General features: G+C 41.4%; 1 protein-coding gene across 2 annotated transcripts; it reads left to right on the top strand.

The window, feature by feature from the left end:
- The first annotated feature begins 35,753 nt into the window (after nt 1-35,753).
- On the top strand, nt 35,754-94,544 carry LOC126336484 (sialin-like). Of its 2 annotated transcripts, XM_050000226.1 has the most exons (10): nt 35,754-35,815; nt 51,090-51,319; nt 58,357-58,587; nt 63,349-63,433; nt 67,336-67,556; nt 73,259-73,405; nt 75,385-75,517; nt 76,246-76,401; nt 86,083-86,168; nt 94,162-94,544. In XM_050000226.1, the coding sequence occupies exons 1-10, from the start codon at nt 35,794-35,796 to the stop codon at nt 94,402-94,404; spliced, it is 1,554 nt and encodes a 517-aa protein (XP_049856183.1). In that variant the 5' UTR covers nt 35,754-35,793; the 3' UTR covers nt 94,405-94,544. The 2 variants fall into 2 exon arrangements, with proteins under 2 accessions (XP_049856183.1, XP_049856184.1); XM_050000227.1 differs by lacking the exon at nt 86,083-86,168 and having other exon boundaries at nt 94,162-94,539.
- The last annotated feature ends 49,635 nt before the right edge of the window (nt 94,545-144,179 follow it).

Here is a 144,179-nt window from a genome sequence, read left to right as displayed (position 1 = left end):
ACACCTTCACAACCAGGAAAGTAATCGCCCCGTTGTTTTCGTTTCTATCTTTAGTTGTGTGTCCTTGTGTAATCTGTTGAGTTGATCGTGAAATCTGTGTAATTCTTCTTCCCGTGCGACCACGTGACGAACTTGTAGTCCATGTACCTCAACCAGCACCGGCGGCTCAGTCGCATGGAACTTAGAGCTATCTGTTCAAAGGCTTCCATGAATGTGTTTGTTGCTACAGACGAAAGGGGCGAGCCCATTGCCATTCCGTCTGCTGCCATAAAAATTTCCCTCCCTTCCAAAATACGTTGAAGACAAGCATAATTGCATCAAGTCATAAATGTCCGGCGGTATTTGCTCCTGTAGATGTTGATGGTTTCACGTACTGTGACGTACGTAAACAAAGATGTTATCGGCAAAGGTAAACATAACATCCGTAGTTAGTATTAGCTGTTACGATATATGCTGCATGAGATGTGTGGATTCCTTCGCATAAGACTCCGTGTGGCAAACCACAGTGCTGTGTACCCTCAAAGATAGATCGTAAGGTCAGTACAGCCTAACGTATTTCCGTATTTCTGAGAAATCCAGACATCTTCCTCATCGACCTTTCCCAAAAATCTTCCCATTTTACTGTAAGTAATACATTTTCATATTTTGTACCCCTGACTTACTTTACACGGCTCGGTAATATTCGCTCCTGTCTGTACGTGCTTTCTTTGGAATTTGGATTATTACATTCTTCCAAAAATATGAGAATCATTTTCCTGACTCAAACTACTTAGGAAAATTACTGCACGTTCTCCCGAGGACTTAAACAATTCAGTGTGAATCTCGCGCACAACAGGTGACTTGTATCGACTCAGGTGTTTCTGTCGAATTTTTCTCGCATTATTACATCCACCATCTCTTCTCTACGTATTAGGTCTTCCCTTTCTGTCACATATGCGATAGCTGCAGATATGCCGCTTACTTGTCGAGCAAATGATCTGCTTTCCGCTGCATGCACGTAATCAAATACACTGAACCGTGACTTATCATCAAAGAATATTCTTAAGAATTCATTTTATTTACTACCGATTCATCAAGAACATTAACACATTTAATCACACTATATAAGCATGGAAGTCGTTGCCAGGGAGTAACTGATGAAATCATAACCAAATTCCTTTTAACAAATGGGAATTTTATAAAATTATAATAAGAAAGCACGCTCTAAATATCAAAGTTACAATTTATTAAGAGGCAAAAAGAAACAAGTTTTGACTGTAAGAGCTTTCGGACAGAGAACCTTGCGCTTCCTTTTGACACGGCCGTAGTTACGACCGCTCACAACAGCCTCTGGAAGACTATACTGGTGCAAATCTGCAACACACCAGATAACTTTAAACTAAGAGTTTTAACAATTTACAATAAAAGCCCATGAAATACAATCTTATATAAAATTCTACAAGGTTGGCCAAACAATAGTTAAAATGCTCTTCAGTACACAGATACCGCCTCTCAAGATCATAGGCAATAATATCAAAGTTTCCAAAGATCCAAACATATTTCAGGTATTAGTCCGTTACACTCCAAGCAATAAATTCGTTAACATACCAAATCCGACAAACATGACAGAGGCAGCTACTAACGTACGGTAGGTTGATAGGGAGATTACCGAACAACCCAAACCGCAGGTGGCTCTAGCCCGCCCCTACTCCACAAGGGAAAAACGTACCATCCAGTTTATAAACAACAACCTTCCCGTGGGTGGGCAAACGGAGAAGAATGGTGGGACGACCCCAAAGCAAACGGCTGGTGACCTAACCAAGAAAACAAGCAGAATTTAACAAATCAAACAACATATCACCAATCACTTAACTTCTAATAAACTGCGATTTCTCGAGAAGACTTGGCGAGGCACCACGAAATCGCTCTCCCGAACCGTACGCTTCCAGCTGCTTCAACTGATGCAGGAAGGCGCGCCGATCTCCCGTCTCACGGCGTCGCAGCTCGCACCGGCCAGACTGATGTCGTGGGGTGACTCCTGTTGTTCTCATGTCGACCGCGAAGTCACTACCCCTCGCTATACGCCGCGGCCCACTGGACTCATGTGGCGATCTGACAGGGGCCGACGCTCAAGACGGACCAGTAATCTTGTGTCTCAGTGCGCGACTCACCAACCGATGAATCCAACCGCCAATGACCATTGCCTGAGCAAACTCGATCATACTGGCGGCCTAACGCGCAGACTCAGATGCAGGAACTAAGCCCCGACCGGGCGAACACTCGCTGAGTTCTCTTACTGGCGGAGTTGAAAAACTCTCATTTTTCTGGCTTTAAAGGTTGATCTGAACGACAGACATACTAGCACTCCGAACGACAGACAGACACTAACTGCCTAAAAAATGCGGACGAGGGACAGATTAGCAAGCTGGGAGGATAGACTGGCCCAGACTGATCCACTGGCGAGCTCATAGCGCCCCTTAAATGCACGTGAACTGGCAACCTTTCTCCTTTCCCACCAGAGGGAGTCACCAAACCTGCGACTGCCACAGCGGCTCCACCGCCAGAAACGAAGGCCGACTGCTCCACACTACGCGCTGCGGCACGCTCTTCGAAACAGCAATTTTTTTACCACGGCTCAGTTACATTCACTTTAGCTGGTTTTTCGTATTATTGTCTCGAATAAATTAACGGAGAATTGAAACGAAATTGTTCTCTAATATTTCAGAGTTTGACCTACACATTCGTAAGTACTCCTTTGTTTGTGAAGCAAAGGGTAATTCCCACCAATTTCTCCCTCCTAGGTTTCCCACTGTTCCTCTACAAACCAGCCTGGTATTTTGACAAACAGTTCCTGCCTCCATAATGAGTCATTTAGAAGAAGAGCCTGTTATATATAGAGAATGAAGAGTGTACAAACGAAGACAGTGTCCATGATGTGATCATAAATGTTCTTCCTTTTTGCAGTCCTGGTCAATATTTCTGTCTCCGTTCAGGATTCCCTTTTTTGCTTAGCACTGCCTGCCACAGAAACAATTTTGCGCAACTCACAGCGTTGATCAAACTATTTCATATGAAGTTAGATTTGCTTCGATCTTACTGTCTTAAATATTATAATTGGTATTTTTAATAAATTTAATTTTATAAGGTATGAAATTCATTTTTGATTTATTATTACTTCTGTTTCTTGGGCTTTGGCTTGTTTTGCTTCTGAAGTACCGTACATTAATGTACATTTTGTATTTCACAGTGACGACGTAGGATATGAATAACATCGAACGGCTGCAGTGAGGTAATGCTGCATGTTGAGTAAAATTTTACTCCTCTGTTCGTCACCAAGGCCCAGAAAGCAGTAGGAACAGCCGCGTAATTAGATACCGTGGACATTTACTTTCGGAGGCTTTTGATACAGTTCCGCACTACCACCTAATGAACAACATCGGAGTAAGGAATACCACACCAACTAAGTGACTCAATTGATGCTTTTCTAGGAAACAGAACACAGGTGTGTGTCATTCTGAATGAAGACTATTCTTCCGGCATAAATGCAGCTTCGTGTAAGGGAGCGTTACAATATAGTACCACCACTTTTCACAATATATACAAGTTAAGCAGTAGACAGGATCGGAAGTTCCATGAGGCTTTTGGCCGAAGATGCTGTGGTACGTAGAGAAGTCGCGACGCCAGAGAACTTCAGCGAAATGCAGGAAGACCTGCCACACGCTTCGTGAAGAGAGTGGTAGTTGGACCTCAACATAAACAAACGTAACGTACTGAATATAAATAGGCAGGCACACCCTTCTATATACGACTGCATAATTGCAGGTGCAGGACGAGTATGCGTTCGGAGCGATTTGAAGTGGTGCGGCGGCATAAATTTAACCACGAGTAAGTCAGATGCCAGACTGAGTTTCATTGGATGAATACTCGGAAAATGTAGTCCATCAACAAAGACAGTATCTTACAAAAAATTCGTTTGACCATTACTTGAATATTGCTCGACGGTATGGGATCCGTACCAGAACTATAGATAGAGGAAATGGAGAAGATCAAAATAACAGCAGCACATTTCGCTACAGGTTCATTCAAAAAGTGCCACAGCTTCACAGAGATGTTGAACCATCTCCAGTGACAGACGCTGCAGAGGCATTCTGCATCACGGTACGATCTGTATGATCTACTGTTAAAGTTGCAAGAGCGTACTTTCCTAGAAGAGTCAACCAATATATCGCTTCCTACCACGTATACCTCACGAAAAGGCTATTAAGATAAAACTAGAGAGTTTCTAACCTCCCCTTTCCCAATAGACCTACTGGATTGCAATATAACTGACAGTGATTTCATATGCGTAAAGGAATTTTACAGTTAGTAAGGCTATCGTTACCGGTTAGTTGGAGGAAAGTGTACAAGAGACACTTCTGTAGGAAGAATCTATTCTAAAATTAAGGCAAATACTAACGATAATTTTGAAAAGGGTGAAATATAGCGCAATCGCTCACGAACCACACAGGGGCAAATAGGGTATCACGTAATATTTACACAAAAAATACTCATAACCCAAATAAACCTTTATTAATTGAAAAGAAGGGATAAATAAACGGTCGCCATCCCGCAAGGGAAATGAACCTCCACAATCTTGAGAAAGGTAACGGCAAATAATTTTATGCTAATGATCAGTGGTGTGGCCTCAGAAGGTTGTCGCGCTTTTCCACAGGACAACAGTTCACGAGAAAGCACTGAGTTTGCAGTTACTCATTCCGAATCATTAAATTTTGGACATAACCTTAATTGAAATTACTGGTTAAATTAATGACTAGCTTAACTTAAATTTCATACACAAAAAATAACTTTCAATACCCTCAGTATAACGTAAAGCAAAATTTAGAAAAAGGCAAGCAATTTATTTTTGATTATTGAGAGACTGAAATGAATTTACTTTAAGTAAATGAGCAATGGGTTTTACTTAAAAAAAATACATAACAAGCCAGTCGCTAAGCTACATACAGAGTAAATGAAATTGTGCACTCTTAATTTGTGGTGTATCTTTAGTTATTAGTTTCACCAGTGATATTTTACTTTAAGTAGCCTCGGTTACGCAAAACAAGAATGAATAGTTAGCGTGCGAGGTTCCGGGGTGGAGAAGAGTTTGTACCTCTGTAATTCTGACGAATTGTGCATGAGGACGAGACATGCACTCGACCCCCTCCTTACCTACCACTTAATTAATTGTGCGCACAATGGTAACGAAAGGAAATGATTGTGAATCCTGGTAGTTGGTAAAATAAATAGTGCACACTAACAATAATTTAATAAAAATCGTATCTACTCAGAGAAGAAAAAAGAAAACTTTATCATAATAAACGAGAGGAAATGGGATTCAACTTATATCTAAGAAATGATATGTGGATTAAATATTACTTAACATAAAGCACATTACTATCGTCACAAACAGTAGGTTAAAGGATAGGGTATACTGAACTATTTTGAGAATAACAGTTGGCTCGAGAACTCTCTGTGATGCAATAGATGGACAATAATGACTGGAGGTCCTAATGAATCAAATATTACTCTCCAACTATACTCCAGTATCGCGGTTAGTGGTGAAAGCTCCAATGGGATCACATGGAGACACAAGCAAGGGGGACTTGCAACAAAGCGAGCGCGAGTGCTGCTGTGGGATACAATATAAAGTGATAGATCCCACAATGCCGAATCCGCAAAACACTGTACCAGACATGAAATTTGCACTACATCGTGTGTAGGCAGCTTTCTGATGATGTAGGCGCCGACTTCTGCTATGCTGAAACTCTGTTTCAACCCCTGGCCTCGAAAGCTGTCCAAGAATTCTAAGTTCTGTCTAAGAAATGCGACTAAGTCGCAAGACCGTATGACTCTGACGAAGATCAGATCCCGAAAGCCCTGCGCCCGTGCAACACAAGAGTGAAGCCAACATTGCTCAACTCCCTACTATCCTCGAAATCCTCGAATCAGCATTCAGTGCTGATTCCAAAATTCCTCCACACTATCTCAGAACATCATTCGCGCCAATTGCGACCGTTCCCTCCAATTTCGATCATGGATTTTGGAAGTCAACTGGCCTCAGTTTAAGTTGACCAAGCATGTCTCCGCTATTGAGCTGAGGGCACTGAACTTGCCGTTTGACCAGCTACGAAAATAACATGCCTAGACACCACCGACCATCTGGCGCTAGACAGTGGCGCCAAGCAGGGCATGGTCCACAAGTGTTGTCAGAATCATGAGGACAAAGCAGTCAGTCGGTGCCAGCAGTCTTCATTCCACACTCGACGGAATGGTAAACACATAAGCTACGGTGACACTCAGACGTCTCACAGGTCGTTTCGCCGTGCATACAATAGGCGAAACTCGACTGACGTCTGTCGTTCCGCCAGGCGCTTAACTATACTGATGTGTGACCATCTCAGTATTCACAGAAGTGCAGTCCCGTACCGGAAACGCAGTGTGACGCGACCTCTGTCGTTTGCCTCTTACAGGCCACCCAGGGAAGTAACCCAGCATACATAGTAAAGTATTTTGATCTTTCAGTACAAATTCTCTCCTTAAAATAACGTTATTTGGCCTGTTACCATCGTGCAATGACATACAACATTAATAAAATTGATGAAAATGAGAGGTGATATGCAAAAGGGGTATGAAACCTCTCATTTTCCCCCAGTCACTTCAGATTATTTTTGATAGTGGTTGACTCACTCTTCAGATGTAGTGTGTCAATCACCCAAAGATGCTCTGTCCAAACAGTTTCCAAAATTTCACAACAAACTGCCAGATGAAATTGGAAATTGATGGTAAAATGAAAGGTAGAATTTTTCTTATGACTCTGCCAACATCTTACTCACATTGACGAATAAGTCACAACCAACACAGATTCTCCCTCAGGAAACCCACTGTCATTCATGGTCATACTTGCACAGTGATACAAACGTTGAACACATGCCAGAAGGCGAAGTTCGAAGCTGCAATAAAATGTTGATCTATTCTACATCTACATCCATACTCCGCAAGCCACCTGACGGTGTGTGGGAGAGGGTACCCTGAGTACCTCTATCGGTTCTCCCTTCTATTCCAGTCTCGTATTGTACGTGGAAAGAAGGATTGTCGGTATGCTTCTGTGTGGGCTCTAATCTCTCTGATTTTATCCTCATGGTCTCTTCGCGAGATATGCATAGGAGGGAGCAATATACTGCTTGACTCTTCGGTGAAGGTATGATCTTGGAGCTTTAACAAAAGCCCGTACCGAGCTACTGAGCGTCTCTCCTGCAGAGTCTTCCACTGGAGTTTATCTATCATCTCCGTAACGCTTTCGCGATTACTAAATGATCCTGTAACGAAGCGCGCTGCTCTCCGTTGGATCTTCTCTATCTCTTCTATCAACCCTACCTGGTGCGGATCCCACACTGCTGAGCAGTATTCAAGCAGTGGGCGAACAAGCGTACTGTAACCTACTTCCTTTGTTGTCGGATTGCATTTCCTTAAGATTCTTCCAATGAATCTCAGTCTGGCATCTGCTTTACCGACGATCAACTTTATATAATCATTCCATTTTAAATCACTCCTAATGCGTACTTCCAGATAATTTATTGAATTAACTGCTTCCAGTTGCTGACCTGCTATTTTGCAGCTAAATGATTAGGGACCTATCTTTCTATGTATTCGCATCACATTACACTTGTCTACATTGAGATTCAATTGCCATTCCGTGCACCATGCGTCAATTCGCTGCAGATCCTCCTGCATTTCAGTACAATTTTCCATTGTTGCAACCTCTCGATACACCACAGCAAAATCTGCAAAAAGCCTCAGTGAACTTCCGATGTCATCCACCAGGTCATTTATGTATATTGTGAACAGCAACGGTCCTATGACACTCCCCTGCGGCACACCTGAAATCACTCTTACTTTGGAAGACTTCTCTCCATTGAGAATAACATGCTGCGTTCTGTTATCTAGGAACTCCTCAATCCAATCACACAATTGATCTGATAGCCCGCTTCTCGTGGTCGTGCGGTAGCGTTCTCGCTTCTCACGCCCGGGTTCCCGGGTTCGATTCCCGGCGGGGTCAGGGATTTTCTCCACCTCGTGATGGCTGGGTGTTGTGTGTTGTCCTTAGGTTAGTTAGGTTTAAGTAGTTCTAAGTTCTAGGGGACTGATGACCATAGATGTTAAATCCCATAGTGCTCAGAGCCATTTGAACTGACCTGACCTGATCTGATAGTCCGTATGCTCTTACTTTGTTCATTAAACGACTGTGGGGAATTATGTCAAACGCCTTGTGGGGAATTATGTCAAGAAACACGCCTGTGGGGAATTATGTCAAGAAACACGGCATCTACCTGTGAACCCGTGTCTATGGCCCTCTGAGTCTCGTGGACGAATAGCGCGAGCTGGGTTTCACACGACCGTCTTTTTCGAAACCCATGCTGATTCCTACAGAGTAGATTTCTAGTCTCCAGAAAAGACATTATACTCGAACATAATACGTGTTCCAAAATTCTACAACTGATCGACGTTAGAGATATAGGTCTATAGTTCTGCACATCTGTTCGACGTCCCTTCTTGAAAACGGGGATGACCTGTGCCCTTTTCCAATCCCTTGGAACGCTTCGCTCTTCTAGAGACCTACGGGCAAGTTCCTTCGCGTACTCTGTGTAAAATCGAACTGGTATCCCATCAGGACCAGCGGCCTTTCTTCTTTTGAGCGATTTTAATTGTTTCTCTATCCCTCTGTCGTCTATTTCGATATCTACCATTTTGTCAACTGTGCGACAATCTAGAGAAGGAAGCACAGTGCAGTCTTCCTCTGTGAAACAGCTTTGAAAGAAGACATTTAGTATTTCGGCCTTTAGTCTGTCATCCTCTGTTTCAGTACCATTTTGGTCACAGAGTGTCTGGACGTTTTGTTTTGATCCACCTACCGCTTTGACATAGGACCAAAATTTCTTAGGATTTTCTGCCAAGTCAGTACATAGAACTTTACTTTCGAATTCATTGAAAGCCTCTCGCGTAGCCCTCCTCACACTACATTTCGCTTCGCGTAATTTTTGTTTGTGTGCAAGGCTTTGGCTATGTTTATGTTTGCTGTGAAGTTCCCTTTGCTTCCGCAGCAGTTTTCTAACTCGGTTGTTGTACCATGGTGGCTCTTTTCCATCTCTTACGATCTTGCTTGGCACATACTCAACTAACGCATATTGTACTATTGGATCTGCAAGCTTCTCATTAAGGTAACATTTAGGAATTAGCTACTGGTACCCAACATAAACACATACATACTTCTGCCTGAAGCCAAAAGGACAAACAGTATTTCTATGCTTCATGGCTGAAACATTTAACCACACTCACGCTGTTTCCCTGAACAGAAAGGATGATAATTTTCCACAGTGACTGATTGATTGATGGTCCATTCACCTCTAACCAGAGGTGTAACCACAGACATCCCACTTGCATACACAAATAAAAATACTCTCGTGTTACTGTGGCGTAGTATTGTGTATAACATTTCGTAACTATTGCCATATACACAAGAAATTTGTATCCACAGTGACAATTGACAGACATCAACGTACGTGAGATAGAGAGACATAGTGTACACAAAAAAGACAGAAATTTTGTAAGTATACCTGTGTTATCGAAGACTATGTAACATAGTATGCATCACAAAGAAGAACTTGTTGCAAACTGACATGGCGATGGGGAACCAGGATATCTTGAACATAAACATTTGTATAAAAGAAAAGAAGACTGAAAGCTATAAAACAATATACGAGGGCTATCCACAAAGTACATTACGTTTTCGTTTCTGTCCGTTAGGGGCGGGGCTAGCGCGGTCATCTCGGTGTCATGGCATTCCGCCGCTCAGTCGGCATCCTGCCGTGCTAGTGAGAGGTTCGTGCTGTACTCCGTTGAGTTACTGTGACAGTTTGAAATGTCAGCTTTAATTGAAATTGCCGCGAAGTGTGAAGTGCGTGCTGTAATAAGGTTCCTGAGTGCAAAAAACTGTACACCGATAGAAATCTATCGGCAGCTTTGTGAAGTGTATGGGGACAACACAATCACTGAAGGTGGAGTGCGTCAATGGGTGATAAAATTTAAAAATGGCCGAACTAACGTTCACGATGATGAACGAAGTGGAAGACCTAGCATAGTGACTGCCGAACTTGTCGAAAAAGTCGATGCCGCGGTCCGTGAAAACCGTAATTTCACAATAACGGAACTCTCTCTGAGTTTTCCACAAATTTCACGAAGTTTGTGGCACGAAATCATTACCGAAAAGCTTGGTTACCACAAGTTTTGTGCAAGATGGATACCAAAGATCTCGACAGAGATTCACAAAAATCAGCAAATGGCTGCAGCGTCAACGTTTTTGGACGCTTACGAGAAATATGGCGACTCATAACTTGATCGCATCGTTACTGGTGACGAAAAATGGGTTAAGCATGTGAACTGCGAGACAAAATTGCAGTCAATGCAGTGGAGGCACACAAATTTCCCCTAAAAACCCAAGAAATGCATGCAGACAATGTCGGCAGGGAAGGTGATGGCGACTGTCTTTTGGGACAGAAAAGGTGTGATTTTTGTGGATTTCCTGAAAAGAGATACTACAATAAATTCTCAAAGGTATTGCCAAACTCTGCACAACCTCAGAATAGAAAGCAATACAAAACAAGAGCAGGGGAAAGTTGGGCTCAAAGATCTTGCTGATTCATGACAACGCCAGGGCCCACACAGCAAATGCCACTCGAGAAGTTCTCCATTCTTTTAAGTGGGAGTTGTCTCCTCATCCGTCGTACAGTCCCGACCTGGCACCGAGCGACTTCCACTTATTTCCAGCACTGAAGAAGTGGTTGGCTATGCAGCGTTTTGATGACGACGCACAGCTTCAAGAAGAGGTAAGCACGTGGTTGAAGGCGCGGGCAGCCGAACTTTACGACGAAGGAATTTCCAAGCTCGTCCATCGCTACGATAAGTGCCTTAATTTAAATGCAACTATGTAGAAAAGTAGTATTTAAGTGTGGCTTTCATCTGTATTTAATAAAAACAATTTCCAACACTTTATTTATTTTTAATTCCAAAACGTAATGTACTTTGTGGATAGCTCTCGTACATGTAGCTGACATTGTGTTTCCAGTTTCTAGTCTCTGAAATAAAGTTAGAGGGCAAAAAAAATATATTTTCTCTAGGGGGCACGAATTTTACTGTGTTCACGCAGTATTCTGAGCGAAAGAAAAGTTGACCACACCATCCTTCACATGCTAACAACACACAACAAATCACTCAACACACGGACATTGCCGCTCTTGTATGTGAAGTGGGGTTGTGGTTCCTGGCATGGAGAAAGGGTCGCCCACAGGGAAGAGTGCAACTAGTGGTGTGGGTCACCAATCTAATGGTTCTGAGAATGAGGAGCTGAAATGGCATCCGGAAATATCTCCAGGCATCCATCCCACTTTGTAGGGGCGTTGTCAGTCGACAGGAAGCTGGTAGGGTGGCCGTACAGCCTGCTGTTGATTTGCAGTACTGTGCAGTACGATGGTAAGCACATATACACGCTCTGATTGTCAGTGAGGACTGCAAGATTCGGGGCAGATCCATAGTACAGGTAGTTGGCTGCCAAAGACAGTAACACTTGGTCTTTTCTAGACCGAAAAATTGCAATACAGGATGTTACTGCTACAGTGACTCCAGCAGTTGTGGAGTTATCTGATGGAAGTGGAAACAAGGATAGCAGATCGATCAACGTGGCCGATTACTCGGAACTGCTCTCTGTAAGAGAGCAGACAATCACAAGAAACTGTATTCCAGTAATACCCAGCACGCATTGCTTTGGGCATACAGTCCGGCCTATTATAGTGAGCTATGCGAAGTCATGCAGGAACTGTAAACGGCGTTCGTCACAAGTGCGACTCAAGAGATCTTCTCTTCAAATCTTCGTGCCGCCGTTATTAGAGCACCCCTTCGTTGTCCGGCAGTGGAATCCCCATTTCTACGTCACCGCTGAGCGGCGCCGTGCTGTCTCCTCGGCCAGCCGCTGACAGCCTCGCCCAACCCGGTGGGATTCCGAAGGCTGTGTCCGCCCTCAGCTGACTCAGAGCTGACCGCCGCCTTCCTGCGCTGAACAGGTAGGCGGCACGTGCCGGTCAGCCCTCTGGTGGAGGGGGTATGCGTCGTGACTGACAGCTGCCTCCCTCAGGCTTATCTCTGCCCCTCGGGCCCATTTACTCCACACCCACCACCCTGTAGCGGCAATTCTCGTCCATCATTCACTCGCTGTTCCCAGTACCTGCTTCACACTTAAATCCTTTTATAAAGTGTACCTCCCAAAACTTTTTACAAATACAGCATTAAGAATTACTTTCAATCGTCTCAGATGCTATTTTGTATATTCAAGAAAAATTAATAGAAAGGAATATTTACATGAATAGAACTGTAACACTAATCCCATATTAAATATCTTTCACTCTGCTACGAGACATTATAATTAATATAATTGTAAAGAGCAGTGCCTTAACATATGGGCCCATTGTTAATACCAGGGTATGTGTAATTATTGATTCATTAACATGAAGAAAAGCTTAAGCACGCTACTCACAGCCCTAAAATACTATATGTAATCCTAAATATGGCCTACCCGTCACTGGAGCATACTCACAACTACTGATGACTATTTAACTACAATAACTACACTAAGCTATCTACAGGCGTTACTGCCCGTCCCTCGCCATCTCTAATCCCAGAGGCCGCGATAGATCCCTGAAACTGCTGAAGAAATGGCGGCCGCACACAAATACACAATGAACACATATTAGACGAGATAAAATTAGCTGCAATTGCCTTAGTAATGGAAATTAATAAAAATGCTTTATCTAACTTGTTGGCTGCACCCGTTTATCATACATATGCCCTTTTCGAACCCCGCTGAGCCAACTCTATGGATGTTGCTGTCTCTGGCGTGGCTGCTGCCCTGAGTCAGTCGCTGCTCATCTGAGACGGAACTGCATGTACTGAAATTTACGGCAGAAAATTTACACATACAAAAAAAGGTGGCCTTCGCAACTTACAATGCAAAGACTCTACCTGTGTAAACAAGTTCTTCTAAATATCATCCTTTCGGACTTGTCTCGTGTGCTAGGTCTGACACCGAGACACCAATTACTGGACTTGTTGAGGAATTCGGTACCTCCTTCATTACACCGCTCATACGATAAATCCCGACGACCGCACGCGTTCAGAGACGCAACGTACCATCCTACGAGAAACCTGCCACACTCCAGAAAGTTTACGCCCAGCAGCAGCGGCTTGCGTGGGCACAATGGCCACCTTTGTATATCCGCCTCCAAACCCTAAGAGTATGGTGCAACGCGCTGTGGCGTACCCAACACGCCAACGAGAAGAAACCTCACTGAAAATAGATGCAACACTGCAATACTGTTCCCATAACACCAGAACATTGTCTATTTGCTTCCAGTAGGTCTTCCTCAACAACGACATAGTAATCAGTATGGTGTGAAGACAAAACACACATGAAGATCAAGTCTATGTTAGCACTGACTCGGAAGAGTGGTGGTTCCACCATATGATGAAAAGTCCGGAAAAGAGAGTACCACCGACACTTCGCTTTCAGAACTAACCTAGATGGTGCACGATCATATGTCGCTTCGTACCCCTAGAAGTTACACATGTACATTCTAAAGAATATAAATAAAAATAAAGTTTGGGACTTAACACCTGAGTCATCTGTCCCCTAGACTTAGAACTATTTAAACCTAACTAACCTAAGGACATCACACACATCCATGCCCGAGGCAGGATTCGAACCTGCGGCAGTAGCAGCAGCGCGGTTCCGGGCTGAAGCGCCTAGAACCGCTCGGGCATAGGTGTGTGTGCTGATGTTTGCAAAAGTTAGTTTAAGTAGTGTGTGAGTCTGGGGACCGATGACCTCAGCAGTTTCGTCCCTCGGGTATTCACACACATTTAAACATTTATAAGAGTTTTCCGTTTAATTTTATGTATTTACGCACGTTTATCTCACTACTGATTACAATATAGTATACGCTTTAGACATATGGGTATAGTCCTATTGGGAAATTCCTTATAGTAAAAATAATTGGAAATATATTCGACTATCGTCCTACACATTAGTTACAAAATAGATTAATAAAATTTCCTTCACCCAATTCTGGCATGTGTTACTAACTATCAAATGAACCGTGCAAGTACACGATTCTGTCCTCCCGTCCTTCTGCAAAAGTGCACTTAAGAATTAATGTACTCGCTTTTCTTTGAGTTGTGGTTCCTGCACTGGGCAGGGTGGGTGTCACCGGCGTGTAGTTTTGTAACTTGCAGACCAGAGACACCACAGATTATCAAGCGACCAGCCAAGGGCAGAACATCGGTGGAGGCGGATTTCCGGAACCGCCAAGGACACTTAACAGTCCTCCCGAAGGGAAGCCAGCAGAGGCTGCGCAGCAAATACTGCCGCAGGAGAGACAAGGAGAAGAGCGTCTCAGTCCAAAATTACGTACAATCAAAGGTTAAAAAGTAATAGCAAAAGTAAACATAACCGGAGAGGGTGGTGGGAAAAGGGCAGCCTTTAATTGGCTGGCGCCTCTTAAGAAGTACTGACCTAACAGAACGTGCAACGTGTAATGTGCACATGATTCTCGCTCACTTCTCTACCGGCGGTGGTGAAGGTCACTTCTAGTGGAGACTTTGTGGTACTGATGTCTCATGCAGACTTGCTTTGCTGAAAGGCGAGTGGTACGCCGTCTTGTGAGTCGGCAGCTGAAACTTGCTTCTATCCATAGATCATTAAACCCATTTATGTTTGTGTTATACTTGTGGTGTACTTGTGGAGAGAATTACTACGTGCCACACATGTTAAAAGCATCGTCGTATTAGATGTCTTAGCATTTGCAGTGTTATGTTGATGTCTCTGTAAGGACTTTAATGACGTATATGTAATATACTTGATGTACTTAATCACGCATTTTACGTAAGTGCTTACACTCCCAGGGATCACATAAATATGTATTGGAATGTAATTTTCATTTTTTCAGCCATCTTTCTCTCGTCGCCTGTCGGTCGTTGACTATAGGTCCAACGTAGGTACAAGCAGATAAAATAAGGCTATTCTCACGCAAGTAAAGTTTGTTTAGGAACTAACAGGACTTTATTTCCAAACTCGCCAAAAAGCCCCGTACTTAATTCTGAATAATCGTCTGCTTTACTTGAAATACATCACCTTTACGGAAATTTGTTGATTGTGTAGCAAAAACAGTAGCGTTGGTATCTTCCCCTATATGTGAGCTTCGTCACACCCATGAAAAAGTGTATCGGGAACCAGTTACGACTATGTGACGGAAGCAATCGTTACAGTGCGGAATATACTGGTGTGTATGAAAAGGTGGCGCCGGGAGGGAGTTTTGTCTTTGTGTTGGTTCCTATTTCACCTAGGAACATAAAGTAAAAAGTTTATGGTTTCGCCATAATCAGCAGCTATTTTTATGGTCATTCGAACTTCTGCCTTACTATAACTACATTAGGGTATTTAAGCTAGGTTTCAACGAGGAACTGAAGCTAGCGCAAAATTGTGCGAATCGGTTAATTCCTTTTGCAAAAGATTTTAATTCTTCTGAAATTAAAGTTGAACTAATGGCCCCATTTGTATGTTCGGATAAGAGTCGAGGGGCATGAAAGGGAAACATTGCTTGAGGGAGTGAGACAGGGTTGTAACCGATGTGCGATGTTATTCAGTCTGCATATTGAGCAAGTAGTCAAGTAGTAAAGAAAACAAAAAAAAAATGGTGTAGGAATTTAAATCCATGGAGAATAAACAAACAGTTTGAGGTTTATATAATTGCGTAAGCTTCCGCGGCCAGAGTCAGTCGACATAAAAGTTATCTGGGTTTGGTACGGCGTCATAATGTAAAAAACTACTGCTGCTATAGAAAAGCCTACGTTTCGGCCACGATTGCAGCGGCCTTCTTCTGGGTCTAATGGTGCGTTCTAGCTATGCAGTGTCCGTTATATTTTGTTGTTAGTGTTCACTGCGCATGCCATTACGTCATAATTTTAAAAAGGTTGTTGGTTTGCTGGTCACTTAAGGAAGAAGGAGAGCGATCTTTATTTTAATAGGTTATTGCGGTGGAGGGAGAACGTGACCCCTGTTGTCCATTGGCACTTGTGTTATGTGCCATGATTGGTTCGCTTCTGTTTACCAACTGCTGGACGTCGGCCGCGCGCCGGCCGCTACTCGGCGGTGGTGCTCGTGCCTCGTGTTGGCAGTGCGGTCTGTTGGGCTCTGACTGCTGGCAGCCAAGATGGGGCAAGCCTGAGTCCATCCTCCATGTTCATGTTCTTAGGGTGTTTAAGTATTTCGATGGCCTCTCTGATTTTGCGTTTCGTCATAATTGGCTGCTTAGCCAACACACAGGCTTCGCTGAATTTTATTTCTTTTCGGCGGTCATGGTGATGTTCTGCGACTGCGGATTTGTTGTGTTGCCATAGACGAATGTAACGCTTGTGCTCCCGAATGCGCGTTGCTATTGTCCTACCAGCCTCGCCGATGTATGCCTCTCCACATTCGCACTCCACCAGAGTTTGAGGTTTGTCGACGACATTGTAATTCTGTCAAAGAAAGCAAAGGACTTGGAAGAGCAATTGAACGGAATGGACAGTGTCTTGAAAGGATGATATAAGATGAACATCAACAAAAGCAAAACGAGGATAATCAAATGTAGTCGAATTAAATCAGGTGATGCCGAGGAAATAAGTTTAGGAAATGAGACACTTAAAGTAGTAGACGTGTTTTGCTATTTGGAGAGCAAAGTAATTGATGGTGATCGAAGTAGAGAGGATACAAAATGCAGACGCAATGGTAAGGAAAGCGTCTCTGAAGAAGAGAAATTTTGGTGACTTCCAGTATAGATTCAAGTGACAGGAAGTCTTTTCTGAAAGTATTTGTATTGAGTGTAGCCATGTATGGAAGTGAAACATAGACGATAAATAGTTTACACAAGAAGAGAAAAGAATTTTTCGAAATGTAGTGCTAGAGAAGAAAGCTGAAGATTAGATGGGTTGAGAACCTAACTAATGAGGAGGTGCCGAACAGATTTAGGAAGAGGAGGAATTTGTGGCACAACTTCACTAGAAGGGATCGGTTGGTAGGACATTTTCTGAGGCATCAAGGGATCACCAATTTATTCCCGGAGGTTAGCGTGAAGGTTAAAATTGTAGAGAGAGACAGAGATGAATAACCCAAGCAAATTCAGAAGGATGTAGGGACTAGTAGTTATTTGGAGATGGAGATGCTTGTACAGGATAGAGTAGCGTGAAGGCTGCATGAACTCAGTATCTGGACTGAAGACCACAACAAAAACTGTTCGGATTTTAAGCGTAAAAATAGTTACCATTAATAAAAATGGTTCAATTGTCTCTGAGCACTATGGGACTTAACTTCCAAGGTCATCAGTCAGCTATAACTTAGAACTACTTAAACCTGACTAACCTAAGGACATTACACACATCCATGCCCGAGGCAGGATTCAATCCTGCGATTGTAGCGGTCGCGCTGTTCCAGAATATAGCGCCTAGAACCGCTCGGTCATCCCGGTCGGCTACCATTAATAACTCAGTAATGAATCGTGAGTGATGAATTTCGGCCCACAGGTGTACCAGACCTTGCCTTATGATAAACGTTTACCGTTTAAAAAGCTATTGCTTCTTATGCATTTTACGTGCAAAAAAAAAAACTTTTTTCTGAAAGGTTTTTGGGCACTCCAGTTCTATACTTTACATATTTAGGAATCAGTTCAAGCTTTCCACGAATGTAGATAAATCAATGAAGTCAAAACATTTCTTTTTTATGCACTTATCTCGGTCCCTTGTCGTGATACGATAGTTCAAAGTCGAGCTATACGTAGCTCGTCAACTACGTTATTGTGTGACTTGAGTGCGCGGAAACGGTTGAAAGTGAATCAAAGAAGGCAGTCTTACGATAAAATTAAGAACTGTCTTTCAAAAATCTAGATTTTTTCAGATTTTATGTGCAGAAAGCACTTTCTTGTGAGTTTTTACGCAAGCCAATTCTGTGTTTCTAGCTTGGGTGAATCGGTGCAAATTTTATAAGTTACACATACACATGTAACCAACAACGGCTACGATATAGCTGTCTGAAGTTGAAAGGCACATAAAATCCTGTTCCACGAGAATTCCACGTGCCGAGACGATTTAAAATGACTTACAATTAAATAAGAAAAATGTATTCTCACCATAAGCATAAGAACCTATTGCAAATACCTTTGATAGTTCGTGTTTCACTTGGGAAAGAAAAGCACGTTTCATAGAAATACATTTCTTTTAATCTCTGCGTTTGGGTGTAATTTAAGAAACTGTTTATTACAGTTGATTATAATTTCGTTGTTTATATGTTAAAGATTTTATGCAGCAGTGGCTTAAAGTCATCGAAAAATATTAGGACATGCAAAACAACGCATGTACCAAACCAGAACTATGGCCAGCCCTGCTTCAGTCGAAGCACTTCAGTGGCGTTCTGCTTGCTTAGTTACCGGTGTGTTCTAACAACACGTGAGTAATACGGGAATACTGCATAAACACAAATCGGACTCTCTGAAGGGAAAGCGTTGTTGTTTCTGAGGAACGCTATGTAGAGTATTTAGAGAATTTGTATTTCAAGTTGACTGCAGATCGATTCAACTGACACCAATATACACTTCGCGACGGACCGCGAAGAGAAGATACGAGAAATTGGGGCGCAAACGGAGGAGTATAGGCAGTGGACTTCCTCTCGCTCTATTTGTGAGAGGGGTATGAAACGAACTGACCAGTAGTGGTATGGGTTAGCTACCCTCTGCCGCGCACCACGCGGTGGCTTGCGGGTAGGTATGCAGATGTAGGTACTATTTGGTCGAGCATTTACGGCTTCATCGATGACCACGCAGAAAATTAACCTCACACCAGAATCGCTGTAAAAAATAATTTTCACAAGAAAGGTCAACTTATTTTAATTGTCACAAACAATTCAACAGCCAAGTTTGCATAAAATATTTATTTATTTATTTAAGACAACCGGTTTCAACAGACTTTTATGGCACCTGCAGGTCTTAAAAGTCTTTTTGTTCCAAAACTTATTTGTTTTACTCTGAACCTCACCCACAAGATGTCAAATGGATAAAAAATCTTGTGTGTGAGTTTCGGCGTGGAATGAACACGTTTTACAACAAAAACATTTTTAGAGCTGAAGATGAGAGCAAAGTCTGTTAAAACCGGTTGTCTTAAATAAAGAAATATTTTATGCTGTCTGGGCTTTTGAACGATTTTCAAGAATTAAAACAGTTCGGCATTCAGTACTCTTATAATTAGGAAATTCAAACTTATTTCCAATTAACAAAAATTGTTTTACTGCATGTATTTTTTAAAAAAAACTGCTATGCTGTCTTGTAGAACATCTATTTTCGTGCAAAATAGCATGAAGTTCGAAAATTTTCGTACAAGATTGGAAAATGTCGTGCGTACATTGTTTCGCAATTCTTCTGCTTACTTCAGCCCGTCTCACTGAACTTCGATTCGTTATTGCATAATTTCGTGTCAAAATAGTTTTTCTAACACCGCTTACTTAATTATAAATTTTTATTTTTGCATTCTTTAAATAGGTAAAGACAAGAGTTTTAAGGTGGGAGATATTAAGAGGATGGGCACTTTTTGATAGTTTATTATTTGTTGCGCGAATCTTTCACCGTTCACCTAGTCTATGGTTCAATACACGGCCACCTTTTCTCCTGTTTCATTTCAGATGCAACATTCCATTTACCACATCACTCAGAAAATTGTCAATTTTTGAATCGACAGGTAAGTTAGATTTAACCACTGATCGGTTGAGTTCTCTGAAAGAAGGGCAAGTTTTGAGCCATCAGTTTGTTGGTCAAGAGATTGAAACCTCAACTAGTTAAATGATCAAATGAATATGTCAGTTATCAAATTAATTAAAATGTCAATTGGTTCCATTTTTGTCTTAGACAATTCTGCCTGCTGAACGCCAGATCTTCGTATGTTGAAGAGTCAGCCTACCCTAGCGCATTGTTGCATGAAATTCGTGATTCATTATAAAGATGCTTTCGCATTTTATAATAGCGGAATGAAAATTTGTCTTTCTATTATTTCATACTATTTCATCACGTGGTTGGTCACCTGGCTCTTATGGGTTACTTTGCAACTTCTTTTAAGAAGCACAATAATTATACATGTATAACATGAATGTTTGACCATTACCTGTTTTTATTTAAACCCAATCAACAACCGGTTTCAGTTTTCGACCATCCTTGCGGATACTATCCCAAGGTACAAATAATTTTATGTAGTATACAGGAAATGTTAATAGTTCTTCTTCAAAGAAGTGCAAAATAACATCAACAGGTACAGAATTAAAATGTTTTAAGCCACCACATTACATTTGTTATTACTTAAATAATGTGTAGAGCTTGTCATGAACATCAACATACGACACTGGACTGTTCCTATATTGGTATTCGTGACATGCTTTACACATTATTTAAGTAATAACAAATGTAACGTGGTGGCTTAAACCATTTTATTTCAGTAAGTATTCAAGTAATTTTGCACTTCTTTGAAAAAGAACTGTTAACATTTCCTTTATATTACATACAATTTTTTTATCTTTCGATAGTATTGTTCAAGACTGAAACCGGTTGAAACTTGGGTTTAAAATAAAAACAGCTGATGGACAGGCATGCATTTTATACACTACACTATGGCTGTTGATATTCACCTTCTACAAGTGTTTATTTATACAGTGTCATGTTGCTGCTAAATTGGCGAAAGTCTTATGCCGTCCAAACACCATTTGACGAATAGCTTTTTGTTGCTAACAGTAGTGTGTCGATACGGAGAGTTTCGCACAATTTCCTAAATTTCGAAGATGCTGCTTAATATGAACCAAGTGGCAACATCTTTTTCTTGATTAACCATCCTTTTTTTTTCATCGTCTGTTTACGTATGTAATACAGTCGTGTCGTAAGTTTATCCACGCAACATAAACTATTTACGTACATTTTTACCATAAATTTCACGCAATAAAAATACTTCATTGGGACTCGTACTTATGTTTGCTGCTATTTTGTGCACTGTTCTGGAAATCTATGTTTGTTTTTCGCATATCTGTGTATGCAGCCTCTTAAATAAGAATAAAATGTGTGTAAATTTGAAACAAAAATAAGAAACCATGAAATAAAAAATTAAAAGTATGTAACAAAATTATAAATACACCAAAAAACAAGAAAATGAAAAGAAATTTTAAAAAATAAGGAACTAAACAAAACGCTTCAAACGTGTATGCGTCCTTGACGTGGTTGGGAGGCTTGTGTGGTCAGAAGACGCAGCAGGATATATGAGACAGATAGAAACACGCCAAACAGTTAACCAAAGAGGAGCAACACTAACATTGCCCATCTCAAGCAACGTAGTTCGATAGACAACAAAAAAACCTATACCGGATCAATCGTCTCCAAATCAACAAATATCTACATCGGTTATCAAGCTACGGAAGCTTAATGTCAAAAATATGGTAGAGTAAATGTTGGCAACCAGAATGAAAAATGCTCCTATCATAGCACAAAAAAGGTGAATATGTCCTAGGAAGTGTTAGCGAAATAACATAAGGTAATTAGTTTTCTGACGTGTCTGGCAGCTTCAAAGACATTTAAATCAAATCATCTTCACATATTCGCCCTTTTTCACTAGTTTAATCTGCTTCCCCAACACAGTGAAGTCTCTTAACTGCGAGGTGGTGGCACCCATGCATCTCGTAACTTACAGCTAAAGTGTCTGATCCTGTGTCCAAAATCCAGAGGATGCGGCAGCCATGGTAAATTGTGTATAATGTTTTATGGCTGAAGAGCTTACATGCAAGAGGTAAAAAGAGTTGTTGTGTGGGGATGAAATTCCTGGCGGTGGATTTGTTATTGAGGGGATGCTGATTCAATTTTTGGGATTCTGAGTGAGGGGGGAATGATATTTCTCCCATAGGGGGCCACTTATCCCTCCATGCCCCCCCCCCCAAATCACAATATCACCCCTATTACATGTATGGTGAGGAGTGTAACAATAAATGGACATAAGCGTATCTGTTTCAAGAGAGTGGGATGCATCTACAATAGGAATAATTCGAGATTGGGGGTGCATCTGTTATACGAAATATCCCAAACGGGGGATACGTGCATTCTAAACTTTAAAGACACGTTTTCTCACGCTGCACGACATGACAGGTACCATCTTTGATGACATGATGGCGTGTGTGTCATATTATACGATATGGCAGTGTCATATTATACGATATGGCAGCTTGTATCATGTTACTTTACTTGCCACCATACATTGTGCCATAAGACAAGGGTACTAATTACAACAAGAAAAAAAGCGCATATACTTCAAGATGTTTTTACTTAAATTTCTCCGAATTGCCAGATAAATCGGAAAGCTAATATTCTTCTTACATATTTCTAACACTGCCCGGTATATAATCGCCTTTTTCTGCTATATAGGAGTATTCTTCATTCTGGCCACTATTTCACTCATTTCGCTGGTACTGTAACCACGATCACTGATGTTTTGCGACTTTTTGGCGGGTAGTGCTTTTTCAAGTTCTGGGGATGCGAAGGCACCTGGGTGCTGCTGCTGCAGTCTGCTGATTGCGGACCAGGTGGGGTTTCCACGTTACAGCTCACCTGATCGACCTGCTCTCGTTCGTCTGTGCTCTCCCTTCCCGATAGTGTAGTACCTTTCGCTTTTAAATTTTTTTTTTTTACTTGATACATTACAAAACAATCGAGTGGTAGTAAACATATGCATTATAAAAATATTCAGATGACTGTTTCAATCATAAATAACAATTTACTATACCGACAATACGTTATACATTTTCATTTGGTAGCTCATTGCTCAGTACCAAGACAGTTAAAGCAATGCTATTAAAATTATGGCGTTATAGGACCTTTGTCCCTTTATCATAATTCTGTCCCATATATATGTGGGTAATGTGTCCCGAAAGACTTGCAAAATATTATTCCTCGGTCCAGGACTATTGTTTAATACATTGGATTTTTTTCCTGTTCAAAGCGTCATAAATTTGAAATTAGGAAAAACAGGTAAGGGTGTGAAAGAGAAGCAGAGAAATGCAGTGCTCCCACAGTTTGGGCGCGTATTACACCTAATTGCTCGATGTGGAACAATTTCACACTCCCAAATAAATCGCAAAGTAATTACTGTGTTTTGACAGCTGCTGCAGGGAAACTGGGAAGCGGCGGAAAGAGGGTATGGTCAGAGGAAAAGGCTACGCACTGTGGTATTAAGGCGATATTTCACGGCAAACAGCCAGCGCAGAAATGAATTATGTTTCTGCGCAGGAGCAGGGATATCAGGACGCATTTACACATCCCATTCGTGCCCTCTACTGTTCCTGATCAGAATATTCGTTCTTCCGACGACAGCTGCTAAAATATCGCAACGTTCGTGATTTAGAAATGTGCCATGAAAACGTGTTCCATCTCGTGCACTAAATAATCGGTGTCAGTTTCGTTCTATAAATCTCCTGCCAGCTACTCTGTGACCTGATAGTATTTCTAAGGTTTGTCCACGATGCCAACCGCCTTAGATATATTTCTATCATTTTCTATCTTTATAAGAGATGAAATCTGTTGTGCTGACTATATACTTAATTCAGCCAATTAACTATAACTTTTCAAACAGCCATACACACCTTGATATCAGATCCAGTTATAAATTATAATCCTTACGTACTACAAACTGGTATTGTAATTTAGGTCGTACTCATCACTGTCTTCAGCTCCCTCTCTTCTTAAATTTTACTGTAGGTCATACGCATCGGATATCCAAATACACCATTAGTGCGAAAGCTTCCCGTTGTTTCCCAGATACCCATGCGGTTGTCCTTGGTGCCCCATTCTCCTTCAGAGATACCGTAGTTTGTGAACCCACGGGCATTTGAGTATCACGCCTCTACAACACTCTTCCGCCCTCCGAGAAGACAGTTGGGACTTGACAGTTGTTGACCCATTCAAGAGACACTCGGTTCCCATCTACATTTACTGCCTGAAGTACTACACCAGGATCGTAGGTTGGGCTTTTCCCATCAGTGAGGTTGAGATCGTAAGGCATTCCTCATGCATCTCCAGTACCTTTGGTGAGAAATTTCTGATCATATGTCTACACTTTCCTTGTGAGGTCATAGTGGGTCTCTGTAACACAGCCTTCCTTGTCGAGGTTGCCGCTGAATGACAACAGTGATTTTAGTGCCCGCCAGGAAGTTTTGGTCCTATTTCTTTTCTTTCCTTACCTGTCTCATGTTTCGAATGCTTATTTTTAGTATATTCAGTGTTTATTATACGGAAGGTTTTCCTCTGCTCTGAGTTTCCGATAAATGGTCTCTATGTGGGTGCGACGTTTGTCTACAAGCTGAGCTCACGTTCATAGCATATATTTTACATACATTTTTGCAGACAACATGGACACTAGTCTTCAATGGTTTGATACGCACTGCGTGGCCCCCCAGGAAACATTTCTTCACGATTTTAATGTGTGTTAGGTGCGTCTTCGGTCTAACACTTTTGCTTATGTACGTACCTCTGACGTTACTGAACGCGAGGTAGTAGCGAACATAACATATTATTATCGTGAAGGTAAGTGCTTTTACAGTGGAATAAACTTAATATATTACTGGGTATTCCATTAGTTTTACGTGTTTAGGGATTTTTTTTACTAAAGTTATCTTACTTGTCGCGTGTGTGTAAGCTGTGATGTCGTCCAAAGAGCGAGGTGCGGTACCTCTCAACGCAACCGCAAGAGAAGGTAGCCGCTGCAAGGTACGTCGAAGAATAAACGAGACGCGTGTAGCCGCGCCCAGAAACGTTTCGCTATGATGCCGTATCGGCTCGTCTACTTACGGCCGAGCGCCACTCACGACCGCTCTTGACAAGTCTGGGACCATCGTGTGAGAAGACGTCACGGTATTCTAGTAGAACAGTTTAATGAGATCAATTTTCTGAGCAGCACTCAACGTGTAAGTTATTGTCAAATCTGTTCTAAGTGAGAGAATTGTATTCCGTCTGTATCAAGTGATACGTTAATGTTCAGAGAAAAGTTGTAAACACTCAAGACATTCCTGTCGAAATGAATTGTATGCAGATAATTAATTCATCTTATCTGTTTTGTAAGAAAGCAAACTATATTTTAGGTGTTGTAATATATATTTGGTCTCCTCCCGGAGAACACCAAAGAACCCACTGTTGTAGCAATGACTGTCTTGTAGAACATAAACTGTGGGAGTTCCCACAGGGAAGTGATTAGTGCTTTTCATTGTTTCATTGAGGGAGCTGTAGGAAATGCTTTCCCTACAGATGTTGGGGAGCTGAGACCCTCTCTAGGAGCTACGAAATATACGGGAGGATTAGACCGATAGAATGACGGAAGAGCAAGAAAGGAGGATCTGCGTTCAAACAGCTCTGAGCACTAAGGGATTCAACATCTGTGGTCATCAGTCCCCTAGAACTTAGAACTACTTAAACCTTACTAACCTAAGGACATCACACACATCGATGTCCGAGGCAGGATTCGAACCTGCGACCGTTGCGGTCGCTAGGTTCCGGACTGAAGCGCCTAGAACTGCTCGGCCACACCGGCCAGCTGAGGATCTGCGTTCTTCAGGTACATTTTCAGTACGGTAAAAGTAGTGAGGATCGATGTAGACAGCTGTGACGGGGCTGGTTGGGAACTGGCAGTTGGCAGAGAGACCAGCAAGAAAGGCCGTGATCTGACAGTTTTGTTGTGTCCACCAGTAACAGCTTCCAGATGCCAGAGTTGAGATGAGAGAAACTTCAAGATGGAGTAGAGGATGTTCTGCAAAATCTGCCCGTGAGTAGAAAGGATAGGTGTAACACTAACGTTGGGAAGAAGAGAGTACTGCTGTTAGAGAGTAGTTATGATAGAGGCATAGGCTCCTTATTACAGGAGAAGTTAGGGAACGGGTGTCAGGGCTCCAGCATTTACAAACTGAGTGCTGAGCTGAATCAGGGAAGAAGAGATTACAGCTGTTAGAGAGTAGTCAAGATAGAGGCGTAGGCTCCTTATTACAGGAGAAGTTAGGGAACGGATGTCAGGGCTCCAGCATTTACAAACTGAGCGCTGAGCTGAATCAGGTGTCCCAGGACTTAGAGTCTTGGTGCAAGAATTTCACAGAAGATGATCAAATAGTGCTGATGAATGGGGCAGGGAACAGGTTGGATAGGTACCAACATAAGTGGTGACGTGAGTTAAGCAGCTTCGTTAATCAGGTGACATCAATGTGAGAATGGCAGAACTGTTCCAGCGACATGAAACTGTTGAACGGGAGTCAATCCTTAGCTGGAAATGATGTTGAAGACTGCAGACTGGGAGCACATTGCATTGGTACCAGTGGGGAGTATCGTGAGATGGGTGTGCACTAGGTATGCCTTGCAACTCAGCATGATCGGGAAAGTGAGGTTGCCGGAATTAGAGTGAAAGAAATGGGGAAGGGGCCGCAAATGGTCAAATAATTGTTGCCGTTGGCAGGACGGCTGGGCCATTTTTAGAATAAATCATGACAACAGGCTCCTCTCTCTTTAAAGTGTCTCAAGAGGTTCTTAAAATGCTTGAATGCTTACACAGAAGTGTACCCTCACCAATTAAGAGAATGAAAACAAACCATATGCAGAAATATTAGTAAAAATTTTCTCAGAATTATCTATCCGCCATAATATACACAGTCTCTTAAAAATAAAGTACTTGACCTTGAAATTGAAATACAGACTCTTAACGGCATACTGTTATGCGCTACAGAAACTAATGAAGAGACACTGGGACATAGCATATAGTGGTACTGTGGGGCGGCGGCTTAGTAATAATAATAATAATAATTTAATTTATATACATATTATATAATCAATTAATAGTAATAGGAGAAAATATTTGAAATACTGCAATATTGTTCTCCGTCTTTGACGTGTGACTGGAAATTATTTCTGTGGTCAACCAGAAAGCGATGCAGAACATACTGACCATAGTTCCCAGTCTGCAAGTCCACATTCTTGTCCAGCCCACTGAAAGATATGTTTCTATTCTCTATGTGCTCAGCTGGATCAGGGCTATGATTGTAAATGAGGATTTTGAGTTCTAATTGATAGATATATCTGGTAAAGTTTCACACGCCTAACATTGTAATATTCAGTATGTTAATACTGACAATAAATTTCTGTTTCTTAAACAGCCCTATCAGCAATTCAGAGGGAACCTCTACAGTAAGTTCCTATTAAATTGTCTGTAGCCCTGACTTCTGATAATCAAAATAACTGCTTGCTACAAAACAGGAAAATAATTGTCACCACTTGCGACGCAGATTTTGTTAACATTACGGCAGGCACACTAACAGTTACTTCGGCGAAATCTAACAATGCAGGATCGTGTACAGTCCTCACTTTCTATTATTAGTGAAAATGAGCGTTAGTAACAGCCTGTTTCTGATGTCGTCCGAGGCAGCGAGCACTCCGGGGTTTGACCGAGGCTGATCGTACAGTGGGTGGGTGCGAACTGAAGCCTAGTCTTGCCTCTCGGCCCGTATTTATACGACGGTTGGAACTTAAATAGTGGCAACTATTTATTCACAACAGATACAAAAGAGTTACATGTTTGCACCTGTTACTGCCCTTCAAAGTAGTCACCAGAGTCGTGTAGAACCCGTTGCCAGTGACGTGGAAGGCGTAGTATACCGTTAGCAGAGCCTGTTCTGTTGATGGTGTGATGGAGCAGTCAACTGTCTGTCGAATCTCTAGAACAGTTCTGAAGCGCATGCCCGGAAGTGATTCCTTCGTCTTCGGAATCAAATCGCACAATGATTTAAGTCGGGGGTATGCTGGATGGTACAGTACTTCCCAGTCCCAACGACCGAACAGAGCAGCCACACCTTGCGCTGTATGCTCCCGAGCACTGACGTGCAAAATGATGGGTGAGTTGCACAGAAAGTGTCGCCGCTTCTTTAGCAAAGCATTATGGGTCGCCCCAAAAGTCGAAAGTGCGTCGGAGTATGGTGAAAGTTATGGTGATTCTCGTGTACGACTGTGATGGTGTTGTCCTAACGCACTACGTTCCACCACGGCAGACCGTCAGTGCAAAGTATTACTGTTCGTTTTTAGAACATCACCTGCGACCAGCTATGCGAAAGAGGCGGCGACACTTTCTGCGCAACCCTCCCATCATTCTGCACGACAATGCGCGGGCATATATAGCGCTACCTGCAGCTGCTCTGTTCGGTCGATTGGACTGGGAAGTACTGTACCATCCACCATGCTCCCCGGACTTAAGTCCTTGTGACTTTGATTTGATTCCGAAGATGAAGGAACCACTTCGTGGCATTCACTTCAGGAATGTTCCAGAGATTCGACCGCTCCATTCGCACCATCAACAGAACAAGCTCTGCTAACAGTATACTACTCCTTCCAAATCGCTGTCAACGGGTTCTACACATCGCTGGTGACTGCTTTGAAGAACAGTAACAGGTGCTGACATGTAACTCTTTCGTATCGGTTGTGAATAAATTGTAGCCACTATTTATGTTCCAATCCCAGAATATGTGGCACAGCGGGCGGACAAGGGAACACCTGCTGTCATCCGCTGTATGCCCACAGTAGCAGCCTCTAAACGGCCGCTTTCTAGAACACAATATATATTACAACACTGTTGTGTATTTAATTTTTGTATGCATGTAGGTAAGTTTATTCAAATCACAGAAAAAGTTTTAGGTCGCCTGCATTTAAATTTTGCCGTCAAGAATTTTCAGTCAGGCCTGGAAACTAGTTAATGCTCTATTATTTAATAGGTTTCATTATGTGCTGTAATCAAAACTTTCTAGCATTAATGTAACAGATAATAAATCTACTTTAAATAAGGACTTTTTAGTTCCTAATTTAGTTTTTGCAAATTATTCGATAACTATTAAACATAGCTCAATGGGGTTACATAATTAATGTTTTTATGTTGAACTGGCGCTTCAAACAAATTTCCATATTTCTAATTCTGATATTTAACACATTCAATTTTTCTTAAAAACGCGAATTTTGACTAAACTATTTCTTTAATCTCGTTGAGACTTGTACTAGTTAATTTTGACATAAATCTGCACAACGTGAACAGTTTTTGGGTTCCTTGATGTATTATTTACCGTCGCTTATTTTATTCTTAAAACGATGTATTTAGAGAAAAATATTGACCTCATCATTTGGAGACTTGACAGTTTGCAAATTAATACACTAAAGTACATGATAACAAAATTTGGAAAAGCAACTTGAACTTTTAATTCCATTCTTAAATTATGGTGCAATACTTGTGTGCTACGCACACACGCGTTGTGGTGAACTGGGTTAATCCCGGTAGACTCACTCGCCTTTGTATTTTTCAAATGATACAGCGCTTGTTTCGCCACATTACGGTCATGCGAATGTACAGGCTGCTACTGCAGATCTACGTAAAAGGATGTGGATACTGTCTTTATAGTAGAAGTGGCACTCATTATAGAGGTACCGAATATCTGATACCAAATACTGTAGATAAAGGTTTTAAACTGTCATCTGTTGAACTAACAAAGCTAGATGTGATTCACGAAGAAGTGACGAATGATTCTCGTAACGACTTCAAGTTAGGAAATGTCACAGACTAAAGTGGCGGGTCCCAGGCTGGGCCAGAGTTGTCCAGAAGCAGAAGTACAGAGGGACTCCACAGCGGCGGCCGTGTGATGGTTCCGGAAGGTACGTCCCTCTTTTCCTGTCGATGGGACGAAAGCTCAAATTTCCGGACTCGCTGTGACATTTAGCAGAAAATCCAAGATGCATATTGCTTTTGGTCTGCACTCTGGTTTATGACGCGCACAATCAGACAAAACTACAACTATACGCCTAGCATAGAACTGTGACACGGCCCTTTAAGATTACCTCCAACTACCCCATAAATGGTACGTTGGAAAATTCAAACACATATTTCATAAAAATGTTTCAATACAGGAGAAACTGCAGAGAGACAAGGTACCATTTAAACAAATCATAAATTCGAAGAAAAAAGCCTAGTTTCTCATTATGCAGCCTACCGCACCCACAAGTGACTTAGGTAACCTATCATAGTGTAAATTAAAGTGATTAAGGCTCTGCCCTGTCCGGAAGATATCTGTTTGAAATGCTTGCCATATAAGACAGTAAACGGAGCAATGGCTACTGCTTCGGATCTGTGGCTGATGGTGTGGTAGCTTTCACTTACCGCCCCAGAGATTTTCGTAGTGTTGGAAACAACTACTAACCGTTGCGTACTATCAGCGTCGCCATTCAAGCTTTTACAACTGGACGGTAATATTGGAATGTGATATTACGAATGTTTTAGTGGGTATTATGAAAATGCTCCATGATTTCGAATGGGAATCCCTGCAGGAATGAAGACGTTCTTTTCGCTAAGCAATAATGAGAAATTTTAGAGAACCGACATTTTTGACATACTGAGGACCGCACTTACTGCCACTTGCGTACATTTCGCGAAGACAGTATAAGAGAAATCAGAGATCGTAGAGAAACATACAGAGAGTCATTATCCCCTCGCACCATTTGCATGGTACAAGGTAGACACCACCATGCTCCATATGGTAGCTTATGATGTATGTTGCAAGTGCTATTGTGAGAGAAATTCGTGACTGGCTGCATCAAACCAGTCTGATGACTCAAGATAAAAAATAAATGTATGTATGTAGTGTGAAATGTAGAAACGATTAGGTAATCCGCATTACTGTACACATAGTTCATAGCTGTCATGGTGCTTTAAATTACTACTAAAACTCAAATGAATCTCCTCCACGACATAACAATGCCCTCACAGGCCTGCGTCTTGCAGCACTGTCCGTGTTTCGAGCATCCGATCGCCTGGATAACAGCATATTCACAATCGACATGGTGTACCAATTAGGCAACTGTTTCCATTGACTCATAATCCAAACTCGATGTTTCGATGGCCACTACTGTCGTAACTGATGATGAAATTTGGGTACATGGAAACACGGAACGGTCAACTGCTGCAGAGCCTGATGTTCAAGGATGTGCTCTGAGCGGTGTGCTCTGAAATACTTGTGGCAATATTGGCTCATACTCAATCCTCAGGTCGTTCACAGCTCGTTCACAGCCTGTTGTGCTTTGCGGAGTGGGCGACTCATGGACCTGCCCGTCTCGTGATGGGCCTGCAAGACGGACACCTTATAGCCAGTTCGTGGTTTCACAGTTCTTCAACCGACATACCCGCTCCCAGACATTTGGCCATCAAAATCCGTTCTCCGCTAAAGTCACTTACCTCAATCCCTTTCCTGATTTGCGCCGGCCGCAGTCTGGAACCGTGCGACTGCTACGGTCGCAGGTTCGAATCCTGCCTCGGGCATGGATGTGTGTGATGTCCTTAGGTTAGTTAGGTTTAAGTACTTCTAAGTTCTAGGGGACTGATGACCACAGCAGTTGAGTCCCATAGTGCTCAGAGCCATTTGAACCATTTGAACCTGATTTGCGACTCTTATCGTCGCTAATGTGATTCCTCATTCCTCTGCTCGGTTTGTGTAATTTCCTTACGACATCACGTTCCCACAGCGCCTCCAGGTGGCACACGACTTCATGGTGGATGGTGGTCGTAATGTTTCGTATCATCAGCGTACACTGAGGTGCCAAAGTCATGGGATACCTCCTAATATCGTGTCAGATCTCCTTTTGCCCAGTAGAATGCAGCAACCCAACGTAACACGGGATCAGAAACCCATTGGAAATCCGCTGGAAAAATTATTGACCTCTACTGTCTCTATAGCTGTCCATAATTCCGTAAGTGTTGCCGGCGCAAAATTTGTGTGCACGTACTGACCTCTCCATTATGTCGTGAACGTCTGATAGGGCTCATTTTGGGGGATATTGGTGGCCAGGTCATTCACTCGAACTCTCCCGAGCGTTCGTCAAACCATTTTCGAACAATTGTGACCCTGTGATATCGTTGTTTAGGAACGTGAAGTACATGAATGCAAACGGTCTCCAAGTAGCCAGATGTAACATTTCCGTTAAATAATACGTTCAGGTGGACAAACGTTTCCTGTCAATGACAAGTTCAGGTGGACCAGAGCACCCAGTCCATTCCATGTAAACACAGGCACCATCAAGGAGCAACCACCAGCCAGCACAGTACCTTGTTGACAACTTGGATACATGGCTTGGTGCGGTCTCCGCCGTTCTCAGACCCTGCCATCAGCTAACTAGACTCATCTGACCAGGCCACGATTCTCCAGTCGTCTAGGGTCGACCCAGTATGCTCACGAGCCCAGGAGAGGCACTCCAGGCGATGTCGCGCTGCCCGCCGAGGTGGTCGAGCTGTTCTAGGCACTACAGTCTGGAACCGCGCGACCGCTACGGTCGCAGGTTCGAATCCTGCGTCGGACATGGATGTGTGTGTTGTCGTTAGGTTCAAGTAGTTCTAAGACTAGGGAACAGATGACCTCAGATATTAAGTCCCATAGTGCTCAGAGCCAGTTGAATCATATTTTGAGGTCGCGCTGTTTTCAAAGGCACTGGCGTCGGTCGTCTGTTGTCGTAGCCCAGTTACGCAATATTTCGCAGCATAATGGATACGTTAGTCGTACGTCCCACATTGATTTCTGCGGTATTTCACGCAGTGTTGCTTGTCTGATACTACTGACAATTATACGCAAACGCCGCTGGAATCAGTCGCTAAGTGAAGGCCGTCGGTCACTGCGTTGTCCGTGGTATTCTCGGAATACTCTTCACACTGTGGGTCTTGGAATATGGAGTTTCCCAAGGACTTCCGAAATTGAATGTCCCATGCGTCTAGATCCAATACAATTTCACGTTCAAAGTCTGCTCATTCTCGTAGTGCGGCCTTAATCAAGTTGCAAAACATTTTTTCATTAATGACCGAATAAAAATGACAGCTCCGCTAAGGCACTCCCGTTTTATTCCTTATGTACGCAATACTGTCGCCATAAGTATTGCGCTTATTGCTACACCATATCTTTTGTCAGTACTGTATTTTGCGAAATTATCAATACTAATGAAAAGTTTTTTACAGGTACAAGACTGCAGTTACAGGTGTCTAAGGGCACGAAAGGAAACAATAGTTGAGAAGCGAGTGAAACAAGATTGTCGCTTATCTCCAATGTTTGATAGACAGTCCCCCATATAATAACTTTATCGGGTTACTGGACACTTTTCAAGAAGCTCTCGATAAGTCAGTTGTTTCCCGTAGACACTGTGAGATGTAGTTGTTTGTACTGAAATTATATTGGTATACCTTAACTTTTTTTATACTGACGCTTCAGTTTCAGAATTTTAGGACGAAATTAACGTTATTAGTTTAAAGTATAATGTTTCGCATGGGTGCCAAGGTTTCTGATTTTATTTTTTCGTGAATAACACATTGTCTATTGATGAAATCGCAAGCGCGTGGTTGCACATTTTATCAAGTTGTTTCAATCTCACTGCTATAGGTAAATTAAATGAGCGCCTAATGAGGATTTGGAGTTATAAATTTTCCCATAATTTGTGAACTGTGTTATTCGGTCAGCCACATTGCCGTGTGATGCTGCGATAGTGTCGACGTCTTCTGATTTAGTAATCTATCGTAAGTATTGACGAATTCACTGTCTGGAATGCGTTTTATTTTCATTGACATTTGAATGTTGTTGCTAAACTGTCGAGTTTCAGTCTTCGTGTGTTTGTCAGTGGTCTAGCCCGGTGAATTGGCTATTTGTATTCACTACGGAACTGTGCTGAATTTCTTCATTACGTGAATACCTTCTCGTATAGTTTAATTTTATCTCTTTTTCTTTCCCTTTAACGTATTTCATGTTATTCTTACGTGGTTACTTTCTGAGGACAGACGTTTTCATCTAGTCACTTCGAGCGCTGTGTGATTCGTTAAATGATTATTTCTGCCTGCCCAAAAGCTCACTTGATTATGCTGAAGCCTACTATAGCTTTCAGTAAACGATTGTTCTTTTTCTTTGAGACTGATGACCATGCAGTTTGCCCCCCCCCCCCCCCCTCTTTTAAACCAACCAACCCACATTTCCTTTGAAGCAGCATCTATAGCGGGATACTGATAACATTTTATTTTTCTTAATTTAACGGAAGTTCGCGGATTTCATATCTCTACATTTTATTGACTTTCTTACCTTCCCGCTGTGCAGTAATTTCAGTAGATACAATGCTGGGGCAGCTTCTGTCTTGCCAACTCTATTTTTGCGTGGGTGATCGAGTGATTGATTCTGCATTTAATCGTTTCCCTTACGAATGAAAGTGTTTTCTTCCCCATTCCCACATTCCAGTGCAATGGTGTCAGCTTCCGTTTGAAATAAATGAGAGAACATTACCCATCATTGTATGTTTGTGGTTCATCTTATGTCGATCGCAGAACATTGCCTTATGTAGAGTATTGACTGCCTTTCTGTTGATACTAAAACAAATTCAATTTTAGAATTATTACTCAAACACGAGTTATACTAATTTGCAATACTCATTGCATACTGATACAATCAGATGATATTAATGTATAAAGTACTCGGTTTAAATTTAAAGATAAAATGCCGTGTTTTTGCCCAAATTACACCCGCATGTTGATAAAGCTCATGTTATGGAAAACTGAATTGGTTCTCCATAAGATGAATGTATATATAAAAGTGTCTGAAATGTTAGCACCGAAATAAAGTTGAATTATATGAGAATAAGCAAAGAACATGTTTCACTAAGCCATGGAGCTCAGGGTCAATTAAATTCTGTAACCAGCAACAAACAGTAGTCTTTCACCCCATCAACGATAATTGACCCCAAAAGTTTGAGTCTCTTAGGCACTTGGAGATAAATGACATTGCACGCAATTTGTATGTTACCTAACCAAGATCCGTTCCTGGATAGCTCAGCAAAAAAGAGCAATCCCAGCTATAGACGAGGACCCGGTTTCGGATCTTGGTCTCTCAGAGAGTTTGAATCTATTCGCGTGTTCGAATACAAAAAAATGGTTGAGTAATGTGATTTTCTTTTCGATTACATCTGAACTATGTAATGGAAAAGTATCGCCATTTTGAAATTGAGATTTTCGTGTGCATGTATTCATTTGAAATTTGGTAATATTCAAATGCCCTTTTTTTCATTTGGTGAGAAGTGTATCGCTGTATATGTAGTGTATGAGGGAGAAGTATATCTGTACTAAAATATACTCTATCTCCTAAGATATATGATAACATGAAATGTGACTGAATAGATCGATCAGTGAATCAATGAATGAATAGTATTCTGCAGTCTTCTGAAGGAAAGAGCACAACTGTTGGCCTGTTGTGCCCTGTCTGGCCTGTCTGGCTTGCTTACAAATTAGAGTCGTGTTGACACACGTGGGTCTTGTGCTACGTCACGAGACGAGGATTTGCGTAGCACTCACGCAACAAAAGACTACTTGGGCCGCCTTTGAAATCCGTACGAAGCCGGAAAGAGAGTAGCGAGCATACGGCCGGTGGCTTGTCTCTGTCACTTCAGAGAACAGCTCCACACAAAGCAAGATGCTCGATAAGAAGCGCCAGTGCAAACACGAAATGATATATTGGGCCCTCTGCCTCTTAAAGCGGCCTCCCTGCGTCCGTTGCTCACTCCATAGCCCGCCAGCATGGCGCTGCCAAGAGGGAAAGGTAAGACGACGGCAGCTCTGACATGTCCAACTGTTCTTGCGCCGCTTAATTAACAGGTGGTTTATGCGAATTTTTGTGAATTCGATGACTCACTGAGTAACTGACAGTGCCAGTATGAGACAGTGAGTGATGCTTCATCCAGTAAACAGCAAATGCTTCTCATAGCAACTGCAGTTATGTAAGAGAATATTATCAATAGGCCGACGTATTATACACCAGACTGCCATATACTAGGGATTTAGTGTGGAGCTGACGTGCACTATCTATGATTTGTACACAAAAACGTGTTATGTAGGCCTGAAATAGTAAAAGAAATATGAGATTGCCTAATAACGCACAAAATTTTACCTTCAGAAAAAGTGTTCTTGGAACTTATATATGCATTTTTTGTCAGTAAGGCAATGGTGGAGAAAACCTACTCCGAAATATCCGCTCTATAATGTTCCATTTGTTCCCGTTGCATGATTTTCTGGGATAGACCAGATGCCGGCCGCGGAGATCTAGCGGTTCTAGGCACTCAGTGCGGAACCGCGCGACTGCTACGGTCGCAGGTTCGAATCCTGCCTCGGGCATGGATGTGTGTGATGTCCGTAGGTTAGTTAGGTTTAAGTAGTTCTAAGTTCTAGGGGACTTATGACCACAGCAGTTGATTCCCATAGTGCTCAGAGCCATTTGAACCATTTTGATAGACCAGATAATGAAGACTTCCACATGTTAGTAAATACAACCCTGGTGTGAGTACTTATTTACTATTCCTAGTATCGTAACCATATCTGAAACGTAATTATGGGGGTAGATGGGTGCTTTTGAGTTGATTAATTTGACATATCGCTGTCACCTTGCAAGCTTACTACGTACCACGTGATACTGAAACTGGGACCCAGATCAGGGTAACAAAATCAGGTCGGAGTTCTCCGCTTCTCGTTTTAATAGACGCCAAACGCGGCTGCCCTAACGTGGGACCTCGTGTTTCAGTCACATCGGGTAATACCTGCAGAATGTGACATTTACTGTGTTTGCCTAACTTCCCCGCGCTGCAGGCTGCGTCATACTCTTTGTACCAGCCCAAGGACTCCGTCGGTCTTAAAGCGCGTGATAATAACTGGGTCAGAGGCCTTAGATAGGAGCACAGAGATAGAGCCGTAAGCTGCAAGCAGCTACTCCTCTCCGTACGTTAAAGTGACACTTTTGCGATACGACGAGGTTTGGACGATTTCCAGAAAGGAGAAACCACGAACTGTCTCCTGCCTGAATTGGGGAACCGTAGACGGCTAGGCTGCGACCGCCATCACAGTGCTCCTTCTCTGGGCATGCCAAGTCTGCACACCACGGGCCAACGGCTGAAAACGTTATCAGCCACACTCGTTACGTCATCCAGTGACATCACTGTTCCTAAGACCCAGTTCGTGTTAATGGCCCGTATTTCCCAAGTTTAAATGGTTTACAAAACCAAACAGTTTGATCCTGGCCAATCAGCATCAAGTGTAATGTAGCCAGCTATAACCGAAGCAATCTAACCCGCCTTCATATCACTGTCCCAGTTCACTCATCGTTCGGCGTGCGCTGTGACACTGAATAAACAAACACAATCTTAAATTTCACGACAACCGTCAAGTTATTTACTTACACTTTCAAAATTAACTGCGTGAATAGCAATGAGAAAAACCCTGTAACATAATTTATGACAATGAATGTGCTCAACAGACTACGTCCCACTCATAAACCAAACTTTATACTGTTTGCACTAAATAACTGCCAAAGATATGTGCATGGTGAGGGAGGGCAAAAGAAAAAGACACTCTCACAACTTCAAAGACACTACAATTCATTTCTTATAATAACACTATAGGTAAAAGATCCATACTGGGAGTGGTTCATTGCGACGTATCCGTATTTAATGTTATAAATATTACTTAATTATTTGTGATTCAATGAACTGATAAGATATAGTAATGAAAGAAATTTCATTTTGAATCGTTGCTCCTCATAATGGCGTTTATTCGTGTTATGGGTGGTCTATAATAATACATTACACGCAAAAGTGTAACAATGGTCTAATTACAGTAGAAAGTTTAATTTGCTGTTACGTTGTTATTGTTCGCCTAGGACATCGTGTATAGTTCCCATAATATTCTACTAATACTGTTGACTATGTTTCCGTTTTTTCTGTTGGTATTACTGTAATTCATACAACAACAAATAATATTTATTATGAAATGTAGTTACATCTACATTATGTGATCAAAAGTATCCGGACACCTGGCTGAAAATGACTTACACGTTTGAAGCACCCTCCATTGATAATGCTGGAATTCAATATAGCATTGGCACACCCTTAGCCTTGATGATTTCTTCCATTCTCGCAGGCATACGTTCAATCAGGTGCTGGAAGGTTGCTTGGGGAATGGCAACCCATTCTTCACCGAGTGCTGCACTGAGGAGAGGTATCGATGGTGATCGGTGAGGCCTGGCACGAAGTCGGTGTTCCACAACATCCCAAAGGTGTTCTATAGGATTCAGGTCAGTGCTCTGTGCAGGCCAGACCATTACATGGATGTTACTGTCGTGTAATCACTCCACCACAGGTCGTGCATTATGAATAGGTTCTTGATCGTGCTGCAATATGCAATCGCCGTCCCCTAATTGCTGTTCAGCAGTGGGAAGCAAGAAGGTGCTTAAAACATCAATGTAAGCCTGTGCTATGATAGTGCCACCTAATACAGCAAGGGGTGCAAACCCGTCCATGAAAAACAGGACGACACAGTAACACCACCGCCTCCGAATTTTACTGTTGACTCTACAAACGTTTGCAGATGACGTTCACCTTGCATTCGCCATATCCACGCCCTGCCATCGGATCGCCACATTGTGTACCGTGATTCGTAACTCCACACAACGTTTTTCCAATCGTCCAATGTTTATGCTCCTTACATCAAGCGAGGCGTTGTTTGGCATTTACCGGCGTGATGTGTGGCTTATGAACAGCCGGCCGAGTATGAAATCCAAGTTTTCTATCCTCTCGCATAACTGTCTCAGTAGTTGCAGTGGATCCTGATGCATTTTGGAATTCCTGTGTGATGGTCTGGATAGATGTCTGCCTATTGCACATTACGACCCTCTTCAACTGACGGCTGTCTCTTTAAGTCCACAGACGAAGTCAGCATATATGCTTTTGTGCTGTAAGTGTCCATTCGCGTTTTCACTTAATTTTCGCCTCGGAAACAGTGCACCTAGGCATGTTCAGCAGCGTGGAAATCTCACCTGCAGACACCCAATCACCTGACCACGTTCGAAGTCCGTGAGTTCAGTGGAGCACCCCATTCTGCTCCCTCACGATGTCTAAAGACTAACGAGGTCGCTGATATGGAGTAGCTGGCTGTAGGTGGCAGCACAATGCTCCTAATATGAAAAACGCGTGGTTTTTCGGGGTCCGGATACTTTTGATGATATAGAGTACTTAAAAATCGCGTTTGGCCTTTTGACTTCTGTATTTCCAGCTAAAACGCTGAAACTGGTCGGTTGATACATCTGTGACGTCACGAGTCACTATTTTTATCTTCTCGGATGCTGTGGATCTTGTACATTTCCAATAATATCTCGTTGACGAGTAAACGAATTAGAAAATTGTTTACACGAGTTACAAGAGCTCCAGAATCAGCTTCTGCTGAAGAGAAAAAAAGTGGATTTTGTCTTGGATGGAATGAGGAGTGAAAGAAATCGTTTTCTAGAGAAATCTATTGCCTTTAAACTACCGACATCGTGTTATCTTTGACGTCTGAGCAATTTTGTTAAGTTATTGTGTCTGCACTGGGTTCAAAAATGGGTCTGAGCAGTATGCGACTTAACTTCTGAGGTCATCAGTCGCCTAGAACTTAGATCTAATTAAACCTAACTAACCTAAGGACATCACACAGATCCATGCCCGAGGCATGATTCGAACCTGCGACCGTAGCCATCCCTCGGCTCCAGACTGTAGCGCCTAGAACCGCACAGCCACTCCTGCCGGCCCTGCACTGGAACCATGAGGAAATTCAGCCGAATAACCGCCTACAAGGTAATTACGTACATACATCTTTTAAAATTATAAGGGAGTGCGCATCGCAGGATCAAAACAAAGGCTATTTCACTTTACATTTTTGTGGGGCTGGGCCCCTGTCGGCAGCCAATGTAACCTGCACATAAACACGACTATGAGGTATGATCCACATTACAATTAATAAGTGTCAAGTATTGATTTACTAAGTAGACAGTAATGTGGAAATGCTTCGCGTGTGAACTTTGAACAGTGCAGCGACTACAATTCCGTCACTGAATGAATGAGTGGGTTCACTTAAAAGAGTGGTGCCAAAGAGTGGTGCCCTGCGACGTCAACCTCGGACTAGGAGAAGCTTCAAAGAGCGAAGTCCCGAGACTTCCGGGAAAAAGTCAATGCTCAGAATTTCATGTGACACGTAAGCTAGTTTAATGGTGTCACATTGCCTTCAACTTTCGCCATAGCACTGCCCAGCACCACTGTAGACGTGTAAAACAATGGGAAGATTGTCACGGCGCCCCTGTATCCACACCTGACCACTGCTTTCGACGCCCCTGGGTGGTCCATCGTTGAAATCAAGTGGTTTTCTTATAGCTGGCTAAGGGAAACATTTCACAGATACCATATAACACAACAATGCAGCGAATAATAAATTTTTCCCCTAATTAGTACTGTAACTGTATAGTAATTGTGACGTGATTTTTGTTATCTGTACCTTTCATATTTTATGTTGTCATACTATTAGATGTGAAGAATTAATTGAAACGAACTAATTAATTAATAAAATTTTAATTATGATGTAGTAAAATCGTTGGCCTAGTCAGGGAAGGTTACTATTATATAGAGTGAAAGAACACGTTTGAAGTAAGGAGTATTGTGACTGGGCGCGTGAGCGAGGAGTCGGGCACCAGTGGTAGGCGGAGAGAGTTGCTGGCGAAAAGTGGTCAAGTGCAGACGCGGTGTTCTGAGAAACAAACAACAAGAATTTTTCGTGTATGGCCAGGTGTATCAGGTGGTTGCAGAGGGGCTCAGCACAATATCATCAATAGTATTTAATAATAATGAAGAGTACTGTGGGCGCAAACTTGTTCCATGCAGCGACAATGAAGAAGAGCCGGTTGTCGTACATTGTCAACGAATAATGGCTCACATCGCACCAGCAGCAGCTCATCACATGAAGATCCGGCCCGTTTCATCTTTAGATTGTACAATTCTAGCAGGCGTCGTAGTCATTATTAAATAAAGCAGGACTGTTTACTGCAGCAACGTTTATAGTGTAAATTAACTTTAACGTAACAGACTCCTATCGAATCACCATTAGTGACTCTAAAAATACCACCAACGAAAGAACAGTAAAATATTGAAAGTGGTGAGCTTATTTAATTCCGGTAATTAAGATAAGGAGGTGCAATTTGCAAAACTGATAACTATCCAAACGGTAGTGCTGAGCAACGAGTAAGTACTGGCTTGGATTTGGGGACTTCTTGTAAATTTCGCTCAGCTGTGACTGAAAGATAACAGTTAAGGGACTGATTATCTCATCGGATGGAAGAGATGGGCAATGTTGACATTTAGTAAACGATTCTGAAAGACATGATTACGATACCACACGCAGGTGAGAAGGTACGTCCTGGTGGACACGGCGTGCAGGTGTGAAGTAATCAGGGAATTACAAGGCACTAACGTGCTGTGGATGCCCAATACGTTGCTTTTTCAACAGCGCCTAGTAACTCTTGTGTAGAGGCCCAAGACGGCTGAGGAAAGCTGACGTAATTATTACAAGAGCACTCCTATTGTCCCCTCCGGGTAATTACGTCAGAGGCATAGGGAAAAGAGATAAATAAGAGAACCCAGAGGCTCAAAGGCGGCAGTCGTCTCGCCATTTTGTCTGCGTGTGGAACCAGAGAGAACGACGATTGGTTAAGCTACAGGCCAGTCACGACGATCTTCTAGTGATGGATATCGACGTCCAACAGGTCCGCTGAAGCAACCTCCAACCTTGGTACAACGAATGCGCCATAACTGTGGCGGGGCGAGTCGCAACTTGGAGCTGCACTGGTGCGAGGAGCGAAAAGGCTGCTACCCTCCTCTCCCAGGGTGACATCGCCAGGAAGACTGCATGTCACCAGCCGCAGGAGTCGCACTGGGATGCGATTCGTGGCAGACACTCAGCCAAGGCGCTACGTCTGCAAGGATGGGCGGCCGGACGCCGACGCAGCACATTCCGGCATCGGCTCTGGCGCTGACCCATGGACGGACGCCGGGCCTCCTATCATGGGGATTAGCGGATGGTCCACTGGGTACCTTAAAAGCAATAGTCAATGACCCGTTTGCGGTGTTTCTCTGCGCGCTTTGGCGCGTGTCACCCTCTCTCCCAAAACAAACTTGTCGGTCGTTGTGACGTGTTACAACCCCTGATATCGGGTGTAACCTCCGTGACACAGTACTCGTTAAAGCCTGTGCTATGGTAAGCGAGCGGGATTCTGCTTATGAGAAAGGATTTTCGTATAGTTATAGACCGCGTGTACCTGAATAGTGGCAAATCAGACTTACATCCACTCTGTGACAACAATGATCCGTCAAGTAAGATCGAAATGCAATTACACGTCAGGATGGATCAAAAGCAACCCAGAAGATGCTACCAATTACATAATAATATGGTCGTCAGCCTAATTAGGCATAAACTGAGTTTCTTCCCTATACAAGTTGGTATATATTCACGCAAAACAACTGGTGGTAACACTGCGTAATATAGTCGAATTTTAGAACCAGATAATTTATTGAACTGATAGTTTCACGTTTTGTACGGGTATGGATGAATACTTAACACTACACTATAATGTATACTACAAAACTTTATACTGTCTCCCGGGTTCCCAGGTTCGATTCCCAGCGGGATCAGGGATTTTCTCTGCCTCGTGATTGCTGGGTGATGTCCTTAGGTTATTTAGGTTTAAGTATTTCTAAGTTCTAGCGGACTGATGACCATAGATGTTAAGTCCCATAGTGCTCAGAGCCAGTTTTATACTGCCTATTAATCTGATTAAAATCGGGCATAGGTTACCCTAGAAATTGCACTTTCGTACCACATACAAAATGTCAATTTTGATCAAGATAAAACACTGATGAATTTTGACTTTTATATTGACTAACTTTTGGTGGTCAAACCAATTTAGAACACTTCAGAATTCAAATGACTGAGGGGGGACTCTGAAACTGTTATGATCGCTGTATTTAAAATTTTGATTACTGAGTTTATTATGCGTTCAAGATTTCCAGTATATGTTACTGCTCCGTTCATCTTATTTATTGTTCATTTAAATGCCTTTAAATCTGTCTCGAAATAATAAACTTCGTTACTATACCAATAGTAAAGTTTTCTTTCAACTTCGTTAGACCTTCGTCGCTGATTTCCTGGTTCATTAACAAAACATTCCTTTACACACCATTCTAACATAGCTACTTCTGAAATAATTATTATTATCACAAATTTTAATTTTCATTTCGGGACACTCGGATTGCACAACATTTGGAAAGGACCTTGTCTAGGTTAGTTGCAAGGATAATTAAATGATGGGAAAGTTTTGGTAAAATTTAGGTTATTATTACACCAAACAAACACAATTCACTCTCTGATCCACACAAATACAGTACTAAAACTTTCAACCTGCTCGTATCGATGCGGCGTTTGGCAGGCGGCGAGATGCTGAGCCACAGAGCGCACATACAATCACAGCTCTGTCTCTTGATGTATCGGCACTTTGTCGCAATACTTTTCCACTTAGTGCCTATGGACTTTTGCCATGCTGTGTGGGCGTTGGAACGGCATACCAGAGGCTCAGTGAAGCTACGTCTTCCAGGAGAGCCTCCTCGCTCAGACAAATGACAAACTCCAACTACTACTGCTGAGCCCGTTGTGCCGTGCAGTGCCCGTGTGCATTTTTCCCGCGCTCGCCTGCCATCCACCGTTTACCGCTCCCTGACAGATCGGGTATTCACCCGAGGTTTTGCATTCAACATATCCTAACACATTGCATACGTACGGACCAGACGCACTGCTACAATCTTAAACATTTTACAACAGTTTCAACATTTGTTACATTTCAATTCTATTATAATATTACTTGACATTTGACATAAACATTAATATTCACATTGAAACTTATTTACAGTTTTCTTAACACAATGGCGTGAAACAAAAATATTGAAACCAGGACATCATTTACCCAAGTTTATCGAAAAATCAGATGGAAAAAGCTACTTATATGTACAATAGTACAGCGTCGTTGTTGCTGCACGGGATACTGAACTTTTTTGTTTAATTTTTAAACTAGTTAAATAATAACGACGAACAGCAAGATAGTAAAAACCTAATTTAAATGATTGTTCCGAAAAACATATTAATTCAGGGAAATGCCGTTTTTTTCTGTGCACTGCAAACTGTGCTGATGTTTGCAGAGTACGTAACAGTGAAGCGTAAGATTACTAATTATTCGCTTAATAAGACATCATAAACTTTCCAGAAAGACTTGTTGTAACAGAAAAATAGCATTCATGAGCATCTACATTCCTTACATCAGTAGCAATCAGCATTGCAACGAGTAATGCAAAGTTATTCATTAAGCGAATTGATTTGCAAACATCTTTTATGTGCATGTGCTCAGTACCAACTGTTCTGGTGGATTTGTGATTAACTTTAATTCATGGTATTAAAAATTTTACATCCGAGCATGAGGTAGTGCATCTGGTTCTGTTCTCGCTTGATTACAATTCAATGATAGTTCGCTGTTACAGTTTGTAAACAATTAATAGTAATACGGAAAATTTTGTTCACATTGTGACATGTCGACCGTTCTTATGTACTTGGTGATAAAAAACTATAGCGGAATCATTTATTTATTCCAAATTTTACTACTTCTTATTTTAATTTCCTTCTATCATTATCGTGTGAAAGTAGACGCACAATATGCATTTGGTTCTAACTGTATCTGCCCTCACCTGGAAATTCAATCATACAGGGTACGGCATCGTTCATAGTAGGATATTAAAAACACACCATCAGGCAGTAACTGTAATTTATTTATTACCTCTTATATCAATTAGTAATTAAAGTTATGTCATTTACTAATGTTTAAGTTGTTGTCCATTGCGTGGATTACGTTTTGAATATCACTCCTGTCAAATGATGCTCCCTCTGCACAACACATTCATCTAGGCGTATTGGAAGCTTTCCATAACTCGGCGTCACGTATTCCCTGGGACATTGCCGATGGCAGTTCGAATGCGATCCCTCAACTCAGGAATGTTGGCACAACGTGTTCGGAACACTTCTTGCTTCAGGTAGCCCCAAGGGAAAAAGTGTGCACGTGAAAGGTCAGGTGAGCGAGGCGGCAAGGAAATGTCACCAAAACGGGAAATTATTTTAGGGAAATGTCTGTCGAAATAGATCCATGCAAATTCTGGCCACCATTCCTGAGCTGAAGGATCACAACTGCCGTCGGCAATGTCCCAGGGAATACCTTTTGCTGAGTTATAGAAAGCTTCCAGCGCCGCCTACATGAATGTGTTGTGCAGAGGAGCATCATTTGACAGGAGTCATATTCAAAAGGTAATCCACGCAATGGACAACAACTTACATATTAGTGAATGGTATACCTTTAACGATTAATTGAGATAAGAGGTATTAAATAAACTACAGGTACTGCCTGACGGTATGAATGCTGCCGCACCCTGTACTTCGAAATACATGTGTTTCCTAAACAACAGGGAACATTAGGTGCAGATCATACTCAAAAATCTTCATTAACCGGAACTGTAGATCCCTTACAGCTGCCGTTTAGGAGATGGCATGAAGAGCGTCAATGGAAGCACCTGTTGCCTTCTGACGATCATTTACACTTATTTCGCCGTCGTAAACGACCGCTTGCAGCGCGATGTGCCACAGGACGATGTTCGTGATGACCTCTGACGTTGCTTACATCTCTGAACGATTTACCGCTACTCTAAGGACATCGTGGGGTTGCAAGACCATTGAATGTGATCTGAGCCCATTGCAGAGTAGCACTACCACAATTTTTGCTCTGGTGAACAGGGTGTAAACATTAGCAATTTTTCAAAACCACTCGACGAAATAGCAAAGGATGTTTACGCTTTTTGAGCCCTCCTGTTTTGCTCTCTCCTGTGCCATTATCGCTGAGGACACTGACAAATGCATGAATACACTCAGGTCGCCAGAGAAATGGAATACCTCCTAATATCGTGTCGGACCTCCTTTTTCCTGGCGTAGTGCAGCAGCGCCACGTTGCACGGACTCAACAAGTCGCTGGAAGTCTCTTGCATAAATACTGAGCTACGGGGCCTCCATAGACTTCCATAATTTCCACAAGTATTACCGGTGCACGATTTTGAGCACGAACTGACCTCCCTATTATGTCCCAAAAATGTTTGGGAGCATTAATGTCGGGCGATTTGCGTTGCCAGATCATTCGCTCGAATTGTCTAGAGTTTTCTTCAGTCCAGTCACACACCAGTTTCTGCATGTCCGAAAGCAAGCACTTGAGCAGCCATGAAATGCCACTCACCTGCTGGGTGGCAAAGGGGTTACTTGCTTGCAGGCTCCTAGAAGTCATTCAGTGGTTGTCTCTGTACAAGTACATATTTAAAGCACTCCACAAGAGTGTGTGTTGACACCGAGGGCTTTGCCGAAATGGAGGAGGTGGGAACTTGGTGTAACCCTCCGAATTTTGTTCATGCATGTCTATGTTCATGCTACAGGGGGCTCAGTACATGTAAACACCCTTTGCTGCTTCACACCACGTTCAGATTTCGTCGAATTGTTTTGAATACTCTGTATATCAAAGCAGAAACAGTGGTCGTGCTATGCTCCAAAGGATGAGGTCATGTTCAGTTGGGCTGGAGCCACATATGTCCTCTGAAAAGGATTCATTCGTCTGGGGAGCGTCGGCAGTGTAAAAGATTGTCAACTTGAGTTTTCGACCGCGGAAATATATGAAAACGAACGCCCCTGGGGGACAGATGATTTTGTTCCAACTCCTGAGGCCTTTTCTTGTCGATTCTGAGCGGCAATGGGTCTGAAATGTTTCCCTTAGCCACTTATAAGATGACTGTGTGATTTCAACGCTCGGCGTCGCCGTTCTGACCTCCATCGGGAGGAGTCAAGAGAAACTGTGAGATGCAGTTCAACGTGGACGGGATGACCTTCCCATCATGTGACACATCCACGATGTTTGTGGTGCAATTTGGTGTCACTGTGTCATTGCATGACAACGGAGCTCTGGGCTTCTCTTCACATGTGTCGACAACTTGCTATTGGAAATATCGTCGAGCCCCAGAAGACGTGACAGGGAGTAACAGGGTTCTAGGCACCTTACAGTAAGTTTTCAGACTTCTACGTCACAGTGGGTAAAATGAAGGTTTCCAAACCAGTGACCATTTAATTTTTTTGTACAGTGTAGTTACAGGCGGAATCTCCTTATTAATCGGTTAATCTGTTTCTCCACGATGGGGTCGTTACGAATGTTTCATTACTTCTTTCAACGAAGGATGAACAAATGATCTAATGATTATTAGAATAGCTACACCAAATAGCTCCTTGCTATAAGTAATGTTTATTTACGACAGACTGTTTCAGCGTCATTTTCAAGTACTTGCGATTACAATTTTGGTGAGAACAGGTACGGATGCAAATGTGAATCACATTTAAGCAGCTGTGTTATACTCACGTCTAGACTAAAGTGACGTGCATATTGTGTCGTTAGTGGACTGCCTTAATGATAAAATATGTCAAGATGCCGAAAATAAAATGTTAATTACGACGTGATAGCAGTTTGACACTTCCCCTACCGAGCGAGGTGGCGCAGTTGCTAGCACAGTAGATTCACATTCGAGAGGACGAAGTTTCCCTGATTTCCCCAAATCGCTTCAGGCAAATGCAAGAATGGTTCCTTCGAAAGGGCACGGCCGACTTCCTTCCACGTCCTTCCCTAATCGGATGAGACCAATGACCTCGCTGTCTGGTCACCCCCACCCCCTCCAAAAAGAAAAAAACAACCCAACACAACAGTTCCACTTTCACGACGCAATATGTTCACAAAGATTGTGCAGATGAACAGCGATATTATTTTACTAACTAAAATTTGTTACGTTTATCTTTGGTTGTTCCATTTGTCACTTTCGATTTATCCATTTTCGTGTTCTAAAAGTTCAATACAATTTTTATGGTAGTAATTGTGTCTAAATTCTGTAAGTTTATTATTCTTTGTGGTTATTTTCTCGTGTACATATAAATTTCTGATTTCTTGAGAAAGTTCGTTGCAAAAGCCTTTGGTATTCTGTGGAGAAACTGTAGTGAATTTCTATCTTATCAACAGTATGTTTTTCATTTTCAAGTGTAGAAAGAAGCCGCCTGATTATATTTGCACTCTCTAGTGTGTTATTTATATCTAACGTTAAAATTTCTTCCTGGTTGGCCAATGTAAAAGCTATTACAGCTCCCACATGCGATTTTATATGTGCTTAGTATGTACAATTTGGTTGAGAGTAGGCCAATGTGAGTTAAAGAATTTTTCTTCCAGAGAAATTAGGAATTTAGGAAAATGTCGGCTAATGTGCCTGTTACACTATTACCTAAGCCTTCTCCATTTTCTACCGTATAAATTTTGTTGTTAATTTCACAATAATTTTGTGCTCTTACTATTTCCCAAAGATTTATAATTTCAACTGCTCCAGCCATGGATATTCTCCTATATTGTAACAGGTTATTTTTTATTATTTGGATTGTTTCCTGTACTGACACATTGGTGAATAGATTAGTGACATCAAATGAAACAAATTTACCATTACGTGATATATGTATGTGTTTTATATCGCTTGCTAGAGTACATGTATTTTTGATTGAGTATTTTTTGTCAAAATTGTTTCTTTTTTTGTGTAGCGGCTTTCTTGTACAAGTGTTGTACATTCTGAATTTTTTACACGAACTTAGGTAGAGACGAACTGCTTCTGTTTAAATGATTGTCTTGACACATAACGAAAACCATCATTCCTTGTTACGGTGTCAAAGATATCAGAAGTGGATGAAAAGGAAGTCATTTTCTACGAATATTAGTTTGCTATGGATTTCACGTCACTCCTTCTTTCCACCATGCATTACTCGTTTTATTAGATCTTCGCCATTTATCAGAAGACCGAGATGAAACATAAGTTTCAACCACAGAGCGGTTGTGCGTTTTTTAAGGTTCGAGACTCTGAGACAAAGCACATATAGTTACCAGGGTGGGATACAACTTTTGCTTTACGAGGAAAAAAGGTACTACGTACACAATGATTTCCTGAAAGAGCTTATATTTCCAGTACTGGTAAGGTGAAAGAAAGTACTGTCGTATGGCTTTAATGGCTCGGAGGCCCTGGGGCCAGGTTCAGCCACCTACTTGGAAAGGCATTTCCTATCTTTTGTGCACATGTCCTTCGCGAATGCTAAAATCAGTTTATGAAGTGTATCTGTTATGTGTCTTATGATGCTAAGTTTACGTTATATGATGATGAGAGAAGGGGTAAGGTGAAACTCAATACGAGCACATACCCTTCTCCTTTCGAATAGCACCAAGGGGTGAGCCGAGGTCAACGAACCCATCAAACGGTCGGATCGTTGTCAACAGTGTCACATGCTCTCCCTCCATGACACAATGGCGCCAAGTCCTGTGATGAGGGAATTTACGCAATCACCTCTCCTTCCCTGTGGCGCAAAGACAAAGCGAAAATTGACAACAACGTGTCACCCAGCCGGGCAGTCACCCATCCAAGTTCAGGCCACGGCCGTCCTTGCTAATCTTTGGTCATCTGACGAGAACCAGTGTGTGCCACGACGCAAGACCGCTGACTGTCGATGAAGGCTGAATAGCTACGGTTAGCGGCTTACACTTTCTAGGGGCCAATTAGTGGTACGTCTGACTCATAGAACAGACAGCAAGTGGCCACTTGGTACTCCAGGTGTCCAGATGTCCATCACATACGTAAAGAACCTGTATTATACGTCTGTTTCTTAAACGCAGTGCTGATTTCTGTGTCAATGAGAGCAACCTACAGCGAATGCTTTATTTCCTGGATTGTTTTAGAAAAAGTAAAGAGGATTAGAGCCTAACACCCCATGGACGTCGATGACATTAGTGCTGAATCGCTGCTGTTCTTCTTCTTCCGTCACTTCCTTCAACGGTCTCAGAATGAAGTGGAATACGAAATAGGAGGAACAAAATGATTGTAACTGAAGTCTTTACAGGTTTAACTAAATTTTCCTGAGATTATTGCAGTGAGTCTGACCTGAAGCTTACTGTGTGGTCGAAACCCGAAACGCAAGAATATAAGTGACTGAGTGGCAAAAAAAAGAATATATGTATATATATATATATATATATATATATATATATATATATATATATATATATATATATATATATATATATATATATATATATATATATAGCAGTCACAGTCGTCTCCAAGCGACAGAGGCAGAGGTGTCACACTTTATGAAACCTGCCTGTCGATTCCGGTAGCGAAGATTCTCTTTCACAAAACTGGTCAGAAAGCGTGAGTAGTATTTCATAAAATGGCTTATGCAGTAGTAAGCACATATAAGCCATTGACGACCCAGATAAGGAAGGATGCAGTGTTATACGTGAATTAATATATTGTATTCATTGCAGATACGGAAATAACTCAGTAAAAATTAATAGTAGAGGAAGTTAAATGCTGTGTTACAGGAGATAAACGAGAAATACATTTAGATTCCTCCTCTTCTGGTTAACAGGAAAATAAACTAGTTCAGAAGCTGTTTTTGTTTGGAAACTAAAGTGAAATATTAAAAAATAGTTCATTTTCAGAAAGACATGTAGTTACTGCTTCTTAAAAGTTGTGACCCTGCATAGTGAGATTTTATAAATCCACAATATACAGGATGATAATAAGTACGATAAAATATATACATCGTTTTTTGTACTACAATCATACATGGATGTGTTTAGTCTACTTACTGAACTGAGGTGCCTCTATCTTGCGCAACAACATATGTTATCCTGTGCTGAATTGAAATCAGGAGTGAGTGGACGGAAAAAAGGGAATCCAAAGAAACTTATTTTAACGCCGGCAATCTCGAGATAAATCTGCTGAAGTTACAACTAATTTCGTTCTCAGCTGCATTAACACATTTCTGTTGGTTTGTTGCAGGATGCCTGTCGTGCACCACCGTGCTATGGTACATCACTTTCGTGGGCTGCGGAGTCAACTACATGATCAGGAGCAACATCAACATCGCGATTGTCGAGATGGTGAAGAAACGCCCGTCAGACGGGAGTGCAGTGGCTAGCGAGTGCTACCATTCGGGTTCCAACTTGACCGGAAACTACTCTCTCAACGAGAGCCTTTCTCACGTCGAAATGATGGACGTTGATGATGAGGTAACTGTTTCGGGAGAAGTAACCAGAAATCATGATGAAAAATTTGAATACCAATTGCGCTAAATTTGGCTTCCGTCTGTTGTCCAAATCTTCAAAATATGTAAATCCAGATTGAATAATTCATCAAAAATGGTTCAAATGGCTTTGAGCATTATGGGACTTAACATCTGAGGTCATCAGTCCCCCAGGACGTAGAACCACTTAAACCTAACCAACCTAACGACATCACACACATCCAAGCCCTTGGCAGGATTCGCACCTGCGACCATAGCAGTCGCGCGTTTACGGACTGAAGCGCCTAGAACCGCTAGGTCACCGCGGCCGGCAATATTTCAGCAGTCCAGTCTCAAAAATTTGTGCAGCTTGACTGAATTCATTGTATAATAGACTAGGTTCGTTTCTGAGTGCGAACAATAAGGGTAGACCGGACGTTTTGCAATTCTGCATTCCATAAAGTGCCGTGTCATTCATGTCGGACGCTACTTCCCATTGCATCAAAGTCTGAGGACTTCCACCTGTCCGTTCGTCTACGCAGAAAGAAAAAGATGAGTGCTTAAATGCGCATGTGCGTGTTGTTTGTGGTTTTATTATGGCCCAGATTCCTCAGAACGGGTTCGTCGAGTTTTGTGAGAAGTATTTCTGAGACGCATGTTGTGGCCAGTTGTTTGATGAGAAGTTTAATGGTGTCAAAGTGCCAGCAAAGAGTGACATTGCTTCAGGCTGGATCTGTTTTGAATAAGTCAAAACAACATTTCGTAACATACCCGCACACCAGAAAATGTGGCTACAGTTCACCAGAAAACCCTCAGAGTCGTACAAAATCAACCCCACGCAAGTCGCAAGCGGCTAGCATATCACATCGATCATGTAGACGAATACTGCACGTGGACCTGCACATGTATCCGTACCGAACCTTATTCTACATCCATTAAAACCAGCAGATGCTCCTTAGCGCCTCCACTTTTGTGAGTCGGTGTTCACAGATATAATAGTGAATGACTTGGACATGGACTGTTCTCTGTGTCTGAAAAAGCCTGGTTTCACCTGAGTGATTACGTCAGCTCACAGAATCAAAATGTCTGGGTAGTGGAGTATCTCCATTACTTCCACGAAACACTATTGCATGATCAGAGCGTTGGAGTTTCGTATGCAATGTATGCACGCTGCGTTATTGGTCCTATATTCATTCATCAGACTCTGGCGTGATATGTTGCCATCATTTTGAAACCATTTGTGGCAGCATTAACGGGAGAGGAAAAGATGCAACATTATGGAGCAACTTCCCATACAGTAGCCGACCTACCCTTCACACAATCTTCAAGCCTGACAGAGTAGTTTGCAGAGCCCTAGCTGGCTACCCAGGTCACCTGACCTGTCAGTGTGCATTTACTTTGTGTGACGAGCCCTCAAGTCTAAGGCGAATCGCTACAACCTTCACAGTCTTCCAGAAATGCAGTAGAACATTTCGGACTAGATTGCAGCAATTCCAGCAGTCCAGTTTCGATCCGCCTTCAGCAACTGGTTGACCATAGCCCAAAAGTGCCAACAGATGAGTGGTGGTCACTTTCAACATCTGCTATTGTCAGGCTAGTACTGTACTTCTTTTCTTGCAGCTGCGTTCCTTTACACCCTCGAACTCTGTTCCCTGGGCTACTTTCATTTGCCTCATCTGCATTATTAGCATATTTATGCCATTTTAAATGACACGCTTATTTCGCCGGCCTCTAGAGAATCATTTTGAGCATAGCAGAGCGCTGGAGACGCCAGAGGGTACACGGGCTAGTCACGTGACTCTCACGGATGCCACCATGACAGACCTAATGACAAGCATGGCGTACAAAGTTTCCAGTCAGTTGCAACAAGAGGAACCGGAAACGTCTCCTGGAGGCCAGCACCATCGCTGTGCTGGAAGTGGTGGACGAACCTGCACGCTTTGCCAGGGGCCGGATTGGTCCAGTAGCCAAGGCGTCCGTGATGATGGGTTGGGCCTGAATGTATTGGAGTTTTCAATCGTTCCACAAAGACTAACAGGCGAGTTCGGATAAGAGTTGCGAGCGAAGCCCTTGGGAATTTGATGAGCTGTCGTTCTGTCAACCGGACGCCACTACTGGCTGTGTGGAGCTTGGTCGCTGTGTGAAGGCAACTTGTGGCGTGGTTGGGGTCTTATCGGGGCTGGACAGACAGCAGTCCCAGTCGAGGCAGAGAAAGGGTCTTCTGCTTGTCAAGGCGAACAGTGTCTGAGAGCTCTTGAGCTAACTGTTGGATGGTTGTCACTTTTGTGGCTGATATAGTGTACTGTACAGATGGTCCATTGAGTGTATTTGCCATTGACTACATTGTGCACAGAAATCTGAGGTTGTCGTGTGACTAGTTGTGGTTTTTATCGATGATTCACAGGAGTCTTGGTATGTGTGCGAGAACAGTTCGGTTCAACTTCACGCAGTGAGTGTGATTAACTGTACTAACCACAAAGCGTTTGTTTAAACGTGAGCATAGGCGTCACTGAGTTGTTGACATAATTCTTCTGACAATTCATTTTGTTACTCTTTTAATACGAACAGTCAGTTGTTTGTGTTATTGTGTAAGGATTTATTACAGTTGTGTGTAGCTTGTTGTGGTAGCTATCTGTAAATGGTAGAAACAGTAGTAGTAACAGCACACCTTCGCCTAGTGGTGCGCTACGATCGTAGTTAATCTAAAAGATATTTTGCCGTCTTACGTTTCACTACTGAAGTTGTCTCCGATATAGTAACTGACTATGGCTCAGGCCAGTTAGGTATATTAGGGCAAAGGTTGGATATTGTCCTATTTAATCTAATACGTTATTTTACATATTTTGTGGAACCCTACTTACAAGGGAATGGTCCAATCCAATGAGTCGAAACAGGCTCAAAATTTTTTTATACAGGATAAAAGCATAGAAAGAAAGACTGTGCTAAAGTTTTAGCTGCCAAGACGTGTGGTAAGTAACATACAAGAAATGTTGAAAGTTAACAAATTCGTAGCTCGTCAGGCGACTGGGTAAATGCACACCCCTACAAAATGTACACCCCTACCGGAGCTGTAGCACACTGTGTATGACCAACATGGCAGGCACATATCCTTTGATCACGGCGCTTCAGTAAACAGATAATACGACTCAGCGCAACAGAAATTTGTAAAGCGACATTAATATCCATAGTAGTTACGAGTCCTCAGCTCGTCGTCGTGCAGTAGCGTTCTCGCTTCCCACGCCCCGATTTCCGGGTTAGATTCCCGGCGGGGTCAGGTATTTTCTCCGGCTCGTAATGACTGGGTGTTGTGTGATGTCCTTAGGTTAGTTAGGTTTAAGTAGTTCTAAGTTCTAGGGTACTGATGACCATAGATGTTAAGTCCCATAGTGTTCAGAGCCATTTGAACCGTTTGAAGAATTACCAGTTCCTTTTACATTAGCGTAAGCGGTAACAATAGAGATAAAAGCGAATTAATATCCACTGTACTTAAGGCTCAATGTTAAGCAGTGTGCAAATCCGTTTGTGCTTCGTAAAATCTGTCCGTGAGCTGTATAAATGTAAAAAAGACCTGCACGAAGTAGTAAGTTCGCGCCAGAATCAAACTCGCGAACTGTGAAAGAAAAATTAACTAAAACAATTTCTGTTCAGCGTGGCCCCCAAGTCCCATTATCATTATTACCCCGTTACCCCCATTAATAACTGTCACAAACGCCTAAACTTAAGTGAATATCATGAACAACATCCCTTTAGAGGAGTTTTCTTGAGATACGAAATACATAGAGCTGCTCCTGAGGGTCACAGAATCGTTGCTGAGGGACATCTACGAGAATGGATCCTCGGAATCGCAATGGGCATGAACTCTTCTGCGACCTGTTTAAGTAGATTCAAGAAATCGCACAGTATATGAAGTCGCCAACGATTCAAGTTTACGTCGAGTAAAAGCGTGGTGGAGATGGCACTAATTCGCAGCTGACGCGAATATGAAACTAGCTCTTTTTCCCAAATCTGCTGTGTCTATCGCCTTTGGTCAGATTTCATGGAATAACGGCGCTCAGGCCACCGCGCTTTACCATTTCGAAGCCAAAACAGACAGATCCTGTATAATTCATATACAACAATGACAGGTATAAGTATTTTTGGTGCTTTATAACTGTTTTCAGACTATTGTATGCGCTCTAACTGTTCTTTGAACATTTCTGACATTGTTTTCACATATTTGGCAATGCCATTTTCGACTACGTTACGATGATATGAAAATTAGTCATCGAGTGAATAAAAATGTAAAATAGGAGACTTTGGACTGGTTTTTCGTTCTACTGCTTAAAGTACGTTACTGGTCGACAGCTGTTCCATCATGTTGAAGTTCCCCCAAAAAAGAACTGTTTAGTGGCAAAAGTCCTACAATCGACATAATCAATATCTGGAAGAAAAAAAAAGTACCATTTTCTACATTTGATTCGAAAGAGTTTGTAACCCAGTCATTGAAATTAATTCATTACTTTCACTGGAGTCCGACGAAAGTAGATATAACCATGCCTCTGACTTTCAATAGGACGATGAAAAGATTGTTGACATAATTCAGAGTCCACCTGGAACCGCCAGTGACACTCTGTCTAAAGAATTTGTACAACTGTGATTCCGGATCTCCGGGAGGGGACTGCCAAGGGGGAGGTTACCATGAGAAAAAGATTGAATAATCAACGAAAGGATAAGGTTATACGAGTCGGGACGAGGAATGTCAGAAGCTTGAACGTGGTAGGGAAACTAGAAAATCTGAAAAGGGAAATGCAAAGGCTCAATCTAGATATAGTAGGGGTCAGTGAAGTGAAGTGGAAGGAAGACAAGGATTTCTGGTCAGATGAGTATCGGGTAATATCAACAGCAGCAGAAAATGGTATAACAGGTGTAGGATTCGTTATGAATAGGAAGGTAGGGCAGAGGGTTTGTTACTGTGAACAGTTCAGTGACCGGGTTGTTCTAATCAGAATTTACAGCAGACCAACACCGACAACGATAGTTCAGGTATACATGCCGACGTCGCAAGCTGAAGATGAACAGATAGAGAAAGTGTATGAGGATATTGAAAGGCTAATGCTGTATGTAAAGGGGACGAAAATCTAATAGTTATGGACGACTGGAATGCAGTTGTAGGGGAAGGAGTAGAAGAAAAGGTTACAGGAGAATAGGGGCTTGGGACAAAGAATGAAAGAGGAGAAAGACTAATTGAGTTCTGTAACAAGTTTCAGCTAGTAATAGCGAATACCCTGTTCAAGAATCACAAGAGGAGGAGGTATACTTGGAAAAGGCCTGGAGATACGGGAAGATTTCTATTAGATTACATCATGTTCAGACAGAGATTCCGAAATCAGATACTGGATTGTAAGGAGCAGGAGCAGATATAGACTCAGATCACAATATAGTAGTGATGAAGAGTAGACTGAAGTTCAAGACATTAGTCAGGACGAATCAATACGCTAAGAAGTGGGAGCGCGAACCGTGGCAAGGCGCCTCACCCCGCGCTGCTACCCCATGGCGGCCGATCGAATGCTTGGCAGGAAGGCCTCTACAAACTGCTGTCATAAGCCAGTCTTCGTGCAACAGAAACGAATAACTTCAACAATTTTTAAAAACTACTTATAGTGCGTATAACCATCTAAAGTTTTGCCACTACATTTTTTGTTGTTGTACTTTTCCTTCATGAAAACATTTCTATGTGGGAAGTATCCAGTCTGGACCAATCCCTTGTTAGCACCTTTTTGGCTACAGAAATATTTTGTCTTGTTGAAAGAGTATTTCTATTCTGATCGTGTTAAATAAATTAACTTTTAGATTGACCCACACACGTTCACAAACCATAGCTCCCACCCCACTACTGCTCAACCCTACGCCACAAGAGCTAAGTAGGAATTTTCCACCCGGCCATTTCTTAAATAAAGTGTGTGATTTGCGAGCTACACACGGTCCATGACTACTGCAGGAGAATGCTGCAGTCGCAAATTGCCAACATCCACAGGAAAACCATACTACCAGCACACCTGACGTGATACAATCGCTGTATCTCGTGCTGTATGTTTTAGCATCTACATCCACATCAAAATCATCTGCCTGACCCCAAGTGAGAATAGCTTAAAGTTATTGCTACAAGTCTACGCTCGCCATTCTGGTAACTCATGGAAACTGTGTATTCATAGTTTGCAGGTGTCACTTGTAGCCATGAAATGCAGATGGAGCATACTGCAGTCAGGTATAGCACACTGAGGCACATGTATGTATGCACGTTTCTGAGGTTTGAGCAGCATAATGGAGATCAACACAGTGCATTACACGTCGGATGCCTCACCTTCTTCATACACCACAGTAACAGGCGGAGGGTGGCGGGAGCCGGAGGGTTGGTGAATTCGTAATCATAATGAATGTCTAGAGACTAAGTTGATCGTATGAAGACTGTTTTCTATTCTCTGGGTTGCCATAGCCGTCCTGGTTGCCTCCATGAATGCAGCACCCAGTTACGCCATTTTGTGTTCAGAATACCTACGGCCTATAACTTTTACGCTACCTAATCAGCTGGTGGTGTGGTGTAACCACTATGAGGCTGATACCTGAAGCTTTGTCTTTCACGATAGAGATTGAATATGTAAGCAACATCGTGTGTATTATGCTAACAACCATCATCAGTGTGTACATGCAGTAAGCTACAAATGAGTCTTCGAGACATGTAAAGAGACCAAACGATGTTAGTAAGTCGCATTGCTGCATTGACGATTGGCAACATGGATCGCTCTGCTCAACTGCAGTGAGAAGGCAGGTTTACTTTAACAGCCATTTGACAGGTGGCTGTACATAGTGAATTCTTGTGCTCAACAGTATATCTTAAAAGCGATTAACGGTGAAACACCCACATGCACTGATACACACACACACACACACACACACACACATACAATCTTTGCAAGTCACAAGATAGCGACGAAACGTCGTTTGAGCATTGTATTATGTTGTTATTTTGAAAACTTTTTCTGAATCAATTTCTACCATGTTTTTCAGATAAGATTTGACTGGGACGAGCATCAGCAAAGCGTTGTCATGGGAGCATTTTTCTGGCTCTACTGGGCAACGCAGGTACCTGCAGGAATGATGGCTCAATACTTCGGCTCGAAGAAAGTGTTTGGTATCGGCAACCTTATGGTTTCCGTAACAACACTGCTGATACCACTTTCTGCATCACTTGACTACAGAGCTCTGGTAGCTCTGAGGGCTTTCCAAGGAGTTGGTGGGGTGAGTACAGAATTTCTAAGTAATAGTCTTAATGCAGATGGCTAATTAAACTCTATCTGCTGAATATACAGGATGTTTTTGTGAATGTAGACAGACTGCGGGAAACGATTATGAGTAAGGACGGTCATATTGACATATCACCGGTAATGCATTGCGAGGAATTTACAGCAGCTTGGAAGTCGTCGTGTGACTAGGGCCTCCCGTCAGGTAGGCCGTTCGCCGGGTGCAAGTCTTTCTATTTGACGCCACTTCGGCGACTTGGGCGTCGATGAGGATGAAATGATGATGATTAGGACAACTCAACACCCCGTCCCCGAGTGGAGAAAATCTCCGACCCAGTCGGGAATCGAACTCCGGCCCTTAGGATTGACATTCTGTCGCGCTGACCACTCAGCTACCAGGGGCGGACAGCTTGGAAGTGAATGTAAGAGATCTCTGACAGTGTGGATTTCAATGACTGAAAGTACACTTGAATCAACATAAGATAAGTATGAATACTGTGTCTGTACCAGTTTTTTAGCTTCACACTCAACAGAATAGTGAGCTGCAGCAGCATCATTTTGCAGTGACATTACCCTTCGTACCACAAAAGGCTCGTCTTCCAGCAGTGGAGGCAGTATCTCCCACAAGAAAATGCAGATATGCCTCACATCTGAGGTGTTACGGAAGGATGGCTGGTCCCATTATGAAGTCACCAATAATCTCTGCACAAACTTTGAAGCTCAACCGTTGCCAATGGTTCACTGCCACTATTCCATAGGTATTCTTCTTAGCTCACAGGTGGATGTTGCGAAGCTTGACGATAAGCTGCTTGTTAAGATAGTCTCATCAATGAATGGGATAGGTAACAAATCCTAGCATCTGAGCACTATGGGACTTAACTTCTGAGTCATAAGTCCCCTAGAACGTAGAACTACTTAAACCTAACTAACCTAATAGCATCACACACATCCATGCCCGAGGCAGGATTCGAACCTGTGTCCGTAGCGGTCCCGGGGTTCCACAATAGAACCGCTCGGCCATCCCGGCCGGCCAAATCCCAGCATCATCGTGGCCTATGTGATGAACCAGCGACAAAACCATCTCCTCAGAGCTATGTCTCTAAGTAATGAGTCCTGCATGCATCGTGCGTGATATGGATATTTCCAACTGTTCTGTAGAATGTTCCATACAGTTGTCTGGATTAATACGTGGTGGCTGGCCTCCTGTCTGGAGGGTTAGTGTCAGTGATCATATTATCTGCAAAGTTTCCATGGAACACATAACAAGTGGTGAGTACGCATTCTACAGGATGGCGGTTAATATCCCCTGGACATCAAGATTGAGGTATTCTGTGGTTTCCCTAAATCACTCCAGACAAATACCAGGTTGCTTCCCTTTAATAGAGCACATCCGACTTCCTTCCACAACCTTCCGTTTTCTGAGGTTGTGCACCATCTCTAATAACCTCATTTTCGATGGGACACTAAAATCCAATCTTCTCTTCCTCCCATGAAATGCATTTCCGGTCATATATCCCTATGACTTGTTTGCTCAGAGATAGTTTCTTGCAGTTTGTCCCCATTTAGGAAAATCAACTAGTATGTGTACTCTAAATGAACTACCTGTGTTCTAACAATAAATATAGACTTTTAAAAGAAATATTATTTTTTTATACTAGATACATTCAGTATACAGAAAAGAAATATAAACTTCTTAGTGGAATATGAAAACAATCGAACCATCAATTTTCTAAACCTTAACATCACGAAATAAAACAATTCACAAAACTTCAAAGTTCACAGAAAAACAACTGCAACAAATACCACTATACACAGCTCATCTTGCCCCCCCCCCCCCCCCCATGATGGACATGTATGCAGAGTATTAGTTAAAAGAATCAGCAGTATACCAAAGGATAAATATCCAAAGCTTGGTGAGCTCAGAACAGTCAACTGGTTACAATGACACACGAATTGACAGCTTTACTCGAAAAAGAAAAACTATATTAAACCAACTTTTATGCAGAATATGGAAAGGAAATTCGCTACTGGCATTTCTTTCTCAGGCAAACTCTCCTACCATATAGTACAGTCCACATAAATTCAACTGTGCCTTCACAACACATAACAAGCTACAAAACACCCCCCCTCCCCCCCCCCCCACACACACTATTAACACACATCAAATCAAAATTCACAACCAGTAATTTACAAAATAATATGTAGTACCTGCAAAGCCCTCTATGTAGGCCAAACCTGGCGAGAATACCAAGAAAGACACATGCCTGGTACACTAACAACCATAATAAATCAGCAAAAGCCACCCACACAAAAATTACAAGCCACATATGCCATGACAGTGCAAGTGATCTTTACATATGACATAAATGGCCAAGGAGCAACAAATGGATTTATATGTTGAACTTGAAATATTCATTGTAGCACAGTGCATGGGGATCCGTTACTAAATGATAAACTTAAAAATGATGATATTAACTTCTTTAACAACTCCTCCAGTGTTGAATGCGTATTTCATTAAGAAAAATCTGCATTGCATACTAATGTTTTAACAGTAGAAACATTTGAGTTTGAGTTTTAAGACTCTTCATATTAATGTAAACAAATGACTGTGAAAGTGCTAAGTTTTGATGTAATTGCTACTGTGCTCTTTGTGCCAGACAGCGAAATTACCAACAAAAATGTAAGTAAGTGCACTAACAAGATGATCAGTCGTGCTTATCAAATGGTTCAAATGGCTCTGAGCACTATGGGACTTAATAGCTGTGGTCATCAGTCCCCTAGAACTTAGGACTACTTAAACCTAACTAACCTAAGGACATCACACACATCCATGCCCGAGGCAGGATTCAAACCTGCGACCGTAGCAGCAGCGTGTATCCGGACTGAATCGCCTAGAACCGCTCGACCACCACGGTCGGTCCATGCTTATCACATAACGTGCACATTATAGGATGCTTATCTCTCTGAAGAGATGTCTTTTTCTACACATGACCTAGAAAAAATGGTTGGTTAAAATTGCTCTGAGCACTATGTGACTTAACTTCAGAGGTCATCAGTCTCCTAGACCTTTGAAATACTTAAACCTAACTAACCTGAGGACATCGCACACATCCATGCCTGAGGCAGGATTCGAACCTGCGACCGTAGCGGTCGCGCGGTTCCAGACTGTAGCACCTAGAACCGCTCGGCCATTTCGGCCGGCACACATAACCTCACTGGCACACATAGACAAGAAATTAACTTCATACTAATTACAACGTAAAAGGAACTGATGATGGCAGCATGCTTCCGAAGGGCGTCGTGGTAATAAAAGATTAGCAACAAATAGCCTTTGCTGTATATATTATTTCATAACAATCTTACTAAACGGGCGCAGCCGTCAAATAACATCCATAATAGAGTGAATAAATTTAAGCTAAATATAATTTTATGTTTTGCACAAAAACAATATTTACGAGGGTCATTCTAAAACTAAAGAGCGGTTGTTATTCCAGAAAGTTTTATTCAAGATAATTCAACAAAGCATTTTGCAACATATTTTGATATCTTAACTATTTTCCTATATAGTGCCGTTCACATTAAAACATTTTTCGTAGTATTCCACAACCATTCATAAGCTTTTTGCTTAGCAATTACCGCTAAATTATCAAACTAGTAATATCCTCTTTCAGTTCGTTACCATTTGTGTAACGCTTTAAATACAAAAATCCATCAATTTGAAAAATTCGTAATAATTGCTCGAGGATGCGTCAGGCTATAGGGCAAAAGTTTCAAAAATTTCCAAATTAAACCGTTGAAGCAAATCATTTGAGAACGCACCGGAACGTGGGTGAGTATTGTGGTGAAGAAATGCAACGCCGCTCTACAACAATTCACTACCTCCGTTTTCATGCCACCCGTGTTTTGGTGAAGAGTCTGACAGTATGTAGGCTGTTACGCTTATGGTCGATGGACTAGGACGCACTGTGGCCAGAAATTTTTGGTTTTCACAGCTTATCTGGCACTTTAAGGTTTCTATCGTGAATGATGGCATTCGATGGCCTGGCACCTTTCTTCTGATCTTCGATTGCGAAATCTAGAACACGTCATCAGTAACGCTGTGGTTCAAAGACTCCCAGCCTTTCTTGCCATATCCAGTGAGATAAATCAAACATTCGTTATTTCTTTCATTCATCCGTCTAAAGTCAAGGAACCCACGCGACTCACACTTTTCTATGCTCCTCCACCAACAACCGATTGCGGAGATTCAGGAAAGCACAAGCCCTGTATGTCAACAATGAAACGTCTACTCTGCCGAAATTTTTCCTTAATCCTTCAATTTGTCAGTCACAGCTGAAGGTCGACCTGATGGTTCTTCATCAAGAATATTCGCTCCACTACCATTCAACATCACACACCACAATCCAACGGAAATCTAATTCACCACATTTACCTCCAACCTTTGATTACATGCTGACTTCATTTCAATTTATAAACTGTATTACACTAAGAATTTCCATCTATATGGATTATTAACTTTGGCACATAATGTAAGATCGTGCGAATTATTAGTGCATCATCGTTGCTGGTCGCTGTTAGCTATACAGGTGCCCAAGATTTGGAAGCTCTGTGACGTGGCTACTGAGAACTGTGCTGCTCGCCAGAAAAACGAGCTTTACTTTTAAAATGACCCTCGTAGAAGGTTATAGTCTCTAAAAACCATTTTGTTCGTTAAGAAAGTTCCTGACGAGAAATAGCACATGTAATTTTGTGTCGTTAGGGCTTCTGCTTTCCATCTCTCAGCTACATTATCTCGAGGTGGATACCAACCAATGAAAGGGGGAAATTTATGAGCGCATTCATGGGTAAGAACAAATTTGACTATTTTAGCATTTGGTGTGAAGTGTGTGCAAAACTGTTCTTCTCATTATTTACACTGTTGAGTACGTTACGTTATAAACTGTAAATATATTGCTTTTCTGCTTCATTACATTCGGTATAACATTATTATATGCTGACATGCTGTGAGGAAATTACTTTGAACAAATTATAGGGAAGCATATATATGCAGGGTGTATGCAAAAACATTTGTTTGTATTTAAATAGCTATTACAGCTTATAACTGTATTATTCCAACATTGAACACAGCAGCACAAACATTTTCACGCATCTTGTTGCAGTTGAGTGTGGACACATTTTGTAGCTCGTCATGTATCGAGAAGGTACTCCAAGTCTCGCCACATGTTCATAAGCACAACAGGCATTATGGCCTCCACTGTACTGTCGATCAGTTGTGTGAGGTCTACTAGATCTCGAACCCTTGCTCAGTAAACTATGTTGCTGATAAGCCCTTAAGCGTCGAAACCCAACGGAACTGAACGGAATACCTAGAGATCCAGGCGACGAAACCCAGCCTACCGATCTAAAGCTTAGGTAACGTCTCATGGATACATGTAACATACACATGTTACTAGGGAGGGGGGAGGGGGGAGCGGCTCCTGTGGATCTACGTAGCTCGCCATCATGTCGAGATTGGCGTGCCATGTCACTGTAGACGCCGTAAACACATCATGTTTATGTATGTCCAACCACACATTAATTTTATAGTATGACCCTTTCGCACTCAATTACTTCTCCGCGTGTTTCCCTTCCACATATTCAACAGTTATAACGGTTAACTTTGCAACACACATGTATGGCCTGAATACCACTGCATTGAGGTAATCGTTGTTTTCGTCAATATGATGCATCAATTCACAGTCACGTTGTCTGTAGTGGTCCTCAGGCTTAATGTGATGAAATCTGAAGTTTGTAAGCATCCAACCAGAGATATTTGTGCACAATGTCGTGCAACGTCGAAAGGAGTACGGTTAGTTCCCCTACTAGCGTGTCTAATGGATTTACGTGGGTTTGAAGTGAATGGTTTGGACACACGTTCAACAAAAAGTCTTTTTATTCACAAGCGTCTTAGAATGTTTTACAGAATTTGTAATCAGACTTGCAGTTTCTCCTAGAGTTTTCCCCACTGATAGTGAATTTGCATATTGCAGTATCCTCGTTCTATTCCCTTCTTGTACGCACACGCTGCACCTTTGGTTGTGGCGTCAATATGTTGACAGTCAGGAATAAGCATTCCGGCTGCACAGTAAATATTTGGACGCTTGCACAGCCATGCACCAAACGACTACAGCCCAGCGCTGTTCATAAAATGGTGAGGATGACACTTTTTACTGATTGCTTATTCATCCAACAGCGAAAAATGTCGAATTTATTACGACCTTTTTATTGCACATGAAAGTCGCACATTGAAGTTGTACCACCACACAGTGAGACCTTCAGAAGTGGTGGTCCAAATTTCTGTACACACTGGTACCTCTAATAGCACGTCTACTTCCGTTGATGCATGCCCGTATTCGTCATGGCATACTATCCATTGATTCATCAAGGCATTGTTGGCCCAGATTGTCTCACTCCTCAACAGCGATTCGGCGTAGATTCCTCTGAGTGGTTGGTGGGTCACGTCGTCCATAAACAGCACTTTTCAATCTATCCCGGGCAAGTTAATTGAAATTCATGTCTAGAGAACATGCTGGCCACTCTAGTCGAGCGATGTCGTTATCCTGAAGTAAGTCATTCACAAGATGTGCACGATGGGGGCGCGAATTGTCGTCCATGAAGACGAATTCCTCGCCAATATGCTGCCGATATGGTTGCAGTATCGGTCGGACTATGGCATTACCTATCGTACAGCCATTATGGTGCCTTCCATGACAACCGCCGGCCGAGGTGGCCGAGCGGTTTTAGGCGCTACAGTCTGGAACCGGGCGACCGCTACGGTCGCAGGTTCGAATCCTGCCTCGGGCATGGATGCGTGTGATTTCCTTAGATTAGTTAGGTTTAAGTAGTTCTAAGTTCTAGGGGTCTTATGACCTCAGAAGCTAAGTCACATAGTGGTCAGAGCCATTTGAACCATGACCACCAGCGGCATACGTCGGCCCCACATAGTGCCTTCCCACAACAACAGGGAACCCCACCTTGCTGCACTGGCTGGGCAGTGTGTCTAAGGAGTTCAGCGTGACATGGTTGCCTCCATGCACGTCTCTGACGATTGTCTGGTTGAAGGCATATGTAACACTAATCGGCGAATAGAACGTGATGATAATTCTGATAGGTTTATTCGGCATGTTGTTGGGCCCATCCCTACCACGCTCCATGGTGTCTTGGTTGCAAAGATGGACCTCACCATGGACGTCGGGAGTGTAGTTGCGCATCCTGCAGCCTATTGCGCACAATTTGAATCATAACACGACACCGTGTGAATGCGAAAAAGCATTATTTAACGTTATGGCATTTCTGTCAGAGCTCCTCCGGGCCATAATCCATAGGTAGCGGCCATCCACTGTAGTAGTAGCACTTGGGCGGCCTGAGCGAGGCATGTCATCGACAGTTCGTCTGTCTGTGTACCTCCACCATGTCCGAACAATATTGCTTTGGTTCATTCCGAGACGCCTGGACACTTCTCTTGTTGAGAGTCCTTCCTGGCACAAAATAACAATGCGGACGCGATCGGACCGCGGTATTGACCATCTAGGCACGGTTGAACTACAGACAACACGAGCCATGTACGTCTTCCCTGGTGGAATTATTGGATCCGATCGGCTCTCCGACCCTCTCCGTCTAATAGGCGCTGCTCATGCATGGTTGTTTATATCTGTTGGGTGTTTAGTGAATCTCTTAACTGTCAAAGGGACTCTGGTTGTGATACAATATCCACAGTCAACTTCTATCTTCAGGAGATCAGGGAATCGCAGTGTTGACAAACTTTTTTTTTTTTTTAAGTGTATGTATATAACCTAGTGGAAAACGTCGTAAGTTCCTTGAGGCAATATTCAGGTTTTGTTGTCGATATATACAATTCACAACACTACAAAATTGTAGCGGCCTGCAGGATAATCAGCAGAGGATCGTTACCTGTTGCAGGCAGTGGCTGTTTAATCTCGACATAGCAAACGTAACATGTTAGTCATAAAAAGGTAATTTCACGGTTGCAGAACTAGCACTGGAAGCAGACATACTTATAAAAGACGTAGCAGTAAACGTGCAGAGTGATTTTATTTTTCAACGACCACATGAAACTAACTGAAGGTGCGGCAGGTGTCATAATGATATTCAGTGAAAGAATCGTTGGAAAATATAGTCCACTCCCCTAAGGCAATAGCTTACACATTCGACCAACACTCGAATGTCTGCGGGTTGACAGAGAAAGTCATGAACAGAGAAACATGTTTCTTTAAAGATTCATTTCGTAAACACAAAATATTAACCCAGATGCTCAATCATCTCCGGTGGGAAAGAGTACAAGAGAGGCGTTCTACTGTTGAAACTGCCATAGCGTAGAATGTATTGATTCCTGCAATGTATCCCTCACGAATAAGCCACGAAGGTAAACGTAGATATGTTCGAAGATTCGAGCTTACAGGGAGGTGCAGATGTAGGTGTAGACTAAGTCAAAACAAGAGGCTTAATGACCTTTAATACTCATGAAGACGCGTATGTTTTCTTGAGGTTTTCCTGTTGCATTATCCATTTTTCAGATTGAGCATTATAAAAATCCTTATGAGATGATATTTTCGGTTGTAATCTCAGTGAAAAGAAAATAAATGTGAGTATAATGAGGATTATTTTTTACGTATTGTAATATTGTGTGGCTGTGTTCGCATGATTTGTCGAAGACTTTGCTTACTTGCTCATTCCAAAAATATTACAGGTAGTTCCGTGGGTGCCGCACTGACCTTTCCTCTCTGTGGAATGATCATCCACTTTCTCAACTGGCAGGCAGTGTTTTACGTCACTGGCGCAATTGGGATACTGTGGTTTATCGGTTGGTGGTATCTTGTGTACGATAACCCAGTCGATCATCCTAGGATAAGTGAGTCAGAGCTCCAGCACATACAAAATGCCATTGGGGACACTATTTCGGAAAAAAAGGTGAGTGTTAATGATGGATGAAAATTAATATCAGGAATGACTGCTGTTCACTTTTGTTAGACTTGAGTCTAACGCACATATGGGTTTGATATGTCTATGAAAAATGTGTATATGTGATGTTATGAACTAACCGCTGGAAATTAGCAAATAATATCTCTTACTACTCACTTCGTTCCATAAATCCCATGAGTGCTTTCAGTGACCTATAATTAAAGAAATTTATTAGAGTTCTGAATTAAAATCTCCCATACTATTAACTGATCGTTCAGGCTACCTTCCGGAACTGCCGCACGTACTGCAATACGCTTTCCATTAATACATTCATACTGATGCATGGGGAAGGTGTGTATACTTATATAAGAACTACTGTGCCAGAAAAATTATATGTTAATTAGCGACGAAGCCCAGTTCGCACGGGTAGCACTGCCTATTGAAAACAATTGTTTTGACAAAGGGGTAATAAATTACCACACAAACATTCCGTGTGTATCAGTCTGTTTATCGGTGAAAATCGTATCAGAATCCCCATAGTAGTTACAGAGATTATCGTTCTTATATAGTCAGACAAACGTGGGGGCGGGGGTACTTTAATTTATGATACGTGTAGATTCAAGCAATGACGGTAACCTACTTCTGCTAACATCTTCATCTCTGTGTAGAATTTGCAATCTACGTCCTCAATTATTTGTTGAGTGTATTCCAATCTCTGTATTCCTCTACAGTTTTTGCTCTTCACAGCTCTCTCTCTAGTACTAGGAAAATCATTCCTTGACGTCTTAACACATGTCCTACCAACCATTATTTTAATTTCACGGAGTTTCACCGAGCGTTCTTTGTACTTTCCTATATATTAAATCAGTCCTCCGACAGTCAATTCTATTTCCATTTCTTCACATGTTTCATGTAACCATTTCGTTTTAGCTTCCCTGTACTTCCTATTTATTTCATTCCTCAGCGACTTCTGTGTCTGGATTCCTGAATTTACCTAAACTTTTTTTTCTTCTGTCATTCTACAACTGAAATGTTTCTTCTGTACCTATGGTTTCTTCGCAATTTCTTTCTTTGTACCTATGTTTTCCTTACCAATTTCTGTGATTGCTCTTTTTAGAGGTGTCCATTCTTCTTCAACTGTACTGCCTACTGAGCTATTATTTATTGATGTATTTATAGCCTTAGAGAACAAAAAGCGTATCCCGTCATTACTTAGTACTTCCGTATCTCACTTCTTTGCGTGTTGATTCTTCCTGGCTAGTCTCTTAAGCTTCAACCGGCTCTTCATCAGTACTAAATTGTGATCTGATTCTGCATCTGCTCCCAGATACGCCTTAAAATTCAGAATCTGGTTTTGGTATCTGTGTCTGACCATGAAGTAATCAAACTGAAATCTTACCGCGTCACCCGGCGTTTTCCAACTATACCTCCTTCTCTTGTGATTGTTGGATAGAGTATGGGGCATTAGTAGCTGGAATTTATTACAGTACGCAATTAGTCTTTCTCTTCTCTCATTCCCTCTTCAAGCCGATATTGTCCTATAACTTTTTCCTCTACTCCTTCCTCTACAACTGCATTCCAGTCCCCCCTGACTATTAGATTTTCATCTACCTTTACGTGCAGTATTACCCGATCAATATCCTCACATACTTTCTCTATCTCTTCATCGTCAGCTTGCGAAATCGGTAAGTACACCTGAATCACCGTTCTCAGTTTGTTATCGATTCTGATAAGAGCAACTCTATTGCTGAATTGTTCACTGTAACACACTCTGCGCCCTACCTTCCTATTCGTAACGAATTCTAATCGCGTTATGCCATTTTTACCATTTTTCGTTGCTGTTGATATTAGTCTATATTCATCTCACAAGAAAACCTTATCTTATTTCCATTTCACTTCACTGACCCCTGCTATATCTAAATTGAGCCCTTGCATTTCCCTTTTCATGTTTTATAGATTCCCTACTACATTCAAGCTTTGACATTCCACGCACCGACTCGTAAAACGTTATTCTTTCGTTGGTAATTTAATCTTTTTCTCACGGTCACCTCCCCCTTGGCCGTTCCCTCCCGGAGATGCGAATGGGGGCTACTCCGGAATCTTTTCAAATACAGGCCACATGTCCTGTGAATACATGTTTTGTGTCGTTAATGCAGCGGTTTCCGCTGCATTCTACATCCTCATACCACTGATCATTGCTGATCCGTCTGCCTTTAGGCGCAGTTTCCCAACGCAGGACAAGAGAGTGCCGGAACACGAGTGTCCACTCCTCCGCCCTCTTTGACAAGGCAGAATGAAGGTGGCTTTTCATGCCGGAAGTCTTCGGCCGCCAGCGTTGATTAGTAATCAGAATTCAAGAGGTGGAGCGTTTCGAACGTGCCACCGACAACGTTTTGATTACTGATCAAAGATGCTACCCCTAGACCTGTAAAATATTCTGACCACCCATTAACACCAAAGATAGTCTGTTCACATAGATAATTACGGATACTAATTTAGTTTGAAGTGAGTACAAGAAAATGGGAACTCTTAATTAAGAAGCACTGGTACACTATTTATGTATACATCAAATAAATAACTCATGTACATTATTATTATTAATTCATTTATTCAACTTACTGTTTCAGTGGCGGTGGTTGTTCCACATGAACACGGTTACATATAGGTACCAAGATTTTCTGCAAATTAATGTTTTTCTGATTGTAAAGAAATTGGAATGGCACAGGGGATTATTAGAGATTGTCCCCGTATGATTAATTTAAATAACGTTAGTTGCACCTCGTATCCTTTTCATCAAATTATAGTGCATTTTACATAAGTAAATGTCCATCTACATAACGACTGCAAAAAACTCTGAAAATTTGCCCCAATATATTTTTTGTTTCTTTTTTCTTAAAAATTTCAGTGATCCCATCTAGGTTGACTCACGTTTGTCTTGGAATTACAACAAAAATAATTTTATAAATATGTTTTCGGCCTACTGAAGAAATAGTTCATAAAAAGAGCCGTTTCTAATTAAGCCATAGAAACTTACTTTTTTCCGAATATACTCCTGTCCGAAAAGTGCTTCTCGTTAATGGAGTCGAAGGTTTTTGTTGCAGTTCTTGCGTGATATTTCCACAAGACTTCCATTTTCTAAAACAATTATTTACTTCTAACCAATAAATCAAATTCAATTCCGACGACTTTAGGTTGAATGAAATATTTTCATAAAAATTTCATCCCCTATTTTGCCCACATTGGAACTGGATCTTCAGAAACGCTGAAACTAATATTTTTTATTTCCGACTGAGAAGGCAAATACATATATTCATATATTTAGCTTCAAAAATGCTTTCATCATGAAATATTTCCATAAAAACGTCCATCCTTTATTTCACCCCCTTAGGGTTCGAATTTTCAAAAAAACTGAAACATGTCCTTTTTTTAACTTCTAACGTAGAAACCATATATAAGTTTTCACATATTCAGCTTTAAAAATGCTTTCATGGCGAACAATATTCATATAACTTTTCATACCTATTTCACCCCCTTATTGGGTGAATCACTGTAAGTATGCCACACAAAAACTCAAGAGACATGGCACTGAGATATTACACAAACTCTCCGTTTGATAACAGCCTCTGTTTTACGAGAAAGTGCGTCCGAGTTTTTTCAGGTGTAGCGTCTTCCTCTGAAGCCCCATATTGAGGATTAGATCCTACATATCTGTCAAATTGCTATATTTCACATACTATTCCAAACGTCCCAGACGTTTCCTATGTACAGAATATCGGGTGATTTAAGAGGCCAGTAGTGGCGCGAAAATGTGCTTGTGTGTTCATCAAATTATGAACATGCGCTTACAGCACTGTAAAGATAGATGTCATCACCGTGAAAGATAGGAGAGTTCACAGCAAACGCATCATGAAGGTATAGTAGAAGGGACAGTACTTGGCCACTGAGATTCTCGAAATAAACATCCCAGTTTGTGTTCACAGTAGCCTGAATATGTGGGTGCAATTCACGGTAAAATAAAAAAAATAAACCAAAGTGTTACCTGTGGCCTAAACTACATGCTCTACAACCTGAAGTTTAAGTTTGCGATTGGCTCAGTCGTACTCTCAGCCCTGGTAAATTCGAAAATTAGGAAAATTATCACTAGTGGGACTATAGTACATGTGTGTATAATCGGCTAATGTCCACTTTCTGTGCTGTTTGGCCCCCTGAAGACGTGCAGCTTTCACAGCCGTTGTGAGAAACGTCTGCTGCATGCACTTCCCTTCGCACTGTCAGACCGCATACTGGTTCAGGTGAAATATGAAGTAACTACCGGCAGTAATTCTTACAGGATTCGAACTAATTGTCACTGACAAGGCATGACACCTCTCTTTCGTCTCTATAGGTTGGAATCGTCGTATGACCGCTGTTCTCATGCCAGGTTACATGGCTTCAAGTTGTACACCATTACTCTTAGAAACGTTTGTCCGCACTGATGTACTAACACATAAGGGAACTGCATTCACCATACGGTCATGGGTAATGCGGATCATAATACTCCTACGTGTCGTTCTGTCATATATCCACATCTAGTCATTTTACCATGTTGATTCTATACAATCGATGGCATATGCTCCTACAAGTGACCAGACCAAGCGGGATACCACAGTGGTCAGCACATTGGATTTGCATTCGGGAGCACGACGGATTAAATCCGGGTCCAGCCGTCCTGATTTAGATTGTCCGTTATTTCCCTAAACCGCTCAGGCAAATGTCGGGATAGTTCCTTTGGAAGTGCACGGCCGCTTTCCTTCCCCATCCTTTCATAATCCGAACTTGTGCTCCGTCACTATAGACTTCATAGTCGACGGGACTTTAAACACTAATCTCTTCCTCCTCGTAGATATGACCTGCAGTAATTGTTCAGCACCATTTATACCTCCTCCACGAAAGTTCGCATATTTTAGAAACAAGATCTTCTGATTCGTTAGCGTTCTAGAAAAAAAACAGGCGATCACTAATTTGATACACATATTTATAACCTGTAATACTGCTCATCTACTTTAGATTACAAACAATGTTGTTAGCCTGTAAACATATCCCATTGCATACATTATCTCAACAGCTTCTTTTGCTTTTCATTTCCATTCATTAACTTGTTAACACTGTACTGAAAGCTAATATATGAGTGAAACTGTTAGTTCAGTAAGGAGGCAAGAAATATCTTACATTCTGAAAATAAGAGAGGATAAGATAAAGATTTTCAGTTATTCTTCATCGTCAAATGATGAATCACCAGCTATGGCTTCCCATGAGTCTTCGTATCAAAAAACGTAGTCAGCAAAAAATCATTAGAATTAAAACTGCAGTTAATTTTCTCTTGTCTAATTTAATAAAAGAAGAAGATGTTACTCGAAAAATTCATTGTATTGAGATCACGAGCAAAATTCAGACACAGAATTTTTTTTATGGATACATTAACTTTTTTATGGATTTCTGAGGTTTAAAATTTTAAATTCAGAATCGACATTTAAAATTACATAGATTTGTAAATTTTAATAACTTCTCTAAGACTTGACAGGTCACTACTGTGTATCATGGGGTAATCTGCAATATACAGTAATAATTTTCAGCACAGAATGACTCCTTTGTATTGCAAGTACAGACTGATGTATGGTTCAATAATTATCCCTCACATTTGAATGTGTAATTGATAGACATTTCTTTTTCAGCTTCCTATCCCATGGTTTAAAATCCTTACAAGCTGGCCACTGATTGTGAACCTATTGCTTGCATGGGGCTGTATTTGGGGAATGTTCACTATTTTAACCCAAGCACCTACATATTTCCGCAACGTTCATGGATGGAGTGTGCAGAAGGTAATAATATAATCATTATTTCTTCTCTTTTTTATGTTATGTAAATGTTCCTTATTATTTAATGGTCCCACGTTATGAAGAAGTACACACACAGTTCAGAGCTTCTGTAAATAAATGTAGACCAGTCTCTGTGTTGCATAAAACATTGTATATAATGTTGAATTAACAGATCTAAAAAAATTAACCGTACTCCTGTGTACGGTAAAAATATGAGAGAGGGACAGCATTCCAAAAATTCAAATTTTGAATCTTGGTTAAGCATTTGGAAAGAATTTCTGTCAGGTCTTAGCAAATTCCTCGCAGTGCATTTAATATTTGGGATTTTTAAGATTAATTGAAAAACAGTCACTGAATTTTGATCTGGTCTGATAACTGTGTGTGTGTGGATGCAAACGTAATGAAACTTAAAGCAAACGTCTGTGGAACATTAATTTACTGACATGCCGTAATGAACGTTAATCAACAATTCACTAATAATTTGAGGACTACGGTTCTTCTGCTCACTAAAATTTCCAGTGATTCCAGGTACTCCAAATACTTTAATTCCCATAGGATTCTAAAACTCTTTATGGCCAATTGCTGTTATTTCTCTATTTCCTCAGTTCAGTAACATCAATGGCAATACTTGGTCAGATTTCTTCTAAAGTGTATTTCGAGGTGAATACTGAGAAAGTAACTTAACCAGAATTTTATAATTACTTGCATCTGTTCTGTGTAGACAAGATACAGTAAAGTAATAACGAATTACAACTTGTAACAAGAAAGGGGAATTAATTTTGTCTCTTTACATAGAAACCAAGTATTGCTGTAGTATGTAAATTACTGCAAATTTCATAAAGTGAATGAGCAGTACACATTTCTGTCAAGTTTAACGGTTAAAGACCAGGTGCAAGACTGGTCCCCTCACTTTAACAGCTACTTCTCTTTCAACAGATCAATCTGAGTTCTCTGCACGGACTGATTTAAAACTTAAAATTCTGACTGTATCTCAATATTCTCCCATACCCCACCAAGGCTCCCTTAAACAGCTGTTATTATAATATCACTGGGTAAAGGGCAGTGCAGGGATTGTGAGTTTGTCTGGCTGACAGGCTGTTATTGAACTGAAGTGTGTTATTCTGTACATCTGCGACGCTTTTCGAAATACATTTGCGTTAATTTGAATCTGTGAACTGGCCATGAATATTGAAAAAATGTTGTACACCACATGCTTCTATGTTGAATCATATCCAACAGTTGTAAGATAACACGAAACTTCATTGTCTTAGTTCAGTTCTTTTTCTAGTATATTATACTAATGTATCTAAGAGTTCTGCAGACCAAATACAGTTTTAAAAATAAGTTCTTGTACATTCATATTGATGAAGCTTAGTAGAAATGTTCAACATCTTTTGGACCATGGATGATACAGGCTAATGAGAATATGAATGCAAAATACTCCAATACCTTATTATCATGTAAACTAATAATACACAGTTTGAGTGTTGGTGATTAAGAAGTAACTAGCAAAATGCTAGCCGAGAGACAAGGGGTTACTCTGCAGCATTATGGACATTACTGAGTGCCATAAAAATTTTTCTGAGATACCTTCAAAAAACAAGCTAAAGAAGCTGAAAATTGCACTGAATGGTCGTAATTCCTAATTTAGAAATTTTAACTCAAATTTTGGAAATTAGGTCATTCTACTCATTCATATATTTTAACAGTTTCCTCGATGTTATATGTTTGGTTACCTGCAGTTTCATTCCTTTAATCGTTGAAGGTATCCTTAAAACTGAATTTCTTCAACATTTGTCATATTACCTCCTGAAAACTAGATGTTTTATTTTCAGCCATCACAGAAGATGGTAATAGTTCTTTCATTTTCACCAGATATGTCTGAGTCTTTGGTTGGACCAGTAAAAGTTTCCTTAAGGTTTAGGAAAGAAGTTTTACAGATTTGCTTATATTATGTACCTGCATATTCTATATTTCTTTAGGTTGGCTTTTTCTCTGGTCTTCCCCATGTTTGTCGAACGAGTTTCACCATCATAGTTGGTTATGTTTGTGACCACCTGTTGTCGAGTGGAAAGCTATCAGTTACAGCAGTTCGAAAGCTGGCAGGTTTTATAAGTAAGTAAATCAACCCTTTTATGTTATTCACAGGACATATAATTTATTAAACTTTAGCTTTTGGGCTACTGTTGCTGATAATATAGAAAACTGGTGGCGCACATTGCATTCAGAAAATCTTCGATAATCTTGTTTTATGCTATTTAATTGCCCTGTTTGTACCATAATCAAGGTGAATCTCTAGAACACAATATCATAATACAAACTTTTGAAGTTATCAGAGTAATAAGAAAGTGAATAATGGAACTCTATAATTATATGTTTATAATTGTTACTATTGTTATTATTATTATTATTATTGTAATAAAAATGTAAATTAATAATTAACAAATATTAATGAAGAGAAGGCTTACTAGGGAGAGACATTACAGAATTCAAGGATTAATTTGAAAACAATGACAAAATCAAATTTGTTTATGCAAACTTAATCTTATGAATACGTTCTGCTCATTTCTTACACTGGCAGTTTATTATCCTAGACTGAAAAGAATAATAACATTTTTCACTATATGCCTCAGAATGAATGAATACTTTAAGCTACAAAACACATCAACTGCAATTTGTTTATTTTAACTCTCTAAAATTTTGTAACAGCTGCAATGGATTAATACAAGAGCTGGCCATATTTATTGTTAAACAACGTGAATTTTATACCATTGAATATTACATTTTATGTTAAGAAGTCAGTTTTTTCATTGAACTGAGCTTGCTCATGTTTTTGTTGGCAGCAAATATTCTGCAAGGCATATTCATGCTAGGGTTGGCCTTCTCCGGTTGTAACTCAGTTATGGCCACTATTTGCCTGACTGCAGCTCTTACTGTGAGTGGAGCCGAAACATCAGGTTCTTTAGCTACATACATTGATCTCAGTCCCAATTTTGCTGGTAAGTTTAGCATTTGTAAATGGCAGTATAGTTTGCTGCTACAACAATTATTATTTATTTATACATGAGTTTCCATAGGTCCTATTATAAATTAGAATCCTTACATCTTAATATGTGATAACAGAGGAAAGAAGCTATCGACACTAGTGGTAGAATGTATTATGTATATTTGAGGTGGTATGTTCTCGTTTCTGCCTGCTCTAACTGTGAAGGACGAAAAACCAGTTGAAAAGCAGATACTTTGTAAATATATGTTCTTCCATAGTTATAATAGCTGTGCACGATTATCCGAGCGGTCTAAAGGTGCTGCAGTCATGGACTGTGCGGCTGGTCCCAGCAGAGGTTTGAGTCCTCCCGCAGGCATAGGTGTATGTGTGTTTGTCCTTAAGATAATTTAGGTTAAGTAGTGTGTAAGCTTACTGACTGATGACCTTAGCAGTTAAGTCCCATAAGATTTCACACACGTTTGAACATTTGAACAGTTATATTAACTGTTGAGCTAGCGCTTCTTTTCAACATACTTCCTACTTGAACAGTAGCAGTTACGTCTCATAATGAATTTCTATTTTCAGGCATCCTCAGTAGTTGACCAGGTGTTAAAATTTCTGTACAAATATTTAAGCTTTTCAATTCATGATAGTATTGTCAAATTACACCTTTCTTGCAGATGCATGCATTTTGTATGTGGACAGGAACCATGACTTTATGACATTGTGCCAGTGAAAATAATTGTCTTCTCTTTTTTATTAAAACATTTCTTCATTATAGAACTAGTCACTACAAGAAGTTCATAACACTATGTAAGTGATTCAGTAGAAGTATGTTTTGTGTTCACACTGTAACTTGATGGGCAATATGGCGTTATAAAACACACCTCCTTTACAACTTTAAGTGTCTCATTTCCTTATCTAATACCCTCAGCATCTCCTGCTTTAATTTGACTACATTCCATTATCCTCGTTTTCCTTTTATTGATGTTCATCTTATATCCTCCTTTCAAGGCACTATCGATTCCATTCAACTGCTCTTCCAAGTCCTTTGCTGTCTCTGACAGAATTACAATGGCATCGGCGAACCTCAAGGTTTTTATTTCTTCTCTATGGATTTTGATACCTAACCCGAATTCTTCTTTTGTTTCCTTCACTGCTTGCTCAATATACAGATTCAATAACATTGGGGAGAGGCGACATCCCTGTCTCACTCCCTTCCCAACCACTGCTTCCCTTTCATGCCCCTCAACTCTTATAACTGGCATTTGGTTTCTGTACAAATAGTAAATAGCCTTTCGATCCCTGTATTTTACCCTGCCACCTTCAGAATCTGAAAGAGATTATTCCAATCAACATTGTCAAAAGCTTTCTCTAAGTCTACAAATGCTAGAAACGTAGGTTTGCCTTTCCTTAATCTAGCTTCCAAGATAAGTCGTAAGGTCAGTATTGCCTCACATGTTCCAATATTTCTACGGAATCCCAACTGATCTTCCCCGAGGTCGGCTTCTACTAGTTTTTCCATTCGTCTGTAAAGAATTCGCGTTAGTACTTTGCAGCTGTGGCTTATTAAACTGATAGTTCGGTAATTTTCACATCTGTCAACACCTGCTTTCTTTGGGATTGGCATTATTATAATCTTCTGGAAGTCTGAGGGTATTTCGCCTGTCTCGTACCTCTTGCTCACCTGATGGCTGTCAGTAGTTCTAATGGAATGTTATCTACTCCTGGGGCCTTGTTTCGACTCAGGTCATTCAGTGCTCTGTCAAACTCTTCACGCAGTATCATATCACCCATTTCATCTTCATCTACATTCTCTTCCATTTCCATAATATTGTCCTCAAGTACATCGCCCTTGTATAGACCCTCTATATATTCCTTCCACCTTTCTGCCTTCCCTTCTTTGCTTAGAACTGTGTTTCCATCTGAGCAATTGATATTCATACAAATGGTTCTCTTTTCTCCAAAGGTCTCTTTAATTTTCCTGTAGGCACTATCTATCTTACCCCTAGTGAGATAAGCCTCTACATCCCTACGTTTGTCCTCTAGCCAACCCCGCTTAGCCATTTTGCGCTTCCTGTCGATCTCATTTTAAACACGTTTGTATTCCTTTTTATCTGCTTCATTTACTGCATTTTTATATTTTCTCCTTTCATCAATTAAATTCAATATTCCTTCTGTTACCCAAGGATATCTACTAGCCCTCGTCTTTTTACCTACTTGATCCTCGGCTGCCTTCACTACTTCATCCCTCAGAGCTACCCATTCTTCTTCTACTGTATTTCTTTCCCCCATTTGTGACAATTGTTCCCTTATGCTCTCCCTGAAACTCTGTACAACCTCTCGTTCTTTCAGTTTATCAAGTTCCCATCTCCTTAAATTCCCACATTTTTGCAGTTTCTTCAGTTTTAATCTACAGTTCATAACCAATAGATTGTGTCAGAGTCTACATCTTTCCCTGGAAATGCCTTACAATGTAATACCTGGTTCCTAAATATCTGTCTTACCACTATATAATCTATCTGAAACCTGCCAGTGTCTCCAGGTTTCTTCCATGTATATAACCTTCTTTTATGATTCTTGAACCCAGTGTTAGCGATGATTAAGTAGTACTCTGTGCCAAATTCTACCAAGCAGCTTCCTCTATCATTTCTTATCCCCAATCCATATTCATCTACTACATTTCCTTCTCTACCTTCTCCTACTCTCGAATTCCAGTCACCCATGACTATTAAATTTTCGTCTCCCTTCACTATCTGTATTATTTCTTTTATTTCAACATACATTTCTTCAGTTTCTTCGTCATCTGCATAGCTAGTTGGCATATAAACTTGTACTACTGTAGTAGGCTTCGTGTCTATCTTGGCCACATTAATGCGATCACTATGCTGTTTGTAGTAGTTTACCCGAGTTCCTATTTTTTCATTCATTATTAAACCTACTCCTGCATTACCCCTATTTGACTTTGTATTTAAAACCCTGTATTCGCCTGAACAAAAGTCTTGTTCCTCCTGCCATCTAACTTCACTAATTCCCACTATATCTAACTTTAACCTATCCATTTCCATTTTTAAATTTTCTAACCTACCTGCTCGATTAAGGGATCTGATATTCCACGCTCTGATCCGCGATCCGCAGAACGCCAGTTTCGTTTCTCCTGAAAACGACGTCCTCTTGAGTAGTCCCCGCCCGGAGATTCGAATGGAGGACTACTTTACCTCTGGAATATTTTACCCAAGAGGACGCCATCATCATTAACCATACAGAAAAGCTGCATGCCCTCAGGAAAAATTATGGCTGTAATTTCCCCTTGCTTTTAACCGTTCGCAGTAGCAGCACAGCAAGGCCGTTTTGGTTAGTGTTACAAGGCCAGATCACTTAATCATCCAGACTGTTGCCCCTGCAACTACTGAAAAGGCTGCTGGCCCTCTTCAGGAACCATACGTTTGTCTGGCCTCTCAGCAGATACCCCTCCATTGTGGTTGCTCCTGCGGTACTTCTCTCTGTATTGCTGAAGCACGCAAGCCTTCCCACGAAAGACAAGGTCCATCATGGTTCATGGGGAGGGGGGGGGGGGGTGTAGGCCGGGGGAGTTAGTTAATAAAACGATTTAAATAAAGGACGTTTACATCACAGCCTACAACGGACCATCTTTTGTGTACAAAGTATTTTGAGGCCTTTGGTCCCAACAGAAACCAAATTTCAATGTAAGTAAATAAATATTATTTCTCTTTACTCATTTTAAACTACTGGGCTGGCTCGTCCTTATAGCACAGCAGATTGTGCTGGATGCTTGCCGTGACTGTTTGGTCACCTATACCCATTGCCAGATGACGGCATTTCACATGCTACAAAGTGCCCAGCAAAATATTGCCTGATTGTTTACAGTCATCCACATGGGGTTCAAGGACAGACGTCAGACGTTATCCTTACTGCATAATTATGTTTAATGCATGATTAGTGCCTGTATGGGACAGTCACTGAATTTTACCCATATGACATCAGTGATTGGAAATATGCAATTATACACTTCTGGAAATTGAAATAAGAACACCGTGAATTCATTGTCCCAGGAAGGGGAAACTTTATTGACACATTCCTGGGGTCAGATACATCACATGATCACACTGACAGAACCACAGGCACATAGACACAGGCAACAGAGCATGCACAATGTCGGCACTAGTACAGTGTATATCCACCTTTCGCAGCAATGCAGGCTGCTATTCTCCCATGGAGACGATCGTAGAGATGCTGGATGTAGTCCTGTGGAACGGCTTGCCATGCCATTTCCACCTGGCGCCTCAGTTGGACCAGCGTTCGTGCTGGACGTGCAGACCGCGTGAGACGACGCTTCATCCAGTCCCAAACATGCTCAATGGGGGACAGATCCGGAGATCTTGCTGGCCAGGCTAGTTGACTTACACCTTCTAGAGCACGTTGGGTGGCACGGGATACATGCGGACGTGCATTGTCCTGTTGGAACAGCAAGTTCCCTTGCCGGTCTAGGAATGGTAGAACGATGGGTTCGATGACGGTTTGGATGTACCGTGGACTATTCAGTGTCTCCTCGACGATCACCAGAGGTGTACGGCCAGTGTAGGAGATCGCTCCCCACACCATGATGCCGGGTGTTGGCCCTGTGTGCCTCGGTCGTATGCAGTCCTGATTGTGGCGCTCACCTGCACGGCGCCAAACACGCATACGACCATCATTGGCACCAAGACAGAAGCGACTCTCATCGCTGAAGACGACACGTCTCCATTCGTCCCTCCATTCACGCCTGTCGCGACACCACTGGAGGCGGGCTGCACGATGTTGGGGCGTGAGTGGAAGACGGCCTAACGGTGTGCGGGACCGTAGCCCAGCTTCATGGAGACGGCTGCGAATGGTCCTCGCCGATACCCCAGGAGCAACAGTGTCCCTAATTTGCTGGGAAGTGGCGGTGCTGTCCCCTACGGCAGTGCGTAGGATCCTACGGTCTTGGCGTGCATCCGTGCGTCGCTGCGGTCCGGTCCCAGGTCGACGGGCACGTGCACCTTCCGCCGACCACTGGCAACAACATCGATGTACTGTGGAGACCTCACGCCCCACGTGTTGAGCAATTCGGCGGTACGTCCATCCGGCCTCCCGCATGCCCACTATACGCCCTCGCTCAAAGTCCGTCAACTGCACATACGGTTCACGTCCACGCTGTCGCGGCATGCTACCAGTGTTAAAGACTGTGATGGAGCTCCGTATGCCACGGCAAACTGGCTGACACTGACGGCGGCGGTGCACAAATGCTGCGCAGCTAGCGCCATTCGACAGCCAACACCGCGGTTCCTGGTGTGTCCGCTGTGCCGTGCATGTGATCATTGCTTGTACAGCCCTCTCGCAGTGTCCGTAGCAAGTATGGTGGGTCTGACACACCGGTGTCAATGTGTTCTTTTTTCCATTTCCAGGAGTGTATATAGCACAAGTAAATTAAAATTCAAACTTTTGGTAAGTATATATGATTTCCAATTCATGTCCTCATCAGTATGCTCCACCAGTAGTTTTGAACAATTATTTTCTTATAAATCTCAAGGACTCATGAATAGTACCATTAAATATTTCATTTATTTCTCCTTTTTGTTATTGCAGCTTTATTGGGTTTGCTTATCATCATTGCATTTTATTATCATCATTGCATTTTCAGGAAAAAGCACTATTTCTGCTTTGCCTGTGTAATATGGAAGATCATTAGTGTGCAGGAACAACAGGCGTTATCCCAGAATAGAACCCTATGAAATGACTGTAGTTATTGCTCCCGTCATAAGTGTGAGAACTGAATGCGCTAAAATGAAGCTTTACCTCGTATCAGCTGTATATGGAATGAACAAGTTATTCGTCTTGGTGCATTGCTATAAAGGAAGGGCAGTGGCAAAACGACCAAAACCAGAAACACAAGAGAAGGTTTCTTAGATACACTTTAATATTATATTCACTATCTGATCGAAAGTATCCTGACACACCTGTGTAATGCGTAATTGACCACAAGGTGACACGACAGGAGGACCCACCAGCATAAAAGGAAGCTGGGTGTATAATGATGTAGGTAGAGAATTTTTCGATTGGGAGAACTCAGTGACTTGGAAAATAGATTAGTTATTGATATCACCTGACTAACAGACACTTTAGAGATATTTAAACTTTCTAAAGCTCTCGAAGTCGACTAATGGTGATGTGACTGGGAATCACGCTAGTTCCAAGGTGCTACCAGCCGTCGAGTTAGCACTGTGAACGTGATCACTTTCGTAGGGAGTTAAGAAAACGGGGCTACAACGCTAGGCAGTGCCCTGGAAGCCACACATTTCTGTAACCAGTGCTAAGCGACACTTGAGGTGATGTAAAGAGCGGCACCACTGGGCAGTGAGTGTCTGGGAACGAGTGATTTGGGGTGATTAGTCATACTATACACTGTGGTAATCCGATGGAGAAGGCTAAGGCCTGGAAAACCACGGAGGACGTGATGTTATGGTAAGGGGCTGGTTTTTTTTAATGTGTGGTCTCCTTATTGCGCTTAATGAAACGTTATATGCAATGGAACTCAACACATTTTACAGCGTTGGGTACTATGTACTGTAGAGGAGCAGTCTGTAGACGATGACTGAATTAGCATGACAGTGCACCCTCTCAAAGCAGCATCCGCGAGGCGATGGTTTGTGGACAATAACATTCCTGAAATGGACTGGCCTGCCCACAGTCCCGACCTAAACCCAATGGAACATATTCAGAATGAGTTAGGACGTCGAATTCGTTCCAGATCCCAGGGTGCAACATCAATGCCTTCTCTGGTTTTGGCTCTTGAGAAAGAATGCCTGTCATTCCTCCAGACATACGCACACACCTCATTACAAGTGGCCCCACAGATTTCAGGCAGCCGTAAAGACGAGGGGTGTAGACGTCTGGTAGTAATGTCCACTAACAGATGACCAGATACTTTTAGTCAGATAGCATTCATATTAATTCCACTTAGCTGCTGCACACAATTTTGTTACTATTCACCAACGACTCATTGGCTGAAACTTCCTGGCAGATTAAAACTGTGTGCCCGACCCAGACTCGAACTCGGGAACTTTGCCTTTCGCGGGCAAGTGGTCTACCATCTGAGCCACCGAAGCACGACTCACGCCCAGTACTCACAGCTTTACTTCTGCCAGTACCTCGTCTCCTACCTTCCAAACTTTACAGAAGCTCTTCTGCGAACCTTGCAGAACTAGCACTCCTGAAAGAAAGGATATTGCGGGGACATGGCTTAGCCACAGCCTGGGAACTTATTGGCTTCCCATTTATTATACAGCGAAAAATTTCATTAGATAATATGGAGGATATTTATGAAAAATCAGCTAGCATTTTTTCTCCAGCGAAATGTGTTTTCTGTGTTATTCAGAGTAATATCTGCAGGTGGTCTGTCACTACCTGCTTAACAGAGAACACCCACATTTACACTGTAGCCAAAGTATCAGAAAATATTTACTTCCTCCTGTTTTCTTAACCTCAAGTATTCAGTAAATTATCTAAATACTGTAACTTTGAGGAGATAATAATCTGATGTTAAAGCTTCGCTGATTATAGGGAAGAATGACACAGGGCAAAAAAGGTTTAGATTTTGGGAAGTGCTCTCTGATTATGTTATGTAAGTGCCACAAAAGCTGTATTTCAACAGATATAACGGAGTTCCCAGTGTTTTGTACAGAGACCTGATAGGCTATAATTCAGAATTTAACCTAGATGACTTCTGATTATTTCTATTCCTAAGATCAATGTCTCGATGCATCTGTAAGTAGAATTAACGTTTCTTACTTGACTGTAATATGCGCTACATCGCATATCTTGGTCAAATAAGTGGCTTTTATGAATAGGCGTAAAAAAATCACACTGAAGATTAAAATTAGTTTAGTGTGGGACTGAAGTTGAGAACATCGATATTCAAGGGCAAAACTCGTTTTTTTGTTTCCAAATTATAGATTTCTGAGAGTTGCAAATAAACATACGTTCTGTGGGGCCGTTATTAGTATAGTTACTTTGTTAAAATGTGGGTACTAGAGATGAAAGGATATAAAAATACATTGAATGTGATACTTATTCTCCATTTTTGAGTTTCAAGGGAAATAACACAATCTATTAAAAGGAGTGTACAGAGAATATCTAGATGGAATCTTCGGCTGTATAATGGAATTTACACTATTGAAATTATCAGTAAGTTCTTTACAGCCTTATCTTTCCCCTTATATGTGCTAGTCCTGCGTAGTTTGCAGAAGAGCTTTTGTAGAGTCTGACGAATAGGAGAGGGATAAAAGTAGACTATATCTGTGAAGCAAACTATGAATTGTGCCTGAATAGCTCAACATTATTATTATTTGTGTTAGAGCATTGCGACAATAGACAATTTCAAACTCATTATAAATTAAATAAATTAATAAAATGACATTATTATGTTGATCGATCGATAAATGTGTCACTATCAAGATGATATATCCACATACCTGTAGGCATCCTGGAGGCTCAAAATCTGTACAAAACTTCCAACGGAAACTGTGGGCCAAAACAGTAAATGTATCTGCAGTGAGATGAGACCAAGGAAAGGAGAAAGGATCCTTTATTGCTTTTCGATGTAAAATAATTAAAAAATGTGACTCTGGCATTGTATACATGAGGATAAGACTGAAAATGAGCAAGTGATAGTACACTCACATATGACGAATAGCGTTTACCATAGCTAGAAAGCATCATTTTACTACTGGAGATAGTTTGATTTTAAAGTCTTAAAAGGTACTCTGTCATATATGGCACGTAAACAATTAATATAACGTAACAAACAATGATAATGTAGAGAGACTTGTAAAAGGGTTGACAAAAGTTGTTTGTTGTAGCAGCAAAATGATACGACTTCAACAAAATGATTGTCAACAAAATGATTGTCAGTTTATAATTCGGCACCATGAACGCTTTTCAATATCGGATAATACGATGGCATATTGGCACAAATACAAATTTTGAGACAATATTCTGTTTAATTTTTTCCCCATTTCTGTAAGAGAAACATAAACTTACTGTATCATTTCTTTTCCCTTTTCTGTAAGCGAAACATAAACTTACTGCATCATTGTTCAGTTTTTTCGTAAACAGAACTTGAAATTTGCCAGTAAGATCGAAATTAATTCATTGTACGGATTTCAGTAAAGTAAACACGTGAAAGTTACGAGGGAGGTAGAAAATTTATCAGGTTTTTCCAGAAATGTATTGCTGTGGTACCCCACTCCAAGAAAATTTTGGGAAAATACCACTGGACACATCCCTATTTTTGCAATACTTTTATTCACAATAATAGAAACAATTAGTTTCTTAAGTTGTAAAGTGTATCTGATTCCATATTGTCAGATGGTTTTAAAGTACTTAACATGTTTAGACTGATTAAACAACTTAGATCCTCAGAAGATGTAAATATCTATATTAGTTGATGAGGTGGAACTGTTGTAGTGTGTCAGAAATCTTCATAAATGCAGTTGTTACATTTATATTTTGTGAGAGTTACCAGCGTATAAAATGCATTACCTAAAAAAAATTCTGAATTTTGGCAGTGTATCTGAGAGCTTGTTCTTCAGTTTCATTCATGTAATTTCACGTCGGTGTCTCCTTCTGAACTTTTGCTTCGTTTTTCTTCCAATAGGTGTACTCATGGGCATTGGTAACATGATTTGTGTGACTCCAGGATTTCTGTCCGCTGCAGTTGTTGGTGCACTGACATACAAAAATGTGAGTTATGCAATTCTGGCTAACATTTTATAACTTCAGGTAGCTGACATTTCATGATGTTTTTGAAACTTAGATTTCGCTGTTTAGTAAACGTGTGTCAACATCGTAATGTCTATGGCAATTTCACAGCTAAGGGGAAAATTTGTATAATGCAAATTGTAGTTTGTTTCTTTAACTATGCAATGTAAACGAGTTAAGACAGAATCAGTGTTCGATGTTCATTTGTGATGAAACTAGTCACTGTGTTTCGAGAATTCAGTCTAATATACATTAGTGTTAAAATTTAAGAAAACCAATCCACACTTGTACACACACACACACACACACACACACACACACACACACACACACACACACCTTTTTCATTAATTGTAGAACTCATTAACATCTTTATATAACGTATCAGTTTTTCGCCTTTTTGTAATTTATTACCGATTCCCAGAGGAAGTCTCTACTGAACGTGTATTTTATTTTATTTTTAAGTGCCCTTTTGGATCAATCATTTCTGCTCTTCACTCGTTGACTGCCTTGCATGAAAATATACGTTTAGCCTTGTGTTGTGAGGAATTTCTGCTCTGCCTTCCTGGAGAAAGGCAATGAACATCCGTTATAGTTCGTGAGATAATATCGGGATGGACGCACTAAAAAACTGGTCAGAAGAAATTCCGGCACATTCCTGTGTGGTCTGCGTTAGGTGTAAGGCGTACGAAGGTGGATAACCGAGCTTTCTCCCTGAATATTTAGGCGCAAAGTTTCGTCTCCCTATCTCTTGAAGGATCTGGTATTCGTATTTTAACAAGGACGCCAGAAGTACTCTTGCGCCATTTTCCCTGCTCTGATGGCGATACACATAGGTCGTGGCAATGGACTGCTCAGATAAGATTGCAAGCAGTGCAAGCGAGACGCACTGTCTTTCGCTGGCCGAAAGGCACATAGCAGGGGAGATTTCTAGAGGACAGTCAGCTATCCATGGGGAACGAAAGTACCGGATGCGTTTCGATGGTTGAGAACAATCGACATGTTGTAAAATACAGTTGCGTCGTTGTTTGAAGATGCAGAGTTCAGTCATCTAGAAGTGGGAATTAGCAGAAAGGTCGACGGTATCAGACAGATATTGGGGTTTGTATAAATCGAATCTGTGTAGGACAAAACAGAAGGATTATGGAAGACTTCAGAGACTGCTGTGCGGAGCTGCTTCAGTCTGCAAACTGAATTGGTAGGAAACATTTAATGTTAGTGAGGTTAGAGAGGAGTTTAGGCAGCGAAGGAATCTGTTAGTGACAAAGCATTGCCAACATCCCATCCAATCTGAGAATTCATATTTTTAATGTCCACACAATGGTGATCATTTTTACCCACCTTTTACCCACTGAAAGAAATTCATACGGGACAGTAGTGCTTAGCAGTTCTGCATAATTTTGTAGTCGAAATTTAATGCCAGAAAGATAACAGCAATAAAAGTGTTAGCTTACTATGCAACCTGTCCGCAGTGCTATTGTGACAGTGGTTAGTAGTATCAATACGAAAAGTGGAAACATGGTTTAAAGACCGAGTAGTCGTCTCCATAAGGCTGTACCGACTCATACATTACTCCGCGCCGCATTACTTTCAGAATACTCTCTGTTACGTTCAGGGCTTACATGATTCATACTTTAATTACAGCCCACTGTGGCCACTGCACTTACGCTGACTACCGGTTAGAACCAGTAACAGACAGAATATCTGGTATCATGAGTTACTATTGTGGTCCTATGGGACAAGAGCTATCAGCTGTTACTAGTTTACAGGCCATTATCGACTCTAATCCCCAGATACCTTCTAAGGTTTGTATACCAGTAGTCATGTCAAATGAACAAGCACATTGCAACACCTTAAAATTAGAGTTGAACATTCGTATTAAATTACAGTAAATTTGTTCCTCCACTCTTACCATCAGTGATTCCATACCTAAAAATCTTTGAGTGAGAAGCGAGATGTCCCGAAACAGGTCACGGAAGTGAGATGCATTATTTAAGAAAAAGTATACCTCACTTATTTGTACGACAACGCATACATTTTCGCGAAGTCTTTTACCTTCTATTTTCTTTTCCTCCCTGTTGCAGGAATTTAACATCGGGTTATGTGAAGTCAATGAACAGCTAATATAATTTGTAATGATTCCCGGTAGTGAATACAGATACAGTAATCCAGATACTAATTCAAAGGCTTTAAGGTCCCTCAGAGGCTGTGGGAAGTTACTACACAACTAGTAAAACACACAATCCAAAGAAAGTGTAATTCAGTGAGCGAAATTTATCCAAATTTGGATTCGTAGTTAATCTGAATTCCTAAGGCTACCCTCATGTCGCTACAGTGTGCACCACTAAGGGCAGTAGAATCAGAGCATGCCGTGCATGGGAACCCTAGTACTTCTGTTTGTTCATTATTAAGCATAATTTTATACAGAATTAAACACATTAAATAATAATTACTGACTCTCCTGGAAATACACAATACGAAAACCGTCTGGAGGTGGATACTTGTGGGCTGACACAATACTGTGGAATTATGTTGAAGAAATCAACATTAGTAAAGGAGAACACATGTAAGTTGGACAGAAAAAGAGTTTGAATACAAAACACGCTTTCGCTACGGCCATTTGCCGTCAGTTCAATCACTGAAAACACAGATGTGGGGTCAACAGTGACAGAAGACAGTACCAACACTTGTCAGGCAGGAACGTTCCGTGATAACCAAATGTCGACTAAGCTAACAATATACACGCATGAAAAAAAAAAGTTTTGCATGATCTCGGTTCCGAGAGTACCGGAACCTATACAGAAAATTGGATTAGCGATCAACATAAACATCATTTCCACCTATCTTACAGCTCATGAAAACCACATATTGCATGTGGCACCACTATACAGCAAGTACTTCAGAGATGGTGGTCCAGAATACTGTACACACTAGTACCTCAAATATGCAGTAACAGGTTCTGTTGCAAGTTCATCAGATTGTGACACTCCTCAACGGCGATTCGGCTTAGATCCCTCGGAGTGGTTGGTGGGTCATGTCGTCCATAAACAGCCCTTTTCAATCTACCCCAGGCATGTTCGATAAGCTTTTTGTCGGGAGAACTTGGTGGCACTCTAGTCGAGCGATACTGTTACCCTGAAGGAAGTTATTCACAAGATGTGCACGATGAGGGAGCCGATTGTTGTCCATGAAGACGAATGCCTTGCCACTATGCTGCCGATATGGTTCGCACTATCGGTCGGAGGATGGCATTTGCGTATCGCACAGCCGTTTCGGCGCCTTCCATGACCACCAGCGGCGTACATCGGCCCCACATAATATCACCCCAAAACAGCAGGGAACGTCCACCTTGCTCCATTCGCTGGACAGTGTGTCTAAGGCGTTCAGCCTGACCGGGCTGCCTCCAAAGACGTCTCCGACGATTGTCTGGTTGAAGGCATATTCGACACTTATCGGTGAAAACGTGATGCCAATCCTGAGCAGTCCATTCGGCATGTTGTTGGGCCCATCTGTACCAACCTGCATGGTATCGTGGTTGCAAAGATGGACCTCACAATGTACGTCTGGAGTGTAGTGGCGCATCACTCAGCCTATTGCGCATAGTTGGAGTCGTAACACGGTGTCCTGTGACTGCACAAAAGCATTTTTCAACGTGGTGGCGTTGCTGTCAGGATCCTCCGAACCATAATCCGTAGGTACCTGTCATCCACAGCAGTAGTAGCCCTTGGGCGGCCTGCGCGAGGCGCGTCATCGACTGTTCCTCTCTTTCTGTGTCTCCTCCATGTCCGAACAACATCGCTTTGATTCACTCCAGGACGCCTGGACACTTCCCACGTTAAGAGCCCTTCCCGACACTCAGTAATAATGCGGAGGCGATCGAACCGCGGTATTGACGGTCTAGGCTTGGCTGGACTACAGACAACACGAGCACGAGCCGTGTACCTCCTTCCTGGCGGAATGACTGGATCTGATCGGCTGTCGGTCCCCCTCCGTCTATTTGGGGCTGCTCATGCATGGTTCTTTACTTCTTTGGGCGGGTTTAGTGACATCTCTGAACCGTCAAAATGACTGTGTCTGTCACAGTCAACATCTGTCATTAGGAGTTCTGGAAACTGGGGTGATGCAGAACTTTTTTTGATGTGAGTAGTTCAAATTGCAGTCCAGGAGAAAACCCTATAGTCCAGGGTTGTCTTCAGTGGATACACCGGCGAGGTTGCTGCAAAGATTGGATGGTTCCAACAGGTGAAGCTGTGACGAAATGATCCACGGCAACCCTTAAATCTGCCTTGGATGTTTTTGCACATGACCTGATGCGTCAGGGTACTTACTTCGAAGCCGCACCTAGTGACCTTGCTAGCTGTGGACATAATTTATCGACTGATCCGCTGATACTTACTGCAGGTTTACAAGAAAAACCATATGTGCATTTAGCATCCTGGAGTTCACTGAATGTGAATCAGTTGCAATAAATAGTCAGTCAGTTGCAATAAATAGTTCAGTGAAGAATTCATAACAGTTGTAATGGACAAAACAACTCGGCGAGGTTTTTTACATATTTATTGTGTAAAATAGGGTTTCGTCTTGAATGTCATAGCAGATCAGCATGAGTAAGACATTCATAAGGAGTCTAACGAATCAGTGATATGCTATGAACTTGACACGCTATGCACCATCAACCTGATGGCAAATTTCTACAGTAATGGATTAGAAGTGCTACCTTTTCCGACACTTAACTCTCTCTCTCTGCATAATAAACTGAGCTAACTGACTGTGAAATGAAGTTATGTGAATGAATGAGTATTCATTTCTCTAATACTGTACGATTCTGAGCAGCTATGAGGAAGGGCAATCAAACAAGTAATTGATATTCACCGTCCTTGAAGTTTTATTCAGGAGTAAGAACATTCTGTTAGTTTGTTGCACCCAATCGGACATAAAAGTTGAACGTCTGTATAATTAGTTAAAACTTGGATGGATTATTTAGCCACTGTTGCATGTACTGTGTTATTTAGCCGCTGATACGAGTGTGTTTTTCTACTGTGTCTTCTAATTTTTGCACATTTATATTTATAAATGTTTAAGGTAGTATGAATCTATATAAGTTATAAATTAAAGTACTCCACCGTGTTTGTCTGCCTGCCCGCACAGGCGTTTTGCGGGAACTACTGCAGCGGTTTTCGCTAATAGACAGAATGATTCACGGGGAATGTTCGTAAATATTTGTATAACTTATTACCGCTATGACAGAAATGTCATCCAATCTCAGATACTGCTAGCCATGAGAAACCTAGACGGATCGCTAGTCACATTATATTTGTTTAATCTTGAGGGTAAGGAAGACATATTTTAAGGAAAGTACAGTGGAGAGTCTAGGGTTGAATACAAACAATAGAACGAGTTCATAGGTTACAGTATTGATATTGTCACTCTGCACTTGCATGTGTATGTTTATGTTTTGTCATTTTATTTCTAATTGAGAATTATAGAAAAAACACCAGAAAAGAAAACATTTTATACAGAAAGGGTTGTCACGAGCAGACTAAGAATATGAGTGAAACCAATGGTACAGGATACATTTTGAATGACTACTTCATTCTAAACGTTTCACTGTCACTTCTCCATATCATCATAATGTTTTGAAATGAAAAGTGCCCTAAGAACAAATTTCGGAAGTTAGGCAACCCACATCAGTTTCCTGTTTCTCTTGTCAATAACCCATATGCCAAAGTTATTTACAGTCAGCTCTAACTTTTAAAATATTTATGATACTGAAACATCTTGCATGAATACCAAAAATGTTATCATCACAAACGACTTTTGTTCGCACACATCAAGTGCTACGCAACAAAAAGAAAATTAAAAGGGTGAGAGCTCTAATCAAGCCATCAAAATTGTATTGCACATGACAGTGAAACCCTGCTTGTCCCCCCCACCCCCCTACCCCCAGCTCCTTCCTCTTTACAGTCCCAGTGTGAAAGTTCATGTATATACATAGACCTTCCCTGCGTCTAACTAATTCTGGATGTCAATCCGTTATTAACCAGTATTACCTAATCCCAGTCCGCCACTGGTAACGTGTTTGCCCACCATGCCGTGGTCCTGCATTCGATTCCCGGCTGGTTTGGAGATTTTCTCCGCACGTGGACAGGGTTTTGTGTTGTCCTCATAATCGTTTCATTGTCACCAACGCGCAAGTCGCTTAATGTGGCATCACCTGAATTAATAGTTACAGCCCGGCGACCAAACTTCCCTGAATGGCATTGCAAATTGAACAACTAAACCAAAGCTACAACCACGACCAAAACCACTTCTAATTATACGCTGACAACGAAAACAATTCTGATATCCATTCCCATTCCTCCCAGAGTGGGATTCTTCTGTCCAATTAAACTGTGTTAGTTCTGGATCACACCACGACAACCGCGACACAAGGCTCGTGTACTAGTAGAAGACTTTGCGAAAGACTTTTTCCATGTATCTTTCCACTGCTTTCAATTCCACCGTTTTCACCTACACGTTCTACCCGATAGAGCAATTATGCAGGTAGGTATGTCAGTTACCATATTTACTGCAATCACTGAGCATATCTTATACGGACAACACGACTAATTAGCCGACCACTGGTATGAATAGCCACTACCAGACTATGGCTAGAAAGGGGATGAACCATTTATGTACAGTGCATGCTACTTTCCTTACTGTTGTTGATGTAACTAGTTGTTTCAGACATCACGCCGTTAGGGTCTTCACCTCCAAAGGACAGTTTCTGTTAATTGCGTATTTGAAAACTATCCACCCAACGCAACCATAGTGTTAGGTCTACTAACTTGAATCTCCAGTAGTATTTGTCCTTCACGTACCTCTCTGTATCCCCAGTCATCTTCCCACGCCCTTGTTCTCAATATATTCTCTCTCTCCATTAATTAACGTCATTCTTTTGCTTGACCCCTACTTTAATTTTTAATTCCACCATCTCACTCTATCCTCTTTGGTTTCGGGACAGATAATGAATCAAGAGTGAAGAGCAAACATGACAAGTAACAATTTTGTATTTTCCATTTACTAATATTTATTAAAATTAATCAACCAGTCTCTAGAAAATCATCAAATAGGGTATGTTCTCTTAGTAAGGATTGTCTCCTCTTAATCAGTTCTGGTATTAATCACATTTATGATCCAAACTATTTCTGGCAAATACCGGTTTTACTTAGCTGTAACATTTTCTCCATCTACCGTAATCAAATGTCAAACAATTACTTGTGTCTCTTTCATTTCGTAGAAGGTATGTGAAGAAACTCTATATATGCTTGCTTCCATTTAAACTAGAAACAGTCGCATTTCACTATTTTAATTATTTAACAATATGGACATATGGGTTTGGGAGTGTTGTAGTAAATAATTTAATTATTTTTAAATAAAAGGTTTTTGTTGTTTCACATTGTACAACGAATTTTTTTGCAACATTCAGCTGTCTATTTTGGTGCACTTCTTATTACAATAAAAATTTATAACGAAAATTGAGAAATAAGGAAGACCACTCACCGAACAGTAGATATGTTGACTCGTCGATAGGAACTAGAACAATATGGCACCTATGAACTGAATGATGACATTTGTTTGCAACGGGAAACAAACCGACACTTTCCGTGGACACTGAGAGTCGTATATAGGATCTGATAAGCTTCATTTGTTTGGGCTGAATCCAACTACATATTGAAGAAAACGAAATTGACCCATATATGCATAAACACTATAGAAAATGTCCATGACGACTCTTAGGGGAGACACCCAATATATTTCCTAAGAGCAGAGCACGTATATCTAAATGTAATTTTGTGGTAACATTTCAAAACATCTTAGGATTATTTTCGTAAATACTTTTAGACTGTTCCTGACGTTAAAATTCGTGTTACGAACTTAACCTAGAAATTTAAGAATTTAAATTTTAGCTAACGTGAACAATAATTTGTTGCAGCAATCGTCTGAACAGTGGAAGAAAATTTTCCTTATATCAGCAGGCATCCTTTTACCTCCTGGTGTCCTACATCTTCTCAGATCGTCATCCGAAGTACAAGAGTGGAATTTCCCGAAGTCATTGTCAAAAGAATTGAAACATGATATCTCTGCGAAGGACGTCGAAGCTCAGCAACGTCTGACATCAGAACATGAAACTGAAGGTCATCAGGATAAAGAAGAGAAACAAAACCATATACTGTGAGAAAGATTTTATGAGGAAGTTCAGAATTATAAGGATGTTTAAATGTTTTGACAGTTTTTATACACGTTGACCAGAGAAGATTAACAGATACCATTTGTATTGAAGCACCTTTAGAAAATAAAAATTCCACTAAAACTAATTTTGTATCATCATCAATTAAGACTGATTATGCCTTTCAGTCTTTAGTCTGGAGCATAGCCCCCTTATAAAATTCCTCCATGATCCTCTATTCAGTGCTAAAGTTAGTGCCTCTTCTGATGTTAAACCTATTACTTCAAAAGCATTCTTAACCGAATCCAGGTACCTTCATCTTGGTCTACCCCGACTCCTCCTACCCTCTACTGCAGAACCCATGAGTCTTTTGGGTGACCTTGCTTCTCCCATGAGTGTAACATGACCCCACCATCTAAGCCTGTTCACCATGACTGCTACATCTATAGAGTTCATTCCCAGATTTCTTTGATTTCTTCATTGTGGACACTCTCCTGCCATTGTTCCCATCTACTAGCACCTACAATCATCCTAGCTACTTTCATATCCGTAACCTCAACCTTGTTGATAAGGTAACCACCCAGCTTTTGCTCCCATACAACAAAGTTGGTCGAAATATTGAACGGTGCACAGCTAACTTAGTCTTGGCACTGACTACCTTCTTGCAGAAGAGAGTAGATCGTAGCTGAGCACTCACTGCATTAGCTTTGCTACACCTCGCTTCCAGTTCTTTTACTATGTTGCCATCCTGTGAGAATATGCATCAAATGGCTCTGAGCACTATGGGACTTAACATATGTGGTCATCAGTCCCTTAGAACTTGGAACTACTTAAACCTAACTAACATAAGGACATCACACACATCCATGGCCGAGGCAGGGTTCGACCTGCGACCGTAACAGTCGCGCGGTTCCGGACTGAGCGCCTAGAACCGCGAGACCACCGCGGCCGGCTGAGAATATGCATCCTAAGTACATGAAACCGTCCACCTGTTCTAACTTTGTTCCTCCTATTTGGCACTCAATCCGTTTATATTTCTTTACCACTGACATTACTTTCGTTTTGGAGATGCTAATCTTCATACCATAGTCCTTACATTACTGATCTAGCTCTGAAATATTACTTTGCAAACTTTCAATCGAATCTGCCATCACAACTAAGTCATTCGCATATGCAAGACTCCTTATTTTGTGTTCACATATCTTAATCTCACTCAGCTAGTCTATTGTTTTCAACATATGATCTATAAATAATATGAACAACAGTGGAGACAGGTTGCAGCCTTGGCCTTGCCTATCCCTGAAACTAATCTGAACCATGAACTCAATTTACCGTCAACTCTAACTGCTGCCTGACTATCCATGTAAAGACCTTTAATTGCTTGCAAAAGTTTGCCTCCTATTCCATAATGTCGTAGAACAGACAATAGCTTCCTCCTAGGAACCCGGCCATATGCATTTTCTAGATCTATAAAGCATAGATACAATTCCCTGTTCAAATCATAACACTTCTCCATTACTTGCCGTAAGCTAAAGATCTGGTCCTGAGAACCTCTAAGGGGCCTAAACCCACACTGATTTTCATCCAGTTGGTCCTCAACTAATACTCGCACTTTCCTTTCAACAATACCTGAGAAGATTTTACCCACAACGCTGATTAAAGAGATACCTCTGTAGTTGTTACAATCTTTTCTGTTTCCATGTTTAAAGATTGGTGTGATTACTGCTTTCGTCCAGTCTGATGGAACCTGTCCCGACTCCCACGCCATTTCATTTATCCTGTTTAGCCATTTAAGACCTGACATTCCACTGTATTTGATGAGTTCCGACTTAAATTCATCCACCCCAGCCGCTTTATTACACTGAAATCTATTGACCATTTTCTCCACTTCCTCGAATGTGATCCTATTTCCATCATCATTCCTATCCCAGTTTACCTTGAAATCTGAAACATTACTGATCGTATTTTCTCCTACATTGAACAACTGTTCAAAATATTCCCTCTATCTGCCCAAGGCATCCACAGTATCACCAGCAGTTTTCCTGACCTGTTCAAAATACTTGTCATTTCCTTCTTACCTCCCTTTCGAAGACTGCTAATTACACTCCAGAATAGTTTTCCAGCAGCTTGATCCATAGTCTCCAACTGGTTTCCAAAGTCTTCCCAAGATTTCTTCTTGGATGCTGCAATTATCTGTTTTGCTTTGTTTCTTTCTTCAACACAACTTTCTCTGTCTACCTGAGTTCTAGTATGAGCCATTTTTGATACGCCTTCCTCTTCCTTTTACAGGATGCCTTGACTGTGTCATTCCACCAAGCTGTTTGCTTCATCCTACGTTTACACACTACTGTTCCAAGACATTCTTTAGCCACTGCTAGTACTGTGTCCCTGTACCTTGTCCATTCCTTTTCCAATGTCTGTAATTGACTACATTCCACTAGATGATACCTTTCTGAGATCGCTGTTATGTACTTTTGCCTGATTTCCTTTCCCTGAAGTTTCTCCACTCTTATCCTCCTACATATGGACCTGACCTCCTGCACTTTCGTCTTCACAACCCAATTTCACTGCAGATTAAATAATGATCAGTGTCATCAAAGAATCGCCTGAACACGTGTGTCCTTCACAGCCTTCCTGAATTCGTGATCTGTTATTATATAGTCAATGACAGGTCTGGTTCCCCTGCCTTCCCAAGTATACCGGTGAATGTTCTTATGTTTAAAAAGGGAGTTTGTGATTACTAAGCCGATACTGGCATAGAAATCCAAGAGTTGTTTCCCGTTCCTGTTGGCCTCTATATCCTCTCCAAATTTACCCATAACCTTTTGATACCCTTCTGTTCGGTTTCCAATCCTGGCATTAAAATCCCCCATGAGCAGAACACTGTCCTTGTCCTTTACTCTAACAACTACATCACTGAGTGCCTCATAAAAACTGTCCATCTTATCTTGATCTGTCCCTTCACAATGCGAATATACTGACACAACCTTAATTTTCTTGCTGGACACTGTCAAATCTATCCACATCAGTGGTTTGTTTACATACCTTATTGCAACTACACTGGGTTCCATTTGTTTCCTGATATAAAGCCCTTCACCTCATTGTGCTATTCCTGCTTTGACTCCTGACAGGTAGACCTTGTATTCTCCCACTTCCTCTTCTAATTAATTCTGTATATTACAATTTATTCATTCACTTGCACATTATAATGTGTAGTTCCCATCATCATGCAGAGCCTTTAGAAATGTGGGATAAAGTTGAAAAGTACATTTTTTTTACGATTTACAGTAGCATATGTCGTCATAGATGTCTGAGGCTATCAACGACAGAACTTAAAAAGAGTTAACAGTTGACAGCTCCTGGCCTGTATGAGTATATCAGTGTCTTCTCTCATCAGACATCTCAGCCGTTTGTTACAACTTCAAATCGTAGGTCAACCCTCACTGCATTGAACGTACCGAGTTCTAACCACAGAAAATGAAGCATTTAAGCCAGGAATTATTGTGGTGAGGTCTTAACGCAACGTAATGCGCTTTGATTTGTACTACCGACCACAACTGTGTGGGGCTGGGAAACTGGTAATTTTAAAGAAGCATTTCAAAATAAGACATTTATTAATATTCTCTTTGATATGTAATTTCACAGTGAACGAATGGAAATTTACTTCATCTAATTGTACCATACACGTTTGCAGCCGAGGGGAAAAAAATGACAGAAAGATACTCGAACTGTGTACTCTGTGCACTGAGGAAGGGGAAACTACATGGGATGGAAGGTTAATAATGCAAATACGAGAATTTCTCCGCTAAAGGAAACTACGATAAAACGAAAGCGAACACTGATTCTTTAGTAATGAACTCTACTGAGCACTTATGAGGCAAATTGAGGGAGGCAAGTTAAAGCTACGCTAGTGAGCGTTTTTAATTGGTAAGAGGATGGACTATTTTGAGTCTAAGAAGTTCTGAAAGAACAAACCAGATACTCAAACGAGCTAAAACAATGATACTAAATCGCCTCATAACTTAGCTATTATCCATTTCGTGCAGCAACTCAGAGTTCATAAGAGAACCTCAGCATTGAATTAAATCCCAGCTTCTATCAGACCATGCACAAAAATTATTTTTTTTCATAACCTTACAATTTCTCAACGCGATCTGACTGAACTTTATAATTACTCAAATATCTGCCTGCACTTTTAACATACCCCAAAGCTATCTGCTATCACTACAGCTATCAAGACGGCACTGCCAGCAAATTTTTCGCAGTTTACACCGCCCATTCCTTTGTCACGCTTTTCTGCGCGAAGAAACAGACCAATCAGATTCCGAGAAGAGTGCGTAACAATAAACTTGATTCTGCCGCCATTGCGCGCAGAGAATGCTACCACAAACTTCTAGAAACCTCATCTGAGGAATTGGACGAGCCAATGAAACGCCTTGCCTGTAAATTTGGTAGCATTTTCCTTTTCGACATCGGCGCACGCTGAGTGAGTCACATAAGCCACACAGGAATGTTCTGTTTAGAGCTCCTAGAGGATTTTTAGCGTGACCAAGCAGATGACGTGTCACGAAAGTTCACAGAATCCCCCTACGCTCCTTTATCAAGTATCAGTAGTAAAATCCGTCCAAAATCTTAAGCTGAACTTACATAGTCGCGCAGGGTTCGGATTTGAAAATCACAAGGCCACTTAAAAATTGAACTGATGTTGCACGGACACTGCCTCTTTACATCCCTATGACTCCACAGAATCGCAAAAAGGCAACAGCACAATATGACACCAAGTTAAATTAATCGATCGCAGAATTTCTGAAAGAGGTACGAAAACAATGGACATGAAGCCATCATTGTTTGTTACCTCGTGAAATACACTATCAAGCAATAATACCAGTGGTTAATATCTTTCATGGCCAATATAGTTTAGAGCAGATCAGATTTTTCCACGTAGCCTCTTTCCACCCATTACCAAAAATCAGTGTAAATACTTCATTCTCTTCAGTCCCCGCGTCCAGCCAGCTGGATGTTACTTCTCTATTTTTATTTATGTACAGTTGCAGCTTGTTCGACACCGCAACCATCTGTCCAGTATGCTGAACATTTTAGTTGTATCCGGAATTGTTTCTGAGTGGTATTTGGTTTCTGATGTTGGCTGCACTGACACGTTCCACTCACTGCGCTATAGTGGCACAAAGAAGTGGCCTTTTTTTCCCATTTCATTGACTTGGAGCTTGTGATCTCGTGGACTGCGAACAGAAAGGACCAGCAGGCAATAGGTGCAAACAAGAAATCAGTCTTGGACCAAGTGGATTAGATTTATATTTGTGAATTCTTGAGTTCAGCTGCAACTGCAGTATGAAAGGACAGTTACTCTTAATCTGAATTTCATTGAATCTCATAAAGCAGCTCTTAACACACACATAAAAATAATTCAAGACAGAGATGTTAGGAAAAGTGAGAGTAGACATATGCCCCTCTGCTCAATCACATTCAAAAATAAATGGATGAGATGCCAAAACAATGGCTGTGAAGGTAAAACCTAGTTCATATACTTAGAATTCCAAGTATATCTGTGTATCACTAATGAGAAAATGTGTTTCTTTAATTTACACAACTAAAAAGTGATCGCAGTATTCTACCAAATTTTGGAAATAGCTTTTCTTGTGTCATACTTTTGTAATACTCTGTAAGTAATGTATCTAAATGTTAAAGTCGCTTTGAGTCCCAGTGTGCAGCCAGGTAGACATAGGAATATCTGTACGTGGATAAGACGTAACAAAAAATTACCATTCGAATGCCTATTTATGACGTCCATATGTCACACTCTTATGAAAATACAATTGAAATAATAGAAATATTTTGCTGATGAGTGAAGAGGTTGAAGTGAAACTCGATGAGGTAGGCCACACACAAATATCCACTTCTTTTCACCATATCCGTATATCAACAGGTAATCGAGTACATATCCCTCTCTGTATAGTCTTTTGTTTACCCACGTAAGCACTGCCATGTGAATGGAGAATGCCTTACTAACGTCCTTAATACGAAGGAACGATTTACAATTTTAAATGAAAAACTGCAATATCACAATAAGAAAGTATCATTCACAATGAATGCCAGTACAACTGAGAAACATACAGGGTCTAAGATTATGTAACAGTAATAGCAACAACCAGACTCATTGTTAGCAACATCAATCAGCTTGATGATGCATGAAGGTGTGTGTTTTGAGTGTTGTGTTTCTAGTTATTGCCTGTGTTTTAGTACACATTTTCACATCTCTAAATCTCTCCTGTATCCTTAATGTTGTGTATCAGGTACTGGTAAACGGCATATTACGGAAACCGGCCGTAGAATTAAAGATAAACGGTTCATTAGCTCATATTTTACCACAGGCCATCTTTAATATTCGAAAACATTTGCCTCTGAACTGCATAAACTGGCGCCGTTTCTCTCTCTCTCTCTCTCTCTCTCTCTCTCTCTTTCTCTCTCTGTCTCTCTCTCACTCTCTCTCTCTCTCTCTGCCGTTACCCTGTGGGTACTATTGGATGAGCCAGTGACGATGAAGGTACGGGGGTGACGGCTTTAACACACGTACTATGGGGTAATGCATTGACGTCCAATTTACAGGTCATTATCGCGAAATTATATCGGGTGGGGCATGATGATTAATTTACGGGAGTGACTGCCACTCCTCTGCATCTGCATACTAACCCGGGGGGGGGGGGGGGGGGAGGGTGACATAATGATTATCATTCTACGTCGTATCTGTCTACATACTACCGTGCATACTAATGGTTGGGTGGGGAGGGGGAGGGGCAATGCTTATCATTCTACACTGCATCTGTCCACGTAGATACTCCGTAAGCAACCGCGTGGAGCATGGCGGAGGGTACCTTGTACCACTACTAGTCAGTTCCTTTCCGGTTCCACTTGCAAATGGAGCGACTGCCTAAGTGCCACCGCGCGAACTGTAATTTCTCTTATTTCATGGTCCTTATGCGAAATGTAGGTTGGTGGTAATAAAATCCTTCTACATTCTCCTTCAAAGGCATGTTCTCCTACTTCTTTCAATAGTATTTCGAGAAAAACATTCCCATTCATGAAGCATCTCCGTATTACTCACATGTGGAGCAAACCTATCGTTAACAAATCTATCGCGCCGCCTTCCTCCAATGAGGCCCGGTGAGGATCCGAAATACTCGAACAATACTCAATAATGGGTAGCAATCGTGTTCAGTTTTATGTACACGGTCACCTGTACAGACGTTCCACACATTCTTAAAATTCTCCTAATTAATCGAAGTCGATCATGTGCCCTATCTGCTACAGCCATTACATCTCATATGTGTTCTCTCTCTCTATTCATCTCTAGCTCATCATTCAACTTAACTTGATAATTATAGAAACAATATAAAAATTTACGTAAAATATTTGCAGCCCTAGAGTCTTTTCGTCGCCATTACCATCATCACTATCATAATTACCAAATTTTTCTCCCTGTACTTTTACTTTAATGAGGCAACAACATCAGACTATATTACAGAGGGAATTAAAAATGAGTAAAACACACGCTGGAAGGAAAACTGTTTACTGACCCTCTTCTACACGTTCGAGCGTGTCATCGATTGAGTTGTCAGTTGTCACAATTTATGATAATGTTTGCGATATACCCATTGACTGCTGTATCTACCTTGTACGGTATCTCCTGGGGTGATCCTGAATTTCAAGTTTGTAAATGCCATGTACTGATAATTATTGTATGAACAGATGGCGATGCACGCCAAAGAGTAAAAAAATGCCTTATGTTGCAATGTATGCCTTGATGAATATTCCATGGACATTCGAGATTCTGCGTCTCAACTTTCTATTCTGGTTGTCTTCTTCTGTTCTTGGACTCGAAGGGGAAAGAACGGTTATCTGAGGTTCATCTTGGTGTAACAGTCTATGTAAGTTGTAAACGATGCCAAAAATATAATTACATAAAATTACAACCAGAGACACAGATATAGTAATAGAAAGGATAAACAACAACAAAAAATACCTACTCACCTTATAAGAAAACTGCCACATTCAAAAAACCACAACAGAAAAGAAACAACTCACAAATGATCGGATTAATTTGGCAAACCACACACTCTTTAAACTGATTGACCACTTAATATAACATTAAAAGTACAAATGTAGCCACAGCCTCCATTCACAAATACCATTTCTTCCCGGATCTGTCTCATAATCACTGTCCAGGCCATCCCTGTCACCCCCCCCCCCCCCCCACCTTCTTTGGAGGACAAAAACTGACCACCCCTCTCACGTCTCTTCCTACATACAAGACGATTTCACTAAGTCTCTCTCTCTCTCTCTCTCTCTCTCTCTCTCTCTCTCTCTCTCTCTCTCACACACACACACACACACACACACACACACACACACACATACACACGGACACGGACACACACAGCCGATTCATAGGTTGGCAACACTCACAATGTGAACGAACACAAGCGAATAGGCATAAACACTGTAGCAGTGATGAATGAGAAACAGTTATGGAAGTGAATTATAAATAGTGCAGCGCAGGAAACAACGCAAAATGCCAAAAACGTCAGATGTGAAATGTAGGCTGTCGACATCAACCACTGCTAGCAAGAAGGGAAGGTGCAGACTGTGTAAAGAAATATCGTAAGTAGCTTACAGACAAACTGCATAAAGGAAAGGCTGTTTTTAACCTAAAAGAATCAAAAAATAAATGTACAAACGTCTGTATCCAATTTACAGAATACCACAGAAGGTGCTTTTTAAATAAAAGCGAAACTCGTTTGGTGTAATTCTTTTTAATTACACTGCAGTTAGCTTTAAGACAGATAACCTGTAATAACAGAAAAATATAGTTGTTTATGAATTCAAACTTTTGTAGGGTACATAATTATTTGTAACCTTAAGCCTTGCTTGTCCCGAGTAACCTTAACGGAACACCGACCGTTGTTAGGCGCAATACTGGAAATTAATTAGTAATTTTCTTTCACATTATATTGGATACATGCCACTAAACGTATTTTCAGATTCCACAACCTAGGCGGCGGCTACTAATAATCCAGTGTATTTCCCTTTCAGATTTTCTCAAGGTTGCGAGAAAACATCCCAGGCAGATAGGACTGGTCTCATGTTTCTAGTTCTAGTATAAGATTTCATCTGCAAAAGATTATGCTTGTTATCTTATATTGGTACTCAGGACGAAACCACGATCTGGAGTTACGGGTTTTATTACTTCACATTGAACTGACCTACGAAATATTATCTCGTGCTATAAGTACATGAGTTTAAACTATACTTCTGGGATATATTGAGGAATACATGTGATAATTCAAGAGAGAGACGATTAATTATTTATAATCCCGTAACCACTCTGAGTACAGAGCTAGTTTGCTGATCAGCGTCGGGCTAATATGATGTTACGTCATTAATCATTGAGAGACAGAATGGATTATTACATAACAGAACTATAAGCATAGTATTATTAGAGTTATTTCTCTATTGTTTTGACTTCACTTTATTAACAGCTATCACAGCATATTCACAGTTTGAAGTCAAAGTGCTTAGGGAGTTAACTCTCCTTCACATTAGAAAACTTTTCAAAGACAATATATAATTAATTGATAATTCGTACGTCTAGCCTCACAGGCAAAGAAAGAACTACTACCATTAATATTAAAATAAAAATTAACACTATATTATTTTCTTCACTAAGTATGTATGTTTTATTAAATTACGTTGCAGCCTCAATAAAACCTAAGTGGCATTGAATTGTTCTTTCTGGGCAAACTGGTGTACAATATGAATAACATACTTCTAATGTGGCAATCAGCCACTTTGTTACATTGAAACAACAGCAGTTAGGTCTAATGAAAACATTCACAGCTATCATACCCGATTCTCCTTGTAACTGGAATAATGGTGACAACGCAACGACTTACAATTGCTCAAGTACAACCGTAAGTGGTAATAACATCTCCCAGACAATTGATACAGTTTGTAGAACTGTCCTCGAGATGTTTATAAAGTAAAACTATTATATAATCAAATGTGAGAGAGAAATTTTCAAAAGGATATTCCCATAGATACCAAAAAATTCATCTTAAGTTACTTTCGTAGTACGATCCGCATACTGCAATGTACTTCTCCTGCCAACTGTTATTATAAAATTCCTTGTTGTGGTAAGTGGAGTGCCTCTGAAAATGTTTCCTTTCCTCTTACATAAAGCTCTCAGTTATTGAACGTTGCGACTGAAACGCTAAGTAAGCTTCAGTACCGAAAATTTGGGCTATAAAAGAGCGAAACCACGTCTAGAGTTCCAAGTAATCTCTGCTCGTAAAGCCGATGGCAGAGAAAATCAATTTTCCATACAGTGCTGGAGAAGCTCGCAGCACTGATCCACAAACTCTATTGCAGTGGCGATAGCCATCATCTGGAGACATAAATCCAGCCCCCTCCGACTGTCTCAGCGGAAATGACGAATCCAGTCACATAAATGTTTCCATTCCGGTAGTGAACGTACAATGAATAACGAAAATTATTTACTACTGTGGCGATTCCACTTTTGTCTCTGCGTCTTTCATGGGTCTAGTTTGACAGTCACGTAACTTACTGGATTCGACGATGCTCCGAAATCTACTCGTGGATCCTACGCTTTGTGTCTACCGAAGACTTGAGTTCCGTGATAGTGTAGTATGGCGATAAGATAGGAGCGACAGCTACCTTCTATAGATGTGTTGACAAGTTGGGACATAGCATGTATCGAAAACTGACAGACTGATATCTGTACACAATGTCACAGCACCATGATCGATACGCTAGTAGCGGCCACTAGACGAAGAGGTCACCCGCTGCACCTCGTAAGTGAGATGTAGCAACTAGACAGCGTTCTGAGGAACAATGGCCACTTCAACAGTTGCATAAGATATATCACGAAACCTGATACTCGGTTAAGTGACACGTCGGAAGAAGAAATGTCGGGTAAGATCTTTCCACAGTACATACTCATGGAGTCGCACAGACTGCGCAGACACAATGTAAAAAATATTTACGAACTGATCGAGAAGGAGGAAAAGTGTGTCGAAAGAGCATGCAGCGGAACCATTTACAATGACGGTGATGTACCGCACACTGTGAAAATGTACAGTCGTGAAAGTCTGTGCTGGGTGACTGGACGATCCGTTAATAATTGGATCGCGAACGTAAACGGTATTGCATTTTGGGACATGAGGAGAAATCAATAGGCCTAGTGGTGAAGCACGCAGTATGTGAGAACAGTAAAATTCGATGCCACATTGGTTCTTGAGCCTGGAGCTCCGTGCTGTGGTGCACGACTGTTGCAGTAGCAAGTGGATGCATGGATAAGCTCTCAAACGTTGGTGCTAGGGAACACACAACCACCAGCAGCATGCACAACTCCAGTCCGCCACCAGCTACTGAGGATTAATCTTTGACAATACCAGCCTCTCGTGCTGGTGAAAGAAACTTTAAACGAACATCGGCCGAAGATCCCAAAATAGAAGGCAATGAAAGCCTCAACAATTGTGTAAGGACGTTTAAGGTCCAAAGTAGAGGTGTTTTCGCAAGTTATTTCTGGAGACATTTACTACAGAGCTCCACTCTCTGCGGTCAATAGAAAATTGCTGCAATCGCTCTATCTGTTAAACAAAATTAGAAAGAAAGTTAAATGAATCCAATGTTTACTTGCTTTTCAGACCTAGGTAATGTCTCTACGCAAATTAAAATCTTGTTCTTAGTGTTTATTAGCGCTGCAGATTTATTTATTAGTGAAATAAGCAGATTTATCGCGTCCAGCAAATATTTTTATGTGGTAACTGGGAGGCAGAATGTTTTGCGCAGTGGTGACCCACTAGGAGCTCCCATTGGTGTGCTGATGCGGAGAGTAGTCCAATCTACTAGATATCAAATGCCCACTACTTTAAATTTAGTTGCACAGTGATACCAACGTTGTTCTAGTCACTATGTACGACTGTAACAGCAGGAATATTATACTGTCTACGTGAAATGCTTCCTTCCTAATTTTCACAGACGAAATTTTTTGAAAAACACGTACCTGCTCCAGTAAAAAAATTCTCATTTTGCCTCTGTTCTATTCCCAACGTATCTAAATGAAGAAAGAGATGCAGAGGGTCGACGCTTTGCTCAGATGTGTTGTGCAGTGTCTGCCTACTGTGTTCATCGTATGAATAGACCCGATGTAAACATTATATCATCTATTCTTCCGCGTTTGCTGGATTCTCAATGGAATTCGGCTCGCGTGGAGCGGAAACCAAGTTGTGTCGAGTACTGTAAAGTACGGTAATAAGAATACGCTTTACGCCGTGAGTTAAGCGACCATCAACTCAGCAATAACGCGGGACAACAGCCTTACCGACGAATTTACGCACAACAATAGTGGTCAGCTAGCTGGTGCAGCTAACCTGCCGTGATCTCGCAGTTGAGTTGTAAACAGACACAGCAGAGATAGAAGATAGCTTAGAATATCGTTTAGCTTTTAAAGAGAATGAAATATTATTCTGCAAAACTCCAGCAATAACGTATTCTTCTTAGGGGCTCTCACAGAAAGCATGATATGCTATCGTGAGCGACGTGTGACGTAAAAGCGCAATGCAGAGATTTTACCGTATAGTTAAATATAAATGAAATGAAGTTCAGATAGAAGAAATAAAAAATTCTGAGGTTTGTCGATGACGTTGTAATTCTGCCAGAGACAGCAAAGGATTTGGAAGAACATATGAACGAAATGGACACTAAACTAAGATTGGTTTTGGCCTTGTTTCACAGTTTTATTGTCAAAGTTATTGCACAACCTACAGTAGGTTTCGGGTTATAAGCCCATTTTCAAGTACATTACTGATTCCCAAAGATAATAATGCACATATAAACATGATGACAAAGCAAAGATAATCAGCTCAACTTCATATCGTATCGACCCATAGCTTAATGTGCAATCATGTCAATGAACATTTTTAACAAATTACATACATTATTACACAATTCAACAATTACAGAACAATTACAGGAGTAAAGGTATGCATCAGCCAAGAGCTTTTTAACTCCAATGGACTGTGGCCAAAAGTATTGCTTCTACCCAGGGGTCCTGACCTTTAATAAAAGAGGTGAATAATTGAATTGGGTTTGCTCGTTTAATAATAGGTGTGGAGATACGCACACTTTTTGAGATAGCTTTTTGTTTGTCTTTTGCATTGAACAAGAAACTACCCATTCTCTGAGGGACATAGAAGAACACAAAGAAACTCTTTGCCTTCGAGATGTTACTTATGGCCGGCCGAAGTGGCCGAGCGGTTCTAGGCGATACAGTCTGGAACCGCGCGACTGCTACAGTCGCAGGTTCGAATCCTGCCTCGGGCATGGATGTGTGTGATGTCCTTAGGTTAGTTAGGTTCAAGTGGTTCTAAGTCCTAGGGGACTGATGACCTTAGCAGTTAAGTCCCATAGTGCTCAGAGCCATTTTAACCATTTTGTTACTTATGCTATTTGATGTTTCCCCTGTAAAAGGTAATCCGCACCATTTCTTTCCCAGCTTCTCCATGTTTTTTTACGCACAGTTGATTCAATTGAAAAGGAGTGGACACAGTTTTTAAAAAAAAAGGTTATAAGATGAACATCAACAAAAGTAAAACAAAGAAAGTGAAATGCAGTTGAATCAAATCAGGCGACGCTAAGGGAATCAGATTAATAATTGGGACATTTAAAGTAGTATATCAGTTTTTCAATTTGGGCAGCAAAATAAATTTAGATGGCCGAAGAAAAGAGGATGTAAAAGGTAGACTGGCAATGGAAAGAAAAACATTTCTGAAGAAGATAAACCTGTCATCATCGAATATAGATTTAAGTCTTAGGAATTCCTTTCTGAAGATATACGTCTAGAATGTAGCCATGCATGAAGATGAAATGCGAACGATAAGCAATTTAGATAAAAAGTGAATGTGTAGCTACAGAAGAATGCTGAAAATTAGATGGGTCGACTACGTAGATAATGAGGAAGTACTGAATAGAATTGGGGAGACAAGAAGTTTGTGGCATAACTTGAATAAAAGGATGGGTTGGTTGATAGAACACGGAAGGGGCTGGTGTTATAATCTTAGAGGCAGACCAAGAGGTGCATACACTAAGCAGATTCAGAAAGATGTAGGTTGCACTAGTTATTCAGAGATGAGGAGAATCACACAGGATGGAGCAGCATCGAGAGTTGCATCAAACCAGTATTCGGACTGAACATCACAATAACAACAACAGCTAAATATTAAAGGCACTGAAGGTATTACTTACAGTCAGTCGTCTAGTACTCTCTGAACTCTTTCTGTATCCAATTCTGAGAAATACATTTCGGTACCGTAAATGTTACCTGTTACGTTGATAACTAGCCGATCAAGATCATAATCCACAAAGTGCCATTATTTCTCCTCTTCCATTGTCGTAGTCTACCGTTCTAGCAGGGTAAAAGTGTTTTTGTTGCACTTCCTCGAGAACGTTGAAAAATAGATGCACATTAGCTTTATTAAAGCCCTGATATCTGGCCATTGAAGTGGATTCTGGTCTCCTAAGGGTATGTTTGGATGTCTTTTCCGAAATTGTGCCACCCAGTCCTTGCCTGCCATCTTTTTCTTTATTAAATGGGTGTGGTAGATTATACCGCTCAGCCAGTTCAAACGCCAAATGGCGCAAACCAGTTACTGATATGACATAATATCTTCGCTCCATGTCAAAAATATGGCTAACAAGTTCTTCTTCTTGCTTTTCGTTGAAAACGCATTTAATGTTTCCAAGAATCTTCTTATTTTCAATAGCAACGCGGTTTTTCTTCTGAAATCATCGTTTAAGTGTGTTTCTTGTAACGTTGAACTGTCTGGCTACTGTTGAAAAGGGCATCTTTTCTTTCCTTACTTCTAGTGCCTGTTGCATAGCCTGGGAATCCCACGACTGTTGCAGTAATTTTCTCAAATAAACTGACGGCATCTTAGCACATTCCTGCAATAATAGAATATACGTTTCAAAAATCAGTTAATATATTTATACTTTAGTATACCTAAGTATTTTCAGACAGACTATTTTCTTATTATCAATCAGTTGTTTTACAATAGATAGCCTAAGCAAGTTATTGAGACGACTGGTCACTCAGCCCGACTGTACGAAGTTACGCTGACTGTTCTCTGAAAACGACAATACGTAACTTCCAACAACATGAGTATATAGTTCCCAAGGTTAAAATATAACCTTTTACCAGCACTATAGAAATTAAGTGTCGCAGTACATACATTGTAAATATACGCAATTGAATTTGACACTTACTTTCCATTAGATGTATAGAAATAAACAAAATATGTCACTGCTGACGAGTGCGCCCATTTGTCTCCACAAACTCGCTGGTAATACCAAAGCAGTCTCTTTGAATGGTTTTAAGAGTTCTCCACTAGGCTGCAGCACTCTCGAAGAGAATAAAAGCAAGCGGCTACTTTACCCGCCCTGGTCACTATAGCCGCCAACATCCTACTAACGACGCGAAAATCAGAGCAAAACACTAAGAGGTTGGAATTGTCCACGAGTTTTGAAATAAAAGCTACACAGTGTGATTATAAAAACTGTTGATGGCTGTTAATACATTCAAAGTTTAATTTACGATAACATAATGATAAGATATCTAATACTTCCTTAGGATCTACTGCCAAGGGCGTAACGACGCCTATGCACGTATGCTACGGCTGCTGTCAATTCGTCGCATCTGTGTTTGATTACATCAGGTTTATTCATTTGACGGACTAAGTGTAGTATGCCCGACGAACGCGTCACGTCGCAGTTGTCAGTTCCGGTCGCACGGTGAGCTCTTTAAGATTTCCTGAATAATAGTCTTCCACCAAGTGTTATGAGCTTGCTGTCATTATATTTCTTCATGCTGAGGAGTGCAATGAAGCCGAAATTTACCGGAGAATGAGTATTATGTAGGGGTAAATTTTCACGAGTGGCAGCAAAGCGCGGCGATGATGCAGTAACTTTCTTGTAGCAGGACGTGCAAATGTTGAAGGTGCAGGCGGTCAGGGAAGGAAGTGATCTTGTCTATCAAGTCAGTAAGTGAATCAGTCGATTCAGTTTCTACTTTGGGATGATTAATTACCCGTAATACTAAGTTTAGGTTTTTATACTACGCTGAGTGAGAGACTTCAGTATCGCGAATACTGTGCGAGATGGATTCCCATACTAATGTCTTCCATTTTTGTAGTCCTGTCTTCTTCAGTTGCATATAATATTGGACCGTTTAACTACAGCTGAATGAAACACAATTTTCGTTCCATACGCGTTTCGCCTTTATTCTGTGGAAGGCATCTTCAGTGGCCTGGAATATGAACATATTTTTACTATTTAGTTTACATTTTGGGGCAATGTATCTATAGATTATAAAAATTTCTGGTGGTTGTTTTTTTTCTATGACGCAGTAATATTTTAAATTCTACCTGTAGGTTGCGTGGACGATTTTTCGCGTGTTAGGCTTCTGTTACAGTTTTTGGTGCTATTCCTCATCTTACAATTGCCAACAAAAATTTAAAAAAATGACTCTGAGCACTATGGGACAAAACGTCTGAGGTCATCAGTCCCCTAGACCTTAGAACTACTTAAACCTAATTAACCTAAGGACATCACACACACCCATGCCCGAGGCAGGATTCGAACCTGCGACGGTAGTGGTCGCGCGCTTCCTGACTGTAGCACCTAGAACCGCTCGGCCACTCTGGCCGGTTTACAGTTGCCGCTCTGGGTTTTTGTTTTCCACATTTCGCAGCACTAGGAACTCAAGAGCTGTTTTGAAGCAATGTTTTGGTTTGTGTTTGCAACTCTCGGTTGTTATTGTCAAAGATCGAATGTTTCTCCCAGTTTTTGAATGTAATTTTTGAGATACCTGTGATATGTTTGCGTATGCATGTGTGTATGTGTGTAAAAATACACACACACACACACACACACACACACACACACACACACACACACACACACACACACATACACACATACATACAAATTAATAATAATATAAAAGCCCAACGAAAGAAATACAATTTCACACAAAAACACACACACGAAAGTGTCACAGGAAAGGAGACAAGGGCCCATTTGGAAAATTAAGAAACCTAAAAGCAATACAAATAGTGAATGCATTTTCACATCTCGAGAAAATCAAAAAAAGTGAAAGCGAGCCTCCTCCATCAGAAAGTGAAGGGCTACCGCGTTCTTGGGCCAAACATGAATTTAGTTGGTGGAATTCATGGAACGTGGCTCGACCATCTCTGCCGCATCACACAGTCACTCTTTAGCGTCTACCAAGAGCTACTCAGATAAAGTCCAGAGGAGTGGTGTTATCAGGCATTGTCCTTCTTGAAGATAATTCTCGACCGCAAACTGCAGCGTAACATAGACGCTCTTGCTGCCCTTTCTGTCGGATGTGTTTGCTCAGGCAACATACAGCTCGGACTTGGTCTCTCTGATTTTCACCTCTTTGCTCATTTGAAACGCTGGGTAGGAGCACAGAATTTTGGCACAGTCAACGAGGTGCAGATCAGACCAGGCAACTGGCGGAAAGTGCTAGTGGTTGCCTTCTGTGGCAAGGGTATTGGAAAGTCGTACCACGTTACGACAAATGTCCAAGTCTGAGGGGAGATTATGTAGAGAGGTAGTAGGAAAGTGTAGATAAATGTTGCAAATAAGGTATTTTATGTCGGCTACTGTAGGAGACAGCACCGACACAAACAAGGAAGAAGAGAAATTGCGACGGCCTGCAGCCGGAATCCAAAATTCAAATTAACAGGACACTCTATTTCCAAAATGAAAAGTAACATAACTTCTTGTTATGAGGCGGCTTCAGGTGCTTCTAGTGCCTGCTACATGCACTTATGTTTGTACACTGTTACTACTTGCAGGACGCACGCTGAGTATCTCCTTCCTGTTACTCCACACCGCTGCTTTCGAAAACTGCGACCGAACTCGTCCTCACCAGCGATGGTCGGCTGGTTAAGTCAGCGTTGACAGGGGCCGCTGAACTCTTGCCTTCCTGGAATTGTGGCGCTCCCCGTTTCGCTGACCTGCGCTGGTCAGTGCGCAACGATGCATTTGGACCGAAAAAGCTCTGCTTACCGTTTCCAGATGTTGCTGATATAAAATTTTCAACTTATTTTAAACGCAACATTAACTCCATTCAATTACTCTACCAAGTCAGTTCCCTTCTCTGACAGAATTACAACGTCGTAGACAATCTTCATATTTTTAATTTCTTCTCTGCCTTCTCACCGAACTTCAATTCCCTTTCCAAATGTCCCCTTCATCTTCTCCTCAGTTTCTTCACTATAGATAAAGAACTACAGCTTTGTATGTTATAACTCTGCCTCATGTTTTAACTGCATCAATCTCATATCCTTCAAATCTTATAACTGCAGGTTGGTTTCTGTAAAAGTTCCCTGTACTTCGTCCCTGCTACCTTCAGAATTTAAAGTACGTAGTTTACACATTACGTCTTTTACAAATCTTCATGTCCGTTACTATGGGAACTCAATCCCTTAACGCGAGAAAAGACGCAGTCGTAAGGCACTGGATTCGTTTTACCGTGATTACTATCGCCTATGTCAAATGCCAGGAATGGTGCCTCTGGAAGGGAAACGGCCTATTTTCTTGAAGTAATTTCGCGAACATGTCTTTCACTACGAAAGAAGATATTCTGAACCTATTATATGAACAGTATATAACCCAACAATGTGCCTGAACAGAATGCTAGGTTTGAAGATGGAACGAAAGAAGGAAGACTAAGGTTTCAGGATAATCAGAGACGGAACGCAAACTCAGAGCGGAAAAGGATTTTTTTTTTCGTCAGTGTACCGATTCGTTTCATGCACTCGGTACGATTCCTCACATCATCTAATAGTAGAGTATACATCCATCTTCTTTAGTAAAATAATTACAGGTTGATTGAACTACCACCTTTGTAATTTTGAAGGAAATAGGGATAAAATACAGAAAGCCAAATGATTTTTACAGCAGTAATTGGACTAGCAAAGTACAACAAAGGGAAACTGTGGTTCAGAAGGCAGTTAGACAGGATTCTAGACTATCTAATGTAATTCAGTTGTATAGTGATCAAGTAGTAAATTAAACCAAGGAATAATTCGAAATGAGAATTAAAGTTCAGGGTTCAGGGAGAAGAAACAGAACTTGAAAGGTTTCACTGATACTACATCTACATCTACATCCGTACTCAGCAAGCCACCTGACGGAGTGTGGCGGAGGGTACCCTGAGTACCTCTATCGGTTCTCCCTTCTATTCCAGTCTCGTATTGTACGTGGAAAGAAGGATTGTCGGTATGCTTCTGTGTGGGCTCTAATCTCTCTGATTTTATCCTCATGGTCTCTTCGCGAGATATACGTAGGAGGGAGCAATATACTGCTTGACTCTTCGGTGAAGGTATGTTCTCGAAACTTTAATAAAAGCCCGTACCGAGCTACTGAGCGTCTCTCCTGCAGAGTCTTCCACTGGAGTTTATCTATCATCTCCGTAACGCTTTCGCTATTACTAAATGATCCTGTAACGAAGCACGCTGCTCTCCGTTGGATCTTCTCTATCTCTTCTATCAACCCTACCTGGTGCGGATCACACACTGCTGAGCAGTATTCAAGCATTGGGCGAACAAGCGTACTGTAACCTACTTCCTTTGTTGTCGGATTGCATTTCCTTAGGATTCTTCCAATGAATCTCAGTCTGGCATCTGCTTTACCGACGATCAACTTTATATGATCATTCCATTTTAAATCACTCCTAATGCGTACTCCCAGATAATTTATGGAATTAACTGCTTCCAGTTGCTGACCTGCTATTTTGATGCTAAATGATAAGGGACCTATCTTTCTATGTATTCGCATCACATTACACTTCGCTACATTGAGATTCAATTGCCATTCCGTGCACCATGCGTCAATTCGCTGCAGATCCTCCTGCATTTCAGTACAATTTTCCATTGTTGCAACCTCTCGATACACCACAGCATCATCTGCAAAAAGCCTCAGTGAACTTCCGATGTCATCCACCAGGTCATTTATGTATATTGTGAATAGCAACGGTCCTATGACACTCCCCTGATGCACACCTGAAATCACTCTTACTTCGGAAGACTTCTCTCCATTGAGAATGACGTGCTGCGTTCTGTTATCTAGGAACTCCTCAATCCAATCACACAATTGATTTGATAGTCCGTATGCTCTTACTTTGTTCATTAAACGACTGTGGGGAACTGTGTCAAACGCCTTGCGGAAGTCAAGAAACACGGCATCTACCTGTGAACCCGTGTCTAAGGCCCTCCGAGTCTCGTGGACGAATAGCGCGAGCTGGGTTTCACACGATCGTCTTTTTCGAAACCCATGCTGATTCCTACAGAGTAGATATCTAGTCTCCAGAAAAGACATTATACTCGAACATAATACGTGTTCCAAAATTCTACAACTGATCGACGTTAGAGATATAGGTCTATAGTTCTGCACATCTGTTCGACGTCCCTTCTTGAGAACGGGGATGACCTGTTCCCTTTTCCAATCCTTTGGAACGCTTCGCTCTTTTAGAGACCTACGGTACACCGCTGCAAGAAGGGGGGCAAGTTCCTTCGCGTACTCTGTGTAAAATCGAACTGGTATCCCATCAGGACCAGCGGCCTTTCCTCTTTTGAACGATTTTAATTGTTTCTCTATCCCTCTGTCGTCCGATATCTACCATTTTGTCAACTGTGCGACAATCTAGAGAAGGAAGCACAGTGCAGTCTTCCTCTGTGAAACAGCTTTGGAAGAAGACATTTAGTAATTCGGCCTTTAGTCTGTCATCCTCTGTTTCAGTACCATTTTGGTCACAGAGTGTCTGGACATTTTGTTTTGATCCACCTACCGCTTTGACATAGGACCAAAATTTCTTAGGATTTTCTGCCAAGTCAGTACATAGAACTTTACTTTCGAATTCATTGAATGCCTCTCGCATAGCCCTCCTCACACTACATTTCGCTTCGCGTAATTTTTGTTTGTCTGCAAGGCTTTGGCTATGTTTATGTTTGCTGTGAAGTTCCCTTTGCTTCCGCAGCAGTTTTCTAACTCGGTTGTTGTATCACGGTGGCTCTTTTCCATCTCTTACGATCTTGCTTGGCACATACTCATCTAACGCATATTGTACCATGGTTTTGAACTTTGTCCACTGATCCTCAACACTATCTGCACTTGAGACAAAATTTTTGTGTTGAGCCGTCAGGTACTCTGTAATCTGCTTTTTGTCACTTTTGCTAAACAGAAAAATCTTCCTACCTTTTTTTAATATATCTATTTACGACTGAAATCATCGATGCAGTAACCGCTTTATGATCGCTGATTCCCTGTTCTGCATTAACTGATTCAAATAGTTCGGGTCTGTTTGTCACCAGAAGGTCTAATATATTATCGCCAGGAGTCGGTTTTCTGTTTAACTGCTCAAGGTAGTTTTCAGATAAAGCACTTAAAAATATTTCACTGGATTCTTTGTCCCTGCCACCAGTTATGAACGTTTGAGTCTCCCAGTATATATCCGGCAAATTAAAATCTCCACCCAGAACTATAACATGGTGGGGAAATCTACTCGAAATATTTTCCAAATTATTCTTCAGGTGCTGAGCCACAACAGCTGCTGAGCCCGGGGGCCTATAGAGACATCCAATTACCATGTCTGAGCCTGCTTTAAGCGTGACCTTCACCCAAATCATTTCACAATTCGAATCTCCGTCAATTTCCTTCGATACTATTGCACTTCTTATCGCTATAAACATGTCTCCCCCTTCACTGTCCAGCCTATCTCTGCGGTATACATTCCAATCAGAGTTTAGGATTTCATTACTGTTTACGTCTGGTTTCAGCCAACTTTCTGTTTCTAGTACTATATGGGCGTTGTGACCGTTTATTAATGAGAGCAGTTCTGGGACCTTTCTACAGACGCTCCTGCAGTTTACTATTAGCACATTAATATTGTTATTCCTTGTTGCATTTTGCCTACTCCTGCCTTGCCGCGTCTCAGGAGGCGTCTTGTCGGGCCTAGGGAGGGAATTCTCTAACCTAAAAAAACCCCATGTGCACTCCACACGTACTCCGCTACCCTCGTAGCCGCTTCCGGCGTGTAGTGCACGCCTGACCTATTCAGGGGGACCCTACATTTCTCCACCCGATAGCGGAGGTCGAGAAATTTGCACCCCAGCTCTCCGCAGAATCGTCTGAGCCTCTGGTTTAAGCCTTCCACTCGGCTCCAAACCAGAGGACCGCGATCGGTTCTCGGAACGATACTACAAATAGTTAGCTCTGATTCCACCCCGCGAGCGAGGCTTTCCACCTTCACCAACTCCGCCAACCGCCTGTACGAACTGAGGATGACCTCTGAACCCAGACGGCAAGAGTCATTGGTGCCGACATGAGCAACAATTTGCAGTCGGGTGCACCCAGTGCTCTCTATCGCCGCCGGTAGGGCCTCCTCCACATCTCGGATGAGACCCCCCGGCAAGCAGACAGAGTGAACACTGGCCTTCTTCCCCGACCTTTCCGCTATTTCCCTAAGGGGCTCCATCACCCGCCTAACGTTGGAGCTCCCAATAACTAATAAACCCCTCCCCCCGTGTGCCTGCTCGGACCTTGCTGAAGGAGCAGCCACATGTCCACTCACAGGCAGAGCGGGCGATGCCACACGGCCAGCCTCCACATTGACCCTCCGCCTCGTGCGCCGCGAACGCCGCTGAACCCGCCATTCCCCTTGGGGAGTCCGTACACAGCAGTCACACATCCTATCCATCCTAAGGAATCAATTTACTGAAGAGAGTTAATCAGCTTTTAACTAGACTGCTAATTCACTAAAGGCGGTTGATTATTGACTAAACTGTGATTGATAACCACTTCTTGTAGAAACAAGGAAAATAGCACTACCTGTCTCTGGACGGTATTGAAAACAAACACTAGCACTATTAGCACTATGGCTGACTAAAGGGACTCTCTCTGACTGAATTCAAAACAAACACGAGATCTATGGAACACTTAATAGCACTCGACTATTAAAGCTTCCTAAAAGCAAAAACACGCAGAAGAAGAAGTGACAAGTAAGAAAAATACAGATAATACTTAAATTAAGGTAGCTCGCTGCACAGCAGACGTGAAGCAGACGGCGGTTAGGGCGACACTGACACTGTAATTATACCAGAGCTGGCAAAGGACTAGAAAGAGTAGTTGAACGAAATGAATTTTGTCTTGAAAAGAAGTTAGATGAAGAACAAGTAAATAAAAAAGTAGTAATGACGTGTAATCGCAATAAACATCTATTCTCAGACAAGTGGATTAGGAAATTACACACTACAATTAGTTGATGAGTTTGCTTTTGGCAACAAACAAATGATGGACGAAGTAGAGAGGATATAAAAGGAGACTGACAATAGCAAGATGAACATTTATGAAAAAGAGAAGCTTGTTAACTTCGGATCGGTATGCATACGACAGCATGCGTATGTAAAATGTTCCAAACGTCTGCATATAAAAAGGGATTTTCGTGCTCATACCTGGGGTTCTGTTGGAGATGGAAAGCTAGGATCAAGCACTGTGGATGGCTCTTGCGTTAGGGATCATTTACATGCGTAACAGGAGGATTTCCTTAGTGTCAATTCCTACACTACAAAACAAGAGTATGAATAGTATACACTTCCTCTTGCTTCGACTAATGAAGCAAATCAGCTGGTCCTTTTTGCGTTTGACGTAATCTACAGGGGACTAACGGCGGTATGGGGCGATTCTTCGGCAAATCCCATGAACAGGGTATTTTTACTACATTCTCTGTGACCAGCCGAGAATACCAAGACGACTTTACACGGAAAAGGGCTGAAATTTTACAAACTACAGTGTTACTAAAATCCCTGTCTCGAGCAACCTTGAAAATTTTCTTTCTATCTTAATCCACTTACAAAATACATAGGTTAGAAGCAACCCTGCTTCTTCGTGTAAAATCCGGTATAAGTAACAGCAGAAAATTGCTCAAATTTTAAGTTTCTAGGCATTTATTCATTTTCCAAAATGTTTTAACCACGAAAGCTCCGTCGCAGATTGCGAGGCGGCTATGCAGAGCAAAGGACAGTAATTTTTACGGTGTACTCCTAAGATCTAAATCTGGAACAATCGTGATCTTTTTTTTTCATATCTGTATCCGTCTTCGATGAACAGTGGTTAAAAATTACCCTCCTTTTACATGTAAAATATATACCTAAAAGCCGGTGAGAGGCGAAAACTTAGTTTTTAGTCTCGTAGCACGGAGAAATATTCTATAAAATGTTTCCGTTTCCATCTGGTAATCCCAATATGTGGTACTGTAGGAGATACAAAAGTTGTTTGCCCGTAAAATCCAGTGTGATGAGTGAAACCTGTTCTGCGTTGTTCCAATTTCACGTAAGTAAAGTACCAGCACTGCTGGCCATTAAAATTGCTACACAACGAAGATGTGCTTCAGACGCGAAATTTAACCGACAGGACGAAGATGTGCTTCAGACGCGAAATTTAACCGACAGGACGAAGATGCTGTGATATGCAAATGATTAGCTTTTCAGAGCATCCACACATGGTTGGTGCCGGTGGAGACACCTGCAACGTGCTGACATGAGGAAAGTTTCCAACCGATTTCTCATACACAAACAGCAGTTGACCGGCGTTGCCTGGTAAAACGTTATTGTGATGCCTCGTGTAAGGAGGAGATATGCGTACCTACACGTTTCCGACTATGACAAAGGTGGGATTGTAGCCTATCGCGATTGCGGTTTATCGTATCGCGACATTGTTGCTCGTGTTAGTCAAGATGCAATGACAGTTAACAGAATATGGAATCGGTGGGTTCAGGAGGGTAACACGGAACGCCATGCTGGATCCCTACGGCGTAGTGGTCGGTACACGAAAGGCAAAATATCATTTTTTCTGATGAATCCAGGTTCTGTTTACAGCATCATGATGGTCACATCTGTGTTTGACGAGATCGCGGTGAACGCACTTTGGAAGCGTGTATTCGTCATCGCCATACTGGCGTATCACCCGGCGAGATTGTATGGGGTACCATTCGTTACGCGTGTCGGTCGCCTCTTGTTGGCATTGACGGCACTTTGAACAGTGGACGTTACATTTCAGATGTGTTTCGACCCGTGGCTATACCCTTTATTCGATCCCTGCAGAACTCTACATTTCAGCAGGACTATGGACGACCGCATGTTGCAGGTCCTTTACGGGCCTTTCTGGATACAGAAAATTCTCGACTGCTGCCCTGGCCAGCACATTCTCCAGATCTCTCACCAACTGAAAACGTCTGGCCAATGGTGGCCGAGCGACTGGCTCGTCACAATACGCCAGTCACTACTTTTGATGAACTATGGTATCGTGTTGAAGATGCCTGGGCAGCTGTATCTGTACACGCCATCCAAGGTCTGTTTGACTCATTGCCCAGGCGTGTGAAGGTCGTTATTACGGCCAGAGGTGGTTGTTCTGGGTACTGATTTCTCAGGATCTATACACCCAAATTTCGTTAAAATGTATTCACACGTCAGTTCTAGTATATTTGTCCAATGAATACCCGTTTATCATCTGCATTATTTCTTGGTGTAGCAAGTTTAATGGCCAGTAGTGTAAATTGTACCGACCACTACGTTTTTTTCACATGAATTACATGCCCTGCTGCAGCAGGGAAAAGAAGGGAACCAGTGAAAACCGCTCCTGTCGGAACACAAAGAATGCTTGTATGTTCCTGTTTATTGAAAAGACCCTGTGAAGTGGGGTACTAGCTGCCTCATTCTACCTTTCTCACTACCTTTAAAAATGTTTCCAAAAATTTTGGTACGAGCTTTTTCTATCCTGAGAGAAAAGGACACAGTGGAAGTGGCAAAGAGACGGAGAAGTAAAAATACTGGAAGATAGTAGACAGTGATGGTAGTGCGAAAGAGAAAGAGGGACACAGGTCAGTGGAATATAATTGACAGTGACGTAACAGTGCTAGAAGAAGACTAAAGAAGACAGTTCCAGGTATGGACGGGGAGGAGCAAAGAGAAAGTTGAAGTAGTTGAGAGCTACTGATAACGAGTTGCAGAACTAGTACTCCAATAGCCGGTATTTTTATAGCTTATTACTTAGGTTACTAGTTTCAACTCCTGAATAGAGTCAACTTTAGGCCGTGTAACAAGAGAGACAAAAAGCTTCCAGTCATACATGTCTACAAAAGGTAACTAAGATCTGCGCCTGGTGTCCGCTGAAAACTTCAGGGGCAATGTATGCTCTTCACGCATGCACCCTGGTGCAAAGGTGATGTTGTCACACTTTCGAGGGTTGCCCAGAAATTAGTGCACTGCAACTATTTTTTTCTCAGCCGAAAACATTGCTACGAATGCGAAACGTTACGTATTTATTATTTGAAGTCTCCTGATTGAGCGCGTCACGTTTCCGTCTCATCCGACAGATAGCGTAGCTGCAGAACAGTTTCAAAATAGCGTCTGTAGGTGATGTACGTTACAAGCAACATGCCGTCATTAAATTTCTCACTGAAAGAAACTGTGGGGAATATTCACAAACGCTTGTGGAAAGTCTATGGAGCTGTCGACAGAAGTACCGTTAGTGGCTGGGCACGGAGGCTGAGGTCATAAGAAGGCGGTTCGGCGGAGCTCCACGATTTGCAGCGTTCGGGGAGACCGTCCACGGCTGTCACACCTGACGTGTTGCAGCGAGCTGATGTTGTCATTCGCGATGACGGACGCATTACGACTCGGGAGTTTGCGCTGCATGTGTCAATCAGCAAAGGAAATTCAGGCAGTGAAGCACTGGCTCCACCAACAGGACAAGGATTGGTACCGACAGGCCACACACGCCCTTGTTTCGCGCTGGAGGATGACCATAGAACGGGACGGATGCTACGTACAAGAATAGGGTGTGTAGATAAAACACCATTCTTTCGTGTGTGTGATTCTCATTATGTTCAGTAAAGAATAATTGAAGAAAAAATGCGATGCATCACTTTCTGGACAACCCTCGTATGAAGAGCACACACTGCAGTTGGATTCTTCTGCAGAATCCAGGCGCAGATGTTGGTTTCCTTTTATGTACGTGTACAACAGGATGCTTTTGTCATTCATACAACAGGTTTTGAAGACGACGCTATTGAGAAAAAAAATGTTCAAATGGCTCTGAACACTATGGGACTTAACTTCTGAGGTCATTAGTCCCCTAGAACCTAACTAACCTATGGACATCACACACATCCATGCCAGAGGCAGGATTAGAATCTGCGACCGTAGCGGTCTGGCGGTTCCAGACTGTAGCTCCTAGAACCGCACAGCCACTTCGGCCGGCTCTATTGAGGAGTCGAAACTGGTAATCTAAACAAAAAATTTAGAGTTGTTGGAATACTATTTTTACAATTCATCGCCGCTGTCCCACACTCTTTAATCACAAGGTACAGTTACATATAGTAATAATGGGAGCCAAGGTACACGACAATGGCAATGAAGAAGAGAGAGATAATGACAATGACAAGAGACAGCAGCAGTAGGAAGTAATGAATGAGATATGAACAGTAAGTGAGAGCAAATGGAAAATAATGACAGTGAGAGGAGACATAGTAGGAGGACAGAGCAACGAGGCCTGTAGCTGTGACGCAGGAGACAATGACAGAGAGACACGAAGATATGACGGTAAGTCGGCAGAATTAGTTAGTGGCAACTGGGAGTGGATGGTTCTGAGCGACTTACAGCAATGGCCTAGTGCGTGTGAGCTACATTTAGGGGAGCTTGTAAAAGTGTGGGGTGAGTTGTACGTTAAGAAAAAGAGCGAATATGTTCATGTGCCAAAATAATTAGGAAACTTTTTAAAACACTTAGGAAGGTAGAATGAGGCACCTGTAACAAACTTTCCAGTCAGATTCTTTTAAATAAACATATTCACGTCATTCCGAAAGGGGCATTTTTCCGCTGATGTAATTGAGAAGTATTTTCTGGACGTATTTGGCTTGAGTGTAGCCTTTTGCTGAAGGTGGACGTCTGCGATAAGCATCTCAGAGAAAAAAAGGCTAGAAACTTTCGAAATGCGGTGCCACAAAAGGATTTTGAAGATTTGAAGGGTAGACCGAATAACTTACAGGGAGATACTGGATGAAATTGGGGGGAAAAAATAAATATCTGGCAGAACTTGACTTACAGAAGAGATCGGTTGATTGAACTCACCCTGACGCTTAAAGGAATAATATAATTGCTGAGGGGAAGAGGGGCGAGGGTGAAAGCTGTAGAGAGAAACCAATACTTGTATGCAGTATTGAGTTTCAAGTTGATCTATGATGCATTAGAGGAGATTTGCACAGGGTAGACCAGCTTTAGAGATGCATCAAACCAGTCTTCGTTCTGTTAGCAACTACGAAGTAATAGCATGTTAACTTTTGTTGGCTCTCTGCGGTTTCGTCTAGTAGCAGGGAGTCGCACTGGGTAGCCGCGTGGTCTAGGGTGCCTTGCCACAGTTCGCGCGGTTCCTCCACTCGGAGGTTCGAGTCCTCCCTCGGGCATGGATATGTGTTGTCCTTAGCGTAAGTTACTTTAAGTTAGATTAAGTAGTGTGTAAGCCTAGGGACCGATGACCTCAGCTGTTTTGTCCCATAGGAACTTACCACCACCACCACCACCAGTAGCATGAAAATTATTCTCTCCTTTCTAAACACACTTCCTTCCACCCTATATTTTATTCGAATTAATTCTATGCATATATTTTTTAATCGCCGATCCTACAGTGAATCTCATTTCTTCTCAGTTCACGTTAAACTCAGTCTTATACCGCAAAACAGCAGTCGAAACCTGCAGCTCGCTTGTTTACCGCTTTTAGTATAGTTCTTGATAAACATCTATACATGTTGCATTCAGTACGTATATCCTCAAAAACATCTTACCGAATGTCTAATGTCAGCAGAAGTCTCATAGGGAGCAATGCTCACTTACCTCAGTCTGCTTGTTGAAAGCTATAGCCGTAACGTTTTAATTTAAAAATCAAAATACGGAAGTAACGAAACTAATATTTTTGTTTGTAGGACGACGTTAGAAGAGTCTAAGGAAAATTTCGGGCTCCCGTCACCATTCTGTCAATGGGCTACGGTGCTTTAGCTTGGGGATTTCAGTGTGCACCAAGACTACGGTCATATACCTTCAAACATACAAAAATATCAGTTACCTTATTTGTTTGTTTCTGAGTTCTTAACTAAAATTTATAGCTACCTGCTTATATAGTCTCTTCGCTGCGTCCGTCATACTTGTTTTTCTTCCAATGTAATAGAGTTCCTTCTTTTAGTCTATTTATCGGTCCCTAGTTTTGACAGCAAGCTTGTCACTATTCTTTTATGTTGCTCCTAAAAGATAGTACATAGTTCTAGGGTTCCTACCACAGTCAGTAAAAACGGAAATCTTATACGACCGGTTTGTTGTTCGCATTTTTGCCTCCCTGAATCTCTGTCCGACAGTTAAATACTTTTTCTCAGGAACGGGTAGACGCATCAAGTTAAAATTTGTGTCACATCCTGGAGCCTAGGGTCCTCTGACGATGTAAAAAATGTAAGCTTCTAAGTCAATTCAGTCAAAAGATACGGCCATTTATGTCATATATTTTGATACTCAAAAACTCACTCATGGAAACCTTAGGGTACTTACAGTTTCCCTAGTATCATTAAATTTTCCTAGTAGCAGGTTTTCAGTAGTCGGTACAATGTTTCAGGAGGACGGTTTCTTATTATAATTTATAAATATTTCTTTGTAATTTAATGAGCTGCATCAAGTGCCAGCAAGTTCCTCTAGCTGTGATAGGAGTACGACTGCTCTACTGCCACGCTGACAGTCTTTGCTCACAAGACGTACTGCTTCTGTAATGTTTCAATGCAGTAGTAATGGTAATTTAAGGAGGATTGCACTCCTATCGGTTTGGACTAGTTTCTCGATGTCACATAAAATATCTATTGAAGCGTTCCACGGAACAGTTCCTAATTTTACCAACGATAGCCCTATCGCAGGCTGTACCACTTCCTTCTCTAGAGATTTCCGATATATCTTATACGTAATCGCAACAGGTACAACGGCAGACGAAGTTAACAAGTGTGCAACTGCTTGTAAGCATAGCATATTAATAAAACTCGTAATTTATTTAAAAAAATTGAAAAATTACAGCGGCGAATGTGAAATTACACAGAAAAATTTTAAATTTAAATTAAAACATTCTCGAAAGCCTTGGAATTCTCAGGACCGATATCATGCCAGTACCAATATCGATAACAGCCAAAAATTCATCCTGATTCTCGATTCGCAGGATGAATGAACTCTCTATACAAATAATTAGATCTGTACGGAATCCCTGCTGCGCGATCCCTGCTATTGAAGGAAACCACTGAACACCAAAAATTGTGTTGGTAGTTGGAAATTTCAGGTCCGCCGGTATACTGTTTCGCATCACCTCACTCCATTGCGGCGTTTCCAATACTGGGTCCTGATCGGATACAACAGTTCGGCGACCCCGCGTTCCGCCCGTCGTTTTGTAATTAACGGCCCCCCGTCCCGTGACGTCTGAATGTGGCGGATGAGGCGGCAGCGGGCGCTGGAATCACTGGCGCCAGCAGATGAATGGCGCCTATTCAGTGGCGGCTCAGTACCAACGGCGTTCTGCCGGGTCGTTATGCGTGACCTAGCGGCTGCGACTTTTCAGCGACTAACAGTGAATGCTAACGTGAATTCTGTAAAAATACACGATGAATCGAAAATCGCGATGTGAGAGGTAATGCGAGAATATCATTTCACCTCACCGGTGCGTTTCATTTAAAGTGAATCTGCAAAAGTCACGGAATGGCTTGTTCCATTCGAAGTTGTGCCGTGCACATCACCCAGATATTACGATCAAATGGTGTTACATTAGACACGATATATTGATATTCATCTCCCTTATTTAGCATATGAGTGCCCAGATAGGGAAAGAACGGTTTTCACGGATTACCTGAATGTTTTGACCTTCTCTGACATTGCTTCTGGAACAGTTGGTGCCAAGTTTTACCCATGGATCGAGAATACTATACGCATCAACGGGAGCATCATTCTGCTTTAAGCCAGAGAGGTATGGTCATCACGCCTTGCTACAGCTAGGAGCCAAGAAGCCACATCGCTAACATCGAGTTGTTATCTTACAGGGCATATAAAAAGCAATAGGGCCTAAGTGGGCTGACACTTGACGGGTACCGATTCCTTTAGTACGTGTTAGCCCTTTAAATAGCAGTTTAGCGGGAAATCGTAAACTAATCAGTACAATACATCCTCAGACGTCTTACTAGATCGAAAGATCCCGATAAACCGATCTGTTTACAGCGGAAATCGGGCTATCTCAGCATAAGGGGCGAGGACGCGTTGACCTGCTTGGGGAAAAATGTGCAGCAACTCCCACCTACCCTAATATCCCTTCTCCGCTGTCATTACTATCAAAGAATTACCGTTAAGGCTAAGAAAGAATGGTCATAATTCTGACGAGGGGAATATATTTTCACACTGCAGAGAAGTGGGCGCTGTTTCAAAACTTCCTGGTAGATTGTGTGCCGGACTATAGCATGAGACCTTAGGCTTTCTCAGGTAAGTGTTTTGCTGCACGACGTTATCTAATGGATGTTCTGAAGCTGAGCAGTAGCTTCTCTAACCAGGATCCTGTACGAGCCAGCCAACTGAGACTTTACCTGTGGTTACTCATACCTTAAGTAACTGGGCTCTGTATTTTTAAAAAGAACAGCTCCATAATGTCACACTGTCGAGCCCTTCACCTGTGCTTTCATGTCCGGCTGGTAGCTCGCTACATAAAATAACCTGTAGCTGTGATCCCGCAGTAAATAGTCTACGCTTCGCCTAGAACTGCAGTTAACAAACAGAAATGTTGAATAAAAGATAAATGGCTAATTAATAAAAAGAGTTCTATTCTAAAGTCCGAACCTGATGTAGACGACACGAAAGAATTTATGATGCAAAATATTTATTCGAGAATGTATAGCTCAAATAAAGTGAAACGTCCTATGATAAATCGTTATATAACAAACCAACGATAACCTTATTAAATGCAGTAAAGTTACATTGAGAGCTATACGAAATCATGACACAATTCTCTAGCTAAATAGGCACTCAAGACTCGCAAAAACTGTGTCCATTTCGTGATGAAAACACATGAAACATTCTCCATCTCGAAATAGTTCAGAATTCAACATGACGACTTATAAATTCACACAAGCAGTACAAAAGGTAGGAACCCATGTTTTGTCTATTCTTGATTCCGAAATACAAATGGAAAAGTTAAAGCTCTTCTCTAAACACATTCAGGTTTCACCGGAACTAGGGACCCTTCAAAAGTTAAAGTATTGTAGAGGCTACCCAGAATCTATCTCCCACACAACCACTACTGAAAGGTCTGTCTTCTAGCAGATCTCAGCGCAATGTGGCCAGAATCGTTGTCCGGAGTGCTCCACTCGAAAGGTGTCTATCTTCTCTTGATCCAGCAGTGACCCGCCACTGTCTAACTCTCGTTGGTTGAAGGCCACTCGCAACCAAACTACATCGTTCTTATGTTCTGCAGACGTGATTCTGACTCAATCACTTTCTGCACTCAACTAACATATTAGAAGAATATTTAAACAAAGAGAAGTTATAAACACCCTATTATGCTTAGATCATTTACCATGTGTAGAAATATGGAACCGGAATCTCCCTATAGATGGTGATGGCCGTCAGTGTACGGACCGTGAGACCGCCTCGGCAGGGCCATCTGCTTCCTGTAACGACTGACGACGAATTTCAACACACAGTAAACCAAGTTTCATACATCGGTATCTATTTCATAAAAGTAAACATATCGAGATTTGTGCCTACGAATTACGATTTGCAGGCAGCATTCGTTTCTGTTTCGCATCGAATGTCTGTCGGAGCTTGCGGCGAACATGCTCTTGGGAAAACATAGTGTTTCGAGAGGTTCAAAAAACTGAGAAGTAGTGATTTTGACGTGAGAAACGACGAGCGCGGGAAACCACAGAAAAAGTTCTAAGACAACGAATTGCAGGTCTTATTGGATGAAGATGATACTCTACAGGAACTCGCAGAACAATTGAATGTGACGCAGAAAGCCGTTTCTCTTCGGCTGAAAGCTATCGGAAACGCGCAGAAAGTGGGAAAATAAGTTCAGCATGAACTGAGTGAAAGACAGCAAGAAACTCGAAAGACCACTTGTGAAATGTTGCTCGCTAGATACAAAGGAAAGTCGCTTTTCCATCGAATAGCGACACCTGATGGAAAATGGATATATTTTGAAAATACTAAGCGTCATGAATCATGGGTGAATCTAGGCAAACCATCAACATCCACTGAGAGACCAAATCGCTTTGTAAAGAAGACAATGCTCTATGTTTGATGAGATCATACGGGTGTCATCTGTTATGAGCTGCTAAAAGCTGGTGAAACCGTCTACTCTGACCTCTACTTACAGTAAATGATCGATTTAAATCGAGCATTACTTGAAAAACGACCGGAGTATGGAGAAAGGCAACACCATGTCACATTGCTCCATATAACGCCCCATCACACACAGCAAAACGAGTCAGGGAAACGATCGAGGCGTTTAGTTGGGAAATACTAGGGTTGCGGCTTATTTTCCAGGCTTGGCCCCGTCAGATTATCATTTGTTTGCATTACTGGGATACGCTCTCGCTGCAAAACGCTCGAGTTCATATGAAAATGAGCGAAAATGGCGCGCTGACCGGTTCGCTTTTTGGTGTGGCATGTAGCCTGCCGGAGAGATTGGAGAAATGTACAGCTAGCAAAAGAAATTATTTTGAATAAAATATTGTTTATCAGTTTCAAAAAACAGGCGTGTAATTATTGCAAACAAATTCCGGTCTCACTGTACACCTGGTACAGTAAATAGTTCGTTCAAAAATGAAGAAGGTAGCACGTTTGCGTCAGATCGCTCATGTTAAAAGACAACAAAATATCGTAATGTTTAAATAATTTTTTCTGTCTGCTTGAAAAGAGTCTTTTGGCCCTCCTTTCACTAGTGGTTTCAGGTAATGTATGTGACTGATCACTTCTTAAATTATCATGGTTTCTTAATATCGACTGTAATTATATTTAAATAAATTTACGGCAGAATAGTAACATATTCCTTAGACATCTACAGAAGAATAATAAGAAATTAAGTATTCATGCTGCGTTCGGTTGCTGTGTTATTGTGTAGGATACAATGTTCTGACAAACATTAGCATAATGAAAAAGATATAAAACGTAATAAATCAATAAATAAATTGGTTACAGAGATGCAGCTTCCAGGGATAATAGCTACATTGCAGTGCCATCATCTGATGTACTGCTTGTTGAAATCACACAAAGCATTTATAGGTTCTTAATTTGTAGGTTCTTTGTGAAAATATTCAGTCACCGTAAAATATTAACTTTTGTGGTTTTTAAGTTATTGAAAATATTGTAGTTTTACTGGCTGCAATGCATTTTTATGTGATTTCAGATGTTTTGAGGATTGCTTTATCATATGTGATTTATTACAGAAATTCTAAGAGTCGTAAGAAACTGTATTTCGGTCCATCTTAAACTCCACCATTTCCGGAGCATCGCCTGTTTTTCGACTGAGTGAGCAATCGCCATCCTCTTTCCCTTCACTGGGTTTTACCTGTTTCCACACAAGTGGTGATCACCTTTTTATCTGGTCATTGCCTTACTGGTCGCGTGGCCTGGACTGGCCATGCTGCGTTCTGGGGATATTGGCCAGCGTTCAGACATACAGAAAACTCACTTCGCCACATACCATTTCCAAGCGTCCGAATCACTTGCCTGCATGTGTTTAACGTTACAACTAAGCTATCCAAGCATGACTCACGACCTACCCTGAAAGCTTCACTGCCACTGGTACCTCGTTTCCTACATTCCAAGGTTCTCCAGCATACTTTACAGGAATGGTACTCCTGGTAAAAAAGTTACTGCGATGAAATGGCCTCGCCACAACCTGGGGGAACGTACGCAGAAAGTATTGTAAGATAGGAGAAGAGGGACTGATGGAAGTGAATTCAGAATTTAGACTTTGGGTTGGTGAGCTGAGTTGCAGTTAGACAGCTCAGTCGGTTGAGAACTTGCCCACGTGTGTGGCGCAGAGGTCTCAGGTTCGAATATCGGTCCAGCACACAGTTTTTCTCTGCCAGGAAATTTCATGTAATGGGGCATTAACTTCTAAGAAACTTGGTACTGTGGTATCAAATAGCACATATCTCATACGATATAGTTTCTTAACTCTGGTCTTACACGAAAGGAAATGACGATTTCAATAGGTTACAACCGACACCAACAAAACGAAACAACCGCTAAAGTTAATCCCTCTCCGAATTTGCTTTCTTACACTGCTGAAGAAGACATCTTACATTTGAATTTTAGTGTGTAAATTACAAAAATCAAAAAGTAAAATCTCTGTTTTAGAAACAACATACCGAGCAAGGAGATGCAGTGGTTATCACACTGGACTCGCAATCGGAAGGATGACGGTTCACACCCGCGCCCGTTAATCCTGATTTAGGTCGTCTTCGATTTCCCTAAAACACTTCAGGCGAATGCTGGGACTGTTGCTCTGAAAGGGCACGGCCGAAAACCTTCCCCATCCTTCCGTAATCGGATGGTACCGATGACGTCGGGGTTTGATCCCCTCCCCCAAAGCAAACAAACAACAAAACAACACAGAATCCTTGACAGCTTTGCGACTGAACTGATCTGTGATTTGTAGCGTGTCTTCGGTAGCTCCTTCTCCTGAACAGCTTGAAGCTGAAAGTTCACCATGTGTGGACTGGTGGCTATCAGAAATGTACACGACCCCAAACATTTACTTGGCATTCCATCTGGAGTTCACTCAGTCTTTTACATTAGCTCAAGTTTATAAATCAGGATGTGCAATCACAGTGGCACAAAATGGACAGTTCACGTTTTTCTAAAAAGAACGCAGATCACATTTAGCATAGTTCTTCTTCAGCTAAAGAAAAATACCTACACTTCGGGGGTTAATTTAACATGTTGACTAGCACGCCATTTGGAATGGATGTACAGCGAAAGGCGTACGGTTCTGCTGTGTCTGCCTCCGGTCACACGGCGGTCAGAGTGTCAGATGAGTCCATTACACGAAATACTGCGTCCTACAAGAGCTGTTTTCATTGAAAATAACTTTATACACTCTTGACATTTGTAACGCAGTTCAGCCAAAGTGTTCGTTAATTAGAGGTACTTAATCATCCACATGTTTGTTTACACCAAACTGCTTGATTTTCGCAGAAAGCATCATCAGCGCTCACATTACACATAATTGTGGCGTGAATAGACCAATGAAAGCACCAGTGAAATAAATGTTAGTTGTTCACTTTCAAATCACGGAATGACTGTCTTGGGTGACGATTAACTACTTATAAAATAGTGGAAGAACAAACTGTTATTTTGAAAACTATAGTAGGCTGTGAGAAATGGCTAGTTTATAATTCACTATTTTTGACGACCTACAAAATTTAATGGAATGTTACATTGCAGAAAATGTTGTTGATTACAAATATATCGAAATACGTGAGCACTATTTTTACTCTCCATTGTGATTCCTCTCATTTATCTGAATAGACGCCATATCGCAAATCATAATGAGTTACACGAAATTATTAAGCAGCAAGTTAATCAGTTATTTCTCTGTGTCATATGGAATTAAATAAAATTAGGATGCCAAGTATACGTAGTCATAGTTCAGGGTGTTACAAAATCTACGACGCAAAATGGCAGTGCTCATTAACTTCAAATTTTATTATTGCGGGAAATGAGACTGCTTAACTTTCGACTGGTGCAGGTCGCTTTTTCCAACCGTTAAGACTGTCTCACAAAGTTTATCAGGTCTTGAACTACAATTAACCATAATTTTTAATTATAGTGATCTAATGAAAATTAATAACACAAATGGAATCGTAATACTTGAAGAAAGAAACTGAACAATTAACTCCCAGGAAATTATCTAAAGAAGCACCTGAGATCACCAAGTGTATGTTCCACATCAACAAGTACACATTATGAAAATAAGACAAAATTTTGAGAAATTTTTTAAGTTGTTTCCCTTCATACAGCCCGTTTCGCTGCATTAATGCAGCATCTTCAGGTGAAGAGTAGTGTCACATATGGATACGTTGTTAGTTAATCCGCCATAAACGTACGGTTATTATAACAGATGCAAGACACATGGGTCGTAGTACACTTTTCTGACTTGAATGTGATAAACTGACTTAGTAACTGCAGGTACAGATTAACGAAAGAGCGGGAGAATAATGCCGGAGGTCTCCCAATGGTTCACAGTGAGCTGGACGTCACATGGTGTAAAACCAGCGGGATCGTATTGCTAAATGGTGCACCCTCTCTAATACGAGGACGTCAAAGGAGGGGAAGAGACAACGTTTGTCCGTCAGCGAGCGGTTAGAAGAGGCTCTCTGCTGATGTTCTTCGTTACTTTGTGGCCCGGAGACAACATCTGGATGACTTCACACTTGAAGAATCATTGGGAAACTGGAGGAAGGGAGGAGTGCAGTGGGTTTAGGGTAGGAGATTGGTGTCGCTCACAGTATTGTTACACGTGCATGTGGAGCTGTCAGAACCACAGGCACTGCTGCTTGGAGGAGAGGAAGTGGTCGACCACTGTCAGATACAACAACAGATGAGCGCTGCGTGGTGCTACAGACAATCAGCGAGTGCAATTGCAATGGTATTTGATGGGCCACTAAATAGTGCAGGCACACGATCATCGACGGCACAGTGATGCATGGGGGGGGGGGGGGGGGGGAGGTCTCTTTGATCGACGACCAGCACGATGCCTTCATTTGACAACCGGACATCGATGGCACCGGTTGTGGTGGTGCCGAGGGCGTAGGAAAAGGAGCAACAACAAGTGGTGCAGCATGCTCTTCTCCGATGACGGCAGATTGACTCTGAGGAGTCATTCTGGACATAGCCTCTAATAGCAGGACGCGGGAACACTTTCGAACACGATTGTTTTGGTGCTCCAGGTGTAATGATGTGAGGAAACATAATGCACTTGTGGGATACATCGGGGAGACGTACTGCAGCACGTCCACATACGTCATCCTGCAGTTGTCAGCCGCACTGGTGGAGAAATGGAATGCTCAGCAACCAAAATTCTTTACCAATCTTGTGGTCAGCATGGGACACATAAATATATTAAGTGCGGTTGTGTGAGTCGAACTACATATAATATTGTGCTCGTTAATAATAACGCTAAACACACACACACACACACACACACACACACACACACAGAATCGTCGAAATGATCTCTGGAACGAGTAATTAGCAAATTAAGTAAGTTATGGAGCATGCGTCGCAGTCCACAGTGCCCTGTGTCAGTTTTAACGCATTTTCCGTAACGTGTATTACCAAGATCGGATTGAGTACTTCACGTCCAACTAGAAAAAAATTTACCGGCCGCGGTGACCGAGCGGTTCTAGGAGCTTCAGTCCGGAATTGTGCGCCTGCTACGGTCGCAGGTTCGAATCCTGCCTCCGGCATGGATGTGTGTTATGTCCTTAGGTTAGTTAAGTAGTTCTCAGTTCTAGGGGACTCATAACCTCAGATGTGAAATCCCATAGTTCTCAGTGCCACTTGAACCATTTTATTGAAAATTGGAAAGGTTGTGGGGCTTAGCGCCGAGCCATGAATACCGTTTTCAGGTGTATAGAGATAATGGCCTCGTAAGAATGTGGAGTATGCCTCATGGAGCTTTCAGTCATGCGTGTCAAGACGATCGGTTCGGGTTGGAGGTGGCTCAGTTATGACATGGGCTAAGTTAACAAGGCCACAATTAGGTCCCATTATTCCAACAATCTGTATCGAATTTAAAATCACAGGAAACTGGGATGAGACTCTGCGCTGATGTGTTGCGCAATATCTCTAGTGTACTCGTCGATCGCGTCAAGCCCCACTTCTCATTTCAGAGAGCACAGTGAGCGCGGAAAATACTACACCCACTCAAAAACGCTGCAGGAACGCCCTCATGGCCCCAGCAGAATGCGGCCAAGCAGTGTCCCCAAGAAAGAAGCACGTGATAGCTCATCATATGGGTGGCATTTATTCTGGAGGTACCCCTCAGCAGACACTTCACTCCTGGCGGGAGGCTCAACAGAGAGAGATGTGTTCTCATTTGCTTTCTGTAATTTGAAGATCTTCATTGAATGGCTATGGAGTTCAGTTCTGATGGCTGGATTAGCTCTCCTAATTATCTGAAGTACGCAGCTCATGCCACTTTCCCGTACTGAGTTGTATTCGTAATCAGGAGATTATAATGCAAGCTTGCTTTCTATGTATTGTGTCTTCCCGTAGGAGATTTGTAGGCGAGTTTTCTGTGAGACTTCGTGAAGCTTCTCCACTGCAAGTTTGTCTTCTTCTTTGTTGTTGTTAGAATGGTAAGATCGTCCCACGAAAGCCAAACAATTTCCACTGATTCACTACTCTTTTTTAATCCCGAACTGTATTCCCTTTGTTTTGTTTTTCCATGTTCTCAAGGTTTTTCTCCAGAACCACGTTAAATAGAAGGGAGAAGAGGTCATCTCCTTGGCGAATACCAGTACGAATATAAAATGCTTCTGACGTTAGTCCAATGAATTTAACTTTGGAGGTCGTATCTGTTAATGTCTGTTGGCTAATTGATCTTGTTTCCCTGTCAATCTGGAATTCCTCTAAAGTATGGAACAATGTTTACCTAACTATTGAATAATATGTCTTTATAACGTCGACAAAAATTACCACAGTATTTCTACGTCTTCTCATTTGCATTATTGTCTTTGGGCTCCATATCTGTTCAATGCAAGATGACCTGTCGAAACTCTGCCTGATACTCTTCTGTTAATTGGTCCGCCTGTTCTTCTAGTCGCCCCCATCTCGTGGTCGTGCGGTAGCGTTCTCGCTTCCCACGCCCGGGTTCGATTCCCGGCGGGGTCAGGGGTTTTCTCTGCCTCGTTATGGCTGGGTGTTGTGTGATGTCCTTAGGTCCTTAGGTTAGTTAGGTTTAAGTAGTTCTAAGTTCTAGGGGAGTGATGACCATATCTCTTAAGTCCCATAGTGCTCAGAGCCATTTGAACCATCTTCTAGTTGACTTAGCAGGGCTTTCGATAGATTTTTGCATACTACCGGGAACTTTAAATTCCCCTGTAATTATTGGGATCGGTTTTCTTTAGTTTTTTGTGGACAGGATGAATTAACACACGTTTCCACTCTGCAGGTATTTGTTTAATTTCCCAAATATTTGACATAACTCTGTGGGTTGCTTGTGTGAGCTTATTGTCATTGAATTTCTACATTTCTGCTATGATTCTGCCTTCCCAAGGACACTTGTTGTTCTTCAGAGAGATGATTATTTTCTTTACATCTATAAGAGATGGTAGTTTTGAATCAGGATTGGAAGGGGATTTTTCATAAACTAGTTGTTCTGTAGGTGGCTCGCGGTTGAAAAGGGAGTGAACATATATACCTAAAATTTGACGGTTATTTCTTGTGTTGGTTTCCAGTGATCCGTCAGGCCGATGAAAGCACAGATTAGGTGGTTGATATCCTGATAGGTTTCCTCTGAATATTTTATTAAATACTGGTGTTGTTCTTAATAAACTCTTGTTCAGTTTCTTTAAGCCGGTTTATACCATACGTACGTTTTCCTCTCCGTATTGCCTTACATAAACTTTTCTGTATTCTCAAAATTTCCTGCCAGTTCTCTGCAGTTTCGTTGCTGATGGAAGTATTCCATGCTTTATTCTCTCTTCTATTGCTTGATAACATGCACTGTTCCACAACCTGTGTTTTCTCTTACTTGGGCGTTTGCCATATATAATTGTGTTTTTCACTACTTCCACAAGTTACTTCTAATTTTAAATGTTTCATTGCCCAATTTCCTGGAGAATTTCAGGTATTCTGGATCAATTCTGAATATTTTATCCATTTGCGATTTTTCCTGTTGGATGTTTAGCTGGGTGATAATGTGCTTGCCTCTCATGCAAGCGGGCCCAGGTTCGATTCGCGAACGGGTTGGAGATTTTCGCCGTTCGTGAACTGGGTCCTGTGTTGCCCTCATCATCATTTCACCCTCTTTGCCGGTGTGCAGGTCGCGCAGTGTGGTGTCGAATGCTATAAGATTTGCGAAAGCGGGACATTTAAAAGATTAGACGAATTGTTTCTCTCATCTATACTCTTTCTTATTCAATACACACATCAAAAAAAGTTTTGCATCGCCTGAGTTCCCAGAGCTCCGGGACTTGTAAAGAAAATTGGAATAGAGATCAACATAAACATCACTTAAGCCCTTTTTGCTCCTCATCAAATCCACACAATGCATGTTATACCACCGTAGGTGGTCCAGACTGCTGTACACACCGCTACCTTCGGTATCTAGTATCCTCTTGTAGTGACGGATGTCTTTATTCGTCGTGGCATACTATCCACAAGTTTATCAAGGCACTGTTGGTCCAGATTGTCCCACTCCTCAACGGCGATTCGGCTTAGATTCCTCAGACTGGGCCACGCGGGATTGCTGTGCGGTCTTGGGCATCTTCTCACACAGAAACATACCGACAATCCTTCTTTACACGAACAATACGAGACTGGAATAGAAGGGAGAACCGATAGAGGTACTCAGGGTACCCTCCGCCACACACCGTCAGGTGGCTTGCGGGGTATGGATGTAGATGTAGAGAGCGGAAAGAATACGGGCAGAGAGGGGACAGGGGAGGTGGAGTAGGTTGGAGAAGGAGATGATGGGTGGAGAGAGAGGGACAGAAGGAGAAGACAGACAAGGAGAAGAGGAGGAGGAGATGGAAAGGTACTGGGGGAGAAGGAGATTAGGACATGTATGCAGTACCCATACGTGTTAGCAACGCCTGCTTTCTACTTCATTTTACTGTATGATTTAACCAGACTGAGACAGCAAGCATGGCCAGGTACTGCTAGTTAATCATACGTATTTAGATGGTCCCTTGCGCACATATTACAGTATGTGTCGTTAAGCCTGATTCTGTGTCAGCAACCATTCCTGCTCAGAAATTAATCAGTATTATTCTCTACATTACCATACCAGCGTAGCATTTGTTAGACATTTGACTGTTGCTAGAGAAAAATAGCGTTTAGTTTGTCAGATAAGTAGAAGTCAATGAAGAACTGATCGTTGAAATTTTTCGATTAACTGGAGTACTCTTAACAGTAGTTTATGTTTTGAAGGCTCTAGCTAAATGCACTGTTTAGTGTGTCGGTTCTGCTGGATGAAAGTACCACCAACAATTCATTTTATGTTTGTCAATTTGGTTGATCGTAGAAGAGTAATATAATAACGAATCGAGGTGTTACATTACCGCACGAAGCAGCTGTCGGGGCTTTGTGTCATGCAGAGAACAATGAGTTTGACGGTAACCGTTTTCAGTATGTAGCACGAGCTGCCATCATTAAAGCACAGCAATGAGGGCTTGTATGGAATTTCACAGGTATTGATTAACGCAATAATTACAGACCAGGTAAAAGGTACGCGGAAAATGCAAACGAATTCCCTCGTCCGTATAATTGGTGATTCTCGTCTGTGCTTCAGGAATTCAATAGAAACGAACGGTTCAAAGACTGCTGGAAATTAAATTTGCAGTGATAAAAACGAAACGTAGCTGTAAATTTCCAGTGAATATGCCGATGTGTTCTTTGTGTGGCGGTCGGTGTTATTAGCGGGCAATTCTATGCCGAACACTGTGACGGATAAAAGCGCCTGTTACAGTACTCAGATTACATTCAATTTTTGGGAAGGGGGATGATTTGTTACTCGCCGCAGGTTTAGTAATATCTATCTCAAATGACAGTAATTACGAACACGGTTAACTCCTACTCGATTCCAAAAAATACTGAAAAAATCAAGTTAATTTTACCATCTAACTGAATAGAAACGAACGCTTCAGGTACTGCTAGTAATTAAATTCGCAGTGATAAAAACTGAAACGTAGCTGTAAATTTCCAGTGTATTCGTTGATGAGTTCTTTGTGTGGCGGTCTCTATCTTATACGAATGGTGCATATACGTCTACGTTCAATTGTTGCGCTAAACGTATTGAAAACGGTGTGTATAAACGTGATTCACTAACTTCTCAGTCCATTTTGTTTCCAAAATAAAATAGCTCTTTGTTTCTTAATTCCCAAATTCTCACAGCAGCAAGATGACACCTGATAAGAAAGAATCAAAACGCGTTAAATTCGTTCCATATTATCTTAAGCAATAGAATTCCTTATCTTCAAGCGGTTCAGGCCGAGCAATCTCTATGAAAGGTTGTGAATTTGTACGTTGAAAGCTTCCTGTACATCTAGAAGTAAATACATATTCCTTAATCCAGCTTAATGTGCGCCGCCGATTGTACCCTGTACCACTGTTGGTCATTCTCTTTCCTGTTTTAACTCCCAAACGGTTCCGCGGTTTGTCGCAAATGCCGGTTTTCTGAACTTAGGCACCGATGCTTCATGAAAAGAACTCCTTCTTCCCTCCAGGTATTCCTGTTCCAGTTCATGGAGCATTTTCGTAACGCTCGCGATGTAATATATCCTAACGTTTACACGTGATTCACGATGTCCTTTACCTCGGTTAGTGATCGCGTAGGAATCCAAAGACGCAATGCGCACGATATTTAAACTCTGTCGTCTTTCAGTTCTACTCACTGGTTATAAGAAATCGATCAATTTTGTCTTTATCCTTCCTCGTGCCTCAAAGGCGAATTAAGCCATTAGTTGCTAATTGAATAAGTGGTGTTAATAATTTAAATTCGGAAACCCATGTTCAAAATTTGAAAATGGGGTCAACCTATGAGATTAATATTTATTATGCAGGATACCATTGTATTTGATGAGAAGAGAATTATTAATAATAAAGATTATAGCGTGTGATGTATTTAAGTCTCTGCGTAGGAGGGCTAATAACTGAGACAGTATAAATCATAATTCACGCTACAATAAAATTATTTTGGTTTCTTCCGTGAGCCTTTAGGCAAAACAAACTGCTATAATACCATTTAATCATGTTTGCAAATATTTCTCGCATTATAAAATGTCGAATTGTGACAAGTCGCCTTAATAAACTTCTTGACTGGATTTATGTAAGATATTAATTTATTTGGTAACTAATGATGTGTGTATTATGTATATCTTTGTTTCATGAACTGAGCTGAGAACATCCAAGAACGAGTAAAAGTAGACACACACACAGCTTGGGGAAGAAATTCCGTCAGCGATGCACCAACTCTAGTATGAAATTTACTTCTTTTAGTACTGGCTTTTATGGTATCAAGTGCTCGCTTAAAATAATTTTAAGTTTACCCCGATAGTTTCATACAGTACTTATGGTATTTTTATGTAATAATTGGCAATATTAAGTAGTTTTTTTATGATCAAGTCGGCGCTCTGAGACGAGAGTCGAGTTTCGCACTATTAGATTGCTTTCCTGTCCGAGTTTATTACGACCATCCATCACTGTTACATGTCATTGCATCGAGTAATAAGTAATTTCATTAGTCATTTTAATAAGGAACAAAGTTCCATTTTCGAATTTTTTCTTAAATCCAGGTAATATAGAAAATGGCTAACCAGATAACAATGTATACCAATCAGATTTGTGAAGTAGGGCAATGTCTGTCTCATTCTGGGTTACATAGATATAACGTACGAAGGCTCAAAAGCCGCGACATGTTATGACTGTCTCATAGCAACAACCACAGTAATTACCATTCTGAATGCAATCATCATGCTATTCAAGCTGGGTGACACAATGTGCTGTATGAGCAACAATGGGGACAACAATAACCAACTGAATAGCTACAATCACTTTAACATGTACAAGCAAAAGCGTCATGACATCAGGTACAGCCCTAGCAGTGTCAACCACAATGTCCATAGCCAGTTCCAACAAGCACTACAGAATAATCAAATTAATTGGAATTGGCATAGCGCTATGCCTGACAGAGATATTAGATGATACTGCTTTGCCCAGATTGCACCATGACTCTCCTCAAATACTTTTGAATATCATAACAAACTACTTCTTGTATCATATCATTATTAACCTCTTGAATATGTAGACTCGTTTATCTTGTTAGCTACTTGTTCTTTAATGTCAGTCACCTCAGACTGCTGCTTATCTATGCTCTCAGTCCCACTGTTTATCGTCTTAATTTTTAGGCCCTGTCAATATAAAACGTCTGCCCACATCCGCACGAAAAAACAAATGACCACCTTCAGCCCCACAATGATGGTGAACAAATGTGTTTGGCACAGTGATCAGTCAGTTCCACTAATAAGATACAATAATGGGCATGACATAAGTGACTAATTGAACTCTGATAGTACTGTCATACGCAATATTTTACTATGTCCTAATCAGGAATGACTGCTATGGTCGCAGGTTCGAATCCTGCCTCGGGCATGGATGTGTGTGATGTCCTTAGTTTAGTTACGTTTAAGTAGTTCTAAGTTCTAGGGGACTGATGACCTAAGATGTTAAGTCCCATAGTGCTCAGAGCCATTTGAAACATTTTAATCAGGAATGAATGCGTATGTAGGTTACATTTTTGGAACAATGAAACTATATAAGTACACAGGTGATACCATCAATGAAATCTCTACTGGCTTATAGAATATGTCAGAATATGATGCTGTCCTTGACCGTCAGTAACTACAAGACAGTGAGAGTCATAGGCATAAGGTATTTCAAAAAACTGCAAAACACTGACAGGACCTAAAAATTAAGACGATAAACAGTGGGACTGAGAGCATAGATAAGCAGCAGTATGAGGTGACTGACGTTAAGGAACAAGTAGCTAACAAGATAAACGAGTCTACATATTCAAGAGGTTAATAGTGGTATGCTACAAGAAGTATTTTGTTATGATATTCTAAAGTATTTGAGGAAAGTCATGGTGCAATCTGGGCAAAGCATTATCACATAAATGTCATGCTACATTACGCATTATGCCATAGATCCTGCCTCACGCTTTGACTTGGCAGACTGGCTACCATTGGAGAAAGAAAAAGAACAAATGTAGGAGAGAGAGTATTAATCAGGAACCAAACAAAATCCTCATTCCTGAATAGAGAGCACAAGTGACAAATGCTGAAACTGATCCCTTTCGACTCGTCAGCAAGACACGTGCTGGAGATTACGTGATAGTACAGTCTAATAATAATAAAGAGCAACCAGCCACATAGGAATTATCCGAATGTGACGGAAATCGGAAGGTGTGATGTACATATTAACAGAATCTTCCGTTGGTTCTTGGTAGAACAACATTATAATAAATGAAAAGCACCAGTTTACTTTCGTTCTACAATATTACTTTTATTGTTAACCGGTTTTCGGCTTACAAGGCCATCTTCAGACATTTACTGAGTATTATCACCAAAGAATTTAAATGTTAGCAAACAACTTTGGAAGAGAAGTAACACATCTAGACTGAAGTAGAAAAATACAGTAAGTAACATATTGCTAATAAAAAAGTAAAAACTGAACAGCACATAAATAACAATGGAGTAGACAGGAAAATCTTCAGAGCAAAACAAGAATAGCATGCCTACATAACAGTCATTGTTAATAAACAAAATTAATAAAATAAAATAAAATAGTAGTGAAGGCTAGATCAGGAGGTATGAAAATGGAGAGTGATACACAACCAATTAAAAGAAGAGACAGTTATCAATGTAAATACAGAATACATAATGAACTTAAGCAATACTAATAAGATAAACAGAAATAAATAAATCCAGGAAAATTGAGGTGTTTGAGGGAACCTACAGTTTGAGAGTGTGGTGGTACTGAATTTTAACATTAACATTATAATCAAAAGAGTGGCTGTGTAACAGTTTTCATTAAATAAATGAGCAAAGCAAAATATGAAAAGTATTTGATGAGACAACTACACGTGGTGTTAACATGGACAGTAATACAAATACCAGTTAAAAGAAAGCCTTAACTATTGAAACTAATGTCTATGTGTAATACAAAGACAACTTCAAAAAAACAAAACAACTTAATGAATACAGGAATATGGGATTATGTAGGAAGAGAGAGTGTGGGAAGTGATGAACAACAAATATAATTATATGAAGTTTAGGAGAGAGGAAGTGTTGAGCTGTGTCTGGTAATTTAGGATGAGATCTGGACTGTGAGCAAGATGTTAGTTAATTTCCAGGGCTTCCAGGAGGCTGAGTTTCTGGCCTTTGTTTGCTAAGTGACGTACATGGGACAATGGCTGGTAGTTGTGACCCTCACTCAGTACATGCTCAGCAAATGCAGAGTCTGAATTCTGCAACCTCCAGCTGCGTTCATGTTCAGCCAGCCTAGTTGATATGTCTCTTCCTGACTAACCAATGTAAAATTTGTCACAATCAGAACAGATGATTTTGTATACCACACTGCTGTCTAATAACTGGATCCTGTCTTTTCTTTTAAAAACACAATGGGCTGTCGTGTTCCTGACATAGTAGGAAAGCTTATACTTGCAGGATTTCTTGCGACGTCCACGACTTTGTTTACAGCGGCACCCCAGACCATATAACTCATGGTTGTCGGGCCGTGTGGTGAGCGGCAGTCATTTTGGTATTCTTGTCGACTTTACAAAGACTTATGATTCAATAGTTAGGCAAACATTATTCCATACATTCGAGGAATTCAAGATTGACAGGGAAATAAGATCAATTATTCAATTGACATTAGTAGGTACGACCTCCAAAGCTAAATTCATTAGACAAACGTCAGAAGCATTTCATATATGTAGTGGTGTACGCCGAGGAGATGGCCTCTTCCCCCTTCTACGTAGCATGGTTCTGGAAAAAACTTTGAGAACGTGGGGAAAGGAAATAAAGGGAATACAGCTCGGGATTAAAAAGGAGTAGCGAATCGATGTAAAGTGCCTGGCTTTCGTGGGACAATTTTACTACTCTAACAACAACAGAGAAGAAGACAAACTTGCACTGGAGAAGCTTCACGAAATCTCACAGATCTCGTACGTGAAGACACAATACATAGCATTATAATAGCCCAATTATGAGCAAAACTTAGTATGGAAAAGTGGCACGAGCTGCGCACTTCAGATAATTAGGAGATATAATCCAAGCATCAGAACTGAACTCCACAGCCAATCAATGAACAATCTTCAAATTACAGAAAGCAAATAAGTTCACCTGGAATCATTAAAATAAAGAATCTATTTCTGTCATTGCAAAACTAAGGCTTTACAACACAGTGGTTCAACAAGAATCACTCTTTGCTGTAGAAGATAAAGTGATTCACGGTCCTGCCAAAAGCAGAGCAACTGAAAAGCAAGAAAAAAGAATTCTGAGGAACGTATACGGATCAGTGTTCCGTGAAGGAATTTGGGTAGACAGGGCACCAAGAGAGGTCTACAAAGATATAGAAACAATAACGGACGCCTTTACAAAGAAAAAGGTGAAATTTATGCACATGACAGCAGGATGATCAAGAACAGCATCAGAAGGCAAATGTTTGCTAGCAAACCCTAGCAAGAACAAGCCAAAGTGGATCACTGAAACAGAAGAAGACATTAAGGAACTAGGCATCACATAAGATAACATAAACAATCGAGAACAGTTCAGTAACATCATAAGGAAACATACACTTAAAAGACACCACAACTACATAAAACCAGAATTTTTTTTATTTTTAGTTATGAAGCTTTGATCTAACTATAGTCACAAAGTAACTTGTTTTGAGGTGAAAATCCGATCACGATCTATGTGCGTATAGCTAAATAATTTACAGACGAAACGTTTTGAACGTTGAAACGGGACCGTCATGTCCTTTCCTACTGGGTGAAGAAATGTGTCTGACGAAATGTGCCACTTGGCGCATCATGCTTGTTGCGGCATGTCGTTTGCACCACGCTAAACGTTTACCCTGGTAACACTCCAATAAAACCTGTAGAAGAAAACTAGAGCAAGTTAAGTGTTTTTATTTCATTTTTACTTCTACGAATGCCGTTTTTAAGTTACTTTATTCCTGATTTGATGTGCGGTTGTAACTGAATGACTGTATGAGCAGTTGATAATGTACGTCACAGGATAGCGGAGGGAGGACGGGGAAAGGACAGGAGGGAAAGCTGAGCTTTCAAATTTAACGAAAAACTTCCCCCGCTGCTCGAAACAGACCATCGATTTGGGCGCTTGAGAGAGGCACGATTGCGTATTTGGAATAACAAAAAGGTAACTGTAACTGTCAAACGTTAGAACGATCGACGCTTTCAACCCTAAAGAAACTTCTCCCCACCACGTGAAACACATAACAGGGGCCTTTTTTCTTTCTTTCTTTCTTTTTGTTTTTGAGTCATCTGTCTTCCGACTGGTTTGATGCTGTAAGCCACCAATTTCTCTCCTCTGTGCCAACATCTTCATCTGAGAGTAGCACTTGAAACCTATGTACTCAATTATTTGATGGATGTATTCCAATCTCTGTCTTCCCCTAGAGTTTTTGGCCTCTGCAGCTCTCTCTAGTACCATGGAAGTCAGTCCCAGATGTCTTAACGGGTGTCCTATCATCCTGCCTCCTTCTCTTTGTCCGTGTTTTCCACATATTCCT

The sequence above is a fragment of the Schistocerca gregaria genome, chromosome 2 (genome assembly GCF_023897955.1).
Source record: "Schistocerca gregaria isolate iqSchGreg1 chromosome 2, iqSchGreg1.2, whole genome shotgun sequence".
Taxonomy (NCBI): Eukaryota; Metazoa; Arthropoda; class Insecta; order Orthoptera; family Acrididae; genus Schistocerca; species Schistocerca gregaria.
This window is presented reverse-complemented; position numbering and strand designations above follow the sequence as displayed.

Bases quoted from the DNA above. Each gene is read 5' to 3' on its own strand.
- LOC126336484 (XM_050000226.1), top strand. From the start codon at position 35,794: ATGGCGCTGCCAAGAGGGAAAG. The intron at 67,557-73,258 runs GTGAGTGTTAAT...TTTCTTTTTCAG, and splicing joins ACACTATTTCGGAAAAAAAG to CTTCCTATCCCATGGTTTAA. The intron at 86,169-94,161 runs GTGAGTTATGCA...AATTTGTTGCAG, and splicing joins GTGCACTGACATACAAAAAT to CAATCGTCTGAACAGTGGAA.